Genomic DNA, 120973 nt, shown 5'->3' with positions numbered 1-120973 from the left:
ATATTGTAATTCCTACAACAGCCATTAAGAAAACCCAAACATTATTCCTGAAAAATCAGAGTAGATTCCACTTCTGGAATGGCAGCGCAAGGAACTCTGTGGACCTGGTTTACAACCACAGCTGGTGAAAAGTATTTTAAAACACCCATTTTTTAAAGTCTGAAAATTTTCCTATGAGCATGCAGCAAATGAAACATTTCTTCAAGAAAATTTACTAAATCTCCGTAAGAACAGCAAAAGCTTACAATAGATTCCTTAAAATGCCCAGTTTTTATAAAAAAAACTACATAATAAGACATACAAAGAAATAGAAAAGTGGGACTGATACACAGTATAAAGGAAAAGTAGTTGCAAGGAGACCCAGATGTTAGTCTTAAAAAAGACTTCAAAGCAACCACCATATATTCAAAGGACTAAAGGAAAGCATGCTTTAAAAGTAAAGTAAGGTATGTTAACAGTGCTCACCAATAGTAGATACACAGAAATATTTTTAAATTAATGATTTTACTATAGGGTCTCTACAGTGCATTTGAACTGGCAGAAGTATCTGTGAACTTTGAGGTTGATGGAGATTATGCAATCTGGAGAAGAGAAAAAACCTGAAGGAAAATAAGCAGAACCTCAGAAACGTGGATTGCATGAAGTGCACCAACGTACAGCGAAGTACCAAAGGAGAGGGGAGAGACATGAGTGATCTATATAAATTCTAAATAAGATATATATAAAATATAACTAACCTATATATTAGAAGAAATAATGGTTCTAAGCTTGTCAAACTTTATGACAATCAGAAATTTATACCCCCAAGAAGCTAACTTCAAGTGGGAAAAGTTGATGACAGCCACTACCCAGAGTAAAAATATTAAAATTGAAAGAAATGTGAGGAGTCCACAAATACTTTCAAATTAAACAGCAACTTCTAAATCTATGAGTCAAATAAGAAATCACAAAGAAAAGGTGTGATAGAGAAATGGGCTCCATATTGACCCATGATCGGTGTATGTGGAGGCCAGGGCTGTGTGGGGAGGGGAGGTTTGCATAGATAAGATTCAAAGATCAAAGGTTTAAAAAATCATTTGGCTTTCTGAAGTATGGAGCCCAAGAAGGGCTGCCTATACTGTAACCTATCTCTGGACCCAAAATCTTTTTGCCCCCAGTTTTATCGAGATTAATTGACATGTAACATTCTGTAAGTTTAAGGTGTAAAAAATTATGATAGGATGTATGTATATATTGTGAAATGATTACAGTCAACTTAGTAACATCCATCGCCACACAGTACAATTTTTTTCTCATGATGAAAACTTTTTTTAAAGTTTTATTTATTTATAACTAATCTCTACACCCAATGTGGGGGCTTGAACTCACAACCCCAATATCAAGAGTCACATGCTCCTTCAACTGAGCCAGCTAGGTGCCCTCTTGTGATGAGAACTTTTATGATATACTCTGAGCAACTTTCAAATACATACTATAGAACTGTTAACTATAATCATGTACACTACATCCTCGGAATTTATATATATTATAACTGGAAACTTATACCTTTTGACCACCTTAATCCAATTCCCCCACCCTGGGTCCAAAATCTTGATTTGAAAGTACCTCAACTTAAACTCACTAGTCTAGCTTATCTTAGCACATATAACACACCAAATTCCTAAAGTAAAGATATGTTGTCTTCAATACTCCTGAGCTCCTACAAAGTTAAGATGTTAGGTATAGAGGTTCCAGTTTATTATTCTGAAGGGTAATTGGAAAAGATACTCTACCTGCTCTCATCCTTTGGAATTCCAAAATGCTCACCCACATGGCCAGAGTGTTTAGGGGAATAGCAATTTATCTCCTCTATTTTATTAGAAAATAAGCAGTTGCTACCCTTCTTCGTTAAACCCTACTAATATTTAAAGATCATGAATGTAGTGGATGATGCAGTAATGTCCTTAGGTTGATCTCATCATTGCTAGTTCCAGTAAGTAAATCTGCAACAATAGATGAATCCATATTTTATGGAGTTGGAGAATAACACTGCCAAAGTTGTGACTACTCATTGGAAAGATTGTCATCAAGAAGACTTGATATCCCATCTGATTTGTGATTTATGGGCTAGCAATACCACTAATGGTGGTCCCTAATTATCTTGTCTATTTGTTTACTTCCTTTGGAGATATGAGATTGCTGCTCATGCCTAATTTAAGGCTTAAATCACAATGATCCAGGGAGACACAAGTTGCTGAACATATTAGTATAATTGACTTATTTATAGATTAAGTGGATGTGTGACCACCATTTTTGTCCAAGTGCCTGTTCGAGAATACATAACTTAGTTCTTTCAGAGTGCCTGGAGTCTAACTGTATTCTTTCCTTATGGTTCTGTCATACTGGTGTTTCCAACATTTATTACCACATCCTGGGGTGTAAATCACAGTGTGATCTAACTGCTTCTCATCGGAAGCCCCTAGAGCCCCTTGTCCAATCTCTCACCCCATTGTCACTCCCTGAAAGAGGTGTTGAGTCAGGCACACAGCCACCTACAATCAAAACAATAGCAAGCATGCTTTCTTTGGTTTGATATATCTACTGAGAATGAATTTGGGGAGGATCAATCCATGGGGTCTTCTCTGAGACTCATCACATCAGAATGTTCTTTTCCGAACATTCTTTTCCAAGAGGCTACTGTGCAATTTTCCAGCATGACTCCTACCAGGCTTTGGAAAGGCTAGAAGTAGTTACGTCTGTTAGTTAATTGTTAATTATAACATCTGTAATTACACTAAATTTTGCATTACCTTCCTCCAAGAAGTGTACAAATTGCAGTCTTCTCATACAACAATCTAATTAAGCAGTACTTTATAAATGAAGTTGGATATTTTTTATTCCATAAAAGTCTTGGAATATACTTTTATTCAATCCTAAAGAGATGGTTGTTTTTACAACCTTGAAAATTTAAAGCCTAAATATCATAAGAATCTTTGAAATCTTTCCAGGATTTTATTATTGTAGGGCAATATTGCCCATAGTAGCTAATTATTTAACACTTCATGGGTGTAAGAATCCTCCTGTTCCCCAACCCACCTTGCCATAGGCTGCCCTTGTAGCTGCCACAGCTCTGAATGGATTACTTTATTTTTGTTAGCCAGTTTTTCACTTTCATCTCCATACTGCAGTACTTGGTAATGTAACTGTCTCACTTTTAGATTCTGTTTTCTTAGTATATGGATCATGGTGGGACACTGAGGATCTGTCTGTGCCACTTCTTCCCATTATTTTTAAATCTTTGAGGTGCAGAGGCTTCCTGATTGGCAGATATTTTCTTCTGAACAGTAGTGTAAACAACATTGGTGTCCACTTTTACAGTCCTGGGATGCCCTTTCTGCTCCCAGTGTTTACAATGCTGACATGCATCACCTACTATTTTGTAAATACTATTGAGCTTATGAAATCTTGCTCTGTGTTCTTGCTCTGTTTACTAATATAACCCACATAAATATTCTGAACTTTTAGAGCAAATTCTCCTTGATGCACAACTGGCTGAAGACTAGAAGGATATCCAGGGTGCAATGGCTGCAAATAGTAACCTCTTTGGTAGTGTATGCAGCCTGTTGATTGTATGGGTTTCCCAAGGGACCTTGGAGACAGGCCTTTCCAGTGGACATTGATGTCTGACTTCATGCTATCTAGGCTCCAGACAGGTATGCGGGATATTTTGGAAAGCTCTAGGGCGGTGGCCAGGGTCCACATCGACCAAGTCATCATGTCCATCCATACTAACCTGCAGAACGAGGCACATGTGACTGAGACCCTATGCAAGGCCAACTTCAAGTTCCCTAGCCACCAGAAGATCCGCATTTCTAAGGAGTGAAGCTTTATTAAGTTTAATGTGGAAGAATTTGAAGGTATGGTGCTGAAAAGTGGCTCATCCCAGATGGGTGGGGGTCAAATACATCCCTAATCGTGGCCCCTTGGGACAAATGTTGGACGCTGCACTCATGAGAACTCAGCAGTGCCCCCTCCTTATTCATGTCCACCAATAAATTCTACTTCCTGTCAAAAAGAAAAAGAAAAAAAGACTAGAGCAAAATGGTTTTCTTCCTGTCAACTAAAAGATAAATGTTTACTGGGGTGCCTGGTTGGTTCAGTTGGTTGGGCGGCTGACTTCAGCTCAGGTCATGATCTCGCAGTCTGTAGGTTTGAGCCCTGCATCAGGCTCTGTGCTGGCAGCTCAGAGCCTGGAGCCTGCTTCCAATTCTGTGTCTCCCTCTCTCTCTACCCTCCCCTGCTCGCTCTCTCTCTCTCTCTCTCTCTCAAATAATAAACATTAAAGAATTTTTTAAAAAAAGATAAATGTTTACCAAACTATAAGTGATTATGGTCACTAAATAAACTAATACACTTAAAAACCAGTATCACATAAGTTTTATCATCATGATTTTCATCACATTTTCACACCACACAAATTATTAGTTTCTTGTTAGTTTTTTATTTACTTTTAAAACTAACTTACTTTTAAAAATTACATCCCTTTATTAGCCACAATTTAAATAACATAAGTCACTAGTTTGATGTTCTGGTTATGTTTATTTAAAATTTTTCCTAATCCATATTAGTCATGCAAGTATTATAATGAAAAAGTTCTTGACCATGTACCAGCTACAATCATTCTGTGTGATACCAGTAGTATGTGCACCACACGGTGAAAAAGATAAGTTATTGGATGGTCCACTGACTGATGAAAGATTCCCGAAAGTATTATTTTGACTTTTCCATTTTTTTTCCATTTTACAAAGCATTTTTTTTCTCAGAGATTCTAAAAGAACATATTATTTGATTTGGTAGTGTTCATGGCTAACATGACTTAGCTGGAAAATATTTGCTGATGAGTCTGAATTTCATTTTTGCTGAATAAATTATTTTTGTTAAAAATGGCATACATATAATTATGTAAGTGTGTATTTTTATAAATAAAACAGTTTGCAGTAGACGAAGATAGTATGCTGCATATTTTAAGGTTAGATAATTTTTGGGTACCTCTTGTCATATTGAAGGATTTGCTTATTTGTTTGTTTATTTAGAGTACTTTTATTTTTCATTCTAGGGAATAGGTGTCCTGGCATTGCACAAGGAATTGAATGATGTGGGGGTCATTAGTGGTGAGAAATTATCTTTCGACAGCAACACTTTTGACTTGGAAAAGTCCCTCTTGGTGATAAATCCAAAAATTTTCAACACTCTTTTGACATGAGGTTTTAGTTGCCGAAGGGTCTGTATCTGAGGGTAAGATGTATAAGTTTTTGTCTTAATTGGGGCAACGTATTATAATCAAGAAGCCTTTATGTGATGGCTCGTTATTTGGACAAGCTGTCTTCTTAAGCTTTGGTAGTTTAGTGATAAGCATTTTTATCTTACTAAAACTTCAAAGAAATGGTATTATCAACCATGTTTCCAAGGAAGAGGGTTGCTAAGCAACTTGATTTTTCAGGAAGGTATAAATGACATTCAGTTTCAGTAAATGTTTAACCCTATTTGCCTTCCCTTTTTATCTACAAGAGCAGTTAGAGGACTGTTAATGTATAATAGAAGTTTGCAGTGTATACTAGTTGAATTATACTTTGTTATAACAAATTTGGATCTCTTATTCTTATATTTGAACATGTATGGTTGAAATTCAGACCCCACATATCAGATCATAAGCATTAACTTTTTTAGAAGTCTTTATTTTTTAATTTTTTTTCTTAAAAATTTTTTTAATGTTTGTTTTTGAGAGAGAGTGAGAGACAGAGTGTGAGCAGGGGAGGGGGAGAGAGAGAGGGAGACACAGAATCTGAAGCAGGCTCCAGGCTCTGAGCAGCCAGCATAGAGCTCACGTGGGGCTCAAACCCACAGACTGATCTGAGCTGAAGTCAATGCTTAACCAGCTGAACCACCCAGGCACCCTGAGAATTAGAATTCTTAATACCACTCTTCAAGGAGCTTTGGAGGCAATTCTTTTTGTTTCTTTTAATGTCATCCCATATTTTTGATACATGTGCTCTTTCTGTAAGCTGCCTTGATAGGGCAGTATGGTAAAATACAAGTCACCATATAAAATTTAAATTCTCTCAAATCTGTGTGAATTCTATTTCTATATATGTTTAAATGTACTTGGCATTTCTTGTTTCTACTTATAGGGCACAAGCTTGTGAAGACAAGGTCTTTACATTACTTATCCTATTTTGTAACATGCAGGTTTTAGATGGACAAAGAATATGTTTATCATAATGAGGGGATTAATAATCCTTGAAACATATTTTTTAACTAAGTTTGTTGTTTTTTGGAAGTATTGTTTTGTTTGTTTGCTTATTTTACCTAGAAAATACAGAAGATAGATGTTTGTGTGTTGCAAAGTTTGGAAAGGAAAAATAAGAAGCCAAATTTTATTCTTACTAACTCAGAACAGATTAAGTAAGGGAGAAATAAAGCTGATGAAGGCAGCCTTTCAATGGAAGTTTGTTACTTTCCAGGAGACCTGAGAGTTGGAAGTTATAACCAATCATGACCACTAAATAGGCTCATGCATTTAAAAATCAGTATGCCATCACCAGTGACCAGAATAAAATTTGGTTGAGGGATGGGACTCCTGGTCTTGAGGTTATGTGTTTGACCCCACACTGGGTGTAGAGATTACTTAAAAATAAAAAAAATCTTTGGGGCACCTGGATGGCTCAGTCAGTTAAGCCTCTAACTTGGACTCAGGTCATAATCTCATAGTTAGTGAGTTCAAGCCCCATGTTGGGCTCTGTGCTGACAGCTCAGAGCCTGGAGCCTGCTTTGGATTCTGTGTCCCCGTCTTTTTCTGCCTTTTCCCAGCTCGTGTTCTGTCTCTCTCTCAATAATAAATAAACATTAAATTAATTAAAAAATTTTTTTTAAATAAAAAAAAATCTTTAAAAAATTTAAAACTTGGTTTGATTTTCTTAAATATTTAACTACCATATTATGGCACAATTCTGCACATTTGGGGTTTTTTTTCTCCTTTTTTTTTTTTTTAAAAGATTTTATTTTTTAGGTAATCTCTATACCCGACAGGGGGCTCAAACTCATAACCCTGAGATCAAGAGTTGTATGTTCTATCGACTGAGCCAACCAGGCACCCCTCTTAATGATTATTTGTACTTTGATTTTTTAACTTCATGTTTCTTAAAGTTTCATTAGCAGAAATTTCAAAAAAATAAGAAGACTTGTATTATCAGCCTTTGATTTTTAGCTGTTTTTAGGGAAAAGGATAATTTCATTATTTTTTATGGTGTTATTCATTTTTTCACAAAGTGTATTTCACCAGGTGTGTGAGAATTACCTGAAACCAAAACCTGCAGATCTCCAAGTCGAATTCTCGTATCAATACTGATTTCATCTCTGAGGTTTGGATCTAACAGTCTGCATTTTTAACAAATACCATAGATGATTTTTCTCAGTAAAGTTTGGGAACAAGTGGTATAAGTGAATTTTAGCTTCTCTAACAGATGTAACATTTTGAAGACTAATTGAAATGGCTAATTTGTGAATATTTTCTAGTTGAACCCCAGCTAATTTAAACAAAGGAAAAATTTACTGTGAAAAATACAAAAGCACTGCAAAATAAATTTCAAGTTGTTGCAGGATTTTTTTTTTCACCTCAATACCCGGGGTTCGTTGTCTCTCCTCTTTGAAGAATGAAGAGGTGGACACAAAATAAGCAACAGGCAAAAGTTTATTAGAGTATAAGATCAGAAAGTAAGAGTAGTAGGAAGTCTCTTTTTACAGAGAGGGGACATTCAAAGTGAATGACCAAAGACTATAGGCAAGGATCCTTGTTTTATAAGGTTCTGGTCAACCTCCTTCCCTTCCCACTTGTTCCTTCTCAGGTTCCTTCTCCCTTATTGGCTGGACAATTCTAGGTGCTGGGTTGTCCATTACTGATTGACTTGTTTCCATTCTATGAGGGGTGGTCTATGGCCATATCATTCCTTGTGGGTCATATGTTTCATGGTCTACTACTTATTTTCAGTTAGGTCTTTTGTCAAATTCCTGAGGGAAGCCTGAAGGGGAGTAAGTGTGGTCTGTTACTTTCTTAAGAGGAACCTTAAGCGTGAGGGGGTTTGCTGTGGTCTGACACTCCCAGCATTGTTCCAAAATATGTGTTTTTCCCCACTCAGGGACCTCAGGTCCTAATTATTTCCCTCTCTGCCTGTTTTATCCTATTTTTTCCTATTATAAAGTGACTTATTAGCATCATTAACAGTATAATAATTGCTTTTTAAAAAACCTTTAAAAACTGAAATAAAAAACACACAATTTTCAAAATTACCAAAATAGCTTTTATGAAGCGATACTCCATGCTATGGAATGAATTGTGTCTTCCCCAAATTCATATGTTAAAGCCTGAATCCCCAGTATGATGGTATTTGAGGAGGGAGACTTTGGAAGGTATTAGCTTTAGATGAGGTCATGATAGTAGGGCCCTCAGGATGGAATTAGGGTTCTTGTAAGAGACATTAGAGATCTTTCTAGCTCTTTCTGTCTCTGCCTTGTGAGGACATGGAGAGAAAGTCTGTAAGCCAGTAAGAGAGCTCTCACTAGAACCTGACCATGTTGTCACCTTGATCTTGAACTTCCCAGGCTTCAGAACTGTGAGAATTACTACACTATTTTTGTTATGGCACCCTTAGCTGACTAAAGCACAACATAAATGTAAGGGATTTTTTTTTTATTACAATAATTTTGTTTTTTATCAATTCCCATCCCAGCATCTATGGCAGAATGTTCCCTCTTCAAATTAAAAGTAAAACCTTCTTAGTAAGCACTATAGTGTTTAATTCTATTAATAAAATCAATTTGCAAAATTTGTCTTTGATTTTGCTAATGCCAAATCCACAGGAAAAGCTGTTTTCAGATAAATTGTTCAACTTTTTTTAGTTGCAGTTTTCATGTTTTACTTCAGATTTTTAATTTCACATTTTGCTTATAGATTTCTTGGATTTTTGGCTTAAAATGAAGACTATCTGGTTATTAATAAAACTCTGTACCTATGGGGGTGCCTGGGTGGCTCAGTTGGTTAAGCATCAGACTTCAGCTCAGGTCATGATCTCGCAGTCTGTGAGTTTGAGCCCCGAGTTGGGCCCTGTGCTGACAGCTCAGAGCCTGGAATCTGCTTCTGATTCTGTGTCTCCCTCTCTCTCTGCCCCTCCCCCGCTCATGCTCTGTCTCTCTCACTTTCAAAAATGAATAAATGTTAAAAAAATAAAGCTCTGTACCTATGAAAAGGAAACAAATTTTTTATTATAAATGGTCTGTATAGTTTTACTTGTTAATGTTGCTGTCTGAATATTTCACTTCATTTTTGGTCTGTATACTTTTACTTGTTAATGTTGCTGTCTGAATATTTCACTTCATTTTAGTGAGCCGCTTTTGCTAGCTTATTGTTATTTTAAATTAAGTAAAATCTTGCATGAAGCTTTCTTAATTATTGTCATATAGAATTTCCATTCACCTAGTATATATTGAGCATTTATTCCAAGTGTGAAAAAAAAACTCATTTAAAATTTAGACCTGATTCTCAAAAATGTGTAATCACGGGGCGTCTAGGTGGCTTGGTCGGTTAAGCGTCTGACTTCGGCTCAGGTCATGATCTCACAGTCCGTGAGTTTGAGCCCCGCGTCGGGCTCTGTGCTGACAGCTCAGAGCCTGGAGCCTGTTTCAGATTCTGTGTCTCCCTCTCTCTCTGCCCCTCCCCCGTTCATGCTCTGTCTCTCTCTGTCTCAAAAATAAATAAACGTTAAAAAAAAAAATTTAAAAAAAATGTGTAATCGAATGACAAAGATTTTTTTTTTTTTTTTTTTTTTTTTACTCAGAACTGTGTGCCATCTCATTTACCATAAATGGTTTGGGCTATCACCGTAGCACACAAACTTATGAGCGCCAAGTAGTCTAAGTAACACAGTATATGATTCCGATAAGGCATTAAGAACACTGTTCTAAATGCAGGAGATCTGGGGTCTAGTTGTGAGTCTGGCAATTCACTGCCTCCCTGACTACACTTCAGTTTCTCTGTTTACAAAGTTGATTGCTGATTGTGGGACCCAAGGAATTTAACAAAAATCCCCTACCCCTGGACAAGCAGAGCAAGACTAACTCCATTTTGTGCTACACCCACCATCTCATGTATAACCCCTATATGACCTACTTATTGCTTAAGACACTCCCCCACCCTAGTCAAGCCGCTGAGCACACCCTTACTGGAAACCTGCTCATATAAGAAAGCAGAACCCCTAACCGCCAAAGAATGTAAACCCCACCTTTTGCCCGCCAAGCTTGCATGCCAATTCTTAAACCCCGCCTTTTGCCCGCCAAACTTGCGCGCCAATTCTGACCAGAGTGATAGGCTAGTTCAAATGGTTACTATAGGGTAAGTTGTAATTCAATTGGCCATCTGCATGTGGACTGACATGACTATGCAACTTTCTGCGTGTGTTACAATCTCATTGGCCACTGGCCCCTATAAAACTGCTACACCTCTTAACCTAGGGGTCCAAGTCCCTGCTCCGCTGTGTCGGGTATACTTGGGCCCAAGCTCGAGCTTGCAAATAAACCCTCGTGCGTTTGCATGGGTGTTGGCACCTTGGTCGTCTGTTGGATTCGAAATTGGGGGTATTACACTGATGAGGACAAAACCCTAACTCCAGGATTTTGCTTTTCCTGCGTTACAAATCTAAAAGGACAATCTATTGAATAAAACCCAGCACTTGGTCCGAGTCACTGAAATGTTTGCAAAGGACTTTAAAGCTCGGCAAGAGCGCTCAGCATCTAATACCCAAAGACCATAAGGGACCCGAAGCTGATCTCCTGCGGCTCTACAAATGGAGAAACCAACCACCTTCACAGCTCAGAAGCTAATGGCCACTGGGCATAGTGATTTTCTGCCGCAGAGAAGTCCTTGCTTTCTCCCGAGGTGGCTGTGGGCAGTCGTCCTTCCTCGAGGCAGCTCACCAACCGTAGGCAAGCGAGTGTGAAACACAGTAGCGACGCTCCCCCTCCTCCCGGCGCGCTCCTCCTTCCCACAGAAAAATGCGTTTCCAGGCAACCGCGGGCCGCGACGTCACTTCCTGCCATTTAAACTCGGGTCCCCACCCCTCGCTGCCCCTTCTCTGCGCTTCCACTCCCCCTCCCCTTGGTCGTGGGCTCCATTCACGCTTCCAGGGGCTTGGGGAGGGGGCGGAGGCCCGGCGCGCCAGCCGCCCCAAGTCCGGTGGGCGCCGCGCGCGCACCTGTTGTTTGCAGGCGCCCGCGCCCCTCCGCCCTGCTCTCAGCCGGCGGCGGCTGGAGCGGCCGCTGCACAGCGGGCCCGGCAGGTGGCCGCGGGCGGGGACGGACGAGCGGCCGCACCGCCGCGGCGTGGGGACGCGATGGCGGCGGCGGAGCCCGCGAGCTCGGGCCAGCAGGCGCCGCAGGGGCAGGGCCAGGGCCAGCGGCCGCAGCCACAGCCTTCCCAGGCGCAGCCTCCGCAGCAGCCGCCACCGCCGCAGCTCGGGGGCGGCGGGGGCGGCAGCAGCAGGCACGAGAAGAGCCTGGGGCTGCTCACCACCAAGTTCGTGTCGCTGCTGCAGGAGGCCAAGGACGGCGTCCTGGATCTCAAAGCGGTGAGCGCGGGAGGCGGGGATGGGGGCGGACTAAGCTGCCCGCGGCCCCCGGAGAAGCCCACCCCCTTGAAGCGCGGGGTCGGGCGGCACGGTGTGGGCGCGCCCCGCGGGGACCGGGCGACCCCCCCCCAGAGCCAGGGCCATGTGGCTGGTGCCCAGGCCCACGACTCCAGGATGGGGGAGGGACGAGGGACCGGGTGGCCCCGACCGGCCGCACGACCAATGGGGCCCGGCGCAGCGCCGGGCTCTCGACAAAGAGCCCAGTACCTGGAGCGCGCCCGCGTGGCTTCTGCTGGCGCAGGAACCCGAGGGCGCCCGAGTGTCCTAGCTGCTCCGCGTCCACCTGTGGCAGAGGCGCAGGGGGGACCCTGGCACTCTGCCTGGAGACACCTGGGGATTGATTTTGCTGTTGGGAATTGATGGTTTTCATAGGCTATTCTACTTGAGACGGTGTTCCCGTTGTTCAAAACAAAACAACCCGATTTTGCGGATGAAAGAAAAAAAAAAAGAACTTTCCACACTCATTCCGTGTTGAAATAATAGTAATAAAGAAAAAAACCCTCTTCCTTGTACACTTCTTTTCATCATCCTGATGGGGGGGGTATTTGATTTTAACTTAATTTGATATATGGTACAGATTTCTAAAAGTGAGATATGCCATCACACAAAAAGGGGATGTTTTATAGCTTTCCCTCAAAGAGGGGGAAGCGCTCAGTAAGCTCTCCTGTTTCTTGAGAATGTGTGCTTCCGTCGTGGACTACAGTTCACATTTTTCAAACAACAACATGCATCGAAAGCTGTTGGGTTAAACAAAATGACTTAACCGTTCCAAGCAGGATTTGGAAGGATTCCACAACGCTGAGGAGCAGGAGACGGTGATTACTTGAATTAAAATTCAACCAGTGCCCCAAGTTTAAGTAAGAACCAAAGCTTTGAAAGCAGAAATTACTAATGAGTCGTTAATCACTGCAGACATCTCCTAGCCATGTCCCCGATATCTGAAATCCGATTTTACCCTGATGATTGGTCCCAACAGCCAGAGGAGTGCAGGAGGGACCACCTCACCTGGCTTGAAAGAGTGACAGACCATCAAGGCTGTGCCTAGAGCAAGAGAAGGGGCATCTGAGAGCATTTTATAGTACTTCCTGAAGGTAGAGAGGAAGGAAGACTCAAGGGCCTTCCCGACTGTAGCCCAGAGGGTGCTGTTTTGTCTGAGAATGCCCATTTCTTTCCCTGAGCACAGTAGGTGTTCCTTAAGTGATCGTGGAATTGAATTATTCGGATTCCAATGAGGCATGGTAGGTGCATTTTGCATTTGGGGAAGTAGTTTCTACTAACTTTTTTGAAGTGTTATTGCTGGAATTTCCCCCCAACTCTGGAAATTCCTTGTTTTTTCTACAGCCTCTTCCTCCCTTGCTTCCTCCCTGAAAGTACTTTATGGCATATATAGTATTTAGATTGTCAAGAACTAAAATGGATTTGGTTTAAAGGATTTCAAAGGAAGCCATGAGGTCATCAGAGTGCCAGATGTGCTATGAAACACGGCTTGTAAACTATCGTTCAAAATCTAGACATTCAGTGGTATCCTGAATTTACTGTGTAAATGGACTGTGCTTTCAGTAGAGGGAATCAGGGAACTTTGGGGTTTTCCAGATACAGCTGCACTCTGAGGGTTTAACTTTGAGGACTTTCTTTCTTTCTTTCTTTCTTTCTTTCTTTCTTTCTTTCTTTCTTTCTTTCTTTCTATTTTTTTTTAACATTTATTATTGAGAGACAGAGAGACATAGAGCATGAGCAGGGGAGGGGCAGAAAGAGGGGGAGACACAGAATCTGAGTTAGGCTTCAGGTTCTGAGCTGTCACCACAGAGCCCCACACGGGGCTTGACACGGGGCTCGACATGGGGCTTGAACTCACAGACTGCGAGATCATGACCTGAGCCGAAGTCAGTCGCTCAACCAACTTAGCCACCCAGGCGCCCCAAACTTTGAGGGCTTCTTTCTCAACTCACCTGGCAAAATGATGGAACTTTGCATTTCTTGCTTTTAAACTCTTAAGACTTCCTCCTGTTTCATCTATGGCCATTGCATTGTTCTCCAGAAGTCACAGGAACAGTGAGTAGAGAGTGGAGTTTAACAGTTCATAACAACATTGTTTCATTCATCCTGGAACTTTCCTTAAAAGTTTCAAAAGTTTTTGCAGTTAGTTTTGTCTCTTTATATCAGTGATTTTTTTTTTTTTTTTTTTACTCCTAAGGTACACTTTGAGTATCATTCTTTTTCACATATACATGAAAAATATACATACTTGATTTATTTACGTATATTTTTTCAATTATTTTCATGTATGTGTAAAATCTTACTCATGTAAAAATCTTGCAGTGAAATCTTTCCAGTGATGCTTCTTACTGTGAACCATGACATACATTATTGAAAAATAACAATGCTCCATCTTGGTGATGCATTTCTTCTTCATAACATAACTAATTGAGAATGTAGACCAATAAAGCAAATAAATTCTAATAAAGCTGTTCAAGTATAATTTAACAATTAGAAGGGATTAGAAACACCTCGAAAGTGTTTTGAGAAACTTAATCATATCTCCTTCCCACACCACATAGTCTCGTTTATAAAAGTGGGTACAGTAGTCACATTTCTTTATTCCAGTGAGATGACACATTACCTCATGCTCCTCAAGCTTTATCTGGTTTGCCAGCTTATGCTGTTAATAGCTACCATTTATTGAGAGTTTGTTCCAGGCTTTTTACAGATCTTAACTAATTTTTATCATCTTAACAACTTGGAAACTTGAGCCTAACTAACGCCCCCATTTCACGGGTGAGAAAACTGACATGTTAAGTAGCTTGCCCAATATGAAGCAGAAAGTGACAGAGCTAAGATTTGAATGTAGACCATTTTTCTTACTATGCTATAATTCCTTTTAGTATTCCTTAAAACAAAACAAACTTCTCATTTAAGTTTTTCATCTGTGTAAGAACATGGAATGTTTCTTGTAACGAAACATGAGTTTTTGCATGATTATTTTTATCCCTCTACCCATGACAGAAGAGAGAGGTATTGAGCTATCACTTGAAAAATGAGGGTATTGATGGCGAATTCCACGTTATTTTACAAATTAAACTAGGGTTCTACTTTTCCAGAAGTAAGAATTTAAAGAACTGTTAAGATAGTCAGAACTGTCTATCTACTGTTTTGGAAACTCCTGTTAAGTGTAATTTCTATCTGAGTTTCTTTACTTGCCATTTTGGGACCATCTTGAACTTTTTAAAGCATGATTAAGATGGCTTATCTCTTATAATTATGTTACAAATTGACTGCATGGTACCTAGGTTAAAATGATAAAGTATTTACGATGTTTCTTATCTCACAGGTCCCTGACTCATACCCATTTATGATTAGCTAATTAATATATGCCCTGGATGAAATAAATAATTTAACGTAACGTCTTCCTTTGTGGCAGAAAGCAAAGATTTGGTGTCACAGAATAAAGACAGAATTAGCCTGGGGAAAGATATATTAGTAGTACAGCCAGAACTTTAGTACATGCTTAAAAATTCTCAGGACAGGTTCACTTCTAAGTGTATAGCCCAAAGATTTGGAAAGCAGATCTTAAACAGATACTTCTGTACCCCGTGTTCATAGCAGCATTATTCATAATAGCCGAAAGATAGAAGCAGTGCGAATGTCTATCAACAGATGAATAAACAAACAAAATGTGATATGTACACACAATGGAAGATTATTCAGCCTTCAAAAGGAAGGAAATTCCCAAACATGCTACAACATAGATGAACCTTGAAGACATGCCAGTTACAAAAAGGTAAATACTGTGTAATTCCTCTTATATGAAGTAACTAGAGTGGTCAAGTTCTTAGAGACAGAAAATAAAAGATTGCCAGGAGCTAGGAGGAAGGGGAGAGAGGGAAGTTTCATGGGTCAACACATTATGGGCTGAACTGTGTTCTCAAAATCCATATGGTGAAGCCCTAATTCTCGTACCTCAGAATGTGACTGTATTTGGAGATAGGGCCTTTAAAGAGATGATGAAGTTAAAATGAAGTCATTGGGATGAGGACTAATCCGATCAGAATGGTGTTCTTAGAAGAAAGGAAATTTGGACACACAGATGCCAGGATGCATGTCCACAGAGGGAAGCCTGTGAGAGGACACGATGAGAGGGTGACCATCTGCCAAGAAGAGAGGCTTCATGAGAAACCAAACTTGCCAACAACTTGATCCTGCGCTTCTAGCCTCCAAAAGTGTCAGAAAATAAATTTCTGTTGTTTAAGCCACCCGGTCTGCAGTCCTTTGTTACGGCAGCCCCAGCAAACTAATGCTATGGATTTGGAGTTTGTCGGATGAGAAGAGTAGTGGGGTCTGGTTGCACATCAGTGTGAATATACTTAAAACTACTGAACTGCACGCTTAAAACTGGTTAAGGTGGTAAATTTTATACCACGTCTATTTTACCAGAATTAAAAAAACATATAAAACAACAGCAATACTACGACATCCCTACTAGAATGGCAAAATAACACAAAACACTGAATACTGGTGTGAATGTGGGACAACAGGAACTCTCATTACTGGTGGGAATGTAAATGGTACAGACCCTTTGGAAGACCATTTGGCAGTTTTTAGGAAGCTGAACATATTCTTCCCATGCGATTCAGTAATCACACTACTTGGCATTTACCCAAATGAGTTGGAAACGTGGGTCTGCCTGCATATGGATGTAGATACCAGGTTTCTTTATAATTGCCCAAACTTGGAAGTAACCAAGATGTCCTTTGGTAGGTGAATGGATAAATAAACTGGCATGTTCCGACAAAGAAATACTATTCAGTGTTTTTTGTTTGTTTGTTTGTTTTTTTAAAAAAAGCTATCAAGCCATGAAAAGACATGGGAGAACTTTAAATGTATATTACTTAGTGAGAGAAGCTGATATGAAAAGGCCACATACTATAAAATTCCAACTTTATAGCTTTCTGGAAAAGGCAAAACTATGGAGACAGGGAGAGATCAGTAGTTGCTGGAAGTTCTCGAGAGGGCAGAGCACAAGAGAATGTTTGGGGCAATGAAACCACTGTGTATGACACTGTAATGGTGGGTATATGTCATTACATATTTGTTAAAACCCACAGAACGTATAACACCAAGAATGAACCCTAATGTAAACTCTGGACTTTGAGTGATATGACATGTCAATGTAGACTCATCATTTTATTTTTTAATTTTTTCAACGTCTATTCATTTTTGAGAGACAGAGGCAGAGCATGAGTGGGGGATGAGCAGAGAGAGAGGGAGACACAGAATCTGAAGCAGGTTCCAGGCTCCCGGCTGTCAGCACAGATCCCGACTTGGGGCTCAAACCTACAAACCTGAAGATCATGATCCGAGCCGAAGTCAGACGCTTAACCGACTGAGCCACCCAGGTGCCCCTAGATTCATCAATTTTAACAAATGTCTCTGGTGAGAGATGATAGTGGGGGAGGCTATGCCTCTGTGGTGGCAGGGGTCTATGGGGAACTCTGCTTTCTGCTCAGTTTTGCTGAGAACCTAAATCTCCTCTAAAAAATAAAATTATTAAAAATGCACATAAAAAGGTGATCTGGATACATCTTTTCCAATGACTAATTATTCAACATCAACCCAATATCAATAATCCTCATAACAAAAGTGTACAGGAGATCTATCTCCATTTTGCTGATGGGAAAGTGAGGTGTGATGAGGTTAAGTGGCAATCGGTATCCATAGTATCTAAAGCCCCACGTTGGATGTAGAGCTTACTTTTAAAAAAGAAGAAGAAAGAAAAGGAAAAGAAAGAAGAAAAGTTTTGGAGTGCCTGGCTGGCTCAGGCAGTGGTGCATGCAACTCTTGATCTCGGGGTCATGAGTTCTAGCCCCACATTGGGCACAGAGCTTTCTTAAAAAAAAAAAGTATCCACAGAATTGACATATAAATGCCAGAATTGACACCCTGAACCACCGCGGTAAGCAAAACATGTACCCACCTCCAAAGTTTTGGTGTCATTTCAAAAACAACTTCATTCAGTACGAAAAAGAAGAAGAAGAAAAAAGAAAAAGAAGTCAGCCATCTCGCTTTTCCATCTCTGGACAGGATAAATAGGCTTGTATCCAAGACAGTAGTTCTGAGTTCTCGGTCCCAGCAGTGTGTCCTTGGGCAAGCCTCATAAGCTGTATATCTTACTGAAATAGAATGTACCAAATGCATATAGTTGCCCCAAGGAGGAAGAAGTGATGTAGCCACCATAACTAGAGGCAGTGTCTTGTGTGAAAAGTACCAGGCAAGTTTTATTTTTGCACTAAGCTAACAGGCCCTCCCCCCCTTTGAAGAAAGGTGGGGGCCTGAAAGGGATTATAACAGTATTTCTCAATGTGTAGATGGAATAGCAAATGTATCAGACTCTCCTGGATCTTATTAAAAATACAGATTCTAATGTTGGACCTGAGATATCCGGTTATGTAGGGCTAGAGAAGGGGCCTAAGAATTTGCATTTTAAACAGATACCCCATGGGATTCTGATTCCTGCTGGCATTTGAGAGCCATGGAATGAATCCTGCTGCCTCTCCTTTTCCCATCCTATTCACAAATCAGAAATAGCTTCTAGTGTTAGGAGCTAAGATTGGTGAGTTCTGCATTTGGGAAAATGTGAGAAGTTGGGGATTGAAAAGGTCCCCCTTTCATATGCTCTGATATAGTTACTGCTCGTATCTTTGAATTGCAACATATTAGAGCTCTTAAATCTTACACTGCTAATTAAAGGGCCTAATTTCAAGTGGAAATTAAACAGTTTTTGAGAATTATTCTATAATAGAATAAAGGAAAATCCACTTTTACAGTACAATTCTCGACTTTTAGGAAGAAGAGAATCCCAAGATTTTGAAAGTTTGCATTTAATGTTGAAAAAGAGCAAAATCAGCATAACTTTGGCCAAATCTCCATTACATGTGTTCCGGGGGACTAAGCAACAAATGCAGTGATGCTCAAAAGGGTGAAAGGGCCTCAGTGAGTGGGGAAGGGTTCTTTCCTGGAGTGAAGAGCTTGTAGAGTCAGGAACATTTACATTTGGGGAGCATTCTTAACAAGGGTAGGAAGGAGTTTCCAGTTGACAGCCGCTGTTAACTGAGATTATATTGGCAGTGTCCTGGTGTGGTAGTTAGGCTTTCACTGATTTTATACCTCATTGTCTTTCTATATGTTATTAAAAGTTTAAAAGATAACTGTTAACTGACCAGAAGCACACTTTAAGGGGGGAAAATAACACAGAAAGCTTAACAAATCCATGAAAAGGTAACACCATGAAAGCATAGTACACAAAATACATCAAATAAGTAATAACCTGTTTCTATAGTACATGTGAATGTATGCAATTCCTTTTTCTTTTTAATAGAGTTGTGTAGATGAAAAAGAATTCAGACAATTCTGGTGTTGACAAGTAACTTGCCAACAAAGGACTCAGAAAGTTGAAGGCAGACCGGCAAGAAAGAAAGAGAAAAGAAATTAGGGGTGAAAGTAGTAACTTTCAGATGAAGTCTACCTTAATATCGAGAGTACTAGGGGAGCCTGGGTGGCTCAGTCGGTTAAGTGTCCGATTTCGGCTCAGGTCACAATCTCGCGGTATGTGAGTTCGAGCCCCACGTCGGGCTCTGTGCTGACAGCCCAGAGCCTGGAGTCTGTTTCAGATTCTGTGTCTCCCTCTCTCTGCCCCTCCCCTGTTCATGCTCTGTCTCTCTCTGTCTCAAAAATAAATAAACGTTAAAAAAAAAAAAAAAAACTTAAAAAAAAAAAAAAGAGTACTAAATGGTATAAACCATTAGGAATCCTAGAAAAGAAGGAGTCAATAGGATCCAAATGGGGTGAATGTTTTGAGTAGGGAAATACATTTTTTATATCTATTTTTACTCTTCAGAAGCTTTTTTTCATACTTCATTGTGCTTGACTATCTTCCCAAGTGTTAAAGTTAGTTCACAGGTAGGGGTGTTTTATTATGATATACCTTTCCAAGAACAAAGTTTCCTTATTACTTTAAGGGAGAAATTGGATCAATAATAGTGATAATAGCTAATACAACTGTAATGCCTACCATGTGCCAGGCACTCTTCTAAGTGTTTCAGATATGCTCATTTAATCCTTACAATAGTAACATCTTAGGGATGCCTGGGTGGCTCATTTGGTTAAGTGTCCAACTTCTGCTGAGGTCATGATCTCACGGTTCAGGAGTTTGAGTCCCATGTCAGGCTCTGTCCTGACAGCTCAGAGCCTGGAGCCTGCTTCGGATTCTGTGTCTCCCTCTCTCTCTGCCCCTCCCCCACTTGCCCTCTGTCTCTTTCTCAAAAATAAATAAGAAACAAAAAATTCATACAGGCCAGGAAATTGAGGCACAGAGAGGCTAAGTAACTTGCCCAGGGTCATAAAGTTAAAGCTGGGCCTGGGGGTGCCTGCGTGGCTCAAGTTGGTTGAGTGTGTGACACTTGACTTTGGCTCAGGTTGTGATTCCCCAGGGTCGGGGGATTGAGCCCCATGTCAGGCTCCGTGCTGAGCGTGGAGCTTGTTTAAGATATTCTCTCTCTCTCTCTCTCTCTCTCTCTCTCTCCCTCCCTCCCTCCCTCATCTCTCTCTTCCCCCCGAACCCTCCTCCTCCCCTACTGGTGCTCTTTCTCTAAAAAAGAAATAAAGTCAGGCCAATCTCCGAGCATATTCCCTCACTTCTGTGCCTTACGTCAGCAGGAAGATATAAAATGTGCAGAGGCAAATCCAAACGGTAGAAGAGCAAATGCACACTTGATTTTGTTCTTGTTCTAAAAAGTTAATACTTATGAGAAAAGAATTTCCAAAGCAGTTGAAGACTTAGACGAGATCTAGAGTTTCCAATTTATAGATTTCAGAATTTCATCAGCCTTTTCCTACTTAAATAGATACTTTATCAAATACCTTCTTTTCTTCTTTTGAGTAATCTTTGGTGACTTGAGTAAAACAATAAAACTGAAGTTCCTTATTATTATTTTAAACATTTATTTATTTTGGGAGGGAGAGAGAGAGAAAGAGCAAGCAGGGGAGGAGCAGAGAGAGAGGGAGAGAGAATCTCAAGCAGGCTCTGCAGCTGTCAGCTCAGAGACTGATGCGGACTCGAACTCATGAACCATGAGATCATGACCTGAGCTGAAACCAGAAGTCAGACACTGAGCCACCCAGGCACCCCTGAAGTTCCTTTTTAAAAGTGTATGCAGAATTTATTCAAAGGTTCAAGCTTCCAGTTATAAAATAAATAAGACATGGGAATACAAAGTATAACATAGGGGATATAGTCACTAATAAGTAACAACTTTGTATGGTGACAGGTGGTAGCTGGGTTTATCATGGTGATCAGAATGAATATAAATGTTGAGTCACTGAGTAGTACACTTGAAACTAATAAATTATTGTATGTCAACTATACTGCAATAAAAACAAATATAAGGGGCACCTGGGTAGCTCAGTCAGTTAAGTGTCTGACTTCGGCTCAAGTCATGATCTCATGTGTTGTGAGTTTGAGTCCCGCATCGGGCTCTGTGCTGATAGCTCAGAGCCTGGAGCCTGCTTCAGATTCTGTGTCTCCCCCTCTCTCTCTGTCCCCACCCCCCCCCCACTCATATTCTGTCTCTCTCTGTCTCCCAAAAACTGAATAAACATTAAAAAAATATATATATATACATATATATATATATATATATATATATATATATAAATTAGAACAAATTTAAAGCTCAAGCAATTGCACTACTAGGTATTTATCCAAAGGATAAAAAAAAATGCTGATTCAAAGGGGCACATGCACCCCAGTGTTTATAGCAGCGCTATGAACAATAATAGCCAAATTGTGGAGACAGCCCAAATGTCCATCGACTGACAAATGGATAAAGAAGATGTGTGTGTGTGTGCGTGTGCGTGTGCGTGTGCGTGTGTGTGTGTGTGTGTGTGTGTGTGTGGAGAGAAAGAAATACTACTCGGCAATCAAAAAGAATAAAATCTTGAATTTGCAACAACATGGATGGAACTAGAATATATTATGCCAGGCAAATTAAGTCAGTTAGAGAAAGATAAATATATGATTTCACTCATGTGAAATTTAAGAAACAAAACATGAACACAGTGCAAGGAAAGGAAAAATAAGATAAAAACAGAGGGAGGCAAACCATATGAGACTGTTAAATACAGAGAACAAACTGAGGATTGCTGTAGGGATGTTGGGTGGGGGGTTGGGCTAAATGGGTGATGGGGAACTCCCCTACAAGGGGAGGGCCCTTGTGATGAGCACTGGGTGTTATATATAAGTGATGAATCACTAAATTCTACTCCTGAAACCATTATAACACTGTATGTTAATTAACTTGGATTTAAATAAAGTTAGACACGATACTGGTATATGTATCAATATCATATTTATGGATGACAGTTTGAGGTATTTGAAAGGACTGGAGATTTTTTAGGAGAAATTCCTTTGGGGCAGGATACTGAGTGGGAATTAAAATACTATGTGCTTAGTGCTGCTTCTTGAGGGAGGCTTTTGTATCCTTAAAGTAAGTTCTTTATTTTTGGTATTTCATTTCCTTATTGATTTAACATCCATCCCCTCCAGATCCATTGTACACAATGGCAGCCTCTTCCAGGAACTCTCCTTTTTGCCTCCACCTTAAGTAAGCTCTCTTTTATTCAGCCTCTTGTAACACTTTATCTCTACTGTATGGGGCTGTTCAATTTTTAGACCTCATTCTCTAGCACAAGGTGTTACCCACAGCCTTAGATACCTACACAGTTCTTGTGTTACAAGTACCAGTGGCGCTTTGCTTATTCAGTGCAATTTTTACAGCTTGGGAATTTTGATGGCACACCGCACTTATTTAAAATCTTGAAATTATAGAGCCCATTTGAAAAATTCTGCCACAAACTTATTTCATGAATATGGAATTAATGCCAAATTCCATTTGGTTATCCATTAGCTTTCTGAATCTGTATCCTATCAAATGGGGAAAATGGTAACTACTTTGCAAAATGGTGTGAGCCTTAAATTAGGTAACATCTTTAGAAGATCCTCTTACACAGTTATCCCATTACTGGCTTATCAATGGTCTTAACTGTGGGTCGAAATCAAACATTCTACATGTTAATTACCTTTGGCAGTATATGAAATTACCTAATAATTTCATATCCCACACCTTATAGGATAGACCAACAGAAAATCCATGTGGCACAGTTGAAAGGCAGTTCACTCAGTTTTTAAAATTTCTTAAAAATATTTTATGGGCACTCTGGGTGGTGCATCACTTAAGTTCTTTTCACCTCATTGTCGGCATCCCATCATCTGTATGTGTCTGTGCATGTGCATTTATATGCGCAATTCGTTATCGAGTTGGTTTTATATAGTATTTCCATAGCACCTTCTTTACTTTTGGATTCTGGCCCAATTTCGTGTAGTGTTAGTTTCTGAAGCACAGTAGCTAAAACACTGAGTACACATGTATTGACGGTTATGGGCCGGGAAGAGAGTCAAGTACCTGCTTTGCAGATGGAGAACCTGAAAGACGGGATGTTTCCCATAGTTATTGTTTTTATGTTAGTGCTTTTGAATGCAACATCATGCTCCATCAGGAGAACATTCTTGAACAAATGAGCTGCAACTAATCTTAACTCAAATAAACCTACCACATAATCTTTCCCTCCCAGAGTTAACACAGGGTCTTAGTGGACTCATTTGTTAAAGTGAAGGGGTGGGGCCAGGAAATTCTTTAAGCCCTTTTTAGCACTTGTATGCGATCTCAGCTGTCCTGACTTAGCTTACCCACCTCTTAATGGTATCACAAGCTTTATTTTTTTTCCATGTATAGATACCACACTGTTTACAACTGGTGACATATTTTTAAATTTCTTTTTAAAAATTTATTTATTTTTGAGAGACAGACAGACAGACAGAATGGGGGAGGGGCAGAGAGAAGGGGAGACCCAGAATCCAAAGCAGGCTCCAGCCTCAGAGCTGTCAGCACAGAGCCGGACATGGGACTCAAACCCACGAACTGTGAGATCATGACCTGAGCCAAAGTCATATGCTTAATCAACTGAGCCACCCAGGTGCCCCAGTGGTGACATTTTTAGAAAAGGATTTAGTATTTGGAGGGGAGATGTATTTCTTTCAGAGGATTATGTTTATTTTTCCCTCAACTTGAGTTGGTTTGGTACAAATAGATGCTTCCTTTATGTTTTATAGGTCAGATCTATAATAGCAAATGTAACCTTCTTAAGTACATTTGATGCATGCACATGTGCATTTCTTCAATAGCTAATTGGCAACATGGGATGAGGATGTACTCTTATTGCATGTGGGTCTCACTTTAAATTCACCACCACTAACTTCAAAAGTAGTGATGGGGTCCAGCATTCCTTTTACACTACTTACTCTCTTACTCTCCTAGATGAATATTTTAACACTTTCTCCTTTTTTCTAAACCATTAGATGCCTCCTCCTCCCTTTCTCCCCCATCCCCCTCCCTCCACTAGCCTCCACTTAGGAGAAAATAGAAAGCAACCAGGAGGAAATGTCTAGTCTCTCTTCCTATCTTGTCTATTATCGTACCTACATCTGCGCTGGTCACTCGGCTGGACTTCAATTATTAATATGCCTCATTATTATCTAAGGCTATTCCTCAGCCTGTCTGATTCACATTCCCCTGTGCCTACCGACAGCTGTCCCTTCTCTCCTGCATGGTTAATTATCCCTCTTCCTCCATTACCGGGCAGTTCTTATCAGCACAACTCACATGTTGAATTAGCTCCCATCTTTAAAAGAAAAGAGAAAGGAAGGGGAAAAACTTCCTGGCCGGACCCCACAACTCCCTGCTGCTACTGCCCCATTCTTCAATTCTGTTCCTCTTTGCAGCAGAACTCTTCAAAAGAGTTGTCCACTCTAGCTTTCTTTCCACTCTGGTGGAATTTCTCCGTTAAGGCTTTGACTCCATTACTCTGCCAAGACAGCTCTGACCAAGGTCACCAGTGACCTTGCCAAAGTCAAATCCATGGTCAGGTCTCATGCTCATCTGACCCACCCTGACAGCAGTACTTGACATGGTCACTCTTACTTATACTCTTCCCTTGGCCTCCAAGACCCCACTCTTCCTACTTCTCTGTCTTCAGTGGCAAGTTGCTCCTCCCCTCCCAGATCTTAAACACTGGAGTGTGCTGGGCTAAGCCTTTAGACGTCTTCTCTTTCTGTGCTTACCTGCTAGGTGAATCCAGTGGGTTCCATCCCTGTGACCTAAAATGTCTATTTACTGATGACTACTGAATTTGTATCTCTAGCTTGGACTTGTCCTACCCCACACTCTCGTGTCCAGTGGTCTTCCGAACTACTCCCCTTGGAGGTCAAATTGTTCAAAGCCAAGTTCCTGAGCCAAAGGAGGAAACCAATAGGTTTCCTCCAACCTGTTCTTCTTCAGTCTTCCTCATGGCCAGTTGCTCATGTCATAAACTGTGGAGTTACCCTTAACCCTGCTCTCAGATCTACTACCTGCTCTATCTTCAAAATATATTCTGAGTTCAGCATTTCTCACAACGCCCACAGCTGCCTCCTTCATCCAAGCAGCTAACCATCTCTTGAATGGATTATTGCCATTGCCTTCTCACTGGCCTCTTTTTTTCTACCCAGAACAGCCAGAATGAACCTATTCTATGCTAAAGCATAGCACCAAATCACCATGTGCTCGGAGCCTTCCAGTAGCTTTCCATTTCACTGGGAGTAAGAGCTGAAGTCTTTATGATGGCCTGCAAGACCCCAGTGATCTGGCCCCTTGGCATATGGTGTTACTGTCTTTATCTCTCTCACTTCCCTTCCCACCCTCCCTCCCATCTTCTCTCCCTTCTTTCCTTTTTCCCCTTTTCTCTCACTCTTCTCCCTCTCACTCACTGTTCTGCCCATACTGACTTCCTGTCTTTCCCTGAAGGAAGTAAGCATATTCCCACTTCAGAGCCTTTCTTTGTTCTTGCTGTTGCTTGTCAGATGTTCTGACTGCTGCTTGTCAGCAGTCACTTTCTCCATTCAATTCAAATGCTTCCTTATTCAGGGAGCTTTAAAATTCTGTTAAATATAGTCCCTACATGCATTCCTCCTAACATAATTATTTGTTTATTATTACCTTCTTTCCCTTTTTTGAAGGCAGGGACTTTGTTCTGTTACTACTCTATCCGTGAGACACAGAACCAGCTTGGCACATCACAGGTGCTAAACGAATGAAGGTGGTGGTTGTGATGCATTTTATGATTCCATTAAGTATGATGTCTTGAATTACTTCATAAAACTATAAGAATTCATATAATTTTTCAAAATACTACATATAACGTGATAGGTCAAGATACACAAAAACTCTAAATCTCCTCCATGATCCCCTGCTTCAATCTGTATCTGATGATGAGGCTATTACTTACCAGGATTGAAGTATTAATTATGCAGCAGACATTGTGCTTAGATTATCTAGTTGAGTCTCTACAATTCAGGTATGTTATTACTCCATTTTACAAAAAGGGAAATGAGGCTTAATGAGTTTGAGACCAGCTGAAGATGGGAAGTGCCAGCACTGGGATTGGATCTCTGTGTGCCTAACTCCAGAACCTAACATCCAAAGAAGATGGGGCTGCTAAATAAAAGCCTCCAGGAGATTGCCCTTTTTTTTTTTTCTTCCAATGTTTATTTTTGACAGACAGAGAGAGACAGAGCATGAGGGGGGTGGGGAGAGGGGCAGAGAGAGAAGGAGACACAGAATCCAAAGCAGGCTCCAGGCTCTGAGCTGTCAGCACAGAGCCCAATGTGGGGCTTGAACCCACCAACCGCGAGATCATGACCTGAGCCGAAGTCAGATGCTTAATCAACTGAGCCACCCAGGTGCCCCAGGAGATCCTTTTTAAGACATATGTTCTGTATATGCTGGTCCTTTATGTGTTTATATACTTAAATAGAAAAGTATTTAAGAAATAATGTTTAGTTTTGGAAATTAAAGGACTAAAATTTGTAATTGTTAAACCATAATAAATTATAAACTAGATAGATTATAAGCTTTATTCTTTGTTTAAAAAAATGTTTATTTATTTATTTTTGGTGGGGAGGGAGAGAGAGAGAGACAGAGAGAGAGAATCCCGACATGGGACTCGATCCCACAACTGTGAGATCATCACCTGAACTGAGATCAAGAGTCTGATGCTTAACCGACTGAGCCACCCAGACACCCTGATAGATTATCAACTGTAAAAAGTCTTGAGCTAAAAGTGAGCATTGATGGCCCTCTGCCTGATGACTGTGATTGCTCTTGCAATCTAATTTATACAAACGTGTCCTAATACCCTAACCAGTGAGCTATTGCTATGGTTGTGAAGGCTTTTGTGTGTGAGTACATAGATACGGGTAGAGCTGGCTTGGAGTGCTCTGGGTTACTTCTTAAGACGGCCTCTTCAGAAGGAAGTGAGATGAATTCTCAACTTCAGATTTTTATAGTTAACTTTGCAGGAGATTATTGCTCTTTAGAAAAACAGCTTCGAACTCAAGAAACTATGAAAGGGGAGGAAACTGCTAAGCTAAGTGCAAGGAAAGAGGAAGTCAACAAAACCATGCCTAGTCCTTTTAATTTTCTGGTTCTCTAAAAGAGATGGAACTAAACTAGTCAGAGTTGGGAACTCAGAGCTTCAGTTTCTGGTTCTTCATTCTCTCTGTCATATCCTACTTTACTCTCCTGGCCCATTGACTGAGGCATGGATCCCCTTCCTGAAGATCTGAATAATTGCACAGTGGTAACTTGGTATTTTGGTAGCACAAGAAATGGATTGGTAGAATTGACATTAAATGCCTGTGAAGTTGGTCACACTTGCTCCCTGTAGAAAGTAAGTCCAGATTGCAAAAATATGCTTTCCTGGATTGTGTGTGTGTGTGTAGAGCTATGTTTTTAAAGAATTAAGAAAGTAATAATGCTTTGGGAGAGCTGGCAAACAATAATGTGAAGCTAAAATCTGTTCATTAATTTGGATAATGTGCTGAATATTGTCAGTAAGGACATGAATGTGTTTTTTCATTATTACCATGACTCTTAGAGTGTGACTCCACATTCAAGATAGGTTATTGTCTAACTCACCCTGAAAAAGAGCTGTAGGATAACCTCTTTTTTTTTTTTTAATTTTTAACACTTATTTACTTTTGAGACAGACAGAGAGAGAGCACGAACAGGGGAGGGTCAGAGAAAGAGGGAGACACAGAATCTGAAACAGGCTCCAGGCTCTGAACTGTCAGCACAGAGCCCGACGCAGGGCTTGAACTCACGGACCGCGAGATCATGACCTGAGCCGAAGTCAGACGCTTAACCGACTGAGCCACCCAGGTGCCCCAGGATAACCTCTTTTTTAAGATTGTGTCTGTTCCATTGGGGAACAAAGCTCATAAATGTGAGTGGGAACCAATCAGAGAAACAGTACAACATTCCTGCATTTATTGATGTCATGGTGGCATGAAATATTTTTGTTGACCTTACTTTTGTTTAGTCAGACTACCAGGTTTTTGGATATTTGCTGGTACCACAACTTAGTGCTATGAATTTTGATTTCTTGTTGATTTTATGCTTTGTGTTGGGATGGCATGATTCACTCCTCCATTTTCATTGAGTTTAAAAAATGCAGATAGCGTATTTCAAGGTACTGAAGTGTGTGTATAATTTACAACTCCCCAAATATCTTAATTACTAACAAGCTGCTGAGATATAATTTTTCAAAGTTTCAAAAAACAATAAAGGCTGTTTTTAGGTGACTGTATATGAACAGATAAAATAGGAAGTGATGTGGGTAGATAATCAGGAGCTCCTTCTCAGGATTAGTCCATAAGGTGACATGAAGTATTCTCACTGTGTTCTTTTATTTTTGTGGGCTTTGTGTCATGACCCTTTATATATTTTTTTCCCATTCTAACATCTGCTGGCTTTTAAATGGGATAATTTCTTTGGTATTTGCAATGTTTGAGAGATACTTTGAACATACTGGTTAAATTTGGCATTGGGTTCTCATGCTGTGAACTTCATAATCAACCTTTTTTTAATTTTAAAATAGGAATTGCCCTTTATTTCATTGTTCTTTGTCTCCCCCCTCCCCTTTTTAAAAACAGGCTGCAGATACTTTGGCTGTGAGGCAAAAAAGAAGAATTTATGATATCACCAATGTCTTAGAGGGAATTGACCTGATTGAAAAAAAGTCAAAAAATAGTATACAATGGAAGTAAGTTACAAACCAATACCCTACTCTAAAACCTTTATTTTTCTTCCTGATGCTGTATAAAATCTGACCTTTATACCGTCTGGCTCTCCCTCTCATTTGGCCTGGTATTCTCAACAGGCCCCTCATCTTTCCCTGGACACTGCTCTGGGCCTCTGTATGTGACTCCTATGTTGGGATATTCCCTTGCTGTCTCCACTGTCTGATTTACACACTGAAAATTCAAATCTTATTTTCTCCCTCAAGCTACTCATTTGGCACACACTGCATACTGCTTTGTATTATTGATCCCTTTCTGCGTGAGCATTTAGCTTCCCAACTAATATAAACTCCTTAAGAATAGGAACTATGTCCTATATATAGGAATATGACCTTGTGTATAGTGGTTGATTGAAATGCATGTTGTCATTCATTAACTGTTGTATGGTTGTATGTTTGAATGTGAAAAATACTTTATGTCCTGCAAATTCGTCCTCTTTGGCCCTAGTTTTTTCTTTTGTTTTGTTCTGTTTTAAAGCCAAAGTCTCACCAAAATATTAAAAGGTTGTAATTTACCAGCATCTCAGTCTATATCATGCGACTTCCAGGTGTAACTATGTAGCTTTGACATCCTTTTCTTTCTTTCTTTTTTTAAGTTTATTTATTTTGAGACAGAGAGAGAGACAAATGGGGGAGGGACAGAGAGAGAGAATCTCAAGCAGGCTCTGCGCTGCCAGCACAGAGCCCAATACGGGATTCGAACCCATGAGCCATGAGATCACGACCTGAGCCGAACTCAGATGCTCAGCTGACTAAGCCACCTACATGCCTCAGCTTTGACATCCTTTTGGTGCCAGTCACCAGCCTGTCCTTTTAGATGAAAAACACCATTAGAACATAGAACTTTTTTTGACTTTATGAAAATTTTTATTTTCTGTATGGCAAAACCACTGAGAATTTTTGTGATTTGATTGTTCTTGCCAATAAATTTTCTAAGCAAATATGTTCAGAGGTACGATGTTTAAATTTTCTAAGGATTTTAATGCTTGATTTTTAGAAGAGTGTAAAGATTTTTGTCTTGAATAAATTACTAGTTCAGTTCTATTACTATAAAAATTAAGTGATGTTAACCTGGGTCTGATACTGGAGATACTGATTCTCATACGTTTTTAAGAGGTGTAGGTGCTGGCTGTAATACTAAAGAAGTCATAGATAGATTAAGATATCTTAAAGCTGAAATTGAAGATCTAGAACTGAAGGAAAGAGAACTTGATCAGCAGAAGTTGTGGCTACAGCAAAGCATCAAAAATGTGATGGACGACTCGATTAACAATAGATATCCTTTTAAATAAGTTACACATGTAGCTGTAGTATATGTATGTATATAATGCATTCTTCCAGTCTGAAGATCAGTTACTTTATTCTAATGTTTCACAAAGTTTTCTAAGTGGATAAAGTATTTTAATTTTATAATATTCTAATAATTTATACTAATATTTGAAACGTTTTACCTCTTAAAATTACAAAGTACATCTATTAACATTATTCCTTTGTTGCATTGAGGAAAAAAGTCATTACTTTAAATCTACCATTAATAGGATGCAACATGCTAGCTAAAGTGTGCTTAGGGGGTCTCTGAATATTAGAAGGGATTGTTAAATGCACAGGTATATTTAAATAATTGTGCTCAGTGTTCTGAAGTGGTAAAAATTCAGTTACCTCTCAAGTTTTGAAAAATTAATTTTGGCTTGAAAATAAAATATCATGGGCTGGCAATCAATCCAGGATACTTTTTTGCCTAATATTAACTGAGAGATACAACCTTGAGGTTGGGGACCAAGGCTTATGTATCCATCATATTAAGTTGTGGGAAAAAATTAGTGATGTACTTCATGTGTTTCCTAAAAATCACTGTTCTCTTAGATACACATGATACTCTTGATTTGTAAACTTACCTAGATACTTATGGAATCTCTTAATTGCATTTATCTTCTACTACCTCTCATGAATTTTTGACTACTGTATCCAATTTCTTATGTTTTGTAATTTGTTGAATAAGTCCATGATCTCATTTGTTATTTCTTTTCTATGGACCAAAGCTCCTTAACAATTTGATAACTTAAATGGGGTTTTCAAGCTGTACCTTGTGGAGCCCCAAAACACAAAAACCATTGAACTAGCTGATCATAGATTTTGCTGCACTGCTTTCCAAGATTCTGGCCATTCCCAGACCCCTAAACCATGACCAGGAAAATTCTCAATGTGGAGGCATGTATGGTTGCTCTCCACTCCTACTGACCGCATCCTTTTCCCCATCGCTCTTTCCCCGCCCCAGAAGCCCTGTCTCCATGAGGAATATGGAGGACTCAAATGTCACAAAAATCAAAAGTGGCTTCTTAGAGCAAAGGATGGGTACCCCTCTTATGGACCTTTATCTTTGCCTTTTCAGACTAAAGATGTCTTTATCTGACCATGTGTGGCAACACCTTCATGCACTTGGTCATTTTGTTTATTTTGGCCTGCAGATTTATTATGTTAATTTAAATGTCGAGACCTTGGTATACATGTTGTTCCTTAACTCTTATGGCAGTACATTTTCCTATGTAACTCATGAAGACATCTGTAATTGCTTTAATGGTAAGTACTATTAGTTTGTCCTAACATTCTTCCTCTGGTCAACCTATTTAGCGGAGAGTGAGTCAAAATTCCCCCACACACTCACCCTAAGTCATTAGTTTCAGGAACTGTGGACGTTCTGTGTTACTCTACAGTGCTCTGTAGTGATAGGCTGCCTTTGTTTCCGTTCTCATGACAGTAACTGCTTTGCACAGTTTCACTTCATTGCCTGCATTGGTGGGTGTAAACTGTGTGTGGGAGGGGCAGCTAAATCAGAGGGAGATTAAACAGTTTCAAAGTCACAGAATTGTAGGGTCAGTGATTAAATTTGATCAAATATATTTCTCACTGGCACTGTTTAGAAACCATGTGCAGTGTGCTGGTCACAAATGAACTCAAAGAAAGCGTGAGGGCAGAGTTAGGTTAATCCATTTTATAACCAGGACAGTTACTCCTAACCCTGTTCCATCCCATCCCCTGCCTCCATGTTTTCCCCTTGACAGGACAATACAGTGTATTAATAACATTGGTGTGTGTGGGGGGGGGAGGGTGTACCCCATAATTATAACACAAGTAAAATAAAATTTTGTATACATATTTATATTAGTCATGTATGGCCTGTTAAACAGTCATGCATATTATGCACATAAAAAAAAAAAAATCTGCCAAGCACCCTGCCAAGTGAAATCTGACTTTCCAAGGCTATGTTGACAATATGTGTGGCCTTATTGCTTTACTCTGCCACCATATATCCTGAGCTTTCTAAGAAAGTTTGAGAAAGTATTTTTAATTTTCAGCTCAACAGTCTGCTATAGAATTTAGCTTTAAAATTAAGTTCACTTAAGCTCAAGATTTCACACTATCATACCTAATTTCTAGTATCCCCAGTCACTTAAGTAATTTAAAAATCTCAAGTAAACAGTGTTGAGGCTAACAGTTTCAGGAATTTCAGACTGTATGCAAGACTGAATGAAAGCAAAATTAACTTGATCCAAATTTGTTCATGAGAATAGAACTAGCGATGAGTATTTACCCTCTTCTCAGATCTATTACATATATTACCTCATCTAATCCTCAAAAGAAATCTATGCAGTAAGGTTTATTCCCCCCATTTTACAGAATTAGGAACCAAAGCCCAAGGTTACCCAGCCTGGGATTCAAACCCAAGCATTCTGATTCCAGAACTCACACTCTTGCCACTGTATTCCAAGATCAATAGTATTTTCTAAACTTAGAAATTTTTTTCATCAGGTGATACACTTTTGGCCATTCAAGCACCTTCTGGTACACAGCTGGAGGTACCTATTCCAGAAATGGTACGCAGGGTAACTTTTCTTAATGTGGATCTGCTGTCTTAAGAAGGACAAATGTATTATCTTTAGCTGAACAAGAGCTAATTGTGTGTAAACACTTTCAAATACTGCTTTTAAGTTTTCTATCTGAAAGTATTTATATATGAGTTTGTATGTCTTTAGTACTTTAGTAAAATTATAGAAGTGACTGAATAAATCATTTAACATTTTGAGTATAAAAGTTTTTTATGTGATTTTTTGAGCTAGAAAATATTAAGGAATGAGTAATGATATAATCAATAATCTTTTAAAAAGTCAGTTAAAATGACTATATCTATAACTGATACAGCAATCCTAGCTGAGGAAAAAGTTCAACTTAAATATCCACCATACCAGATTGCTTGAAATTGGGTCTTTTTCAAAACATTCTCTAGTTGAGTCAAAGACATTTATTGACTCTATTCTATGTATAATTCTATGTTATATATACAATTAGTCCTTTATAGCTTTGCTTATCTTAATTTTTGGTGTTCCAAAGTAGTTAGAAATGTTAATATTTATTCATTTGTTTATACCCAATAACCTTAAAGGGTCAGAATGGACAAAAGAAATACCAGATCAATCTAAAGAGTCATTCAGGACCTATCCACGTGCTGCTTATAAATAAAGAATCCAATTCATCTAAGCCTGTGGTTTTTCCTGTTCCCCCACCTGATGACCTCACACAACCCTCCTCTCAGCCCTCCACTCCAGTGACTCCACAGAAATCCAACATAGCAACTCAGAATCTGCCTGAGCAACATGTCTCTGAAAGAAGCCAAAATCTTCAACAGACTCCAGCCACAGACTTGTCATCAGGTGAGTCCAGAGCCTTTGTTTTAAAAAGTAGAGAAGGTTGGGGCGCCTGGGTGGCGCAGTCGGTTAAGCGTCCGACTTCAGCCAGGTCACGATCTCGAGGTCCGGGAGTTCGAGCCCCGCGTCGGGCTCTGGGCTGATGGCTCAGAGCCTGGAGCCTGTTTCCGATTCTGTGTCTCCCTCTCTCTCTGCCCCTCCCCCGTTCATGCTCTGTCTCTCTCTGTCCCAAAAATAAATAAACGTTGAAAAAAAAAAATAAAAAAATAAAAAAAAAATAAAAAGTAGAGAAGGAAAAATATGAGTAACATATTAAGTTGGAGAGCTTTTCTGAATTTGTCAGCTATGGTCATTCTATTACCAAACACAGGAGGAAAAATGGTAAGCTTAAGAAGTATATAGTGTCTCCTACACAGGACACACTGGGATAGGTATTATGAGGAAAATTTAAAAACAGATCCTGCTTTAATTGTTACTACAGATTTATTTTTTAGGTGATATACACACACAATCTGATTGTATATTCAGCATATATAATTGGATACAGTATAATGTGGCTAAGACCGTGTAGCATTATGAATACTGTGAGCAAGGAAAAGATAGTTAATGGACCTATGTATGCAGTTTTCCTTAGAATTCCATGTTCGGAATTGATAGAAATTTGTTCATTCCCCCCTCCCTCCCCCCCCCCCATTAATATTTGCAGGTCAACTTTTTTTTTTAACGTTTATTTTTGAGAGAGAGAGATACAGTGTGAGCAGGGGAGGGGCCAAGAGAGAGGGAGACACAGAATCTGAAGCAGGCTCCAGGCTCTGAGCTGTCAGCACAGGGCCAGACATGGGGCTCGAACTCACGAGTGGTTAGATCATGACCTTCTGAAGTCAGAAGTTCAACCGACTGAGCCATCCAGGCGCCCCACATTATCAACTTTTTATCAGACGTTTACTTTGTAAACCTTAGTCACTCATCTCTTAGTCACTCTAGGATGAATTATTGAAATGTGTTCCAATTACCTTTAAGAAAAATCAAACTACTGTAGAATATAGTGATATTTGCCTCTTCATATTCCTTGTTATACTTTTTATTTGGGAAGTTTAGTTTTATAGCTGATAAGTGGTCTCAACTCCAAGTTAGGAAATCTTGCCTTCCTAAATTGTTTAATCTGAAATGAAAATAGCTAAATCTCCAAAAACTGGGCATTAGGAGTACCATCCACATCTAAATTTGATTCCAAATAAAGGGCCCATGGCAGATATTCTCTCAATATCTGAAAGAGTTGCTGAATGAATTAAGTCATGCCAGTCTAGATGTAATATTGCAGATCATTAAAAGCTACATTGTACACAATCCAATTTATTTTTACCTTTGAGATGTGTCTCATTAGAATGTGGCATGAGTCTTACTACTGTGGGAGTTCACAATACTTAAGAGTGAGGCTATAAAGATCTAACTGGACACAGTATTTTTCCTCCTTTCCTTCCTCTAGAAGTATTTCTATACTTAAGATATAGAATGGGGCGTGCACAACAAAGTGTACTCCTTAAAAAGTTTATGATCTAATTATAATTAATGGGGGCAAATCTACAGACAAGCTCTCTGTGGTTTAATTTAGACACCATTAGTAAGTCAGCTTCCACAAAGCATTAAAATTTTTTTTCAGCAGTTTCTGTATATAGTTTTGTATTTGGAAATAGTAGAGAAAGTAATTTGGGGTCAGATTTTAGAGAGGACCTTGAATATCAGACTGAGTTGGAACTTTAGCCAATAAGCCAAAGATTTGTGAGCAGGGAAGTAGCAACTTAGAAACTGCACACTGGTGAGTACAGGAGTAACAAGAAGATGCTTTTGGCCTGGGAAACAGAAGAGATTAGAGGCAATGGAGAATGAATATATGGTGTCTGCAGTTATGGAACTATAAAAGAACATTACGGCTAAGATGGGTGATAACAATGGGATTGGAAAGAGAAAGAAGAGATTTGAGAAGTACTGTTTAGGTAAAATAAAATAAATAACTTTGATGTGTGAGATCCGGAGATAAATTAGAGGAATGGAAAGTAATGTTGAAGTTTTGAGATTGGGTAACTGGGAGAATTACAGTACTACTGACTTTGTAAAACCAAGGAGTCAGTTTTGGGAGAATGATGAGGAGTCTTTTGATCTACATCTTGAGTTTAGAAGTTAAAAGTAATGCCAAGCACAGAGTAGGTGCTCATGAAAATGGTATCTTTCTGTAAAGTTCTATACTTTAATAAAAGCTGCTAGTGTTTAACTTTTTAAACACTACTGTTTAAATATATGCTGTTTTTAAATAACTGCCCTTTTTTTGATGTTTATTTTTGAAAGAGAGAGAGAGAGAGAGAGAGAGAGCGAGAGAGAGCAGAGAGAGACACACACAGAATCTGAAGCAGGCTCTAGGATCTGAGCTGTCAGCACATATGGGGCTTGAACTCATTCATGAACCACAAGATCATGACCTGAGCTGAAGTTGGATGCTTGACTGACTGAGCCACCCAGGAGCCCCATAACTGCCTTTTAAAAACTTTTGAGAGAGAGAGAAAATGTGCATATGTGCATGCATGTGAGTGGGGGAGGTGCAGAGAGGGAGAGAGAGAATTCCAAGCAGGCTCTGTGCTGTCAGCACAGAGCCCAATGTGAGATTCGATCCCATGAATAGTGAGATCGTGACCTGAGCCAAAATCAAGAGTTGGATACTTAACTGACTGAGCCACCCAAGCTTCCTAAAGTAACTGCCTTTTACTGTCAAAATATATAAATAGAACTGTAACAAAACTTTATTATCATATTTCTGTTTCCAGCAGGATCTATTAGTGGAGATATCATTGATGAGTTAATGTCTTCTGATGGTAAGTAGTTTAAAATTTTACTACTTAAATATCAATAATGCTTCTCTAGAGTTTAGAAGTGGCAAAAGATTGAAAGGAAATGCAGAATGTGTATTTTTTTAACTGCTTAACATCCTATGATGATTCATGAAAAATCTCCCACTTTAAAGTAAATCATAGGCATCCTTCAATTTTTATTTTACTGCATTTCAAGAAAAGAAAAAGGCCAATAAGGGGATACTTATCACTTTCACTGAATAAATTTCTAAACTGTTAGCCCACTAGTCTTTTTCATGTCTGAAGAATTTGGCCAAGAAAAGTAAAATAATATATGGGTAATCTCAAAACCCAGTTTTGAAAATATGCCCACAGAGGCCAATGTCAAGCTACCAATGTGAACTATTACTAACATTAGCCATGTCATCATCTAATCTGAAATAATCCTTAAAAATCAATTGCTACAAAATAGAATTACTTTAATAACTCTCTTGGCTTTCACCTTCCTGTAAATTCTTGGATTCAGTCCTGTTTCCTAACAAATATAGCCGAACCTAGGAAACTGCAACTGTTAAATTAGCAAATGGTACAATAACCACTTAGAGAATAAACATTTCTGTAGAAACAAAACATCAGCATATTTATGAAGTCTAGTTCCTAGTTCTCTTTTCAAAGTAGGAGCTTATTTAGCAGAGATCAGAGGAAATACTTTGACACTGTTTTTGAATCATACATTTTAGTGTGACAAGTTCAACCAACAAAAATTTTAACATCAGGGCGCCTGGGTGGCTCAGTCGGTTGAGCTTTCGACTTTGGCTCAGTTCATGATCTCACAGTTCGTGAGTTCGAGTCCTGCGTCAGGCTCTGTGCTGACAGCTGAGAGCCTGGAGCCTGCTTCAGAGTCTGAGTTTCCCTCTCTCTGCCCTTCCCCGTAAATGCTCTGTCTCTCTCTGTCCCTCAAAAATGAATAAATGTTAAAACGAATTTTTTTTTAAATAAAAAAAATTTTTAACCTCTATTTCTTAAACTATACCTATGCATACCAATGCATAAATTATCTTTAAATGAGAATCTTTCAAAATATACACTAAACACAAGTTGTTAATTTGATTACAACTTTTTCTATTATTTCCTAAAAATTCTTATATAACATTAAGAAACATAGTTTCTTTAGATATTTAGATAGATGTATTTGAGAGTATTCTGTTAAACATCATTAACTGTATATAAAAACCATGTTTAACACTGAATTTGTTTTACTTGCAGTGTTTCCTCTTTTACGGCTTTCTCCTACCCCGGCAGATGACTACAACTTTAATTTAGATGATAATGAAGGAGTTTGTGATCTGTTTGATGTCCAGATACTAAATTATTAGATTCCATGGAAACTTGGGACTGTTATCTACCTCTAACTGTAACATTTTAGACTTCTTAATAACCTAAGTATTTAAAATAATGAATGTAACACCTTTTTAGTTCACTGATTCTGAAGTGTTCTCTAATAATTTCTTTTTTACTTCACAAAACTTCAACCATAAAAACAAAGGGCTCTTTTCAACCATAAAAACAAAGGCTTTTTTTCAGGGGAAAAAGTGATTTAATACCCACAAATCCCCTCCCTTCCCCCTTAAGTGATTACATTCTGGGATTTCAGCTTTTCTTCCAATTCTGAATCCTTCTGTTTTTTTCCCTCTTATGAGAGGAAGTTTAAAGTAGACTAAGGTCATCAAAAACAAACAAAGTTGGCCAGCGGCTCATCCCTTGTCTTATATTTTTTTACTGCCACGAAAACTGTCCATATTTCTGTGTGTCCTCCAATCCAAAAACACATTCACTGCCACTTATAAAGTGAAGGATGTAAACTAGGATATATTAACTGTTTCAGTGAACAGATTTTGTGAAGTGCCTTCTGTTTTAGCACTTTAAGTTTATCACATTTTGTTGACTTCTGACATTCCACTTTCCTAGATTATAGGAAAGATCTGTTTATGTAGTTTGTTTTTAAAATGTGCCAATGCTTGTACATTAACAAGATTTTTAAAAATAAAACTGTATAAAACATTTAATTTATTGGTCTTCTTGGGGTATTTGATGTATCACCAGTGTATTACAATTGAGCCATCAATCTTGTCGCTTCATCAACATTAACTGATTCGTTTTCATGACACTGCTGAGGAATCTGAAGGGAGAAAAATATTGTATTTAAAAATGTAGATAACAACAGTCAACAAAAATGACTTGTATATAATATATTACCTAATTTAATATCTTCTAGTCATACCTTTGGAAACAGAACAGTAAATTCTCGTATTCGGACTCAATGTTTTAGAGTCTGAATGACTCAATATGCTATATATACTACACAGCCAAGGATAGTAGAGAGCCAAATACTAAAAATTATATTCAAACCACAGGCTTTAAAAAGTTAGAGTTTAGCTTATTAGCCGTAACAAAAGGAAATGATTCACACTCACCAGCTGTTTCTGCAGAGGTTCAAGGGAAAGTCCTTTGGAGAAATGTGCAAGTTCCTTTTGTATATCTACAAAAGCTTTATTCACTCTGTTAACTTTTTCATCATTCACAATGTTTATCTTTTAAAAAAGAAAAAAAGGTTATTAATCTACAATCTTGTAACCATAAATAATAAAATATATCCAACTTTAATTTAATCTTGTTAAACCTAAAAATGTAAAAATTCATCAACCCTACCCATTTGTGGGAATAATTTACACAAAAATTCCTATGGTCTTATTGGGAAGTTTTAGACAAAAGGTTCTGTGTTTTTAAAAATAAGAATTATGTGGACATACATTATATTTAGACATGGTATAGGCACATTAAAATACATGACCACAATCCTAGGCTACAGTCATCTCTCATTGTAAAACGAGGAACCTGGATCAAATGCTTTACTCTTTTTTTTTTTTAATTAATTTTTTTTTAAAGTAAGCTCCATGCCTAGTGTGGGGCTTAAACTCACGACCCTGACGGCCAGAGTCACATGCTTTACTGGTTGAGCCAACCAGGTGCTCCACTTTAGACTCCTTCTAACAGTCCATCTCAGAATCCTTCCTTGACCTCCTTGCCTTAACAGAAGTCCCTTCCAGTCTCCTGAGGACAATTTCCCTTACAACCCTCCTCTCTTTAAATCTTGTTTTTCACTGCTGCTCTGAAACCATTTCTCCTTAAAAACTCTGCCCCTAATGCATCAGAATATTCTAATACCTCTTTCCTCATTACTGTCACCTGCCAACACATTTACTTGCTCCCTCACGAAAGATCTCAAAACTTAGCTCACTGACCTCTCTCATGCCCGGTGAGGGGCTTCAACAAAAACCTAACCCTCTAGTTTCTTAGTCTGTTCAGGTCCTCAACTCCCAGATTCTTTCCCACTACCTACCTCAGCCATCCACTTCCATGGATTACCTTTGGCTGCAATTTGTAACACCTCCTGTTCTTCAAGTTCACTTGGCTTATTAACAATTCTTCAATCTTCCTGAAATCTCCCACCAATTTCACTATTTTTCACTTTCCGTATCATCACTTTTTCCTTTAGCCAGCCCAGATTCCGTGACCATTATTTAATCAATCACTCCTTTACTCTCTTAACTTTCCTTCTCTTCCTTAATCAAACCTGCTTGACAAACTAGTTAAACTCAACTGACAGCTTTTTCTGAGCCTAAAACTGAATCTGCAGAAAATCTAACTGGCTGGCTTCACTTTAAATTCATGATCACAAACTTCAATTTACCATGTATATAGTGCCTGGCAATCTTAAGACCTCCAGTTAGTAAATTAGGCCACTTTTCTGAGAAAACTATCTGATACCTTCCCCAACCAGGCGGCCTACCCAGATTTCCCTCCCTTATATATCTTTCCATTAGCATACATAAAGCGGCTAGCACTTCTATGCAAACAATATGATCTCCTGTCAGTCAAATACACCAAGTTTTTCCCCAGCATGGGGCCTTCGCATTTGTTATTCTCTCTGCCTAAAGTGTGCCACTCCCAACACTTTCCAGAGCTTTATATTACTATGATAAGGAAAAGATAGGGTTCAGTAGGCAGAGAGGTAAAGATTAGGACCTGAGGTCCCTGGTAGGGAAAAACACTTATTTTGGAACAATGTTGGGAGTGTCTGACCCCAGCAAACCCTTCAGGCATAAGGTTCCTCTTAAAGTAACAGACCCCACCTACTCCCCTTCAGGCTTCCTTCAGGAATTTGACAAAAGACCTAAGTATGACCATAGGCCACCCCCTGGTACAATGGAAATGAGCCAATCAGGAATGGACAATCCAGCACCAAGACCTGCAAGCCAGTAAGGGTATAAAACCTGAGAAGGAACAAGGGGGAAGGGCTGGGGGGTGACAAGAACCTTATATAACAAGGACCCTTGCCTACAGTCTACTTAGGCATTCACTTTGAATGCCCCCTCTCTGTAAAGACAGCTTTCCTACTTACTACTCTTACACTCCAATCTTATAGTCTAATAATAAACCTTTGCCTGCTGCTCATTTTTTATGTACACCTCTTCATTCTTTGAAGAGGTGAGACGACGAACCCAGGGTCCTGAGGTAAAAAAATCCTGCGGCATTACTTGCTCCCCACCATCTGGATCTTGGCTTGAATGTCAACTTTGAAAGCAATCCTGTGTAAAACTGTCACTCCCTACCCCATCATATCACCTAGCTTTATTTCCTTTATAGCATTTACTAAGTAAGTCATAAAAATGCTCCATCAAAATGCTTAACTTTGCTAGTTCATGAAAACTGAAAGATAAAATGTTACATATCTTTGACTATTTTGCCAATTACAAAGTCCTGGAGACCTGACTCCACCTACTACTTAAACTTGAAAACATTTTCTTGAAGAAATTTCCTGAAAGAATCTACTTAATCTTGAAGAAGAAATTTCCCATTTCCCAAATATTTTGAGGAAAAAAACACAAAAAAACAAAAACAATAAACTCCTTTCTTTCCCAATTTTGCACTTTAAGAAAGTATCTTATCTTCATTTTATAGGTTTTTGTTTGAGTTCTAGATATCAGGGAGATAAGAATTACTGAGAAGAAAAAGAATGGGTGCCAATAAGCATTTCATGCCTCGATTCTGTCAGGAGGTTCTTGAATATATTTGGGGTCAGAGATAAGAACTGTTTCCCACATCATGGTTTTGGATAATTTCTATGCTCTGATAAAGCTTTTAAAACTGTTCTTTGGAGCCTCATGCATTTGCAGTTAAAGTGCTTTTTTCTTGGGGTGCCTCTGTTGGTTGAGTGTCTGACTCTTGATTTTACCTCAGGTCATGATCCCAGGGCTGTGGGATCGAGCCCTGTGTCAGACTCTGAGCTGAGTGTGCAGCCTGCTTAGGGTTCTCTCTCTCTCCCTCTGGCCCTCTTCCCCCACTCACGTGTTTTCTCTGTCTTTAAAAAGAAAAAAAAAAAAAGTGCTTTTTTCTTTTCATACATATACATCAAGAAAGGGGGGGTTATTTTTCATTTAAAAAAAATAAATGTTTAAAATTATCTTGCCTTTGTGAGGAAGGCTAAGAACCTGTTTTAAATAATAGCTTTCAGTTTTTCAGTGGCTTTACAACTATGCTTGGCTTGCAAACAATACTGTCAGAGTACTTAAATAATACTCACCTTCTTAAGATTAGTGGTAACTGGTTTTGCTTTGTTTTTAGTCTTAAAGTTTTTTTGGCTGGCTATATGAAATACATTTCTGGACCTCTGTCCTCTTAGTTTGCTCTTGGCCATTGTCTAGGGAAAAAAGAAACGGAACTCAATTAAGCTCAATATAAGTTTTTAAAATAAAGGTACCAATTTAGTGTAAGAAATTCCATCTTACTCCGGATTTTTTAAAGTTGCTGCACGTATTAAATTATTTCAATGTCTTTCGTCACTACTAAGTTTTCTGCTGTTTAATGAAGAGTATGTGCCTAATTCTTTTCTGTATCTCCACTACTTGGCCCATAGGAAGTACCATGTTAATTTCTGCGGGTTGAATTCATTAATACTATCAACACAATTGTTTTCTCAGCTCTCTGCAGCATATGACAACGTTAACCACCACCATCCATCCTTCTGTTGGTTTATATACTACTATACCACTCTGGTTCCTATCATACTTTAGGATGGACTCCTCTCCCCTTCTTCCTTTTTCACTCCTTTTTACTTGCCTTTCTCTCCTATGTACACTTCTTCAAAATCAGTCCTTAATTCTGCACTTCCTACCTTACTTTCACAACTTCCGTATCACCTCTATGTGAATGGCTCTTGTTGTGAAATTTTACATATTTTCTTTGCTCTATAGTTAAACATGCACGTAGCCTGTAAATTTTACCTTAGAAATGTCTTTCAAATCTGCTTTAACAATGCATATGAGGAAAATTTTAAAAATATTAATAGTTAAGATTTATTGAGGTTTTAAAATGTGTATAAGCACTATGTGAACATTTTATTGCTTTAGCCAATTTACTCTGCACAACACTGTGGGAGGTACTATTATCCCCATTTTATAGATAAAACTGATGCAAAAAGGCTAATTTGCCCAATGTCACACTGTTAGTAATCAAGAAATGTCAGGATTCAAAGCCAGGAAGATTAGATCCAGAGCTAACACCATGTGATTTGGTCTCTCATATACAAATAAAGCCAATACAGAAACATAGTATAGTCCTGCCTAGTTCAGGACTGTATTACCAGCACGGTCCCTAGGTCCATTTGGTTGGACCATAGATTGGCAAACTATACCAATGGATCAAATGAGATCAGGCACCTGTCTCTGTTAAGTAAAGTTTTAGTAGAACACAGCTATGTCAGCCTGATCATGTATTGTCTGTGGCTACCTTCCTGCTACAACAATAGTCCACAAAGCCTAAAGTATTTATTATCTGGCCTTTTGCAGAAAGAGTGCCAACCCCTGGCTTAAGCCATCTGCATTCAAGTCTATGCATAGTGCTGTGCGATGAACCTCTCCAATATTAAAAGTTTTCAGTGACTTTTCCCATGCCTTAGGGACAGTGAGCTTTGTCCTGGTATATTGCCAGAACCCCAAATCTAGCATAAATACGTCAAACACATCTCTTGCTACCTCTCTATACATACCCATCCTAGCCTACAAATTGCTGTTTGAAGACACTTTGCACATTCTTTCTTTCCTTTCCTCAACTTTTATCTCTGGACTTAAATTTATATTCTCCTTCAATGTCTAGCCTCAGTAAACTACTTAGGGACAGCAATGCTTTTAAGCACCAACGGTACTCCTCCTACTTATAAAAAAAAGCCAGACATGAACACAATAGGAAATTCATGATTACTAAAGAGGAAGTAGAAAATACACATCATATCCCCCCAATTAAATAATCTAAAATCCTTCTTCCAATAGTAACCAAAAATCCAATCACTCATCTAGAATTTATTAATAACGTACTATGTGCCAGCTGTGCTATAAATGTGACAATACAAAACCATGTATGTGATACAAACACGGACACATGATATGTGTCGCTACATGAAGCATACAAATGGACACAAGAGGGAGAGGTCTACTAGAGTCGTAGACTTGAGAAAGGTTCGTGGAGAAGGGAATACCGTGGTGGCTGAGGCAATACTGAAATTTTGTTGACAACAACGTGAAAATTGTTGTTGACAAGAGACAACGAAAAACTGGTACCCGGACAAGGGCTCAAGGCCCAAAGGCACCTTGGTTTCAGGCCTCGGCCAGCAGGCACGCCGCTGCCCAGTAGGACTGCCTTGAGGCCGCGCGCGATGGAACCCAGCCGCCGGGCCTCAGCGGTACAAGACCCACCGGTCCTGTCCCAACCCCCTGAAACTTCACGACAGTTTGCCAGAAAATTTATCAACATCTTACCATACCTTCGATAACCTCGTGCAGCACGTCAAACTCCAAGCGACGCCATCTGCACGCACACGATCCAGGAAGTTCCGGGGGGAAAGGAGCCAGTCAAAATTCCTCCCACAGGCCATAGTTCCGCCCACCGAGCGGAGTCCCACTCACAGAGCACGGCCTGACACAGACGAAGCCCCGCCTACCAAACGTAGTTCCGCTCAGGAGCGGGTTCCCACCCTCGTAACGTAGTCCCGCCCATAGAGCCTGCTCAAATGCTGAGCTCCTTCCAAACCTAGCGAAGCCCCGCCCACAGGGAGAAGTTCCACCCATCATGGGAAATCCCGCCCCTAGAGCATCCCTTACTTTAGGCAGCATTGTGGATTCGTACTCTGCTCCGGCAAACTGGAGGCGTTGGAGACGCAGCCAAGCAGGACTTCCAGGGCTGATGGGTATGTGCACAGAAAGCACTGAGGGCGTTTCTGAGGTTCCGAGCCTTAAAGACAGTCACCAAGGGGTCGGCCCTCAGCCGCAGACTCCTGACTGTCTCTGCCCAAGCTCCCAGGAGGTGGCGCTGCGCACCTCTGGGTGGCGTCCGGGGCTTGGCTGGAGGTGTAAAGAACCTTGTTGGCTGGAGAGATGGGGGCTATAACCGCGAAAGGGGACGTTTGGAATGAGCGAGGAGATGGAATGCTTTTCTCGTGTAGTTTCCTTGCTCCAAAAAGAGAATTTCTAACAGCACAGCCGAGGTACAAGAAAATATAAAAAGAAAATAATTATCAGGGAACTTAGAAAAACTTAGAAGAAACATTTTTTGCCTTCTGGTTGTGAGTTCCTGTGTATTTCTCAATTAAGACATTGTGGGTTGAGTTTTCTAGAAAACTGATTCAATTCTACTAAGAGGAACTCCTCATTAAGTTTTCACATGTTTATTTTGATGAGTTCATAGGAAAATCCAGATTTTAAACGCATGTAGAAATACTAACATTCATATATCAATTTATTACTTTCAAGAGTTTAGCCTACACTAAGTATCAAAATAAAGCCATAATTCCACTCTCCTTTTGCACGGAAGATACTAGCTATCAAGGTTCATATTTTAAGCTGTTGACCGGCATTCGCACAACTAGTACTGAACAAAACCAAACTAGGATCTTTGTGGGTTGGCTCTGGGTCAAATTTTCCGCCCAAACAGCCACTTGCCTGCTTATAGGAAGATGAGCCGCTTATACAATAAATCGTGTTATTATGTTAATATTCATCACAAAAAAACTAGGGGATATATTAAGGAAAGAAATAATTACCTGTCAGTGTGTTTATTCAAATATTGTATTCTAAGAGTGACTTTTTTAAAAAAAAATTTAACGTTTATTTCTTGAGAGACAGAGCGTGAGCAGGGAAGGGGTAGAGAGCGAGGGAGACAGAGAATCCGAAGCAGGCTCCAGGATCTGAGCTGTCAGCACAGAGCCTGACGTGGGGCTCAAACTGATGATCAGGACCTGAGCCGAGGTGGGTCGCTTAACCCACCAAGCCGCTCAGGTGCCCCTAAGAGTGACTTTTAAAAAACAACTTAAAATGCTGGTATAAAATACCAGTAATGTGCGGGGGCAAAACCAAAATTACAGAAAATCATCAGAATCTTTTACAAGACCCGAGTTATCCACAAGTACTGAAGCAAATAAGGCAGGTTTAATTATGGTTACTTGAATGTGAAGTTACTGATGTATATGAGGAAGACAAATAGATGTAATAGAATGACATCATGGTGTTTATGAAAACTTATGGGACTGGCTCTTTTATTTGAAATGGTGAGATAAAGATACATCCAGCAAAGAAATAGCATGGTTATACAGGCAAAAGCAGAAGCATTGTATGAGGTGTGAGTGAGAAGTCATGGATTTCTGTTTTACCTTTCTCACCAACCAATAGTGTGATTATGAACAAGTTACTTCATTTCTCTGTGCTTCCCTTTCCCATGTGTAGATGGCCATTCATAGAGTATGCCCACTTCAGAGAATGTCCATTCTGTTCAGCATCCTTTCTGAGGAACCATTCTTCTCCCATTAAGTGGTCCTGGTTGAGCTGATAATTATAGTCCTCCTTGAAAGATTTTCCAACTAGAGCTGGTGAGGAATGCTGTTTCCTGCATTTAGTGTCTTTGTATTGGGATGATGTGAAATTAGGGCTGCTATTAGCCATCTCCTCCAGCAACTTGCAGGAGGCCTGTCTGCAGTGGGAGGGAATGAGGGCAAATTACAAAATAGAATAGATCTGACTGAACAATAGAACACAGGACCCTGATGATGTCATTTGAATCTTTGGATTCAGCCATAGATGCAAGAAAGATCTATCCCTAGACTTCTCAGTTACCTAAGCAAAAACATTGTGTTTTGTTGGCTTCAGTGGTCTGGGGTTATTATTATTTTTTAAAATTGTATCTAAAAGAGTCTTTATTCCTGTCCAACCTACTTCACAAGACTATTGTGCAGAGTTAATAAAATACAAAGCAGGAAAGCATAAGATATTATTAGGACAAAAGAAAGGATCATGCTAATTTTCTAAAAGCTATTTACCTATGAACCAAATGAATCATATATAAAGAAAAAAATAACTTCAAGTTTTCTAATCTTTAAAAATACATGCAAATATCATTTCACATTTTTCCGACAACCTTAAAAATAAAATCATAAGTAGAAAAAACATTTTTCGGAAACACTAGTTTTCCTGTTGAAACTTAGCAATGCAGAGTTCTGTATGCAGATCTGGTCCTCAAAGAACTGTCTTAAAAGTAATTCAACGAGTAAACAGGGATAGTTAGGGGGAATAAGAAAATGAGTGCACACACAAAGAATTACAAACCATTCATAACAAGTCTCATAGCCCTTTACTGGAACAAAGCCAGTCTTGTATAAATGATACGCTATGATAAACTTGTTTTATCGGTTCAACTTTATTCTCCCCAGTGCTCAGTTTCATTTGATCACAATAGTTTGAACACCTAGGCTCTGTGGGAGCTCAGAGAAGTACATGATCATTGCTTTCTCTTAAAGGGAGCACAGTCACCTGGGAGAGACAGATGTGTGCACATGGAGTAATCATTGAAGACAGAAAGTGGTAAGGACTGTGATAAATGCAAAATGATAAATATAAAAATACATTATTTAAGGAAGAAAATAATTTTGCATTCTGGAGACATTCATGTTAAAGTTCTCATCTGACTGTCTTAAAACAGAAATCAAACTACAGTTCAAAGGCCAGATCTAGCCCACTGCTTATTTTTGTACAACCCATGAGCTAAGAAAGGTTTTACATTTTAAAATGGGAGGAAAAATCAAAGTAAGGACAATTTATTGAGACACATAAACATTCTATTAATATTTCAGTGTCTGTAAGTATAATTTGATGGAACACAGCTACACTTATTTGTTTACATATTATATATGATTGCTTTCACACTACAACAGCAGAATTGAGTAGTTGTGACAGAGATTGCGTAGTCTGCAAAGCCTAAAATATTTGCTATCTGGCCCTTTACCAATTTTAAAACTTTTAAAAACTTGACCAACCCATCTTAGAGGATGAGCAGCACGGTGGTGTAACTGGTTGTACTAGTATTAGTATTTTATACTCAAAGCAATACAAGTCTTAGAAGAATGAAGGTCACTTTTCCTCCCAGCATTCTTGGGTATCTAGATCTTTTACATCATGAGTCTGAGTTTCTTTGTCTCTAATGGTTATCGATGGTTTTTATGTGTCTGGGCTGAAAATTGAAGTTTCCAGATATTTTGCAGACATCCCTACCTGGATCTTCCTTAGGGAATGGAAAAGGGAAATGGCTTAATCTTAGGAGAGAAGATGAGCTTCTGGAAATTGAAGAAATGTTCAGGGGAGAGGGTGGTTAACAGTTTTCTGTAAGTGCCTGAGACTTTTGTCCCTCTCGCACATGGCCTGAGGAGAAGTAGCATAAGATCTCTCTACAAACAAGGGTTACAGAAAGGATGGAGCTTTCTGTCTGCAAAGGAAATCTAGGCATTGATATTGACAATTGTAGCAGCCACTGTGATGGACTGCAGACCAAAAAAGTTTCTGTTTTCTGGATTTGGGATAAGCCATTCACTTCCCATGTACTTGAGACTGAGATGAAATTTTTATACCTAGCCCATGTACTCTTCAAGGGCTCATCTATTACTCAGGCGCCTTTGCATCCCCGTGTAGGATTCTCTATTTCCAGTTCATAGGAAATGTGGCATAAACATTTGCTAAATGAAATAAAATTCCCTGAATTATAAACAGGTGAGCAAGGTATTGTAGCCAACATACTAAAAATGACTTTAAAGCTCTATTATCTTTACCATGACAGAAAAATACCTAGAGGAACACTTCTTTTTATCTTCGTGTAGCACTATTCCTTGGAAATGATAGGTGCTCAATAAATATGTTTTTAATTTAATTAAACAGATTTTTATCCAGAGTTATCTCCTAGCCAAGTACCTAGAAATCCTGAAATCCAGTCACAAAGGAATGCTTGTATGTGAAATATTTGAAGGTTAACGGTCAGGGGTGCCTGGGTAGCTCAGTCAGTTAAGGACTCTTGCTTTTAGCTCAGCTCATGATCTCACCATTGTGAGATAAAGTCCTGTCAGGCTCCATGCTGGCAGCACAGAGCCTGCTTGGGATTCTCTGTCTTTCTGTCTCCCTGTGCCCCTCCCCTGCTCACACGTGCAAATGCACATGCCTGCTCTCTCTCTCTCAAAAAAAATTAAAATTAAAATTGAAAAAGAATGGTCAAATGCATAGCACAAAGGCAATAAAAATATTCAAAGGGTACATGAAGTCCTTTCACATTTGTTTTTCAGCTGACATTGTTATGTTCAAAGTCTGCACAGACTAAAGTCAACAGTTTTTGACTCTCATCTTTGTGTTGTTTTATAGCAACCCTGTTGTGCTGAAATCTTACTAAGAATTCCACGGGCATCTATATTTTAATAAAACCAAAAAATGCTGAGGACTAAAAGTTCTCACAAACATTTGGCTCCTTAAAGACTTTTGTTTTTCTTTTGGATTAGAAAAGTCATGAAGAGTCAATGTAGAAATGGAAAATTCAGAAAAGTATAAAGAAGAAAACAAATAACCAGCAATTATTACATTCTGATTTTCCTCTCCATCTACTTTCTCTCATTTGGATTATTGTAATAGCTTCCTATCTGGTTTCCCTGCTTTAATCTCTATGCAAGCCCAGCGGCCAGAGGAATCCTGCTAAAATGTTAATCAGTTCATGTCATTCCTCAGCTCAAAATCCCCGATGTTCCCCACATGATTCAGAATAAAAGCCAAGTTCTTTAAAAGCCTGTGAAGCCATGTGTGACCCCCCCCCCCCACTTTGCTCCCACTGCTTTCTTACTGTTCTATAATCCTGGCCAGGTGTGTTCCTCCTTCTCAACCCTTCTACCCCTAAATATCTGCAAGGCTCCTCTCTCATGTCTTTTCAGATCTTCTCTCAGATGTCTTCTTTTCAGTGAGGGCTTCCATGACTGTAAAGTTCCAAGTCCTCCCACATCCCTTCTCTGCTATCCCATTATTGTCACATAGCCTACCATATATTTATTCATTTTGTTTTTTATCTGTCTGCATGCTAGAATGTAAGCTCCATAAAGGCAGAGCATTCAGGGCACCTGGGTGGCTCAGTCGGTTAAGTGTCCGACTTCTGCTCAGGTCATGATCTTACAGTTCGTGGGTTTGAGCCCCGCATCAGGCTCTGTGCTGACAGCTCAGAGCCTAGAGCCTGCTTCTGATTATGTGTCTCCCTCTTTCTCTCTGTCCCTCCCCCGCTCACATTCTGGCTCTCTCTCTCGAAAATAAACATTAAAAATTAAAAAAAAAAAGGCAGATCTTTCCATCTGGTTTTGTTTGCTACTATATTAGCTTCCTAACGTGTAACAAATCACCCCAAAATTTAGTCACTCACAACAACAACCCTCATTTATTATTTCATAATTTTAGTGGGTATGGAATTCGGGAGGGGTTCTGCTTGACAATTCTGGCTCAGGGTCTTTGCTGAGGGTTCACTTAGATGTTTGCTGGGACTGTAGTCATCTGAAGGCTTGACTGGGGCTGAGGGATCTACTTTCAAAGCAACTCACTCATGTAGCTGCAGGTTGGTGCTGGCTAGTGCCAGGATGCTTGAAATCATCTCCAGGAGGACCTCTCCACAGGACTGTGAAGATATTCTCATGATGTGGAAGCTGGCTACCTCCAGACTAAGTGATCCCAGAGAGCAAGGGAGAAACTGCAATGTCTTTTACGACCTCGACTCAGAAATCACACCCTACCACTTCCATTCTATTTTATTAATTACGTATGCCCATCCTATTCAGTAAGGAAGGAGACTACACAAAGAATTAAATCCCAGGAGGTGAGGATCATTGAAGATTATCTTGGAGGCTGACTAGTACAGCTGCTATATCCCCTGTGCCTAAAACTGCCTAGCATCTAAAGGTAATCTGATAAATATTTGGAATAATGAATAAGTTCCACCACTCAGATTTTCAAAAATATATTTCTTTGCAGCTTTTTTTAGAGCAATTATGCTATGTTATTTATTAAAAATTGGAGTTTCAGGATAAAAATTTATAACCTATAGATACAAACATCTACTTATTAATAAGTATATTGAAAATATATTTATATCTTTCTAAAATTACATCTTTTTGATCTATAATAAGTTATTTCAACTCTCTTCTTAACATTGACATTTCTGTTATTTCTGGATTTTTTTCTAATATAAATACATTGTGATGAACATCTTTGTACATAAATCTTTGAGAAGATCTAATATTTTAGGGAGCATAGTTTAAGAATAAGACCTCAGGTTATGAACACTTAAAGTACTTGATTTAAATTACCAATTGTTTTCAGAAAGACCGTATATTTTACAATTCTACCAACAGTGTGTGAACGTGCCCAGTTCACCATGTCCTTATTGATATGGAGTCTTTATACTTTTTAAGAAGCTGAGATTTTGATTAGGAAGACATAGCATGAAGACCTCTTAACAATTTCTCATCTTTTGAATTTTGTTTCATGTTTATAGCTTAGTTTTCTTTTTTTCTTTTGTCATATTAACTGGTTGTTTAGGAGTTAAAATAGACAAAATTTAGAGGTAAAGGGAGAAAAGAAAAGCAGGAATCGGTATGAGTATTAAATGTTTTTAAATGTTTATTTTTCAGAGAGACAGAGTGCAAGCAGGGGAGGGACAGAGAGAGAGGGAGACACAGGACCTGAAGCAGGCTCCAGGCTCTGAGCTGTCAGTACAAAGCCCGACGCAGGACTTGAAGTCGCAAACTGTGAGATCATGACCTGAACCAAAGTCAGACACTTTACCCACTGAGCCACTCAGGTGCCCCTGATTATTAAATTTATGACTTGTGCAATTGGGTGGATCATGGTGCTATTTAATAAGATAGAGAAAACTGTGGGAGGGAAACTGGGACAGGGAGGAAATAAATAATTCCATTTCAGACACCTTAAGTTGCAGCACTTGGATGCAATTCAGTGGATCTAGAGCTATCCTGCCCAATATAGTAGCCACTCACCACATGTGGCTATCAATCACTTGCATGCACTAGCCTGAACTGAGATATTCTGTTAATAGTAAACTATGCATCAGACTTAAAGACCTAGTAAGACCAAAAAAAAAAAAAAAAAAAAAAGTAAAAGGTATAATTGTGTCAGTTAAGATTCATTCACGAGACAGAAATCATATAATATTTTGAATAGTAAAAGTTGACATAAAGAATTGTTAACTATAACAAGGAATAAGACGTAAGAGAACTGTAAAGAATATCCTTAGGCTAATGGAGAGTCTCTGAGGAAGGACAAACTTGGAAGTTGGCCTCCTCTCCAAGACTGGGATTCAGATCACTGGAGAAGGTGTAGCTGCAGCCCATTGGATGGCAGAGAAGTTCATGGGGTGGCCCAGGCCAGAGCTGGTCCATAGTTGGCAGGCAAGCAGGAAACACCCCTCTGGGGTACAGTGAGCTAAATCTGGCATGCAGGTGTGCAAAGGGACTCAGACATTGGGAACCACCTCTCCAGCAGGGTGGTACACAAGCTAGAGGGCAGTGTCTGTTTCAGAAGCACCATGGGAAACACCATCCATGCTGCAGTCTGCCTGAGGCCGGTGGGCAGGTGTGGAGAGGGAATAGAGGCATCTACTTGCCAGAAGAGGAGCATGAGAGCCGGGGTGTTTGGCGTTTACTTCGGAAGTTACGATGAGAGGGTTACTGAGTTCGGGCTGGGGCTATGAACTTGCTGAGGGACTGCACACTCTTGGTGTGAGGCTGGGCCAGAGCGGCCCTGCATGTCCATCCACACACGTCTCTGCCAGGAGCCCAGCAGGAGCAAGAAGAAAACAAAAATGCAGCACACCAGAACCAGGAAACTGGTCCCTGTCCTGAAATGTCCCTCTACTGAAAAAAGGTTGGCATTGTGCTTGCTGCAAAGAAGAAATTCTTAAAGCTCCATTATCACAGAGCAGATAATGTGTGGTGAACTCAGAACTGAGGAAGAATGCATTGATCACTGACACACTCATTAATATTTTTTATATTGATTCATGTTAAAACAGAAATATCTTGGATATATGGGGTTAAATAAGATCTATCATTAAAACAAATTTTCACTTTTTTAAAACTTATTTTTAATGTAACTAGTTGAAAATTGAAAGTCAAAAATATGGATAACATATGTGACTCACACTACGTTTCTCTTGGATAGTGCTGGAATATATTTCTAAACTAGGTAGATTATGTCCCTAGACGTTGGTGGAAATTCCTAAGAGAAGAGTGTAGAGAGAGAAGAGATCCCGGTAGAAAGTCCCAAACCCTTAAAATTTAAAGGTTGGTTTGATGGTTAATGTTATGTCCCAACTTGACTGGGTCACCGGATGCTCAGATATTTGGTCAGCCATTATCTTGGGTGTTTCTGTGAGGGTGTTTGTCAAATGAAATTAGCATTTCAACCAGTAGACTGAGTAAAGCAGGGTGCTCTCCCTAATGTGGGTGGGTCTTATTCAATCAGTTGAAGATCTGAATAGAATAAAAAGGCTGACCCTCTCCTGAGTAAAGCAGAATTCCTCCTGCCTGACTGCTTTTGAACTTGTACATCGGGTTTTTCCTGCCTTCAGACTTGAACTGAAACATTGGCTCTTCCAAGATCTCGAGCCTGCCAGTCTTCAGCCTGGCATTAGACCATTGACTTTCTCATTTCCAGCTTGCCAACTCATCCTGTGAATCTCAGGACTTGTCAGTTTCCATAATTGTGTGAGCCAATTCTTTATACTAAATCTCTTTTTTATTTTTTATTTTTCCCCACCCCTAAATCTCTTCTTAAACACACACAAACACGCACACACACTCACACACTCACACACACACACACACGCGCGCGCGCATGCACACACACACACACACACATACACACAGTGTGGTTCTTTCTCTCTGGAGAAACCTTACTAATACAGTTGGGTATAGAAGAACCCAAGGAACAGCAGACAGGATGATGGGCAGCAAATGGGAGCAATATGTATGTTCGGGGGGGGGGATTTTTCCCTCTAAAAAGAGGAAATTCTAGAACATACTGGTATGCTGATGGCAATGATTAACAGGAAGTGGAGTTGGTAACTTGTGTTATAAAGGATATAATGGTATGTGTTTGGTGGGAGTAAGAAGTTTTGCTAGGTAATGCTGGTGTATCAAATCTTTGGTGGTAAAATGGTGGTGTCCAGGCAGGGAACTTCTTGGAGCAGGGGTCTATCAAGCCTTTCTTGATGGTGAGATGGGGATTTGGGTACTGCTATTGAGAGAACAGACTGCCCTTTCCTAGAGGACAGAAGAAGGTAGATTAACATTATAAGCACTGATGACAGAATGCCTGTTAACACCCCTGATTTTCTCTGTTGTTATATTTCAAAGAGTTGACAACAGTAGAGTAAAATTGACTTATTTCCAAATCAGCTTATTCCAAGCTAATAACAGTTAATTAAATTATTCGATAGTTGAGTTATTTTGCCCTGAATTATCTAGGCTTTTCAACACTGATCTGACGTCTATACAACTTTATTTCCTTTTAAATAACCTTTTCTCTTTCATGCTTTATCTACTTTTATAATATGCTATAAAATAGGGTGTGATAAATTTCTGTCAGAAGAGTGCATGAGATTAAACAAAAGAACAAAAATGTAGAAGGTAGGGTTTTGACAATGGAGGTTCTTGTCTGACAACACAGGACAAAATGTTTGGCTCCAGTTTCTGAAAGTTATTATCTGAAAAGAGACTTGAGAGGTGATACATTAAAGCTGTCTTTCCAATTCTGGTCTGAGAATTCCCATCTTGGCATGAAACCTAAGTCATTTGGGCAAGTCCTGAAGCCCCTTTGGGAGATTGCATTATGCAATCCTAACCTTAGGATAACTTTAGGAATGGAAACTAAAGAAATCGAAACCCCCATATATCAGCTCCATAAAACCTACACGCTCCACAAGATATCAAATGATAAGACAGTCCTGTGGTTAATAAATTCCAGCTGTGCAAATCACGGGGCTTGAATGAAGGAAATGGTCACAGACTGGGGAGCACCTTGGACTTGGGACTCTGCAGACTGGGGCTATGTCCCTAACTATGTGGCCTGCCTCTCTAGGTAACTGAGGAACCTTGCTCATCTCAGTTTACTACTCAGTAAAAATCAGATGACAATGGCCACTTGGGTTCACATTCAGAGTTTCTTAAAAAGAATCCCTGAAAAAAATGCATCTCAAAGAGAGTCCATATATATGTCCTAATAGAATAAGATTGATTCATACTTTGATAGTTTCTGAATATGTTACCATCCTTAATTAAATATTTTTATGGCTAGAGTTCTAACTTACAAGTGCTGCTCATAACATACAGTGTCTGGTTCACTGAAGAGGAGAGCTGACTTAACCATGCTTTGTGGCAAAGGAAGCTTGAACTGGATCTAATTGTATCGAGAGAGAAGTAGAGCTGATGCACATATGTCTGGTCAGGATTCCTGGGTTCTCTGGTCAGTGTTAATCTTCCTCTACTTGTTTACACTTGATGGTATTGAACCTGGAGACAGGAGCTCTTTGTTAAGGAGAAAATCCACACCTAGCAATAAAGGTTATTTAGCAAACTAATGGCTCATTGATTTGAGAAAGCAGGTTTCTGTTGCCCTAGATGATTTTGGAAAAATTAAAAACCTACAAAAAGTTGTGAGAGTAGTAACATGAGCACCCAAATATCCTTTAGCTAGAGTCTCCAGTTATTGACTGAGACATCTGAGAGTCAGTTGCAAACATAAAGGACTTCAGCCCTATTGCTTTGGCATTTATCTCCTAAAGTATGGCCAGTACCGTCACCACACCTATGCAAATGAACATCAGTTCAATAGTATCACCTATATGCTGTCCATGTTTACATTTCATTGTCCCCAAGGCATGTACTGCACCTTTTTTTCCAACCTAGGATCTAATTGAGGGTCACACATTATGTTTGGCTGTAACATATATTTTTGTTTCTTAATTCCAGGCTGTGGGAATATCCTATTCCCCAGGAACCTTTCACCTGGAAGTTTTAACACCCATTATTGATCCTTGCCTGAACCAAATATTACATTGGCCTTGCAAAAGTTATTGCTTTATAATTCTATCACTTTATCTGTATTTAGTGGCTTGCATTCTCTCATAAAGGAACATTTTTTCTCTTTTTCTTTCAGTATCACTATGGACTCATGGATATTCTGTGGAGTGGAAGTTATAATCTATTACTATCATTATTCTTTTTGATGGCCAAATTGTCCCCAATTTGGCAGCAGGACCTCTTACATGCTACCTCCTGTTTTTCTCTCTCTCTCTCTCTCTCTCTCGTGTGTGTGTGTGTGTGTGTGTGTGTATTTTACATGAGTCCATTAGTATTTTGTGGGTTTATTTTGCCTATTTTTTTAAAAAGACTATTTATTAGAGTAATTTTGAGTTCACAACAAAATTGACAGGAATGTATAGGGAGTTCCCATATACCCTCTACCCCCTGCTCCAACATGGAGGCTAACCTCCTCCATTATCAACTTGTTCTTCCAGAGTCTTTTTTTAATTACAAATGATGACCATACATTGATACATCCTACTCACCCAAAGTTCATAGTTCACCTTAGGGTTCACTGTTGGTGTTTTATAGTCAATAGGTTTGGACAAATGTATAATGACATGTATTCATCATTGTAATAGCATACAGAGTATTTTATTGCCCTAAAAATCCTCTGTGTTCTGCCTACTCAGCACCTGCCTCCCCTCACCCTTCTTGGCAAGCACTGATCTTTGTACTCTCTCTATGGTTTTGCCATTTTCAGTATGTCCTACAGTTGGGATCATACAGTATGTGGTCTTTTCAAATTGGCTTCTTTCACTTACCAATATGGCATTTAAGTTTCCTTCATGTTTTTTCATGGCTTGATAGCTTATTTCCTATTAGTACTAAATAATATTCAGTTGTCTGGAAGTACCATTCACTTACTGAAGGACATCTTGGTTGCTTTCAAGTTCTGGCCATTATGAATAAAGCTGCTATAAGCATCCATATGCAGATTTTTATGTGGACGTAAGTTTTCAACTCATTAGCATAAATACTGAGTAGCATGATAGCTGGATCATATGGTAAGAGTGTGTTTAGTTCTGTAAGAAACCGCCAACTGTTTTCTAAAGCGGCAGTACCTTTTTGCATTCCCATCATGAATGAATGAGAGTTCCTGTTGCTCCACAGCCAACATTTGGTGTTGCTGGTGTTCTGGATTTTTGCTATTCTAGTAGGTGTGGAATAGTATCTCATTTTGTTTTCATTTGATTCATTTGTTTTCATTTGCATTTTCCTGGTGACATATGATGTGGAATGTCTTTCACGTGCTTGTTTGCAATCTGTGTATCTTCTTTGGGAAGATATCTGTTAAGGTCTTTGGGCCATTTTTTAATCAGGTTGTTTTCTTATTGTTGAGTTTTAAGAATTTTTTGTATATTTTGGATAACAGTACTTTATTATATATTTGTATATAAATATATACATATATCTATTTTGTGCTCTGTAGTGAAAGTGAACATAAATAAAACTTTTATTATTGTAAGTTTGGCCACGGGGTGCCTGTGTGGCTCAGTCGTTAAGTGTCCGACTTAGGCTCAGATCACATCTCGTGTCCATGGGTTCAAGCCCTGTGTCAGGCTCTGTGCTGACTGCTCAGAGCCTGGAGCCTGCTTCAGATTCTGTGTCTCCCTCTCTTTCTGCCCCTCCCCTGCTTTGTGCTCTGTCTCTCAAAAATAAATAAATGTTAAAAAATAAAATAAAATAAAGTTTGACTACTACTATACTGGCATAAATGAACCCAACTGTACCAGAGAATATGGAAGAGAAAACTTGGGCTTTCCCTTAGATGTAAGAGGAGCATAAAATTTATTGTACTTATGGCTGTATAAAAACTTTTTTTTCTGTTGCATTCTAACCTCATTAAGAATTACAGAAGCTGGGGCGCCTGGGTGGCGCAGTCGGTTAAGCGTCCGACTTCAGCCAGGTCACGATCTCGCGGTCCGGGAGTTCGAGCCCCGCGTCAGGCTCTGGGCTGATGGCTCAGAGCCTGGAGCCTGTTTCCGATTCTGTGTCTCCCTCTCTCTCTGCCCCTCCCCCGTTCATGCTCTGTCTCTCTCTGTCCGAAAAACAAATAAACGTTGAAAAAAAAAATTTAAAAAAAAGAATTACAGAAGCAGAAGGAGGTGCAGGCTGCACTATGAAGTATTTAGGTCAGGTCTAAAGAATAGTTCAAATTGATCCCTATTTAGTGGTCCCTAAACAATACGGTGGTTACCAAAAGAGGTACCTCCTGGGACTTTCAATTACCACATTAGGCAGCTGCTGTGTGGATTGCAAGAGAAAGTGAAAGATGATAGTTAAACAGCCATCCTTACATCTTTTATGGAAGGTTCATGACCATTAAGAAACTATTTGCATTGGCTTGACCATAAATAACACTGCACAGTTCAATTTGAAATTTCAAATTGACCCAATTCAAACCCTTCTGCAGCCGGAACAGTACTTATAATCCTGGCAGGTCACGGAGTTCTCTTTATTTTTCGCTCTGAGCCCAGAACACCTACTACTCCAGGACAGAAATTCAAGGCTCTGCAGACAGTTCAGCTTTCAGCCATAGGGCAGCAAGCCTACTGTGCATCCAAACCAACGATGGAATGAACACCTTCCTGTCTCTGCTTGGACAAAAGGGCAGCATTATTTCGGGACCAAGAATCAATATTAGATTGGTTCCCTAATTCCTCCAGCCACAGTGAGCAGAGGTGAGAGTCCGGAAGGAGATGGGATGAATGGGCTGGTGCAACCAGGCTGGGTAAGGGAGGGGTCAGGGGTCCTTTTATAGTAAGAAATCTAGGCCCCTTTTGGCTGTGTGACCTGGGAGGGCTACTCAGCTTGTCTTAAGACTCTAGGGCAATTATAGGATCTAGTGGCAAAATGTAGGTAAAAGTCTTAGTTCAGACACTGGCCCATGGTAAGCCTTTAGTAAATAGCAGCTAAATTATTTTTGTAGCTATTACCATTGTCACTATTATTTTGTACTTTAATACCACCACCACCAACGACTTGACTTCATGTCTCCACCAGCAGCCCCTCCCAGCCCGGCAGCTTCAGGCCCAGGTGACTCATTTATTCCCAGGATAGACCTCCAAGCAATACTTTCGGGGGTGACTACTTCTCAGGAGGCAGAAAATCTCCTCTGAAAACTCTTCTCTCGTTCTTCCCTCTTTCCTCCCTTCCTCCCCGCCTCTCTGTCAAACCCACTCTCCTTTTCTGGAGTTCAAGCTGTTAGTGCAAGGGACTCTGGCCCCAGGACCTAGCTCAGCTCCACCGCCCGAGGTCGCCCAGACATGTGCGGGCGCCTTCCTGCACGCCACTGTCCCCTGGCGGACGAAGCCGAGAGCGACCTGGCCCCGGGGTTGTAGCGCACCCCTGCTGCCAGGCGGCGCGGGGCGGACCCGGTCCAGGCTGGCCGCCGCCTTTGCCAACTCGCGCGCCCGCCCGGCTCCGTCCCTCCTCTCGCTGTCCTGCCACATCTTCCTCTGCCTCCCACTCGAGGGACCATGTCGCGGCTCAGCTGGGGATACGGCGAACACAACGGTGAGCGAGGGAGGGCTTTGCTCCAGGGGGCGGCCGTGGGGGACAGACCACACACTGCTGATCTCGCACTTGCGAGAAACTTTTTGGTTCCTCTTTAAATTGAGCAGCTTTCCCCTGAGCCGAATGCAGGAAGTAAAGAGAGGGCTCAGTCTTGTGAAGACAGGAAAAGCGTCTTTTGGAGGGTGTTGGTAGTGAGGGTGAGAGTTGGTGTGTGTTAGCCCTGTGAAGATTCCCCCAGACCACGAAATCTTCGTATATGTCCATTCACTTTCACTTGAAAAGCCGAGGACTTTCCCTAGTAATAACTACTTATCAATTAAAGGCACGGAGATTAGAAGTCTGATGACATACTTTAATGAATCGAGGGCAAGTTCGCTTTCAGTTTTTTGAGTTCATTCGCAGGAAACAAATCATGGAAAACATTTGAAGCTATACTTAAGAAATTTTAATAATTGAATCACAATTCTGATGATTGAAGTTGCCTTCTTGGCAAATGAAATACTGCATATATCTTAATAGTTGTTACTATAAAATATTGCCATGGTAATTTGCAGTTGGTTGACTGGTACTGTTAGCTTTAAGGAGGTCTCAGGTTCTTTCTAAAAAAATAAAGTTATGCTTTGGACCACTTCACTCTTTCTCCCTCTCCCACAATCATCCTTGCATAGATAGAGGATTAGCAAAGGATTATTCAAATTTTAACATGTTGGCAAAAATGGATTTATTGAAGGGAGCAGCGGTAATAATATGTATACTTGTCTTCTTCTATATACTAAATCACCAAAATAACAATTATTTGAAATAACTGCACAGTGAACCAAGAAGCCTTACAGTGAATCAGTGGCAAAATTAGATCTGTGAATAATAATAATAATAATAATAATAATACTTTCCTTGGATTAATGTGCATATTATTGAATAGTACCATATAGTCAAATTTTAGAGTAAGTTTACTTTCACCAAGAAACTTTCACAAAGAAAGCGTTTCAGCTTCATTTCTAATTGCAGCCTTCTTGAGGTTATGATTAACTTGCCAGTTTAAAATGGCAGCAGGTGAAATTTAGAACTTTAATAATAAAACATATAATTTAGGTGAATTTCTTTTTGACTGAGACTGTAATTATAATCTCACACTTTGCTAATTTCTAATTTATGTTTGGGAAAAAAACCCACAAAAAATTTCTTTTAATTTCCCTCTGTGCTGGAATAATTTTAATTTTTGTCATTTCATAGTTACTGGGTGTCAACCGTGCCCTCACAATAGTTAGGAAGAAGAAGGGTCTTTTCAATCAATGAGTACTGATTACTCTTTAATACATTTATTTGTTAGAAAATGTTGGCCCCAGTGAAACTCATCTTCAGAAATGTAAAAAATCTCTTTGAAAAGCCATTACTAAGGAGTGATTTTGTATTTCTGCTAAGAATTGTAGGGCCATTTCCTGGTTTTTGATGCAATAGCTTTCTGAGGACTATGCCTGTAAGTAAATCAACTGTGGCAAAATGCTACTGGAGATGTGTTGTATCCTGACCGGGCAAGTTTAGTTGCTTGTTTTCTGTTTAGGCTGGCAAAAGCAGTGAATGAGCAGATAAAAGGAAATTTAAACAAGGTGTAGTAGCAACAATAAAATGGAACACCAAGAGTTGAGCCATTGGAAGGGGGTATACCACCTTCACCGAATACTTAAAAGTTCTTCCACTAACCTGTGGTAGTTTTATTGGTTTAGTTTAGGGAATGTAGCAGTTACTGAAAACTGCATATCTGTAGATATTTAAAAGTTCTTCAGTCAATGGAAGAATCACCATTTATTTCTACTTAAGAGCTGTGTTTAAATGGGTTTAAAGTTGAATGTTTTGGAAACATTCATTAAAAAGGAGCTTGTTTAAGAGGCAGGAAAATGAACCGACTATAGCGGCTAATAAATAATATCGAGTAATTTATGCAAAACGTTATTATTATTATTTTTAAAATCTTTATTTATTTTTGAGAGAGAGAGAGAGAGACAGAGCGTGAGTGGAGGAGGAACAGAGACAGGGAGACACAGAATCCGAAGCAGGCTTCAGGCCCTGAGCTGTCAGCACAGAGCCTGATGCGGGGCTCGAACTCACAAACGGTGAGATCATGACCTGATGCTGAAGTCAGACGCTTAACCAACTGAGCCACCCAGGCACCCCAAAGCGTTATTATTTTTGTTTTATTTTGGTTTGCCTCTGCTTTTCAAAATTATTCTTGTTATAAAGGACTGGAAATAGGAGAGTAAAGGAATTAGGAGGAGACAGAAACTCTTTCCTAGTTGGAAAAAAGTCAACAACAACATTTCATGATACATGCATCACATATTTGAAATCTAACTCTGGTTAGGTTGACTCATACTTGGTGGCAGTGAAATAGAAAACTTTTTTTCACTTAAAGAAAGGACTAGATTGTACACAGAAAGAGTACTAGAAAGGTAAATGAGAGTACTCAATAAACCAGGAAATGTAATGCCTTCTCTGTAATAAGTAGGCAAAGACTTTTGATGTTCAAGTTGTTTTGAAGTCCAAAATGTCAGATTCCCTAGAGAAGAGCTTTTAAGTTATGTGAATGGTTGTATATTCATGCTTTGAGTTTTTGTAACTGATGCATATGTGAAGGAAAGAGCTTAAGCTTTCTCCTTTGCAAAATTTAAGAGTAATAAGGAGCATTAGATTTAGAGATTGAAGCTGTTGATAATTGCGATGTGTTTGTATTTCTTGAAGTTTCATTCTAAATCTTTAAAAATATTTGTTGTCAGTAACAAATGTTTAATTGTCATGCTGTCTCAGTAACATTTGTTTTAATGTTTATTTATTTATTTTGAGAGAGTGAGAGCGTGCATGCAAGGGGTGGGCCACAGAGAGAGAGAGAGAGACAGAGAGAGAATCCCAAGCAGACTCCACCTTGTCAGAGCATGAAGCTCCATCTCACAAACTGTGAGATCATGGCCCGAGCAGAAATCGAGAGTTGGATGCTCAACCAATTGAGCCACCCAGGCACCCCCAGGCTGTGTCATTTTAATAAGTACTTGAATATTAGAGAAATCAAGTTAGTGAAGTAGGGAAAAGCTTAGTCAGTAGCCCTGTGCTCTGCTGACTTGGTGGTAGCTGTATAAATTGCAGGCATAGTAGACAATAAGAACCTCTAACCTGTAAAGTGACTACGCACACCTGTAAATGACTTAGAGATTTACCTGAAGCTGCAGTCTTGCTGTTGATTTGGGGAGGCAGAACTTGAATCAAGTCTCCCAGAGAAATGAACAGTCTAGACAAGGGAATTGCCTGCTTATTGGTTCATATCAGTTTACCAAACGTGTGTCTGACTTGGGGACTTGTTGCAATTTTGGCTTTTTTGAATAGATGATCAGGATGACCATTTTCCCTTGTGTTGGAATTCAAATATAACATTGGCAAAATAACCACAGAAAGAACTTCAGAAATGTTCAAAGAAAGAAAGAAATTGTTACCTGACTCCGCTGAAGATAATCAACAATATTACATTTCCTGACATGGTGCCACCATTTTATTTGGATTATACTATGTGAAAAATTTACGTATTTCCTTAGTATGCCTGTTGGACATTGGAGGCCTGAGTGACACCTGAAGATACCAGTGAGTGATAGAAGAAAGAAGTAGGGATAGCATTTTTTTTTTAAGTTTATTTATTTATTTTGAGAGAGCAGGGGAGGGGCAGAGAGAGAGACAGAGAGAGAGAATCCCAAGCAGGCTTCACACTGCCAACATGGAGCCCGATGCAGGGCTCGAACCTATGAACCGTGGAATCATGACCTGAGCTAAAATCAAGAGTCAGATGCTTAATCAACTGAGCCACCCAGGCACCTCAGGGATAGCATTTTTAAGAACTGCACCCTTTTTTCGCTACACAGCTTTCTCAGTTTCATTCGTTCTTTCATCTTAAGAACTTGGAGACCTCTGGAGCTACCACAGATCTTTCTTGGAGCTGAGACTAAATCTCATTGTTTTCAATGATCAATTATCCTATTGTTTTTAGTTTGGTGGAAAGGCACCTTTGGAAAGTACTTTTTAACCCTTAAACGGTTTTTGTTGCAAGGGTTAGTTTAATGCTGCAAATGAGTTAAGCAAACCAGGAGGTTTTCATCCTATAATAAAAGCACCCAGCCTTGTAAAAAAAAAAAAAATTAGATGCAAAGGTCGTGAGGATGAAGATCTTATTTTATTAATCCTTTTTATTCCTTCAGCTCAAGCACAGTGCATTGTACTCAACAAATGTTTGGGGAATGAAGTAACTTACTTAATCCTTTTCTTTTGGTCCTATATATTTAAGGTCCTATTCATTGGAATAAATTTTTCCCGATTGCTGATGGGGATCAGCAATCTCCAATTGAGATTAAAACCAAAGAAGTGAAATATGACTCTTCCCTGCGACCTCTGAGTATCAAGTATGATGCAAACTCAGCCAAAATCATCAGTAATAGTGGCCATTCCTTCAGCGTTGACTTCGATGACACAGAAGACAAATCAGGTTGGTTCTTTTTTTTTTGGTTGGGGGTGTGTGTGAGGTGACTGCACTGTGATTTCTTATCTTTCATATTTAAAATACCTATGTATTGTGTGTTCCTTATTAATACTTTGCTAGAACTTGTAATAAAAGTTTTGTTTGACTGTTTCATGGGATAATGTCTTTCATGCTATGAATAAGTCATGGACCAACCAAGTAAAACTTTAGTTTATGTGTTAATTTGATAACCAAATGAGGTAGAAAAAGAGAATTTCCTTAAAATGGACATTGAATCCTTCTTCAAGCATATCAACTGCCCCAAGAATGGATGATATCCAATTTAAAGTTAAGATGAGAGAGAAGATTAGAGAGAATTGAATTTTGGAATAATTCTTAAGGCTTCTGACAAATTATTTTCATTTTTAGTCTAATATTAGGATGATGTTGTATTTGCTCTGTTAATAAAAATATAGTTAAATTATAATTTTTTTTTTACATTTATTTATTTTTGAGAGACAGAGAGAGACAGCATGAGCAGGGGAGGGACAGGGAGGGTGGGAGACACAGAATCAGAAGCAGGCTCCAGGCTCCGAGCTGTCATCATGAAGCCTGATGTAGGGCTCGAACCCACGACCCGTGAGATCATGACCTGAGCCGAAGTCAGACACCCAACCAACTGAGCCACCCTGGCGCCCCAAAAATATAGTTAAGTTATGCAAATCCTAAATTGGAAAAAGATTTTCACTTATTAATTAATCTCAGAATAGGTTCATAATAATATCCTGTATTTATGTGATACTGTATTGTTAGCAAAAATTACAAGCTCATAAAATTTCTTTCTCATATTTGTCAAATTCATAAAAGATACATTTTCATCAGAGCACTGTAAAAAATATACAGAAAAGGATTAACATGCTATTTTTAACTTTCATGGGGAGGAAGGACCTCACTTTAAAAAAAAATTATTTATTTTGAGAGAGAAAGAAAGAGAGAGAGTGGGGGAGGGGAGAGAGAGGGAGAGAGAATCCCATACAGGCTCTGCACTGTTAGTGCAGAGTTCTAACAGTGGGCTCAAACGTGGGCTCAAACCCACGAACTATGAGATCATGACTGAGCTGAAATCAAGAGTTGGATGCTTAACCGACTGAGCCACCCAGGAGCCCCCAGACCTCACTTTTTATATACTATATTCAATTGTCTTTCCTTTAAGCCCTCAGTTTAATGCTTCTGTATTAATAGATATGGTTGATGCAATGGGTAAATTATAAATAGTCCATGGCTTCTGAGTATAAAGGCTTTACCACCCATAATTGTAGTTTGATACTGTTTATGTCTTAAACATAAAAATTTGAGGCTAACCACTCCTGCTGTTACAATAAGAAATGATTAAATTTACATCACCTAAAACTTTAAGTTTTTAATTTATAAATAAATGTAGGCAGCCTTAGTCATAGAAAATTCCTACTCTAATTTGCTTGATGATGATCTAGGTTTCCTTTCTCTCCCTCTCCCTTTTTTCTCCCTCTTCCTTCTGTCTTCCTCTCTCTGCCTCTTTCTCTCTTCCTCTCGTTTTCCTTCTACTTTGAGTTAATCTGGGGGAATCAGCTTATGTTTCCAGATTTGACACTTTGTCTGTGATTGGTAGTGTGTCCCTTCTCCCATATGTGAAGGTCTAGTTCCTATCTAGATCACAATGAAATTACCAGAGTTAATTGGAAATGTCTGTAAAGTACTTTGTACCCCTCTGAGACAGAAACTACATAAATATGGGTCATGATTCTCATTCTTTTTTCTCAAGATAAATAAAAAGAGAATGTTTTGTGGTGATTCTGGGCATTTAATCAGTCAAAAGTAGAAACCACTATAGTTAAATTGTTGTTGATTTTTCTTTTTCTTTGGTAAACTATAAGAAACACAAACTTTCTATAGCAAACCACTTTAATTTGAATAAAACAGTTTCTATTTTGTAAAGAAGCCATTCTTGACCAAAATTAACTCTGAATCCCACCAGTAAGAGGGCAGAGGCACCTGGGTGCCTCCGTTGGTTAAGCCTCTGACTCTTGATTTCAGCTCAGGTCATGATCTCACAGTTCATGGGTTTGAGCCCTGCGTACAGCCCAGCACTGACAGTGTGGAGCTTGCTTAGGATTCTCTCTCTCCCTCTCTCTCTGCCCTCCCCTGTTCAAAATAAATAAATGAACTTAAAAAAAAAAAAAGGAGAGAGAGAAACAACAGGCATGAAACTGTCCTCACGGTCCTTGTAGGACTTCTTTGGCTGGGCAGTTGCATTCCCCATGGTTAACGTCTGGCGAGCCACCCTTTAGAATTTAATAGTCCTTTAAAGAGGGGGTAGGAAGTGATGATATTTTGGGGGAAGAATTCCTCTTGGCCATAGCAGAGGGCAAATAGTAATCTGGTAAAGAAAGACAAGGGCATTCTCACCCTAGCTACTGGTCTGTGTACTCAGACAGGATCTCACCTCTCTGGGAATCTCACCTGACTGGCCCCACAACTCCTCCTGTAACATCCCCGCTTGTCCCATCCAGAGCTCCCCACACTGCATTGTAACTGCTAGCTGGTTCTCTTCCCATTCAGCTGAACGCTCCCTGTGGACAACAGCTCTGTCTGACTCCTGTGTCTAGCATAGTGCCTTGCACACAGTAGGTACTCAATAAATGTGTGTTTAAGTTAAAAACATTTTTTTGGTGTGATGTTTCTTGGAGGATAGAAAATTGATATGGCGGAGTGCGTAGGTGGCCCTGTAGGTAAGTGAAATCAAGAGATTCAGCTCAGGTCATGATCTCACAGTCCTGGTATCGAACCTCGCGTCAGGCTCCGCACTGAACGTGGAGCCTGCTTGAGATTCTCTCTCTCTGCCCCTTCCCAGTGCTTGTACTCTCTCAATAAAAAATAAGTAAATAAAATAAAATAAAAAAGAAAATTGATACAGCATTCCATTTGACACCTAAGTAGTTTAAATTATAATTATTTTTAGGTTTATTTATTTATTTTGAGAGAGACAGACAGCGCGAGTCAAAGAGGGACAGAGAGAGAGGGAGACAGAGAGAGAATCCCAAGCAGGCACCACGCTGCTGGCACAGAGCCTGATGTGGGGCTCAAACCCACAAAACTGTGAGATCATGACCTGAACCAAAACCAAAAGCCTGACCCTTAACCACCTGAGCCACCCCGGTGCCCCTGACATCTAACTAGTTTAAACATTAGTGGATTATTCATTGCTTGAATGTTTAATTATTATTATTATTAAAGTTTTTTTATTTTTGAGAGAGAGAGAGAGAGAGACAGACAGAACGTGAGCAGGAGAGGGGCAGAGAGAGAGGGAAACACAGAATCTGAAGCAGATTCCAGCCTCCAAGCTGTTAGCTCAGACCCTGACCAGGCTCAAACTCATGAACCGTGAGATCATGACCTGAGCTGAAGTCAGAGACTTCACTGACTGAGCCATGCCATTCAGGCGCCCCTGAATGTTTAATCATTAAAGGCTGTTGTAGTGATTGTTACATGTTAATAAATGAAAATTCTTGGAATATAGTAAGTACTTAATAACTATTAATAACAAACTGATAATAATAAGACATAGTAAATAACAGGCCTGTATCCTTTCCATGTGTAAGATATGTTGTGCTGAAATCTTTTAAAGATGTCAAAAGGAAGGAAGCTAGTTTCTTACTGAGAAAGGCCTTGTAGGAAAACCAGTGACATGATGGACTCAATGCTTATTCTTTAATTTTCACCTCTAGAAATTGTCAATTTCTTAGTTACGCTCTAGTTATTTAGTTCTAGTTATCTGGTTCTAGGTAACTGCCTGAAATCAACCAAATTCACAAGATCTGAAATTATACGTTAGAAAAGAGAAAAAACATAAAAAGATATGGGAGAAGGATGCCTTAGTTGTGTGATTCCTCCAAGAACCAAGATCTCCAGGAAACTGAATTGGTAATTTGTGACAATGTATACATTACAAAACTATCATAATGATGTTTCCTTCATTAGGCCTAAGTCCCTTGAGGATAAGGATGACCTTACTCATCATCCCATACTTAGTATTGAACATAGTTGCTAGCCCATAGCAAGGTATTCAGAATTGTTGAATGAATAAGCAGAGAGTAACCTGGTGTGCATATGCTCAGAGCAAAAGAGGCCAGACTTAACGAAGACTTTCCTGGCTCCATAAAGAATTCAGGCCCCACTGACTAGAAGCATTTATGGCTTTGGTCTCTCTCTCTGTCTCTCACAGTATAATCCTGGCAGATTTGTGCCCTTTGGTTCCTCTTTTCCTAGGGTCCAAGCAAAATACATGTGCTATTCATTTAGCTTTGCTTCAGAGAACTGTTTACCACACAGTGATTAGTCTATGACTTTCATTAGATTCATAAGAACATGTTCTCTAGTGGTTCCCAGGTCACTTACTCAGTAGCCATCTTATAAACTGAAGTTTACAGAGACGTGCTTCTACAGGTGAGGTCTCTTGTTTTATGTTTTTAATATTTATTGGTGCAGACACTGTCTTAAGCACTAGAGATACAAGAGAACAAGACAGATTCTGCCTTAGAAGAGTTTGTATCCTGGTGGGATAAACAGTAAATGCATGCATAGACAAGTGTGTTAATTTTTAAATTATTTTCTTTCTGATTTTGTTGCAAGCCTTGGTTACCATTTAAGGCCATTGGCTACAGTGTGGTTTCAGAAAAGAAGCAGTTACCAACAATTTAAGAAAGTCAAACTCAATGGAGTAACATATACATTCTAGTTTCACAACATTGTTGGTCTTTGCAGCATATAACAAATGACAAGGATTCTTTTATTAAGATATTAAAAAGTTCCCAAATTTTAATGGCACTTAACTCTGATTGCTTACTCTCTGTGGACCTCTTGTATGAGTGTTTTATTTGGAATAGATTTTTAAAAAATTCTGAATGAAAGGATAAGTGGACTATATATGTATACCAAGTATGATTTGAGAGAAACAATTACTGTTTTCGGATATAAGATGGAGACAATAATATTTAGTTACTCATCTGGATTACAGAGGAAGGTGAATGATTTGATGCTTGAAAACACTAACTCATTCCCCCTAAAAATAATTTTTGTTGCCATTGTTCATTTTATACTATAGTTATGTTATTTTATTATAGAGTATCTCAAAGTCAGTGATAAATTAACCTTGATATTTTGACTTACTTTTCCCCATCCTGTGGGAAGCTTTCTTCAGAAGAGCTCTGTTCTAAGAGAATGTTTTCTTCACACGTAGACAGTTGCTGATCATGGTCCCAGTTTGGATATTTTATTTTATTATTTTATTATTTTATTTTATTTTATTTTATTTTATTTTATTTATTTTATTTTTAACATTTATTCATTATTTATTGAGAGATAAAGGGAGAGAGAGAATCCCAAGCAGGCTCCATGCTGTCAGCTCAGAGTTGAACATGGAGCTCAAACTCATGAACCATGAGATCATGACCTGAGCCGAAATTAAGAGTTGGACACGTAACCAGCTGAGCCACCCAGGAGCCCCCAGTTTGGATATTTTAATTGAAACACTCACGTGTGGAGTCCAAATATGTAGAGTGTAAGGCAATCTTTGTTGCTTAACTAGCAGAGCTATGCTAATCTGGCTTTAAACCCTGGATTCTGAGCAGGCTTTCCAGAGATCAGCCATTATTCTTGGATGTTTCCCTAACAATGTGTGTTTTTTGGTATCATTTTCTTTCTCCTGAGCCAGCTTATTTGCATCTTCTCCCAAAGTTAATTCCACATTGATTACTCAAGCTCTGTAATCTGCCTTTTATCTGTGAAGGAATGACTTTATGTTTCAGCTCAGGTTTTATGCTACTGCTGCAAGAAAAGAAAGGACAATAGAATTGTTGATTTCTTTTCATTTGGAATGCCACTGTATCCATGCTGTATGGAGTCACTTAGGGAAATTTGCCTTTTAAATTAATTTATCTGTGAATGATCTTTGAAAATGTTTGTTTAAAGACAAATCAAATGTTTTATTCATTCATTCATCGAATATTTATCATACATCTCCTCTGTGATAGGTTCCATGCTAGATGATGGGTACAGCAGTGATCCAGTTGGACAGAGCCTCTGCCCTCCTGAACACTGTCCAGTGGGAGACTCAAAACCCTAACATTACTCTGCTTATAATGGTGTAACGGAAGAGCAAGACTTAGAGTCTGATGTAAATGGTTCTTCTCTTTAACTTTTCAGAGGATTTTGGAAATAGGCATCTTTGGTTATTTAAAAAAAAAAATCTGGATCCAAATAAATCTAAGGGAAGTTCCTACCATTCAATCTTCCAAAAAAAAAAAAAAAAACCCCACAAAATGAATTGCATATGCTCAATTTTTTCCCTTGGCAATTTTGATAATTGTATAAGTCAAAAAGCATCCAGTCCTATCTCCTAATTAAAAATAGACAGACAGATGGACAGATGAACACAAGTATGCATGAGAAAGCTAAAGCCCACAGAGACTTAAGTGAATCTTGAAAGATCACATAATTCAGTTGCTGAGCTGGGACCATTCGCAGGTTTGCTGATTCCAACCACGGTAACTCTTAATCATTGATGTTCAACTTCGCTGAGTCAAATTGAGTAAGGAAGAAATGAGTTCAATTGTACTGGTTAATAGAGGCAGCCATCTGGATCATTTTTCTCCCACAAAAGAGCTCAAAGAGGCGTGTGCCTTAGGCATCCTTACTGCATGTGATACCTCTTAACATCTTTTGCTTCTTTTTTTTTTTTAAATTTTTTAACGTTTATTCATTTTTGAGAGACAGAGAACAAGCAGGGGTGGGGCAGAGAGAGAGGGAGACACAGGATCTGAAGCAGGCTCCAGGCTCTGACCTGTCAGCACAGAGCCCAATGCAGGGCTTGAACTCACAGAATATGAGATTAGACGTGAGCCGAAGTCAGATGCTCAACCAAATGAGCCATCCAGGCGCCCCTTGCTTCTTTTTTAAGTAGACTCCATGCCCAATGTGGAACCTAAACTCATGACCCTGAGATCAAGAGTCACATGCTCTGCTGACTGAGCCAGCCAGGAACCCCATTAACATCTTTTGATTCATATATAAGATGGATCATCCCAGACAAATTTTGAGATTTCTCTCTCTCTCTCTTTATCTCTATCTGTCTACCTATCTGAAATCTCTGAAGAGGAAGGTCATTTAAATCAAACTGTTATTAAGACTGAACCTCATAATCTAACACTTAATTCTACTGGATGTTGGTGGGAGATTAGTAATGTGTATGGTATATTCAATATCCAATGCTGTCTTATCCCCCCATAAACATGCCCAATAAAGATTAATTAGGAGGAGACAGGTTAGAGCTATGTTTTATATTAAGAAGATTTTCTATATACTTAAGATATGATTCTGTTGTCAGAAAAGAGTTAATTTTGCACTGTATTCCAGGTTTCCCTGGGAAGATAGAATTTAAGTACAGAAGATATGCTTACTTGGCCAGTTTTTGTAGTAATCCTAACACAATAAAATAGTAATAATAGCTAACATGTCCAGCATGCTCACTGTGTGCCAGGCAGTGTTAAGTCCTTTGTATTCAACTTTTCTTCTAGTTTCAAAACAGCATTAGGAGGAGGGAGCATTACTCTCTTGAGGTTACAGACATGAAAGCTGGTGCTTTGAAGTTAGAGTTCATGCAAGATCACCAGTAAGAGCATGAGCCCAGGTCTTCTCAGTGCAGGACACTATTCTTTAATCATAATGCTGGACTGCTCTACCAAGTTCAAGGTGGCCCTTTTTACATAATCACATCCTTATTCAGAGAGGCTGACATTCTCCAATAAACAGACCAATTCCTTACCTATAAGAACTCCTAATTTCTTCTACATTCCAACCACTGTCTGCTGTGATTTCCCAGATATTCCATAAAAATCTGTTTTGTAGACTCTCCAACCTTTTAAAATGTTTGTACGCACTCCTCATATACCTAAAAGTTGTGTTCCTGTCCACAAACTGAATGACACATTTGTAAACACTTCCTTGGAGGACCTGCGTGTGTTCAGGGAGATGATGTGGGTTGTAGCAGCATGTGTAAAGATTGTTTTCTTGCTCACAATTGAAAATGCATCGCCATTTTAGTTCTGCGTGGGGGTCCTCTCACTGGAAACTATAGGCTGCGGCAGTTTCACCTGCATTGGGGGTCTGCTGATGATCACGGCTCTGAACACGTGGTGGATGGAGTGAGATACGCTGCAGAGGTAAGCCAACAGACATAGATTCATGATTCGGTGTTTGCCTAGGTGATGGGATTTAAGGAACGCAGAGGGCAACTCTCTTGACTCCAAATTGATCCTGAGTCAGTTAGGTTTCTCGGTGTCTGAAATTGCTTTATTCAATCAACATGAGAGTTTATCAATATGAGAGCGATCAGTGTGGCTCTTCTGAGTCTTATACCAACTCTGAGAGCTTAGGGTTATTGTGCTCATTCTAGAAATGAGTAAACTGCAGATTTGGAGAGATTAAGTAACTTATCCAATTAGGGGGTGGGTAAGATGGGTTTAAATTCAAGTTTGTCTGATACCAAATTACAAATCTTTCTATACTATCTATTGTGCTTCGTGAAAGTCCACTGAGAAGGCAGAGAAAGAGACATTTGATTTGGGCCCAACTGTGTATGTATTTGGTCCAGACAGAGATACATACTAATATCATATTTTGTAGAGGTGATAGTGAATGGCGGAGTTTCTTGTAGGGAAGAAAAAAACAAAGACACAAATTCTCCTAAACTCTACATTACCTCTATAATTACAAGTATAGAATGGAATCTGTTAATTATTAAGGTCATTGGTAAAGCATAACACAATAAAGCATTCATTGACTCTTTAAAAAAATTTTAATGTTTAGTCACTTTTTGAGAGACAGAGACAGAGCGTGAGTGGGGGACAGGCAGAAAGAGAGGGAGACACAGAATCTGAAGCAGGCTCCAGGCTCTGAGCTGTTAGCACAGAGCCTGACGCGGGGCTTGAACTCACGGACCGCGAGATCATGACCTGAGCCGAAGTTGGCCACTTAACTGACTGAGCTGCCCAGGCACCCATCATTGATTTTTTTTTAAATTGGAAAGTCACTTCTTTATAATTATATTTGTTAATATTACTCTACTTTTTCTAATCCTCTATTCAATGACAAAGCATAATATACTTCAAGTTTTCATACTGTTAAATATTGCTAACACCCAACTTTTTCATGAAGCGAAAGTGAATTATTGTATGACTCAACCAAAGCTGTTTATGTGAAAATAGTTTGGCTTGTGAGCCATCTAGGTGAGACAGAGCAGTGTTACCAGGCCAGTAAAGTTCTTCTTCATTTTCTCATGGTTACTGAGCTGTGGAGTATGGATACTCCTTTATAATTCTGCTGTTCAGAGAAATCCAACCAACAGAACTTTTTTCCAGTTTTGCTCTTCCATTCACAGGTACATCTATTCTTTGAGTCTATCAACCAAAGTGTCCATTTTGTCAACTTAAAACACTTTTGTCTGAGGCCAAGTGCTTAAGGTGTGGGACCTGCTCTGTTTTTAGGATGGAGAAATAAAATGTCTATCCAAAGTGTTCCATGCCAGTGGAGAAAAGAAGCCAAGAATGTAGGAAGTGGGACTTCTGAATCTGTGTGGTGCCTCAGTTTATATCATCTGCTGAACAGTTTTCATGTTGCTTTCTCACATTTTGTGTTCTAAATCTCACATTTTGTTCTAAATCTTAAAGGCTTTGTGGGGATTGAGCTGGTTTTGGATTACTGCTTTGTAATATTCCTAAACAACTAAGAAAAATTAGTCACATTGCTTTATGGTTTTACTTTCTAGTTTCATAAACTTGAATGCGTACTCTCAGAGAGATCTTATCTGAGCTGGCAAGTTGTTTCTTGAAAAGGGCACCCATATCCTGAAATTTTCCAGAAGCTCGGAGTCCTGACTTGCAGAGCAAGAAACATCTTTGTAGACTTTCCTTCTTGAAGGAGATAAAGCTTTGACTGGAATTTCATATATTCTTTAATATATGTTTAAGACTATTTCTTATTTTGTTCATTTGTTCATGAATTCATTCACTCTTTAAGAATTCATTGTGACCCTACTATGTCCCCCATGTTTGCCTAGCTGACTTGTGCTCATCCTGAAGGGAATGCTGGAAGGAAGTAGGGATAGAACAGGGAACACTTCCCTGCAAACAGCCCTTCAGCCCCAACCAAAGGATGAGCAGCAGTGAGCCGGGCAAAGGAGAGAGACAGCAGTGGTCCTGCACGGGATCATGTATGAGGACTTGGGGTGGGAAGTGCATCCCGTATTTAAAGAACAAAGTGGCTAGTTGGATTGGTGCATGAACAAGGAGGAGAGCTGCCCCAGGTAGGGTTGGAAGGGCTGGAGGGCCTGCACTTAGTAAGGTAAGTCATGGTAAGGACTGTGAACTTCATTCTCTGTGCAGTGGGAAGCCACTGACTAGCTTTGAACTGGAAAGTGATCATATTTGCATTTAAAAAACATTCTAGGTACCACTTGAAAATAAATTGGGTTGAAGCAGGGATGGATAAGAGGAGTCAGTGAGAAGATTTTTTGGGGGAGTTCCAGATAAATCGATGATAGTATAGTTAATTGGAGTGCTGGCTAGAAGTATAGACTGGAAGTATCCCCCTTCAGTGGGATTTGTTGATTAACTTGGTTTGAAGGGGAGAGGAGGAGGGGGTCATGTTTTCTGGTTTGAGACAGGAATGCTGATGGAGAATGAGGAAGTCTGGGTCAGACCTCAGAGTTGGGGAGATGTTAGAGGTAGATGATAAACATTAATAAATGGCACATGATAAGTTCTTTGGTAGGAACATACCATGGGAGCTGGTAGTGTTACTGAATAGTTAGGAAACGTTTCTTTGTGATTTATGTGAATTGAAACTGAATGTCTAAGAGTCACTATGAGAAAATCTGAAGAGCTTCTCAGCAAGTGGGCACAGCAAAGACAGATGACCCCAGTCAGGAGTAAGGTTGGCATGTTTAAGAAGCAAAAGCCTTTGGCTTCTGGGATTGGAATTAACGAGGGAGAAGTTATAGGCCATGTCCTGGAGAAGCAGGCAAGGACCATGCCTTGTCAGGCTTTGTGGGGCATGGTAAGAAATTTGGGATTTATCCTTAATGTATCGAGACAAAGATGATGGAAGGTCTTGAGCAGGGGAATGTCATGTTCTACTTTATATTTTCTAAAATAGAAGCAGCTGCTATGTGGAGAAGAGGTTGGGCTAAGGTTGAAACAGGGAGACAAATTTGAAGCTTATGGATGTAGTGCAAATGAGCAATGATGGTTTGGGGTATGGGTTTGGTGGAGATGAAGAGAGCTAGATGAGTCCATGATGTGTTTGCGAAGTAAAGTCAGTGGGACTTGGCAATGAAAAGGATGACAAGATTGAAGGGAGAAAAAAAGAGGGGTCTAGAAACACTCCTAAGATTTTGGCTTGAACAAACAGGATGGTTCTGCCATTTACTAAGATGGGCAAGTCCAGGGAGAAGCAGATTGCAGAGAGAAGTTAACTTTCTGTTTTGCACATGTTAAGTTTGAGGTGTCTATTAGATAGATATCCTTGGCTCACATTCAAGAGGGCTGTTGGGTGCAAGTGTGGACTTTAGGGAAGAGGTCCAGGCTGGCGCTGGAGGCATTTGGGAGTCACTTTTAGTTTCAGGTTCAAAAGAGTCCCTTTGTGCTGAGCTGTAGATAGGAGTCTAAAGTGTTAATTAGTTTTTCCAGCTACATTTGTACCTAATTTCGTGACTGTCATTGAGTTGTACCCTCTTACAAAATAAAAAGAAGAAAAGAAAGGAAAGGAAAACCATTTAAAATATACCGTATAAAAAGTTAACTTGAGGTCTACTCTGATGATTTGTAACTGTTATAGAGAGATTAAAGTGATCTAAATCATGAAAAACCATATCCCAAGGGTTAGGCATCTATACAAAGTAGACTAATAATCCACTCCATATTTAAAATTTTTTAAATGTTTATTTACTTTTGATACACAGAGAGACAGAGCATGAGTGGGGGGATGGGCAGAGAGAGAGGGAGACACCGAATCTGAAGCAGGCTCTGGACTCTAAGCTGTCAACACAGAGCCTGACGCGGGGCTCGAACCCACGGACTGTGAGATCATGACCTGAGCCGAAGTCGGACGCTCAACCGACTGAGCCACCCAAGCGCCCCTAATCCACTCCATATTTAGAACTTCATCTGATTCCAGTTTGTGCAGATTATATAGTAAGCATATTAAATACGTAGTTAATAGTAAAACTATGATTTTAACATTAATGGCAATCTTGGGCATGCTAAGCACAATTGACATATCAGTAGTATGCAGTTAAAAATGCTAAAGTTGAATAATACTATTATTTAGGAATTATTTTCCAACAGGGAAGAATCTTCTCATTTCCATTTTTGTCATGGCTATGACTTCAATCACGGTGGCAGTTGTTGTTAGTCAGGAAATGTGAGTTTGCTATTTGTTTGAGTTTTAATTCAAATACAAATGCTAATACAAGTGATAACAGTTTCTCTGAAGGTATTGCTGCCAGTTAGGCAAGGTGTGTGGGAGAAAGACTTGTTTAAAAAGAGTTTTGTTTCTCTAGTTTCCCAGAATATTCTAAACATTTGCTGTTTTTTAACCAGCAGAAGGATATATAGATTCATTTCTCTTTAGTTACATGTTCATTTTCTAGTCAATTGTGGTTGTGAACCTAAAGAAGTCATTTCACATCTTTCTATCTCTTTGGTGTCATCTCTTACTAAGTGAGCTGATGGGTTGGCACAGAGCCATTTTAAACAACCTTAATGTTCTTTTCAGCCCCTCCCTTCCAGTGGAATGTCATCTATCTCATGTGAGCCAAATGAATTTTGTTTCGTCATTTAGTGTTTTCAGGTTTTGTTCCTCCTCCAACTATCTCACACCAACTTGGAACATGGCGCCACTGGAATCCACTTTTTTTTTTTTTAATGTTTATTTATTTTGAGAGAGAGAGACAGAGAGAGAGAGAGAGCAAGGGCGGGGCAGACAAAGGATTCAAAGTGGGCTCTGCGCTGACAGCAGGGAGCCCAATGTGAGGCTCAAACTCATGAACCATGAGATCATGACCTGAGCTGAAGTCGGATGCTTAACTGACTGAGCCACCCAGGTGCCCCTCCACTTTTTTTTTTCATTTAAATTTTATTTAGTTATCATACAGTGCAATACCGGTTTCAGTAGTAATATTCAGTGATTCATCACTTACATACGATACCCAGTGCTCATCACAAGTGTCCTCCTTAATGCCCATCACCCATCTAGCCCGTCCCCCACCCACCTCCCTCTATGAACCCTCAGTTTGTTCTGTCTTTAAGAGTCTCTTGTGGTTTGTTTCTCTCTCTTCTATTCCCTGACCCCCACCTTTCCATATGTTCATCTGTTTTGTTTCTTAGACTCCACATATGAATGAAATCATATGGTATTTGTCTTTTTCTGTTTGACTTATCCTGTTTAGTGTAATACATTTTGGCTCCATCCATGTCCTTGCAAATGGCAAGATCTCATTCTCTTTTGATGGCTGAGTAATATTCCATTGTATATGTGTACCACATCTTCTTTATCTATTCATCAGTCTATGGACATTTGGGGTCTCTCCATAGTTTGGCTATTGTTGATAATGCTGCTCTAAACATTGGGGTGCACGTACCCCCTTTGAATCTATATATTTTTTTATCCTTTGTGCAATTGCTGGGTCACAGGGTGGGACCCACTTTTGTATTTTCTATATGGATATCCCACAATCGTCCTTGATTATTTGTGGATGGTGTACTATTTTATAGTTTTGTGGCTCACTATTTATGATAACTCTTATTTATTCAGAAATCCCCCATATTAGTTGCCTATAAGATGTGAAGTTATAGTTAAAGCATGGGATTAAAAACATGTCTTTGAACATACTAAATCCTCTCTGTAAGAGTTAGCTAGAAAGGTTATTTGTGCATGAAACCCTTTATATGTGTTTCCTTCCTGAGTTGCCAAAAGGATTTATTTAAAGGAGATTTTATCTGAAGTCAGTCCCTCATATAGGGGTTCTTGGACACATGGTCTACTCGTGATCTTGGCTGAATCATGTGAGTGTGGCACATTGCCCTTTAGCATCTATCTTAGTTTAGATTGTTCTTCCCCTTAATCAGGAATGAAGATCTTCCCAGAGTGGTTTTCTGCCGTATTGTTATTCTACAGTCTTCCACAGTTGTTTGTGTGATAGGGATACTGCACTGTTTACAATGGCAGAACATTTAGAACACCTTTGGATTTTGCATGAGGTCCGAGTTGTGAAGTAGGTGTAACCTATTTCCTAGAGTTCCAAGTCTTCCAACTCCTTCCCTCTCCCCTTCTTTCCTTTCCCCCACCTCAGTAGCACCACCTGCCTCTCATTTTCATCCTCAGACACCTCTGGTTCCTAGTTCCTGTTCCTAGACAAAGCCTCTTTGTCCCCATTAAAAGTTGCTGTCAGCAAAGGATCTGAACATATCTATAGATGGTAATAAATGTGTGAATATTGCTTAAAATAGTTGTGTTAAGGAGAGTTTGCACTTTCAAGCCATAAAAAGTCTTAGAGTACAGTGATGAACAGCTGACTGGGCAGTTTCAGGAACAATTGGCACTGTCCTTAGCAGCAGGACTCAGTCACTGCAGACCTCAGTGGACTTCTCTGCCATCCTGTGAGCCTGAGCTCATTTAGTGGACTCTGCCACCAGCTGGGACCTAAGGCGGCTCTGTTGCAATCCCACCCTTGGAAGGCTGTGGGGGAGCCTTAAGTCACTCAGGAGCAATGGCTGGAGATTGTTCCTTGGCAGGATATTCCAGAGCATTCTAAATAGTGATGTAGAACTTCTGATAGTGCACCACAGACTAAGTGGCCATGGTTTTTGTCTTTGGTTTTTGGATGAAAACAAATAAGATGCTGTCCAAGATTCTTGTGAAGAATACGTTATATACATGCGTGCACAGCACCAGAACATCTATATAAATATTCTGTTTTCATTTATGTTTTTAAGGATGTTTTACAATAAAACATTTGAATTATGTTGCATACCTCCCTTTCAGCTCCATGTTGTTCATTGGAATTCAGACAAATATCCCAGCTTTGTTGAGGCAGCTCATGAGCCAGATGGACTAGCTGTTTTGGGAGTATTTTTACAGGTGAGAATACACTGATTTCATTTTAAATAATTAATCAGTCATGTTGGATAAAGAGTTTCAGTCATGGAGAAGACAGTCTACCACTTTTAATAGTAAACTCATTCTAACTTTAATGTTTTCCTTTTGCAATTAATATTAAAAATTTATGTATTAATTTATGATTCATCTAGTGGTCCACAACTACCTTAGGAGATTTGTCTTCTGTTTCCTCTTATTGTCCATTGATCATTTTTATGTGGGTAGAAACAGCAGCAGCAGCAACAACAATAATAGTAGCAGGAATAACACTAACATTCTGAGAAGAAGATCTTTATTGTAGGCTCTTATTGTAGGCTTTATTGTAGGCTCTTCCTGATTGCACAGTCTTTAGAGATAACAGACAGTCAAGTTCAAGTTCCTGATTCTTGAAGCACTAGTTTTACCACAATGGTTTGTTGTCTCAAACACACTGACCAATTTTTTAAAAATCTTGTTGTAGTTTCCTTTGTCTAATATTCACATGGGATTAGGCAAGTATCATTGTTATAATACCCGTGGGTGGGTTGGGCTCCCACTGCACCGCATTCTTGCAGGGCGTGCACTTCTGCTTTGCCACCGACTCTGCGTGTGATGTAACTCGTTGGGGCTGGGACTGGGGGAAGCCCAGGGCAGAAGGGAGGGAGGCATGAATGGCAGCGGCTCCCTCCCTTTGGCCACCAAGTCTGCTGGTGGCAGTGGAGTCCAAGTGAAGCAAGAGATTATACTTTCATCCTGAAGGACTTAAAACCTTCAGGTCGATTCAGGACATCCCTAACAATGAAAAGAGTTACGTCTATTTTTCTGATGATTTCTACTCATGACAATGTATCGTTTTGGTTCAGGACCTCAAATCATTTTAGGTTGAGAATGGGAGATGTTTTCTTTTAATACTTTGATGTCACAAGAGTCTGTTTAGATGTAGGGTCTGAAGGTCATGTCTGGTTGAATTGTGCAAGTATTATGTTAGAGTTTCCTAAGCAAGTTTTCTCTTAAGTTAACCTGTACATTAAACCTTCATAAAGCTAAAGAATATGTAGCTGTTACTACTTGTTTTAGAATCAAACTTATAATTCAGCCAAGGAGCCCTGTAACATTATCTTGTTATTCATATTCTCTGGCATGCTAAAGCCAGCAGGTAAAAGACAGATTCATTATAGAACAATTACTGTTTGTTCTGGGTTGGCAAAGGTTTTTCAAAAAAAGGGTTAAAAAAAAAGTGACCGGCATGGAGTGAATCAGACCTGTTCTGTTAACAGTAACCATTTCTTTTGAAATTTCATGCTTTCAGATTGGTGAACACAATTCTCAACTGCAAAAGATTACCGACATTTTGGATTCCATTAAAGAAAAGGTACAATAAAATACTATGTGCTAATGACTTGTTCTCTCCTGAATTCTCTTACCTTCTTTTAATAACTTAGACTTTGGACATTGGATATGTTATCTGCTTTGAAGCAGGTTTGGAACACACTTGACCAATAGAGCAGAATTAACCTATTGCCAAGTGTGTTTTGAAAATTATGAAGGGGTCTTAAATTATCTAAAACCATTACTAATAAATCTATGCATACTTAGTTTCTCATATTGGAGTTTTGCACAATAAGCATTTAGTTGCAGCACATTTCAAACAAATCTTGTGCTTCTTAAATAAATTTAGGTAATGTGCTGCTTCATGTAAAATTTTTAGATTAAGGCAGATACTTTTTTTAAAGATACAAAGGCAGATACTAAATAATTCCATGAGTTAAAGAATTCCAGTAAAATCGTATTTCATGGGATGTGTGTTTTTTTGAGGTCTGTGTAAAGCTATCCCATTGTAATTTGTAGGAATTCTTTTTTCTCCACTAGGGTAAACAAACTCGATTCACGAATTTTGACCCATTATCTCTGCTTCCTCCGTCCTGGGACTACTGGACATACCCTGGTTCCCTTACGGTCCCACCTCTTCTTGAGAGTGTCACATGGATCGTTTTAAAACAACCTATAAATATCAGCTCTCAACAGGTATGTCACTGCTTCAAGGTTGATTCTGATTTACTAGAGGAAACAGGACTGAAACTGTTTTAAAAAATAAAAACCCTGCCCTTAATTTCTGCTGCATTATGAAGCCTATGTTTTCCCTTCATTAGTCAGATAGGTGGTTGGACCAGGTAAAACTTGTGTCCCTTTCTTATTTGACCTTCTATGATTAGATGATTTCTCTCCCAGTTGTTAGAAATGCCATGTGCATACAGACACTGAGGAAAGTGAAGTGGCTTTAAAGGCTATAATTGTTTTCTTTTTTGGTCTGAGATATAAACAGGCTGGGATATAAATGAGCAAATCAGGAGAGAGGCTACTCTTTTTTTTTTTTTTTTAAATATGAAACTTATTGTCAAATTGGTTTCATACAACACCCAGTGCTCATCAAGGGGACTTTCTCCTTTTTGACCTCAGTCCCTAGACCTGCTCCTCCTACAAATTTGACATTCAGAAAGTAAGCAGTGAGAACAACAATGGATCTTTAGGCTTTTGTTGACAGAACTTTTGTGGGGCTGCTTGAGGGACTTAGAGGATTTGCTAAGGCGCTATTTGAGCATTTGCACCCGTGCTGTTTTAGTGAAGACATTTCCTCACTTGTTTTTCTGAAAAACATATTGAGCCCCCACGATAAGCCAAGCAGTCTGCAGGCTCAAGATGTCTTTGGGCCTAGAAACTCTGCTCAGATCTACAATCTGTGTGACTAACCAATCTGACAGGTGGATGCTATATCTTCTGGGATGCTGTGCTTAGTGGGTTTTATTTTCTTTTTGTTTTCCTACTTGAATTACTTGCTGCAAAATCTGAATAAGAACATAGTCTAATCATTTTTGCAGCTGATAAAGCACTTCTATTTTGGGCTAGCCCACCTTCCTAGCTGTTTATTTTTTTCCCCCAATCAAAGACTAGAGCTGGTTCACCTTTTCCAAGGTCATGTCAGATAACATTTCTCCTTGGCATGTTGAACAGATCCAACTTCTGTTGGCCTTGTCTTTAGGATTAAAGCCAAATAATACTCTGGAACATACTAATTAAAACGTTTTGTAAAAGTTGGGATTGAAGTCCAGAGTTTGACTGACATGGAAATTCCTGCGACTTTTTCCAATCATGAATAAGGTGCATTGTGTCATAAGAAAAAAGACCTGTCACTGATTCAGTGGCCTTAGTAATGGAGTACATTTTTCTTTCCTTCATGTGTTAAACTGTTTACTTTTACATTCCTCTGTTAAATTTGAACAAGTTAACAGTAGGAATTGATAAATTATAATGGAAAGGTAGTAATAATAGGAGCTCATGTTCTTCCTCATGTTTTAAGCATATTTTTATTTCTTAAAGCCACTTGGAAAATAACTTTTCAAAATCCACCTGCCATTTGGAAGAGAATATGTTAAAATATATAATTTAGTTCCTTAAAATGCATAAGACTAACCTAAACAAAATGACTTGCTGTAGGGGCACTTGGGTGCTTCAGTTGGTTGAGTGTCTGATTCTTGATTTCTGCTCAGGTCATGATCTCACATGAGATCGAGTCCTGCCCTGGGTTCCACACTGAATGTGGAGCCTTGTTGAGATTCTCTATCTCTCTGTCTGTTCCTCCCCTGCTCTCGTGCTTGTGCTCTCTCTCTCTCAAAATAAATAAACAAACATTAAAAAAAATGACTCACTGTAAAGTTAGGAATTGTGACTAGCTGTGGATACACTGCTGTATCTTATTTAGGTCTCAATTAATTAATATTAAGTATTAATGGGGTATTTATATGGTAGAATATGTAAAATAATAGCTATATTTTAGAGCTTTAGTATGAATGATAATTCACTGTGATCTACTTACATTCACTTAAATCTATAGCAGGAGTACTTTCAGACATTTTCTAATCAGATGGACATGATTATCTGGGTAATAATCTAAATTTTTATAATATGACATTATGGTGATTTTAAGAGTTAAAGAATGAAGCAAAAGATATTTTAAAAGTCCAATCCCAGTCTAACCATGAGAAAAACATCAGACAAAGCCCAAATGAGGGACATTCTACAAAACAGCAGATCAGTGCTCCTCAAAACTGTCAAGGTTATCAAAAGCAAGGTAAATCTGAGAAATTGTCATCAAGAATGCTGAAGGAAATATGACTACCAAGTGTAATGCTGTTTCCTGGTGAGATCCTGGAACAGAAAAAGGTATTAGGTAAAAACAAAGGAAATCTTAATAAAGGATGGACCGCAGTTAATGGTAACATATTAATATCGGTTCACCAATTGTGAAAAATGTACCATGTAATGTAAAATATTAATAATGGGGGAAATTCAGTATGAGGTATATGAGAACTACTCATACAATCTTTTTAATAATTCTGTAAATTCAGAACTGTTCTAAAATAAAAGGTTATTTAAAAAAAATCCAAAGCCTGAGAGAGTCGAGATGATTATTCAGTTATCTGTTTCCTATAAAGTGAAATGAATATGTCTTTTGTGTATACCACTTGAGAGTTACTTTCCAAACGATAATTTTTAATCTCAACTTCGGCAGCTGTTTATTTTTGAAGTCCCTGAGGCACATTGTTTTATTTATTTTTCAATTCTACCATATAATGTCACTAGCCATGAAAATTAAATTCTTTTTTTAGTGAGTTAGTGCCAATTTTTTTTTTCTAGGTCTTTCTACTGCTATTTCTTGCCAAGTCACTGTTTGACCAAAAAGGCAAATCAGACAGTTTTCATTTTCTTTTATTTGATTCAAGCCCATTTCTGTCCCCAGAGTCACTTATTGAAATGCTTGATTTAACTGCCAGGCCAGTAAACAGATATGCTGTTTTCAGATAATTTTGATAACAGATCCATCATTCTCTTTGGAAGACTAAGCTAACTTTTCTGCCAAGTTTCTTAGGGTTATCCTAAATTATCTAAATTGGCTTACTCATCTGCTGAATTCAGTGTGCAGAATACTTGGTTTTAATTCTTTGCTCTATTTTTTAAAAAAAATCTCTCTTATTTGTTATGATCTTTGCATACAATAAAATTCATGAATTTTAGTGTGCAGTTGATTTTGTTATTGTATATTACTGTGCGGCAACCACTAGATCAAGATATGAAACAGATCACTTGGCCCGAAAATTCTCTTGCGCTCTAGCTTCTTCCTCAACCATGGCTCTGGGCAGTCTTTGAGATGCTGTTCCTAGGATTCTGCCTTTTCTAGAATTTTATTTAAATGCAATCAGACAGTATATAGATTTTTGCGTTTCTACTTAGCATAATGTTTTTAAGATTCACTGACTCTTACTGAGTAATATTCTATGATATGGATATACCACATTATTTTATTTTTTTATCAGTTTATTTTTTTTATTATATGATATTTATTGTCAAATTAGTTTCCATACAACACCCAGTGCTCATCCCAAAAGATGCCCTCTTCAATGCCCATCACCTACCCTCCCCTCCCTCCCACCCCCCATCAACCCTCAGTTTGTTCTCAGTTTTTAAGAGTCTCTTATGCTTTGGCTCTCTCTCCCATTCTAACCTCTTTTTTTTCTTTTTTTTTTTTCTTCCCCCCCGCCCCCCATGGGTTTCTGTTAAGTTTCTCAGGATCCACATAAGAGTATATACCACATTATTTTAAAATCTATTTACCAATTGATGGACATTTGGGTTGCTTCCAGTTTGGGGCTATTATGAATAATAGCTATCCATATTTGGGTGTTAGGAATAATTGTCATATATTTTTTGTGGACACGTTTTCACATTTTGTGGCAGTACCTAACAACTAGATTTACTAGATCATGTGGTAAATTCATGTTTAATTTTCTAAGGTACTGCCATATTGTTTAAAAAAATTTTTTTTAATGTTTTTATTTTATTTTTGAGAGAGAGAGAGAGAGAGAGAGAGAGAGAGACAGAATTTGAAGCAGGCTCCAGGCTCTAAGCTGTCAGCACAGAGCCCTATGTGGGGCTTGAACTCACAGACTGTGAGATCATGACCTGAGCCGAATCAGACACCTAACTAGCTGAGCCACCCAGGCACACCTGCCATCTTGTTTTTTAATGTGGCTGTTCCATCTTCCATTCTCACCAACAATATATGAGATTTCTAGCTCTTCCACATCCTTGTCAGCAGTTAGTGTTGTCAGTCTTTTTAACTTTAGCCATTCTAGAGGTTATATGTGATTTCTAATTTGCATTCATCTGATGACTAGTAATGTTGAGCATTTTTCATATGTTTATTGACTACGTATATCTTTTTTTGGTGAAATACCTGTTCAAATCATCTTTTCCTTTTTGAATTGCGTTTTGTCTTTTCATTATTGAATTGAAAAAGTTCTTTATACAATCAAGATAAAGCCCTTTTTATTTTTTTTTTTATTATTTTTTTTTTTATTATTTATTTTTGGGACAGAGAGAGACAGAGCATGAACGGGGGAGGGGCAGAGAGAGAGGGAGACACAGAATCGGAAACAGGCTCCAGGCTCTGAGCCATCAGCCCAGAGCCCGACGCGGGGCTCGAACTCACAGACTGAGAGATCGTGACCTGGCTGAAGTCGGACGCTTAACTGACTGCGCCACCCAGGCGCCCCGATAAAGCCCTTTTTAAAATACATGTTCTGCAAAGTTTTCTCCCAGTTTGTTGCTTGTCCCCCCATTTTTAAAACTATGTCTTTTGAAGAGCAAAAGTTCTTAATCTTGATGTAATTCATTTTTATCAACTTATTCCTTATAATTTGTGCTTTTGATGACCTGTTTAAGATTTCTTAAATCTAACTATATGCCTCCAAATATTTTTTTCATACTTTAATAGTTGTAGCTTTTATGTTTAAGTTTTTGATGACTTATGAGTTGAACTTTTATGTATCCTGCACCCCATTTTCTCATTCCTTTCCTTCTGATATTTCAATTATGCATACTTTAACCTTTTAATATCATCTAACACATCCCCAAGGTTCTATTTTTTTTAAATAATTTTTTAATCTCTGTTCTTCACCAGGGATAATTTCTACTTATCTATATTCAAGTTCATTTGCTCTTTCCTCTGTCATGTCAATTTGACTATTAAGTCTGTCTAGTTAATTTTTTTGTTTTAGCAATTCTATATTTTAGTTCTAAAATTTTACTTGGTTCTCTTTTATTATATCTATTTTTCTTCTGAGACTTACCACTACTCTGCTAAGATTTCTCAAGCATTAAAATGATGCTTTGTTTAACATATGACCCTCAGGTAGTTAAAATACTCATTTAAAACTCCTTGTAAATTCAGGGGCCCCTGGGTGGCTCAAGTTGGTTAAGCGTCCAACTTTAGCTCAGCTCATGATCTCATGGTTTGTGAGTTCGATCCCCACATTGGGCTCTGTGCTGACAGCTCAAAGCCTGCTTCAGATTCTGTGTCTCCCTCTCTCTCTGCCCCTCGCCTGTTCACTCTCTCTCTCTCTCTCTCTCTCAAAAATAAATAAACATTAACAAAAAACTTAAAAGTTAAAAAAAATTCTTGTAAATTCCTAATTTGGTTCATCTTGGGTGTGACTCTGTTGATGTTGTAAATAACTTTGCTTATGTCACTCCACAAGCAATGGAGTTGCTTTTTTGGAGAAGGTGTTCCATTTTCTTGCCTCTTGGCATGTGAAGTAATTTTTTATTGTATTCTGGATGTGATGAACATTAAGTTGTGGACATTCTGGATTCAGTTACTTTTCTCTGATGAGCACTTTTTCCTCTGTGCTAGCAGGTAATTTTTTTGGTAGGGCTTGAACTTCAGGTTTTCGTTCTCATGCAGCAGCTCTGGTCTCAGTACAGCCATGTGTAGTTCTTGGGTGTAGAGTTGATGACCCTCTCTGCCTCTATCCTTGTAACACCAGTGTGCTCCATTGCACTGTGTGCACCTTGCAGACTCTTCTCAGCTCCAGGTGAAAAACTGGAAATTGGAACTCACTTATAGAGCTCCCATCTCTCCTTCAAGTGAGCATAAACTCCCCACCTGAGTCCCTCTGCTTCTGTTCACTCTCCAGTACCTGTGACTAGTTGCTTTTTGTATTACATCTGGGTTTTAGCATTGTTTTCCACAGGGAGGTTGTCTGCAGTCCAGCATATCTGGAAGCAAAGTTCTAACATCCTTTTTAAATAGTAAAATGTTATATTTTGTAATTAATGATAATGATCTAGGAATAGTTTTCTTAGCTTCTGCATCTTTAGGCTAAATGTGAAATGGGGAAAGAATCCATTTGCTTGAACATTGATTTTGACTTGATATAAAACTGTGTATAGTTAGCTTTGAAATTAAAGTTCTAAATTATAGGAGACAGTACAAGTCAATTCTAGAATCGTTTAATAATTGCTAATTCTTATAGGGCATAATACACAAAATTACAAAGAAGTGTTAAAAATGTCCCTTATCCTCAAGTAGTTTGTAATCTGATAGACAAGATAAAATAAATGCGTAAGAAAGGATATCACAATGGCTGTGCTTGGTACGTAAGAGATATAAAGTGTTAGGATGTTTAAAAAAGGAGAGACTATTTTATTGGAAAAATCAGGAAAAGACTTCATGAAAGAGCTGACATCTGGTCTAGGGAAAATGTGGTGACTGGTTCGAAGTAGTAAAGGAAAGGGAGCAATTTCAAGATGGAACACCATAAATAAGGCAAGTAAAGGAAGGACAGAAGATATGTGGGCAACTTTGTACCTGAAGTTCTCAAGCTTTAGAGTATACAACAGTTACCTGGGGAAGCTTACCAAAACGTTGACCCTTGGACCTTATCAGAATTTCTGATTCAGAAGGTCTGGGGTAGAGTTCAGCAACCTGAAGTTTTATGAATCACCCCAAAGTCTTTTCATTCAGATGCTCTGGAGCCACCCTTCATAAAACTGGCTTAGAGCAGAACCTGTGTGTGGTCATAATCAGAGATAATCTAGTTAGTTAGAACCCGGTAATTCAGAAGCCAGGCTAATAAGTTTGTTTTGGGGGTCTTATTAGAGGTAGAAATATTACACATTTTAGAATTATATTTTGAAATATTTACACCTGAAATGATATGATGTTCAGAATCTGCTTCAATCTTATCCAGTTTGGGCAGGATGGGAGGTGGAAAGAGAATGAATGAGAATATGGGTGAAATGAAATTGGCTGTGTTAATGGTTGTTGAAGCTGGGTGATGGGTTTGTGGTGGTTTATTATGCTGCCCTTTCTACTTTTGTGTATGTCGGAAAGTTTCCATAATAAAAACTTAATGAAAAGACATTAGGGGAAAATAGGGGAGGGGGAAGAGATGCAGTAGTGGTTAGTTAGTATATGACTTATCTGCCAGACGGCTTATTTATTGAAACTTCCTAGCTGTCCCTCAAGTTCCTCATCTTTAAAGTGGGGATAATAGTATATCATTGATTAAATGAGATATGTATGTAAAGCACTTAGCACATTACCTGGCCTACCATGTTCTGTAAGAGATTTTATTTTCATTATTATCCGGCTTTGGCAGGCAGTGGAGTGCCATTAGACATTTGAGCACTGGAGTGACATAAGCAAAGTTATTTACAAAACAGTAGAAGAGAGTATTTCTGCTTGCTGGGCTTGCTATATAAGGACATTAAAATTTGAGTATTAGAGCCAAGAAAAATAGCAAAACAGGTCATACCCACCTCAGACATCAGGCTGATCTGTGGAGACTGCTGCCAGGACCCCCGCAGATGCTATGAGCCTTAGTGACAGAGTGGCCGATTCTCTGTCTGCAAGAAGCCTGGGGTCCGGAAAGCAAGGAGACTGGTAGGGGCCAGCCAAGGATGTGCATTTTCTTGTGCAGAGCCAAGAAAAGCAAATCTGAGCGGACATTGGCAGATGTAGGTCTACCTAGCTGGGCAAAGCTATTGGGAGGGAGATCCAGAGCCAAAAAGGTCAGGGGTTTGGTGAGACATCAGGATAGGTTCAGAGAAAGATCTAGAGTAAATTCCAGTTTTACACCATGAGGTCAAGGTGTTGCAGAGGTGGGGAGCCATGATCAACTTGCAGAGGAGTTATAAGGAGGATGGGCGAGATAAATAAAGCCCAGGTTTTCAGAGGAATCAGCAGTTTCACTGGGAGGCAAGTCATGTTGGCCTAGGCCAGCAAGTGGGTGCCCTGATTCCAGATTCTGGATTCCTGCACAGCCACCTGGAGAGGTCACTCCAGACAAACCCGATCCTCATGGTCTGGGGAAAAGCCTGGGTGTCTTCCCTATGGCTCCAGAGTTTAGATTTTATTTTCCTCTTCTGCTTGACTTCACCAGACAATTATTCAAGTCTCATCTGGCTTTAGCTATAATTTGGTCTAATGAAATATGAGTAATAGTTAAGTTGTAAATATTTGTCTTGCCCATATCTATACCTCTTAAAATACACCTCGGGGCGCCTGGCTGGCTTGGTCAGTGGAGCATGTGACTCGTGATCTCAGGGTGGTGGGTTTGAGCCCCACGTTGGTTGTAGAGATTACTTAAAAAATAAAATCTTAAAAAAAAAATAATAAAAGACACCTCAAAGTATCATTTGTGGAGAGACCTGGCTGCTTGTATATGATGCATGAACTTATCTCCGTGGACTGTGGTTACAACCTGTTGTCTGCTTATTGTGGAGCACCTCTGTCACCTCTGCCTCCCATCCCGGCCAGGACTGTGCAAGAAATATTTTAGGCTTCAGTTAGAGATGCGGGAAGTACGGATCCCCCTACTTCTCTGCCATGTAGGCCCACATCCTTTTAGGCTTCAGTTAAACGATGATGACAGAAACTTAATAGATGTATCCTAGTCTGAATCTACTTGACTCTGCGGTTAGGTGACTAACTCGGCTTAGACAATGGAGGCTTTCATTCTCAATAATGTAATAATTAGTCTTTGCTGAAGCAGAGCAGCAAAACAAACACCCAAAACTTACTTGTGTTAATTGACAATGTATTTTAGGTGAACATTTTTGTGACAGTAGAATTATTCAGTTAGCAGTCTTCATTTTACTACTGTAGACCAGTGATAAATCTTGATGAAAAAATATTAAATCACCAAGGAATTGGTGAATAATTTGTAAATCCTGCTTATAATAGAAAACTTTTCAGCAATTAAAAGTAGTGACATAGGGGTGCCTGGGTGGCTCAGTTGGTTAAGTGTCTGACTCTTGGTTTCTGCTCAGGTCATGATCTCATTGTCTCATGAGTTCAAGCCCCACATCAGGCTCTGTGCTGACAGTGCAGAGCCTGCTTGGGATTTTCTCTCTCTCCCTCTCTCTCTGCCCCACCCCTACTCACACTGTCTCTATGTCTCTCAAAATAATTAAATAAACTTAAAAACATAGTGACATAGATTTATGTTTATTGACAGGCAAGATATCTAAGATATATATTAATTAAAAAAATAAAGTTTCAAAAGAGCATGGCAGTTGAGCCTATTTTTGTAATAAAACACGTTGTGTGTACATGCATGTGTGCTCATGTGTTTACATAAAGAAAAACATCTGGAAGGATATACTCCATAATGTTAACTGTGATTATGTCTTGTGATTACTAGTAACTTCTGTCTTCCTCTTGATGCTTGTATATTGTATGAAGTTTGTAAGATAAGTAAACATTTTTGTAATAAGAAAAATTAAGCTCTTTTGATGAGAAATATGTCTATCCCAGTTAAATTGTATTTAAACATTATCAGAGGTTGAAGGGTACTAGATGTTTACCATGGTTGTTGTTTCCAAGGCTCAAGTATGGTGAGGGCAAAATAATTGTTTCAGGAAAACAGTACTTAAAAGATCAAAATTCCATAGGATGAGGACCACAAGGTTCCTGTGAGAATTGAGGCCATGTTGTGCCAGAATACTGATAAGTGTCCATTGTAATTCCAAGAGTTGGAAGACAGCTATTGAAGGAATATAATCCAATGCATTACTTTATAGATGAAGTAACTGAAGGCTAGAGCTCAAGGTCACACAACTGGTCTGTACCAGGCCCGGAACTGGGACCTAGCCTTGAAAGCCAGTGCAGTGACCTTTCCACTGTCCTCCTCTGACTTGGTAGGTGACATTCTCTGATTCCTAGATATGGACTCTTTGAACCACATTCTAGATGTTGTTTCCTCATATTACTTTCATCTCCAGATAAAGAATGCTTATGTACTTAAGTTTTTGAACCTATAGGTATTTGTATAGTGGTGAGAACTTAGTAGAAGTATTGTTTTATTATATATATGACTCATAATTTAGAACACTTTTACTGCAGTATTTTAGTTCCTGGTAAGGGAAAGGTTATATATGACTTTTTTTTAACGTTTATTTATTATTAATTTTGAGAGAGACAGAGACAGAGACAGAGAGAGAGAGAGAGAGAGAGAGAGAGAGAGAGAGAGAGAGAGAGAACACCAGCAGACAGGAGGCAGAGAGAGAGGGGAGAGAGAATTCCAAGCTGGCCTGACATGGAGCTCTATCTTACAACTGTGAGATCATGACCTGAGCCGAAATCCAGAGTCAGACACTTAACTGACCAAGCCACCTAGGTGTCCCCGCAGGTGTGACTTTCTATGCTGAAACGAACTCTTCTCTTGTTTTCAACAGCTGGCCACATTCCGCACTCTCCTCTGTACCGCGGAGGGCGAAGCAGCAGCTTTTCTGTTGAGCAATCACCGTCCGCCACAGCCTCTGAAGGGCCGAAAAGTGAGAGCCTCTTTCCATTAAAAGTTGTCACCAGTCGACCACCCCAAACAAGTCGGTGGAGAAAAAAACAAAACACAAAAATCCCCAGTAACAGTTCTTTCCCAGGATTCTGGTTTACAGGTACCATATGGCTGCTGTCAGCTTCAGTACCACGAAGATCAGATCTCTTTAATCAAACTAATAACTTAACTCATCTGTCTCAGATTTTCCCTCGTGGGTATCCAAACAGGAAACATTGTTTGATGTGTGTTAAAGCCCATGAAGTGCATCTACTTCAACCTGTGTGAAAACATGGCAGGCATCACAAATCTCAGAATGTATTAAGATTTTCCCCTTGCCCTAGAGATTGAATCAGTCATCTCTCTCAGTGATGTTTGGTGAAAAATTTAAATTCTTTTCCAGAATGATAAGATTGTGATATCTTTTTCTGCACAAATGAGTCAGCTTGCTGTCTTGTTATCATTCCAATTCATAAAAAGTCGATAATACTTCCTTTTAAAGTGAATTTTTGTTTTGATTATGTTGTCGATTCTCATCGCATGGTACCTTTAATAGAATGAACAATATGAGTACTCGGGGAGTGGGGGTGGGGTGGGGATATAACTCCTTACTCTGTCTATTTCACAGCTCAAAATGAACCGATACCATTTTGGCAAGGAATTCCTCTGGATATAAATGACTGTTTAAACTTTAATGAGTTTTGCCCTATATCACAGTCATGCAGTAATGTTAATGATAAACTGGTTAATAATTGATTAGATACAGTGCTTGCCCAATGTATAGACATGGTTTGAGACTAACAGATTGTAGGGTACCACACAGGTGGAGCGCCCCAAGGGTATGATGGATGGGTCGCCTGCTTTCCTCCTATGTTTTGGCAACAGAGCAGCAAACAGTCCCGTGAAGGTTAGTGTTGTGTCAACTGGTGAAAAACATTTACCTGGGCCTTGTATGAATGTACAACGAGTCTACAAACCCTGCAACCCATTTCCTTGGCAAAGCCCATCTCCCCTTTGATACATGTCCCTCAATCTCATAAGTAATTTTTTAAATTGGCTTCTGATATTCATTTTAATCTATCGTCTCTCATATATTTTTGTTTGTTTTTGGTGAAGGAGGATGGTGGAAGTCCTTTTACTCTCTCTGGTACAAATGGAACTACACGAAGCATTAATCACATTAAGACTTGAACACATGGTACGCTTCTGTCCTCGAGAGAAGTTTAGCTGAGTTTCCTTGATTTTATTAATTTGTGTCACACACCGCTTCTCCTCCAGATGTAGATTTTAATAATTCAAATTATTCTGCAGTAGTCTTCTTGATAGGATCACTGAGAATCAGTAAGTTGTGTAATAATGCTGTACTTGGTTGCAGAAGATAATCTCCTGAAGACTAATGTGGATATTGGTCATTTTTGTTTTCCCCCATCTAGCTTACGCTTCACAGGAGCTTGCCATCTAGTAAATATTTAACGAACTGAATGTTTTAAAACGTTTTATTTGATATCTTTGGTAATTATCTTGCCGCTTGGGATTAAATACATTATAAGTTAATGTAACAAGTAAAATGTAAGTTATCTCTTAAAAATGGTTTCCTTTTAAAGGCATGATTATTAAATCTACCTGTGTCACCAGATGTTTTAATGGCTTTAAAAATACCAGTGTTGAATGGTAAAGTGTTTCTTTAGTTTGGAAGGACATGTTGTAAAGTATCCTAGTCAGAGAAAGAAGTCTGTTTCCTCAGAAAAAGTAATGTTCTGTTTGAAGGGGTATATCATGGGGAGTGTAACTACTTTGCATGAGAGTTATTACTTTGTAATTTATGGTTTCTGCTACAGTATTGCATCGGTTCTATGTTACAAATTGGACTTTAGTAGACTAAAAAAGTCTACACAGCACTGATTATCTTGAAGATTGCGAATTTATTTATCTCTTAGGGGGAAAAGGTCTAAGTGTGTGTTGAAGTTGTTGATCTCTTAACAAGATTAAAGAGTTGTAAATACTAATATAGATCTCTTTTGTTTCCCATACGTGTATTGGATTTATGTTTATTAAGCACTTTGCATTTTAATTTAAGTTGAATCCAACCACAATAAAGAAAATGAGACAAACTTTGAACTGTATTAGGGACTTGTATATGCAAGACACAGAATGAGATTCGATTTTTACATTTCTTATTTAGAAGATAATCTCAAACTCACAGAAAAAATGCAAACACAGTACATTGTTTTCTGAATTATTTGAGAGTAAGCTGCCAACCTGCTTCTCCATCTTGCTACAGATTTTAATTTATATTTTCTACAAGTGAGGACATTGTCCTACATGGTTGCAACATGGCTAAAACAACCATGAAATTAATATTGCTTTATTATTACCCCCTAATCTATTTGAGAAAAACTTGTTCATTTAGTTGTCCAGTTTCCTTCAGTTGGAAACGATCCTGCAGTCTTTTCTTGGTTTTATGACCTTGACACTTTTGACGATTATAAGCCAGTTATTTTATAGAATGTCCCCCAATTTGGGTTTGTTCAAGGTTTCCTACGATTAGATACAGGTTATGCATGGTTGGCAGGAATATCAGAAAAGCAGTGTTGCATGCTGTGCTCTTCTCGTTTCATCCTATCAGGCAACCAATTGTGATTTTTTTTCTCTTATGGAAAATATTCACTTTCATCACTTAAGACAGTGTCTGCTAGGTTTCTTCACTGCAAAGTTGTTTACCCTTTGTAATTAACATATTTGTGTGAGGATGTGTTTTGAGACCACATAAATATTAATTGATTTATTAAGGACTTAGCAATTCCTAATTTATTCAGTTACTTATCATTATTACTATTATATTATCACTAACACCTTATCTATTTATTCTCATTCACAAATTTTTTTAAAAAAATTTTTTAATGTGTATTTATTTTTATTAACTTGTTTTATTTTTTATTTTTTAAAATTTACATCCAAATTAGTTAGCATATAGTGCAACAATGATTTTAGGAGTAGATTCCTTAGTGCCCCTTACCCATTTAGCCCATCCCCCCCTCCCACAACCCCTCCAGTAACCCTCAGTTTGTTTTCCATATTTATGAGTCTCTTCTCTTTCGTCCCCCTCCCTGTTTTTATATTATTTTTCTTTCCCTTCCCTTATGTGCATCTGTTTTGTCTCTTAAAGCCCTCATATGAGTGAAGTCATAGGATTTTTGTCTTTCTCTGACTAATTTCACTTAGCATAATACCCTCCAGTTCCATCCATGTAGTTGTTAATGGCAAGATTTCATTCTTTTTGATTGCCAAGTAATACTCCATTGTATGTGTGTACCTCATTTTCTTCATCCATTCATCCATCGTTGGACATTTGGGCTCTCTCCATACTTTGGCTATTGTTGATAGTGCTGCTATAAACACAGGGGTGCATGTGTCCCTTCGAAATAGCACACCTGTATCCCGTAGATAAATGCCTAGTAGTGCAACTGCTGGGTCATAGGGTAGTTCTATTTTTAGTTTTTTGAGGAACTTCCATACTGTTTTCCAGAGTGGCTGCACCAGTTTGCATTCCCAATTTCATATTTATTTTTGAGAGAGAGAGGGAGACAGAACATGAGCAGGGGAGGGGCAGAGAGAGAGGGAGACACAGAATCTGAAGCAGGCTCCAGGCTCTGAGCTGTCAGCACAGAGCCTGACGTGGGGCTCCAATTCACAGACTGTGAGATCGTGACCTGAGCTGAAGTCAGACGCCCGACTGACTGAGCCACCCAGGTGCCCCCAAATTTTTCTTGATTTGCCCAGTGGGAGCACCTTCAAGATGACTTCTGTGTCCTTTTGACATGTCCCTGTTTGCTTACTTTCTGACAGCAGTTTGACATGCCTGGCTCATCTCATTCTTTCCCCTTTTTCGTCCTAGGATCTACCATTTCTCCAAAGGGACCCTGCTAGTATTGAGAAAACCAGTCTGGGTACTAGATGATCTCACTGCTATTGGAATGTCACTACTTCTAGGTCCTCTCCATGGACAGAAGTTGGGAATGTGTACACACACATGTTCATACATGCACACATACATCATGTGTATATACAGCTTCAACACTGGTATTTCTATATTTATCTGTGTTAGGAAACATGATTTCACACTCATATGTCCAATTTCTGTCCAACTGCAAGTTTCATTCTCGTTCTCCATTTCTGTATTTGTAATTCTCTTTTCCAAAAGTAAGAAACCAGGCTTCCATTATCCTCAACACATTTATTTATTTGACCAGTTCTTCTGTATGTAACCGTATTCCATCACCACCTGCAGCCTCTCACCCCCACACTGCATGGATGCCCTTTTCACTCAGCTTGGGCTGTGATGTCCTGTGCTGGGCTGCCTGGACCCCGAAAGGGAAGGGAAAGGAAGGGAAGGGAGAAGAGCAAGAGCACGTTTTGAAATACTCACTATGGGTATTTCATAATACTCCATGGGTATTTCAAATGGGCTGTTCATAGGGAAGTCCTTTATTTCTAACACAAGGTTATTGAAAATGTAGCTTTACCTATACACATTTCATCATAAGTGACAATGGAGTAGAATATTTTGTAAAAGCCTTTTAATACCTTTGGAGTGGGACTGCAGAAAATGCAGGCCAAGGAATAGTGGTCTCATTATGGAGGGTGGGAAGCCATCCCGGCCCATGAATAACTACCCCAACTTGCTCCTGTTTCAAATTCTGAAGAAGATTAATTTTTTTTATATTAAGATTTCAATACCCATTGAAATGCAAACTCCTCTCAGTGGATAATTGTTTAAGTTGCCACCAGTCATTTCTACTTCAAGGTAACTGATCTTTGCATGGTGGGTTTTGGTGGGAATAATGTCTTTGATGGAAGGAATGTGAACATGGTACCAGAGAGCCAATGATCTGAGTGTTCACATAATCAAAGTGAATTTGAACCATGTCACAATGTTGCCTACATGTCTCATTCTTACCTGTACCCTGACACCTCACACCAAGGACTGATGTATAGCAATGAACAGAATGTATTAGTTCATGCTTTATTGCATTAGTTCACATAGATGGGCATATCTACGAAATAGATGAACAGAAACAATTTCCAATTAACTGTGGAGGAACTAGTGATGAGGCTTTGTTAGAAGATGCCTCAGAAGTTTACAAGAAGTTTATGCAACGTGACCCTGTTGAATTAAGATTCGATGTGTTTGCTCTTTTTGCAGCATAGCTTAATAGTGGAAACATCAAATGTTGAATTTTTGTAACAAAAATTAAATTTATGCTGCCATACACTAACTCAGAAATTTGGGTATTTTATTAACTTGACTGAGTAAATTTTATGTGAGTTAAACTTTGACTTAAAAATGTTTATCGAATTGAATTACTTGGAGATTTTTCTGTTGTGGCTAGAAACTCACCTGTACCTTCCTAAAGAGGAATTAATAACGAGCAGAGATCCCCTACCTCCTGTTATGGGCTAAGGAAAGTCTTCTTGCCTGAAGGTCTTCAACATTCCTACCAGTGTAAATCACCTGGTGAAAGAAAGTGGGTACTTTCACTTCCTTAATTAGGGGTGCCTTGGAGACTCAGTAGGTTGAGCATCTGACCCTTGATTTTGGCTCAGGTCAATGATCTCAGGGTTCATAGGATAAAGCCCCATGTCAGGCTCTGTGCTGGGTGTGGAGCCTTCTTGGGATTCTCTCCTTCTCTCTCTGCCTCTTCCCTGCTCATGCTCTCTCTCTTTCTCTCTCTCTCTCTCAAAATAAATAAGTAAACATTAAAAAATTTTAAACTTTCCTAATGAATCTGTTTTCAATACAAGCTCCTCTAAGTGGAGGGACTGGTCAGTTGATCTTAGCTATGCTCAAGTTAGAGTTGCAAAAACTCTGGGTTTGTGTCTCAATGAGATCAGAGGAACCAATGCTTGGATTTGATTATACAAGTGAGAAAAGATGTTGAAAAACTAAACAGAACAGTGAGGCAACCTAGAGATCACCTTCCTTAAAGGAGGCAATATTCCTGGAGCCCAGGCACCATGGCCACCCAGATGAAGTTGAAACTAGAGTAGACTTGATGAGCAGGATCTGGTTAGTTTTTGGAGTCAGCCACTATGTGAAACCTGGTTTGAGATAGAGAGAGGGGGAGACATACTCTGGGTTCTCCTTTTATTCTGTCCTAACATAGTCAGATGCCAGATAATGTGGAAATATGAGCAATCATCCCTTCTGTCATACAGAGAAGATCAGTGGAAAGATCCAGAAATGGATCCGAGGAGAAACAGACTTAAAACCAGCCAGGGACCAAGGACCGGGATCTCTATTAAGCTCATCAAATGACTGTGATATTGGGCTGGAAGTCTCCAAAGATGGAAGATCTTTGCTAAACACTCCCATTCTGGAAATTTAATTTGAGCACAGTTTGTCAGACATCTGATATGTGCTAAATGTTTTGTTAGGTACTAGAGATATAGAGATGATTAAGATATGGTTGCTTTTCTTAGCTCAAAATCTAAGACAAGTATAAAAATAAATTGCAACATATGAAATGTTATTAAGTAGTTTAATTTCAGCTATCTATAGAGTGCTAAGGAAACATGAAAAAGATGCAGAAATTAATTCCAGATAAATTAATAGAGGCACAAAAATTTGCAAGTGTGATATTTTGAAAATTGGATTTTCTGGTTCTCTAATGTAGATTTGTGTTTGGTGCTAGGGGGTAGGGAAATGGATCAGTGAGGACTCGTTTGCTTGAGAACAATAGGAACTCCAACACAATGCGGATAAAGCAATAATGTGAAGCCACAGGCTACAATCAGTCCTCAATGTTCCTACTTCTTGGCTGTCTCCACCTCTGTGGGTTTTGTTATCAGTCAGACTCTCCCTTCATAATGGAAGGGTAGAAGCCTGCACCTCTATACCTAAACCACCTCCTGTAAGCCACACCAATGGTAAAGGAGAGTTTCTTTCTTCAAAAACTTCAAAAAATGTCTGTCTTTCACTCATTTGCCTCAGTTGAGTCACATGTCCATCCTTATCATCATGGCCAGCAGACAGAACATCCGCTTGGAGAAGCAGGTGGAACCAGCCTTCCCAAGCTGCACAGACTAAGAACAGAGGAGGGCTGGCTACCGCAAAAGGAAACTGGGGGCTAGTACCTGAGGAAGGGAGAAAGGTTCCTGGGTGACAAAAGCAATAAATGTCTACTCTGTAACTGAAAGAGTGGCTGAAGAGTGGTCTGAAGAGAATAAAACTCATGAGCTAATTGATACCTTCCAGAACTCACCATCAGCCACCTAAAAGAGAATGAAGTTTCTCAAGCCAAAAGCAAGGTCAGCATTTCAGTAAGGGCACAAGATTTTTTTTTTAATGTTTATTTTTTTGAGATAGAGAACAGCATGAGCAGAGGAGGGACAGAGAGAGAGGGAGACACAGAATCTGAATCAGGTTCCAGGCTCTGAACTGTCAGCACAGAGCCAGATGTGGAGCTCAAACCCACAAACCATGAGATAATGACCCGAGACAAAGTTGGATGTTCAACCGGCTGAACCACCCAGCAGCCCCTGGGGCACAAGATTTTTAAAAGGTGTTTTTTGTTTTTTGTTTTGTTTTTTTCTGCCATTGCTTTGATACAATGTTAAGTCAATACTTTTTCACAGGGATGAGGAAGGATGGGTACCTAAACTGGAATCGGCAAACCTGGTAATGTCAGCAGAAAAGGGCTATTTGTTGATGCAATTCAGTTGGTGTTCCATGCAGGGCTCATATGTTGATGTTGGTTTCTGATCACTGTGGTCTGTCTCTCTCTGGCTTCTCTCTTGTTCCAAGGAGGCAGAGAGGTCTCTGTTAGCTTTCATCCGCATCTCTCTTAGTCTTCTATGGATTGGTCTAGTGATTGATCATGCCTACTATTCTCAGTGCTTTTGTCTTTACAGGTGGCTTTAGGAAGTATTTTTGGAAAGCATTGACAAATGAACACATGAATGAGTAATAAATGCTCTGATTACGTGTAAAATTAGCACGTTTTGAAATCCACTCTTCTTCAATGAAATAACAAGTGTCCACAGGTTACTGACCTAAAATCTCAAGCAATTTCTTCCCTTAGGGAAATGTTAATCAATTGTGAAATTAATTCAAGATAAATGAGGGTGGAGGTTTAGATTGTAGTTGTTTCTTTGTGATTAAATGCACGCACCCTTTCCCTAGGATGGTCTCCAACCACTGGAAGTCCTTCCTTGTTAGGGCCAAGGTCCTCCTAAAACCTCTGACTAAAGCCTTCTGCTGCCATCATCTGAACAACTATGAAATTTTCTTCCACAACCTATGCCATGGACCAGCTTTGCTCAAAGTGGTTTGCAGATATCTGGGGCCCCAGAGATACTTGTAGGGGGTCAGTGAAGTCAAAGGTATTATTTGCCTTTTTCAACTGCTTTGGTATTTGCACTGATGGTGTAAAGTGATGATGGATAAAATTGCTGATTTCTTAGCATAAATCAAGGCTGTGGCAATAAATGGTGTTAATAGTCATTTTTTTCTTGCACGCATCATTTTAAAATGCCAATTTCTCTTAAGAAAGTCCTTGTTGTTAAGGTTAATTGGATTCATATTATTGAAAATTAGTTTGAGCTTAACTATTAATCTCAACTCCCAAGTACACATTCGTTTAACTTGGTGTGACATAATGGGAAATTTGCCAGAACTTCACCTGCATATAGAAGTATGGTAGTTTTCTTTAGGGAAAGCATTATGCAATGATTTGAGTTGCAAACTGAACTAGACATTTTTTCTTTTTCTTTTTTTTTTTTTAAGTAAACCCTACACTCCATGTGGGGCTTGAACTCACAACCCTGAGATCAAGAATCACACGCTACCAAGCGAGCCAGCCAAGTGTCCTGCACTTTTTTCATTGAGCATCATTTTTACATAAAAGAGCAACCGACAAACTGGAGAGTCAGACTTGGGTAATCGGCAAATATTTTCCTGGAAATGAGCAAAGTGAGCTTTTCATTTCAAGAAAAACAACTAAAAGCGTTTGTTGGCAAAGATAAAATTAGAACTCTAAAGAGAAAATTAGGATTTTGGAAAACTTACATCTGCCTAGGCAAGCATGCCAGCTTCTCAATGCTTAAAGACATTTTTGATGAGACCAGTCGTAATTTTTTTAAATGTGATTTTTGTGATATCATCTAATGAATTGTGCCAACATTTTGAAGATATGCATAACTCAGTGAAGCAATACTTTCTAAACAAAAGGTGCGTGATGTTACAAATGCATGCACAGATAAAATATCTATTCACAATGCAAGATAGACCAATAAATTTTAGTGCAACAAAGTATGAAAAGTTTATTCATAAAGTTTATTTATATGTAACTTTTAAGAAAACGCCAATTGTTAAGTTTTGGTGTATTACTAAAGAAGAATATACACAATTATCCAAAAAGGCTACTAATGTACTCCTCTATTTTCTAGCTATGTGTCTGTGTGAAGCTGGATTTCCTACAAGCAGTTCAAACAAAAGAGCCTAACATGACAGATTAAATGTAGAAACAGACATAAGAATCAACTTGTCTTCTAGTTAGCCAGATATTAGAGATTTACAAAAATGTAAGTGCCACTTACTACATTGTTTTATAAAATATTATTTTCATAAAATTTGTCATGTTCACTTATTTACTATATAAGTCCATTATCTTTAGATGAACTGATACATAAATACTTAATATTTTCTCAGTTGTAATTTCTAGTATAGTGAATAACAGTAGATATAACCCACATTAACAAAAGCTCTTTGGGGTCTTCAGTAACTTTTCTTGTTTGTTTCTATTTTTTTTTTTTTTAATTTACATCCAAATTAGCATATAGTGCAACAATGATTTCAGGAGTAGATTCCTTAGTGCCCCTTACCCATTTAGCCCATCCCCCCTCCCACAACCCCTCCTGTAACCCTCAGTTTGTTCGCCATATTTATGAGTCTCTTCTGTTTTGTCCCCCTCCCTGTTTTTATATTATTTTTCTTTCCCTTCCCTTATGTGCATCTGTTTTGTCTCTTAAAGTCCTCAATGAGTGAAGTCATAGGATTTTTGTCTTTCTCTGACTAATTTCACTTAGCTTAATACCCTTCAGTTCCATCCACGTCGTTGCAAATGGCAAGATTTCATTCTTTTTGATTGCCAAGTAATACTCCATTGTTTACGTGTACCTCATTTTCTTTATCCATTCATCCATCGATGGACACTTGGGCTCTTTCCATACTTTGGCTATTGTTGAAAGTGCTGCTATAAACATGGGGTTGCATGTGTCCCTTCGAAACAGCACACCTGTATCCCGTGGATAAATGCCTAGTAGTGCAACTGCTGGGTCATAGGGTAGTTCTATTTTTAGTTTTTTGAGGAACTTCCATACTGTTTTCCAGAGTGGCTGCACCAGCTTGCATTCCCACCAACAACGCAAAGAGATCCTCTTTCTCTGCATCCTCACCAACATCTGTTGTTGCCTGAGTTGTTTATGTTAGGCATTCTGACAGGTGTAAGGTGGTATCTCATTGCGGTTTTGATTTGTATTTTCCTGATGATGAGTGATGTTGAGCATTTTTTCACGTGTTGGTTGACCATCTGGATGTCTTCTTTAGAGAAGTGTCTATTCATGTCTTTTGCCCATTTCTTCACTGGATTATTTATTTTTTGGGTGTTGAGTTTGATAAATTCTTTATAGATTTTGGATACTAACCCTTTATCTGATATGTCATTTACAAATATCTCCTCCCATTCAGTCGGTTGCCTTTTAGTTTTGCTGATTGTTTCCTTCACTGTGCAGAAGCTTTTTATTTTGATGAGGTCCCAGTAGTTCATTCTTGCTTTTGTTTCCCTTGCCTCCAGAGATGTGTTGAGTAAGAAGTTGCTGTGGCCAAGATCAAAGAGGTTTTTGCCTGCTTTCTCCTTGAGGATTTTTATGGCTTCCTGTCTTATATTGAGGTCTTTCATCCATTTTGAGTTTATTTTTGTGTATGGTATAAGAAAGTGGTCCAGGTTCATTCTTCTGCATGTCACTGTCCATTTTTTCCCAGCACCACTTGCTGAAGAGACTGTCTTTATTCCATTGGATATTCTTTCCTGCTTTGTCAAAGATTAGTTGGCTGTATGTTTGTGGGTCCATTTCTGGGTTCTCTACTCTGTTCCATTGATCTGAGCGTCTGTTCTTGTGCCAGAACCATACTGTCTTGATGATTACAGCTTTGTAGTATAGCTTGAAGTCTGGGATTGTGATGCCTTCTGCTTTGGTTTTCTTTTTCAAGATTGCTTTGGCTATTTGGGGTCTTTTCTTGTTCCATACAAATTTTAGGATTATTTGTTCTAGCTCTGTGAAGAATGATGGTGTTACTTTGATAGGGATTGCATTGAATATGTAGATTGCTTTGGGTAGTATTGACATTTTAACAGTATTTCTTCTTCCCATCCAGGAGCATGGAATCTTTTTCCATTTATTTGTGTCTTCTTCAATTTCTTTCATAAGCTTTCTATAGTTTTCAGCTTATAGAATTTTCACCTCTTTGGTTAGATTTATTCCTAGGTATTTTACGGTTTTTGGTGCAACTGTAACTGGGATCAATTCCTTGATTTCTCTTTCTGTTGCTTCATTGTTGGTGTATAGGAATGCAACCAATTTCTGTGTATTGATTTTATATCCTGTAACTTTGCTGAATTCATGAATCAACTCTAGTAGTGTTTTGGTGGAATCTTTTGGGTTTTCCACATAGAGTATCATGTCATCTCCAAAGAGTGAAAGTTTGACCTCCTCCTGGCCAATTTGGATGCCTTTTATTTCTTTGTGTTGTCTGATTGTTGGGGCTAAGACTTCCAATACTGTGTTGAATAACAGTGGTGAGAGTAGATATCCCTGTCTTGTTACTGACCTTAGGGGGAAAGCTCTCAGTGTTTCCCCATTGAGGATGATATTAGCATTGGGTCATTCATATATGACTTTTATGATCTCGAGGTATGCTCCTTCTATCCCTACTTTCTTGAGGGTTTTTATCAAGAAAGGATGCTGTATTTTGTCAAATGCTTTCTCTGCATCTATTGAGAGGATCATATGGTTCTTGTCCTTTCTTTTATTGATGTGATGAATCACGTTAATTGTTTTGCGGATATTGAACCAGCCCTGTATCCCAGGTATAAATCCTGTTTGGTTGTGGTGAATAATTTTTTTAATGTATTGTTGGATCTGGTTGGCTAATATCTTGTTAAGGATTTTTGCATCCATGTTCATCAGGGAAATTGGTCTATAATTCTTTTTAGTGGGGTCTCTGTCTGCTTATGGAATCAAGGTAATGCTGGCTTCATAGAAAGAATTTGGAAGTTTTCCTTCCATTTCTATTTTTTTGGAACAGAGAATAGGTGTTTCAAGAGAAACAAGAGAATAGGTTTCAAGAGAATAGGTGTTAACTCTTCCTTAAATGTTTGGTAGAATTCCCCTGGAAAGCCATCTGGCTCTGGACTCTTGTTTTTTGGCAGATTTTTGATTACTAATTCGATTTCCTTACTGGTTATGGGTCTGTTCAAATTTTCTATTTCTTCCTGTTTCAGGTTTGGTAGTGTATATGTTTCTAGGAATATGTCCATTTCTGCCAGAGTACCCATTTTATTGGCATATAATTGCTCATAATATTCTCTTATTATTGTTTTTATTTCTGTTGTGTTGGTTGTGATCTCTCCTCTTTCATTCTTTATTTTATTTATTTGGGTCCTTTCCTTTTTCTTTTTGATCAAACTGGCTAGTGGTTTATAAATTTTGTTAATTCTTTCAAAGAGCCAGCTTCTGGTTTCATCGATCTGTTCTACTGTTTTTTTTTTTTTGTTTTTGTTTTTGTTTTTTTTGGTTTTGATAGCATTGATTTCTGCTCTAATCTTTATTATTTCCTGTCTTCTAGGTTTTGGGTTTTATTTGCTGTTCTTTTTCCAGCTCCTTGAGGCATAAGGTTAGGCTGTGTATCTGAGATCTTTCTTCCTTCTTTAGGAAGGCCTGGATTGTTATATCCTTTCCTCTTATGACCACCTTTTCTGCATCCCAGAGGTTTTGGGTTGTGGTGTTATCATTTTCATTGATTTCCATATACTTTTTAATTTCCTCTTTAACTGCTTGGTTGGCCCATTCATTCTTTAGTAGGATGTTCTTCAGTCTCCAAGTATTTGTTTCCTTTCCAAATTTTTTCTTGTGGTTGATTTCGAGTTTCATAGCATTGTGGTCTGAAAATATGCACGGTATGATCTCGATCTTTTTGTACTTACTTAGGGCTGATTTGTGTCCCAGTATATGGTCTATTCTGGAGAACGTTCCATGTGCACTGGAGAAGAATGTATATTGTGCTGCTTTAGGATGAAATGTTCTGAATGTATCTGTTAAGTCCATCTGGTCCAGTGTGTCATTCAAAGCCATTGTTTCCTTGATGATTTTTTGATTAGATGATCTGTCCATTGCTGTGAGTGGGGTGTTGAAGTCTTCTACTATTATGGTATTACTACTGATGAGTTTCTTTATGTTTGTGATTAATTGATGTATATATTTGGGTGCTCTCACGTTTGGTGCATAATGTTTATAATTGTTAGGTCTTCTTGGTGGATAGACCCCTTGATTATGATATAATGCCCTTCTGCATCTCTTGACACAGTCTTTATTTTAAAGTGTAGATTGTCTGATATAAGTATGGCTACTCCGCTTTCCATTGTTGACCATTAGCATGATAGATGGTTCTCCATCTCCTTATTTTCAATCTGAAGGTGTCTTTAGGTCTAAAGTGGGTCTCTTGTAAACAGCATATAGATGGATCTTGTTTTTTTATCCATTCCATTACCCTATGTCTTTTGATTGGAGCATTGAGTCCACTGACGTTTAGAGTGAGTACTGAAAGATATGAATTTATTGCCATTATGATGCTTGTAGAGTTGGAGTTTCTGGTGGTGTTCTCTGGTCCTTTCTAATCTTTGTTGCTTTTGAGATATATATATATATCTCAAATTAAATATATTTATATTTAATATATATATTTATTTATATTAAATATATATATATATATATATTTTTCATCTTTTCTCCCCTCAGAGAGTCCCCCTTAAAATTTCTTGCAGGGCTGGTTTAGTGGTCACAAACTCCTTTAATTTTAGTTTGGGAAACTTTTTATCTCTCCTTCTATTTTGAATGACAGCCTTGCTGGACAAATAATTCTTGGCTGCATATTTTTCTGATTCAGCACACTGAATATATCCTGCCACTCCCTTCTGGCCTGCCAAGTTTCTGTGGATAGGTCTGTTGCAAACCTGATCTGTCTTCCCTTGTATGTTAGGGACTTTTTTTCCCTTGCTGCTTTCATGATTGTCTCCTTGCCTGAGTATTTTGTGAATTTGACTATGAAATGCCTTGTTGATGGTCGGTTTTTGTTGAATTTAATGGGGGTCCTCTGTGCTTCCTGGATTTTGATGTCTGTGTCTTTCCCCAGGTTAAGAAAGTTTTCCACTATGATTTGCTCACATAACCCTTCTACCTCTATTTCTCTCTTTTCCTCTTTTGGGACCCCTATGATTCTGATGTTGTTCCTTTTTAATGAGTCACTGATTTCTCTAATTCTTAAATTGTGCTCTTTTGCCTTAATCTCCCTCTTTTTTTCTGCTTCATTATTCTCTGTAAGTTTGTCCTCTATATTGCTGATTCTCTGTTCTGCCTCGTCCATCCTTGCCGCCGCTCCATCCATCCATGATTGTAGCTCAATTATAGCATTTTTAATTTCATTCTGGCTATTTTTTACTTCTTTTATCTCTGCAGAAAGGGATTCTAATCTATTTTGGACTCCAGCTAGTATTCTTATTATCGTGATTCTAAATTCTGGTTCAGACATCTTGCTTGTATCTGTGTTGGTTAAATCCCTGGCTGTCGTTTCTTCGTGCTCCTTCTTTTGGGGTGAATTCCTTCATTTTGTCATTTTGAAGGGAGAACAGGAATTAATGTTGTAGAAAAATTGAAATTAAAAAAAATTACAATTAAAAAAATATTAAAATTAAAAGTTAAACACACACACACACGTAAACACAAATCGGATAGATGATGCTAGATCCTAGGTGTGTTTTGGTCTGGGTGTTGAAAGTGGTTTGACAGATTAGAGAAAAAAAAAAGGGGGGGGAAGGGGGAAGGAAAAAAAAAAAGGAAATTGCTTGAGAATTTGAAAAAATGAATACACTGAAGTAGACTAAAATGAGATGATGGAGGTAAAATAGAATTTGAAAAAATATTCACAGAAGTAAAGAATATAGTAGAAAAAAATAAAGAAAAATATTTTTATTAAAAATTAAAAATAAAAATGAATTTTTTCTTTTTCTGTGTTCAAGAAAAAGAAAAGAAATGAAAAAGAGAAAAAAGAGAAAAAAGAAAAAAGAAAAGGAATAAAGGAAATCGTTTGAAAATTTGAAAAAGTGAACACACTGTAGTAGACTAAAATAAAATGATGGAAGTAAAATAGAATTTGAAAAAATTTACATAAAAGCAAAACATATAGTGAAAAAAATAAATAAAAATATTTTTAAGGGAAATTGAAGATAAAAATGAAGTTTTTCTCTTCCTGCATTCAAGAAAAAGAAAAGAAATGAAAAAGAAAAAAGGCGATTGTTTGAAAATTTGAAAAGGTGAATACACTTACGTAGACTAAAATAAAATGATGGAAGTGAAATAGGATTTGAAAAAATTTACACAAATGAAAAAATATATTAATAAAAATTAAAGAAAAATATTTTTAATAAAAATGGAAAATAAAAATGAATTTTTTCTCTTTCTGTATTCAAGAAAAAGAAAAGAATTATAAAAAAGAAAAAAGAACAAAAAAGAAAGAAAATTGAATTAATGAACCTGCTAACAGATTGAAGTAGGACTGAAATTGCTTCGTTTTCCCCTAGAAGTCAGTCTATATAGCTCTTTATAGTCCATAAATTAAGCTGGCAGTGAGCCTTGTGTTCTTGAAGAGCGAAGTTGGCCCAGTTGGGCGGGGCTCAGTGTAACAGCTCCGCTCTCCACTAGATGGCGCTGCTAGCCTATTGGGGCAGATTGTTGCGGGGCTTGTAGGTGCGTATGCGCATGTGCGGGGTTGGTGTGAATGGCGCCAGCCAGCTACCCAGTCTGTTCTCCCACATCAGCAATTGCGCACCTGTCCACCTTCAGCTTTTGTCCACTCCCTGCTTTTTCATCTCTGTGACCAGGCCCCAGGCAGTAGCCCTCTCCCGAGTTTTGTCTGAGATGTGGCTGTTTTCCCTGGCCCCTTACTTCTGAAGGACTGCGGCTTTGACCGGTTCCTCGCCTCTGCGAGTGGGTCTCACAGAGCAATGACCGAATGAGCAATGGCTGAATGTCGGCTGCACCCAGGAATGCTTGCTGGACCGCAATGCTGCCGGTGCCCCAAGACTGCGGTCAGGTGCTAGCCCGCCCCAGAGACAGTGTCATAGCTGCGTTTCAGGGATTATTGAAATCACAACACACATCCGGCACCAGGCTTCACCCTTAAAGGACCTTGCTCCAGCACCAGCGAATGTGGCCGCCTTTTGGGCTGGGACCAGGTGGCTTCAACAGTCTCTACCAAATGTCCTTCCAGGAGTGAGTGGAACCCCTTTTCCCCGTGTGGCCCAAGAACCTCCCAGACCCCACTCTGCTCCTGGGGGATTCACCCTTCCCACCAGAGCACCACCAGGTATCCAGCTGTGGAGTTGCAGCCTTTGTGCTCCCCTTGTTTACTCTTAATGGAATTTAAACCCTTTCCTTTCTCCTTTCTCCCTTTTTAGTTTAGTCCCTGCGGCTGTTTCCAATTTTTCACTTTCTCTCCAGCTGCTTTTGGGGAGGGGTGTTTTTCCCGTATTCTCCCCCCCTTCCCAGTCTCCGTCCTCTCTCCACCCGCAAAAGTGTTTCCCTACCTTTTGCAGCTTCTGGCTGCCCAAATTCACCTCTCCGCGCCGCATACCTGGTGAATTCTGTGGTTCAGGTTGTGCAGATTGTTGTGTTAATCCTCCAATCAGTTTTCTAGGTGTGTAGGATGGTTTAGTGTTGGTCTGGCTGTATTTCATGGACGCGAGACACAGAAAACTTCCATGCTGTTCCGCCATCTTGGCTCCTCCCTCCTTGAAATAATCATTTCTTTCCTCTGTTTCCCCTTTCTCTGCCTGCTTCCCCAGGGCAGCTCACTGGCTCTACGCTGCCCCGTCTCAGCAGAGGTCTGTGACTCGGAAGGAGAGCAGGTGCTGCCTGTGACGCTTCCCTTCCTAGCTTTTGTTTCCAAATCCTTCAGTAACTTTCAAGAGTAAAGGGTCCTGAGACCAAAAGGACTAAGAGTGTTTCCCGCGGACCCTGTCATGATTCAGTGTCCCACCCTTCATTCTTCTCAGCAGAGATCTGCTATCAAAGAGTTGTGATAGAAAAAACATTTTTTTTTAAATAAATAAAGAAATAAGTAAATAAGTTGTGATCAGGTCTAGTGAACAGTAATTAAGTTCTAATAATACTGTAATAGAACTAGATACGGACATGCATGCATATTACCCAGATGTAAGAAGGTAAATTCTGGTCACATAGTCTCACATTATTTGCATAGGATTAACCACTCTAGTTCAGGTCCTTCTAGATTTACTATTCACTTTGCAACATCAAATCTAAGGTCAAGCAATTTGCACTAATTCCTATTTAGGTGCCGAAGGAACAATATCATTTCCTCTAAGTTTGGGGTAACTCCTTGAATTCAAGTCCAAACTACTTGTTGTAGATGCTTTGAAGTCCTGGCCTGTAGTTCCCTGGTTTGTGCCAACAGAAATTTCTCACCCCCTTTTGCTCTTAGCAGATTGCCACTTCTCCTGCTCTAAGCACTCAGTTTTAAAAAATTTCCTCCCAGTCTTTTGTCTTCTTATTGTGTATTACAGAATGGTTCTGACCATGAACTCCAGGTTTCTTTGCCATATCCTTTCCCAGTCTCATCTTTTACTTTTATCGACCTTCCCTTTCCCTTGATCCCTCCTCTCCTACCTTAGAGAGTTACTGGCCTTCCAGTTCTTGCTTCTTCTCTGGGAAAAAGAGCAATAATCTATCTTGGCAGAGTAGTTACAATTTGGCTTTCTTGCTAGGTCAGTGCAGAAGGGTGTGGCCAGATGGCTCCTTCCTAAGGAGTGTCCTAAGTTGATATACCTTAGTAAGTTCTCCAGGTATAGAGCCAAGCCCTCATCTCTGCAAGGTTAGAAGCTTACTTTGTCACTGCAATGAATTCCTTTTTTAAATGCAGACTCATAAGTGAGGCCACAAGTTTGATACAGAAAACACAAAAGTCAAGTTATTAATTTATAAATAGTAGCATGCATCTGATATCATCTGGAATGCTCAGATCAGCATGACCATGCATTCAAAGAATATTTACTGAGTTCCACTAGGAAGGTAACCGTGCATAGGAAACCAAATCAGAAGTTTTCTCAGTGAGTATGGAATTCAGGACAAAGAAGACAAATAGAAGAAGTAAATGTTTTACATCAGTAGACCTGGAATAATTTAAAATATCCAGCTCACTAGAAGGGGTGATTTTCAAAGTGAGACCATAATAATAGAATTTTGTTGGCTGTACTCCCAGCATTATTTCCAAAATATGGATAATTTTGCCAGAAGAACTAAAATACTTGATCTGTTGGTTAATGTTTTCTCAACATTGGATCATATTTGGATAAACTCTATTATTATGTACCTCTATGGTTTTCATTTTCTATTGTTTTGTGACAAATCAACCTCTTCCCTAGTTAGCACATCCTTTCTTTTAACATGTCAACATTCACTAAGTAAGAGTTTCAGATCTGAGGGACATTTACCGTTTAAGGATAGTCTTTAAATGTCTGTTCTTATCCAATAATGTACAGATTATAAAGCCCAATTCTTAGAGCTATTTATCTGATGTATAGAATTTTAAACTTAGTTTTCTTATTCTCAAGTTTTTATTGGGAAAGTCTCTAAATCTCCCCAAGGATTGAAAATGGAATTATTTAAATTACTTGCAGAATGGATAAAAAAGAATACAAAGAAAATGAGACAGCATACCTAAAATAATGCCTTTTCTGCTGAGTGTATAAACTCTTCACACCAGTTGGCTTGGAGATCCCACCTTTGTAGAGGAAACCTTGAAGAGGAAAGGAAGGATGGGTACAGTCAACAGTGTTGACTTCACTTCCAGCCAAATGCCGGTGCAGAGGTGAATAGCTCAGCCAGCTTTATGTTACACGACCTAGAGGGAGGCCACAGGCTCATGGAAAATGGGATGCTGTGGATTCATGAGATACTGTAAAGAGTAAATAATGTGTGCACACTGAAGGCAGTAGGTACCGTGTATGCGTATGAGGAGAGGGGAATACAGAAGGATGTCAGTAATACATGTGATGTTTGCTGTGTTCCTTTTACCCGTAGAGTTGTTAAAGGATAGAGTTAAAAATAAAAAAGGGTCACCTTGCGTAATCTTAAAAAATAATAATAGCATAGTCTGTTTCTTTGTTTCATCTTGTTTATTTTCATGGGAATTTTCTTTTAGGGAAACTTATCTTTTGATAAAGGAGATACAGTGTTTTTTCAGCCAGCTGGGATGAAAAGCAAAAGAATAAAGTCAGGGATACAGATGGCAGGCATTGGCTGTGATAAAGATGAGTCAGACTGATCACAAATCCATGATCAAGCAGAGGTCTTGCAGTTATAAAAACTTTTGAAGACAATTTTCAGGGTTGTTATATAATGAAAATCTTGGAGACCCATGAAACTCCTGGAGCCCTGATCCCAAGGGGTCTCTCGAATATCATTAACCTAACAGTGTCCTTTTCTCTGGGCATAGGGACTATTCTGTGTTGGGTTTCTTCACGTGTCACTCAGACATCCTGAGATCAAGTAATGAAACAACAATTCCTAAACCCACATCTGTTTGCTCCTATTATTTGCTGTGTAGTTGATATACTTTCTGTGTTTTTCCCTTTAGAAATTGGAGCCTAGACAAACACAAGCTTGAAGTGCTCCTTCCTTGAACAATGGAAGGTACTGTTGTGCTTTGCAGCTACACAGAGGCATACTTGAAGCTGAGTTTGCTCACTCATCACAGGAGTTTGAAATCTGAGCTCCAATTATTCCTTTACTTAAAGGAGTCTATTAAGAAAACACAAAGCCAGATCTGGCTTTCTAACCAATATTAAGGAAGAAAGGAAACAGAGAGCTCTATTTTTTTTCTTTATTATGAGGATACACTTCATTCCTATCCAAGCAAAAACTCCTTGTCATATATAATGAAAATGCATCTTTGTTAAAAAGCAGTAAGATTGAGAATGTTATGAGGGCATATTCCATTCAAATATTTTTAATAAAGGAACTATCTCAAATACATCTATTAATGGTGGATGTTCAACAACAGATTGATTCTCTAATTAGTCTCTATAATTTATTAATGTTTATTGTAAATGTGTCAACTTATAACCAGGTCAGATACTATCTTTTAAATGGCTTGGCAAAATTTAATCACATGCTATTGCTCTGTAATAACTTCATTTAGGTTAGCTTACATGTGAATATTCAACTAAGTCATAAGTTCTTCTCTGTCACCTTCCTTTACTCTTCTTTAATCTTGTCATGGAATCAGAGAGAAATACTAAGTACTCAATTATGAGTTTAGTTATTTACTAGACATAAATACACTGGATACACCCACCTACACATAGGTACATACACATATAGATATATACACACACTCACACCTATAATACACACTCACAACTATACATATATGTATATGTATGTACATTTCTATCTCTTCACTTTTCTTTTTTTCTTTTCTTTTTTTTTAACTCTTCACTTTTTTTTTTTAGCCTTTTTATTCATTTTTTGAGAGACAGAGAGAGACAGATCGTGAGCAGGGGAGGGACACAGAAAGAGGGAAACAGAATCCGAAGCAGCCTCTAGGTTCTGAGCTGTCAGCATAGGGTCTCACGTGGGACTTGAACCCATGAACCGTGAGATCATGACATGAGCTCAAGTTGGCCACTTAACCGACTGAGCCACCCAGGTGCCCCCTCTTCACTTCTGAGACAAATCTCCTGGTTTCTTTTGTCCTCTCCAGGTGTTTTTTTTTTTTTTTTCTAGTTTGTTCTCTCTTTATTTCACTCTTTTCTGGGTGATTTTTTTTCTAGTTCCATGATTTTAACCAACATTTAGGTATACTGATAATACCTGTATTTGCATCTCCAACCACAACCTTCCCCCTGAAATTCTAACTCATATATCCAACTGCCTAGAAGACAGCTCCATGGGATTCCTGATAGACCTCTCACAACTAACATGTCCAAACAGGTCCCTTGATTCCACTCGCCATCCCAGTTTCTTCCCTGCGACACCTCCTCCTCCCAGTTCTCTCATCTCAGTAAATGGCACCACCAGCTACTTAAAACACATTCATCTCTCACCCCTCTCTTTATCTTAAACCACGTGAATCTGTCAGCAAGTCCTATGGACTCTGTGCTTAAACTATGGCTCCCAACTAGTCTCCTGGCTCCAGTCTTGCTTCCTACAGTCTTCACACAGCAGCCAGAGTGCATCTTTGAAAAAGTAGGTCAAAGTGCTTCATTCGCTTGAGCTCCATGCTTCAGGAGCTTCCTCTCACTCAGGATAAAAGCCACGTGGCTTACAGGACTTTGTGTAACCTGTGCTGGCTGCCTTTGTCCCATTCTCTCCTACTATCCCACCCACTGCCCTCTGGTGCAGACACACTCACTTTACCAACAGACCTTTTCAAGCTTTTACATCTGACCTTCTCTTCACCTGGAATGCCCTTCCCTGGATCTTCCCACAGATCCTCCCTCGTTCATTCAAATGTCACCTCCTGAAAGAGACTTTTCCTGACCACACTCTCTTTCTCCTTACTTTGCTTGACTGTTTTTTTTTCGTAGCACTTAACCTAACATAATATTATTTATTTCTAATGTTATCTGTCTGTCTTTCCTCCTAGAACGTAATTTTCCTAAGAGCAGGGTTTTTATTTTGTTAGCTAGTGTTTCTGGCATCCAAATAGTGATTGGCACATGCTAGACATCAATAAATATTTATTCAATGAACAAATGAATATATTTTCATGCATATTTAAAATAACAGAGCTGATACAAACTTGCAACTAGAAGATGAATAAATTATGGAAATCTAATACAGTTTAGTGATTATAGTCAACAATACTGTATTATATACTTCAAAGTTGCTAAAAAAATTAGACCTTAACTGTTCTTACCACAGTAAAAAGGAATGATAATTATGTAATGTGAGGAAGGTGCTAGCAAACCTGAGGTGGGAATCATATTGCAATATATAAATGTATCAAATCAACGCTTGCACACCTTAAATTTACACAATGTTATGTCAATTATACCTCACTAAGAAAAAGAAATAAGATAACATAAAGATTCACACTATAATCTTTAATTTTCTGGATTAGTTTTGTGCTTCCATAGAAGATTGGGTCTAGAATTCTATGTCAGCTTTGGTGCTAGATACAGTGTGCACTGTTTCTTAAGAAAACTTCTTTCGATAGTGCTTTAGTACTTTGAAAGTCTTCTAAAAGTTTTCATGCAGTGTTTGAAGGTTTAGATTTACTGTCTAGGGGCGCCTGGGTGGCTCAGTCTGTTGGGCGTCTGACTTCGGCTCAAGTCATGATCTCATGGTCCGTGGGTTCGAGCCCTGCATCGGGCTCTGTGCTGAGCGCTCAGAGCCTGGAGCCTGTTTCAGATTCTGTGTCTCCCTCTTTCTCTGACCCTCCCCCGTTCATGCTCTGTCTCTCTCTGTCTCAAAAATAAATAAACATTAAAAAAAATTTTAATTTACTGCCTAGTAGTTGATTGACTCAAAGACCCTTACTCACAATTTAATAGATGCCATATTTCCCAACTCAGGCGTCACTTTGCCATGGACACTGTTATCTTCCAAAACACTGCTGAGTGAGATGCACACTAAGAGAAAAGCAGCACAGGAGAGGATGATGAAGAGAACGATGTTCTCATAGTGAACGGTGTTTGAAAGGGAGAAAATGCAGAGGAATAAAGACTATTTTAATAGGCATTAAAAAAACTTTAGGAAGAAAAATTTATGTGAGCATAATCTCCCTAAAGGGTGAAAAAGGAAGGGGTTAAAAAGCAGAGGGTTATTCCTTCTGTTAACCACCAGGTGGTGTTGTTGGAAAAGAAAAGCTGATTTGCCTTCCGGGGAGTGGACTGGCCAGTGCCAGACCAGACACCATCGGCCTCTAGCACATTATCATTCTTTACTTCCTCTGCTGGTGCCAGATTCCAGTCCCTTCCAAAGGCTCCCACTTATCCTTTACTTCTAAGTTCTTCCAGGGAGTGTCTCATTGGTGTTCATGGATAAGTCAGGTTAGCTTATAGTGTCCTTTCTTCTATTGTGTTCTGTCCTCTCTTTTCTCTCCTCCCCCCAGGTGCATCTCCTAGTCACCATGCCCTCTGGGAGCATCTCTGACACCTGCTCAGGGTATTGCTTAATCCTCTGGGCACCATACAGATTCCACTGGGCTCTGTTTGTGCCCCTGCCAGGGGAGAGAAGGCTCAGGAAATATTCATTAATAGTAAACATTTTTGTGCCTACTCTGTGTTTCCTACCTCTTTTTTTTGAAGTTTATTTATTTTTCAGAAAGAGAGAGAGACAGTGAGCAGGGGAGGTGCAGAGAGAGAGGAAGGGAGAGAGAATGTCAAGCAGGCTCTGCACTGTCAGCACGGAGCCCGATGTGGGGCTTGAACTCACAAACCATGAGATCGTGACCTCAGCCAAAACCAAGAGTTGGACTCTTAACTAAGTCTCCCAGGCGCCCCGTCTACCTCTATTAAGCACAAAATCAGGGGAAGTGGCCCGAGGTGGAAGCAAGTTTGCATGTAAATTTCCTGAAGTCAAGACTGCTTTGATACTGGGTTGCTCTTCACTTCTATAAATATGTCATCCTTTCCTGTGTTTTCAAATGCCATTGAGTCTCATCTGTGACTGTTGTCTTTCTTTGCAAAAGGGATGAACTTGATTGAGGTCTTCAAGCAATGCTTAAGATCTATCAGCAGATATCGAGGACTTATTTGTTAACGCTTTGTTATCAGAGACTTACTTATAAACACCTCTGTGTCATTTTTACCATCCTGTCCTCTTCAGCATGCCTCATTCTTGTTGAGACTTGTGGTGGGGTTAGGAGACCCACTGGTATTCTTTCTTCAATCTTCATTTTCTGTTGGGTGAAGACTGCGCTTCTGGCTTCAGGCAATCTACTGACTTGCTCAGTCTGGCTTTCATCCCTTAGATCCCCTATACGACCATCCGCCACCCCCACACCTCCCCTCCTCAGAGGCCATTCCTACAATGAGGGGAATTCAAAAACATATTTTATTCAAAAAGAAGTTATGAGAGCATGAATGGAATTTTTCTAGCTTTAGGATTCTAGAGAAATCAGGTTACTGCTTTCTCATATAAGAAAAAAGTAATTTTTTTCTTTATCTTTTCTCAAAGGTATATCTTTCTCTTTTTGAGAAGCCTTTGGGTTTCTGGTCCTACCCTCTCACAACTGAATCATCAAGGCCAAATCTGAGCCCTCTTTTCTGGCATATTTTTAGAGTTGAGGTTAAGGGCAGTGTCCCTGAAGGAAGTACTGATTCTGGGTTTTTTTTTTTAATGTTTTTAACATTTATTTATTTTTGAGAGAAAGGGAGAGACAGAATGTGAGTGGAAGAGGGGCAGAGAGAGAAGGAGACACAGACTCTGAAGCAGACTCCAGGCTCTGAGCTGTCAGCACAGAGCCTGACGTTGGGCTTGAACCCACAAACTGTGAGATCATGACCTGAGCCAAGTCGGATGCTTAACCGACTGAGCCACCCAGGCACCTCCGGAAGTCCTAATTCTGATCAGGAAAAAGGAGGATGAAGTGCAATGGCTTGTGAGTAAGGGGAAGTGTCTTCACTTCTCCATGTCTTACTTTTCTAATTCACACACACACACACACACACACACACACACACACAGATTAGTATCGACATAAAATGTTTTGTGCATCTTAGGTGAGATGAGGCACTTGAAGGAATTACAACAGGTCTTGGCATACTCAATAAATTTATTATTTGAATGAACACGGTCTGTCAATGAAGGAGATACAAGTAAGAACAATCTAGTAGTTCCAAATTCCATTTAGACTCCAGACACTAGATGTCGCTGACGAATGGTACTTTCCAAATGGAAATTTTAAAAAGTTCTAAAGGGGAAAAAAAAAAAGCTTGGGGGATTGGGAGATTGCTTCTTGAAAACATCAGCCTGAAAGCATTTCTTTAAATATCGTGTTAAAAGTGAGTCAGCTTTAGAAAACTTGTAAAGCTTTAATCAATGTGTTTAGATAGCAAGGAACCCAGTAGGGTTTGCTGATTAACCGATTGAAGTTAATACAAAACTAAATGCTATTTCTGTATTTAAGAAGTTGCTACTTTGATGGAAGTCTGAAACACCTCCCTCAGAAATGGGAGGCTTGGTGGAGGAAGTGGGGAGGGGATGTTAGCAAACAGCTTCCTATGGGCCCTGTATTTAGATGACAGGTAACATCCGGGGAGATATGGATCTTTCCTTCCCATTCAAGATTTGGTCAATGAACTTAAATTTTGGGGCCTTTTTAAAAGTACCTTCTCTGATTTGTGCATGTATAGAACATCAGATTAAATGAAAATATACAGCCTAAAGTAAAAATTTCTGAATTCCATATATATGTGAGAAGAATGGCACTTCTGGTGTGATGATTTTGTTAATCACATTACAGGTTTGAAAAGCAAAGTGCTGTTTTTATCAAGTATTTAGGAAGTAGGGGTATGGGGGCCTACATGCACTCCTAGCCACTGTTTTCTAGGATTTTTCTACAGCTGCAGAGAGTCTTAGCTCAGGACAGCCTCTATAGCCAGTGTAGTGGGTGTTTACTGGACTGAGAAAAAGATCAAGGAGATGGGCAGGTGGCTAAATCTGAATTTTTCTCTTTACGTCAAAAACGTTTACAACTGGGTGTGTGGAATGATAATATTCCTAATGACAACTAAAATTTGTTAAGGCACTGTTCTGAGCCCTGTACACAACTCATCTGAGGCTCACAGTAACCCCACGGCACAAATACTGTAATTATTCCCATTTTACAGATGGGAATGCTGAGAAAGGCCAGGTTAATTGCCTAAAGCATTAGTGCTAATCATGACTTTGATAAAACACGTTTCCACTAAGTAGAGATGTAAGTTTCTAAAACAGCCTGGAGAGATAAGGCCAATTATGTTCATGTCTCCACCATCTTTCCAATCTTCTTAATTACACACTGATACAGTTGTGTGCATGTATGTGTGTGTGGTATGCCTGTGTTCCACTCTTCCCATTTAACCTCACCTTACACACACTGTCTCATTTTGTTTGTATGGCTGCACTCTTACTTTTAGTGACAACAGAAATGATGCCACAGTAGCTTTCACATTGTCTCACGGTGCCCTGTGAATTTCTCAGAGGTGGTTTGGGGTCACTTTGCAGCATATAGGGGGTCAGGGCACAAACGAGCATGACTCAGTCCTACCCCTTTTTCCCGCCTCACCTAAAGTGGTTGCTCTTGAAAATATTTTAAATCCACTGACACATTTATAGCTTATGAGTAATGTTTCAACGATGACAGGGTCTCACTGTCTTGTCTAAACAAAGTTTAAATATCATAAACTACATCAGAGTTTTTAACTCCTCTACTGTTGAACACTTAGGTTAGCTCCATGACTTGTTATTGTCCTATTGATACAAACGTCTTTGTAGTTTCCCCTCTTTTGTTTTCTTGTATTTCCTGGAGTTGGTGTAGGCTCAAAGCACATGGACGTTTATAAGCATTTTACGCAACATTGCCAAGATGCCCTGTGGAAAGCACTTTGCGGTGCCAAGGGTGCGTGAGCACCCTTGCCCTTTGCCCACAAACCGAAAGTAACAGCTTTGGAAAAACAAAACAACAACAACAAAAACCAAACCCGAAACAAACTGCAAGTTAAATATGGCCGAGCTGTATTGGCAGCACCGAAGTCAGCTCCCTGAGGAAACTGTGTTTCTCTGAGTTCCTTTCTACTGAAGTAGAAGAATGTGCCATTTACAAAGGGTTATGTAGGGACCGCAGGAAGGGTGGGAGATCTTGGTTCTCCTGGAATCTTGAGGGACCCTGACTTGGCGAAGTGACTTCCCCGGAAGAAGTCTTACCTCTGAAAGTCAGATAGGGCAGAATGTAATTGGTGCTGCTCATTCACAAGGCTCTATTGGGAAAATGTAATGTGTTTAACACATGCAAAGAGTAGCTTTGAAATACCATTTATTAAAGACAAAGAAAATAAAGAAAGGAAATCACTCATGTTCTCACTTCCACACCAATAACAACTGTTGACTATTTTGCCTTTTAGGGATTAAAAAAAAAGAATCTTTAGTGCATCTGGGTCTTATAAAGTTTTGATAATTTGCTTTACCTTAAAAAATTTTTTTAATGCTTATTTATTTTTGAGAGAGAGAGAAAGGGAGGGGCAGAGAGTGGGAGATACAGAATCCGAAGCAGGCTCAAGGCTCTGAGCTGTCCGCACAGAGCTGGACGCGGGGCTCGAACTCATGAACCACGAGATCATGACCCGAACCGAAGTCAGGCACTTAGCCAACTGAGCCACCCAGGCGCCCCTAATCTGTTTTACTTTTTATAAATTGAATAATGTGGCAGAAAATTGAAGGAATCAGATAAACTGGGTGGAATTCCATGCTTGTAAATCACAGATTTGCAGTAATTTACAATGTATTTTGTAATATGAAGGGTAAAGTTTGCTTTCCATCCTAAGCATGCATTTATTTTCCTGGGTCAAATACATAAACACTCCAAGTGGCATTTCTGCTCCAAGCTCAGCAGAGATGACTAGGAGCAAGGGTGCCATGTTCTCACCTCCACATGACATTACTCATTTCAGAGTGGTGGCAAATGGTTGAAGAATGTCACACTCTGCCCTATGATGCTAATCTCTCTTCTCATAAAGCAGAGAGATTCAGTTTACGGTGTCACGCAGATGCCAACATTAAGGTTGGAGCAAACAAGGACGAAAACTTTCTTTATTAAGTATGTGTCCAAAGAGATGCCAGGACTTTAACTATTAAAAGTCATGTGTTTGCTTTTTTGCAACTTTTAGAAAAGTTCATTTTAAGTTTGACAGGAGAGATTGGATTAATGAGGCCACAGACTACCGGACCTCACACATTCACACTCAAATCCACGAACCTAGAAATTGTGTGTGCAGTATGACGGTGTTTGGAAGCTGGAGCACTTCCTCATACCCACTGTCCTAGTTCAGGCCATACCCCCCAGCTCTCCTGCCTTCAGTCCAACTGTCTTACCACTGTACAAATCATCTCTCCAAGATAGAGCTGGTGATGTTCTTTTCTGGCCATATACCTTGATGGGGTTTACACTGCCGACAGAGTAGAGCCTAGGCAATCAAGAGTTCCTGCATTCAAGAACTTGTGCTCTTGGCCTCCACCCCCTTTCTGGCCCCACTTCTTGCCATTTACTGGCTGGCCCCACTGTGTTCTCGTCTCTCCAGACATCCTTGCCATCCTCTAAGCAAGCTCTGTTCTTGTTCACCCTTTCTTCTTTCCCATTAAATTCCTTGCTCTATTTCTTTGTCCTTTAATAGCCAGCACAAATGTAGCCTACTCTCTGAATCCTTCTTTGACCATCTCTCTTTGCTGGGTTCCGATGTAGAGCTCTGCTCTGATGTACTTTGTTCATAGTACTGTTCACCTTATAATACAGTTCTTTGTATTTGTCTCTTTCACAACTAGCAGACTGCAGCTGTATTTCATGGTTTTTTTAAAAATTTTAAAGTAATTTTATTAAAATATATTTGATATACAACATTGTGTAAATTTAGGATGTAAAACATGTTA

At 39.1% G+C, this 120973-nt stretch overlaps 3 protein-coding genes, 1 long non-coding RNA gene and 1 pseudogene across 5 annotated transcripts; 4 read left to right on the top strand and 1 right to left on the bottom strand.

Annotated features, from left to right (window-relative positions):
• Positions 1–3519: 3519 nt before the first annotated feature.
• Positions 3520–3641, top strand: LOC115506578 (annotated as a pseudogene).
• Positions 3642–11417: 7776 nt separating this feature from the next.
• E2F5 (E2F transcription factor 5) lies at positions 11418–38012 on the top strand. 2 transcript variants are annotated; one of them, XM_030304084.1, is made up of 8 exons: positions 11418–11651; positions 28849–28958; positions 30109–30270; positions 31528–31571; positions 32802–32866; positions 33433–33700; positions 36514–36558; positions 37801–38012. In XM_030304084.1, exons 1-8 carry the CDS (start codon positions 11418–11420, stop codon positions 37908–37910), a joined length of 1038 nt encoding a protein of 345 aa, XP_030159944.1. In that variant the 3' UTR covers positions 37911–38012. The 2 variants fall into 2 exon arrangements, with proteins under 2 accessions (XP_030159944.1, XP_030159943.1); XM_030304083.1 differs by having other exon boundaries at positions 36511–36558.
• A 572-nt stretch (positions 38013–38584) lies between these two features.
• RBIS (ribosomal biogenesis factor) lies at positions 38585–44505 on the bottom strand. The gene is made up of 4 exons (XM_030304086.1): positions 44414–44505; positions 42179–42295; positions 39009–39125; positions 38585–38713 (listed from the first exon to the last, which is right to left on the bottom strand). The coding sequence occupies exons 2-4, from the start codon at positions 42290–42292 to the stop codon at positions 38642–38644; spliced, it is 303 nt and encodes a 100-aa protein (XP_030159946.1). The 5' UTR covers positions 42293–42295; positions 44414–44505; the 3' UTR covers positions 38585–38641.
• Positions 44506–59454: 14949 nt separating this feature from the next.
• CA13 (carbonic anhydrase 13) lies at positions 59455–94021 on the top strand. Its single transcript, XM_030304027.2, has 7 exons — positions 59455–59602; positions 63921–64118; positions 72228–72346; positions 79227–79322; positions 80629–80691; positions 81189–81344; positions 91896–94021. The coding sequence occupies exons 1-7, from the start codon at positions 59566–59568 to the stop codon at positions 92013–92015; spliced, it is 789 nt and encodes a 262-aa protein (XP_030159887.1). The 5' UTR covers positions 59455–59565; the 3' UTR covers positions 92016–94021.
• A 6764-nt stretch (positions 94022–100785) lies between these two features.
• Positions 100786–101623, top strand: LOC115506160. Its single transcript, XR_004343186.1, has 2 exons — positions 100786–101222; positions 101441–101623. It is a non-coding gene; the product is annotated as an uncharacterized LOC115506160 (long non-coding RNA).
• The last annotated feature ends 19350 nt before the right edge of the window (positions 101624–120973 follow it).

The sequence above is a fragment of the Lynx canadensis genome, chromosome F2 (assembly GCF_007474595.2).
Source record: "Lynx canadensis isolate LIC74 chromosome F2, mLynCan4.pri.v2, whole genome shotgun sequence".
In the NCBI taxonomy this organism is placed as follows: domain Eukaryota; kingdom Metazoa; phylum Chordata; class Mammalia; order Carnivora; family Felidae; genus Lynx; species Lynx canadensis.
This window is presented reverse-complemented; position numbering and strand designations above follow the sequence as displayed.

Coding starts and splice junctions, on each gene's coding strand:
- E2F5 (XM_030304083.1), top strand. CDS start 11,418: ATGGCGGCGGCGGAGCCCGCGAGCTCGGGCCAGCAGGCGCCGCAGGGG. Junction 32,867..33,432: donor AGGTACCTATTCCAGAAATG/GTACGCAGGGTA, acceptor ATAACCTTAAAG/GGTCAGAATGGACAAAAGAA. Junction 36,559..37,800: donor TGAGTTAATGTCTTCTGATG/GTAAGTAGTTTA, acceptor TTTTACTTGCAG/TGTTTCCTCTTTTACGGCTT.
- RBIS (XM_030304086.1), bottom strand. CDS start 42,292: ATGGCCAAGAGCAAACTAAGAGGACAGAGGTCCAGAAATGTATTTCAT. Junction 39,126..42,178: donor TTACCACTAATCTTAAGAAG/GTGAGTATTATT, acceptor CTTTTTTAAAAG/ATAAACATTGTGAATGATGA. Junction 38,714..39,008: donor AACCTCTGCAGAAACAGCTG/GTGAGTGTGAAT, acceptor TTCTCCCTTCAG/ATTCCTCAGCAGTGTCATGA.
- CA13 (XM_030304027.2), top strand. CDS start 59,566: ATGTCGCGGCTCAGCTGGGGATACGGCGAACACAACG. Junction 64,119..72,227: donor TGACACAGAAGACAAATCAG/GTTGGTTCTTTT, acceptor TCGCCATTTTAG/TTCTGCGTGGGGGTCCTCTC. Junction 72,347..79,226: donor GAGTGAGATACGCTGCAGAG/GTAAGCCAACAG, acceptor CCTCCCTTTCAG/CTCCATGTTGTTCATTGGAA.